General features: G+C 35.4%; 1 protein-coding gene and 2 pseudogenes across 2 annotated transcripts; all 3 read right to left on the minus strand.

The window, feature by feature from the left end:
• Positions 1–8,663: 8,663 nt before the first annotated feature.
• On the minus strand, positions 8,664–97,997 carry SI (sucrase-isomaltase). Of its 2 annotated transcripts, XM_054711085.1 has the most exons (48): positions 97,880–97,997; positions 97,099–97,101; positions 96,119–96,252; positions 91,555–91,672; positions 91,149–91,258; positions 90,074–90,225; positions 88,351–88,522; positions 86,627–86,726; positions 85,611–85,723; positions 81,732–81,857; positions 80,780–80,911; positions 80,068–80,187; positions 77,747–77,860; positions 73,881–73,965; positions 72,835–72,952; positions 70,122–70,293; positions 67,711–67,827; positions 64,919–65,073; positions 64,004–64,088; positions 63,382–63,438; positions 62,361–62,485; positions 60,684–60,772; positions 57,510–57,559; positions 56,613–56,783; positions 54,527–54,682; positions 52,004–52,204; positions 43,482–43,636; positions 41,227–41,395; positions 38,530–38,626; positions 38,318–38,430; positions 38,098–38,223; positions 36,422–36,550; positions 35,566–35,676; positions 33,791–33,853; positions 32,722–32,838; positions 31,056–31,140; positions 29,281–29,419; positions 26,096–26,229; positions 25,086–25,120; positions 24,882–24,998; positions 22,237–22,385; positions 19,713–19,797; positions 19,574–19,630; positions 17,886–18,010; positions 15,306–15,394; positions 12,387–12,436; positions 11,978–12,145; positions 8,664–8,732 (listed from the first exon to the last, which is right to left on the minus strand). In XM_054711085.1, the coding sequence occupies exons 1-48, from the start codon at positions 97,995–97,997 to the stop codon at positions 8,664–8,666; spliced, it is 5,475 nt and encodes a 1,824-aa protein (XP_054567060.1). The 2 variants fall into 2 exon arrangements, with proteins under 2 accessions (XP_054567060.1, XP_054567053.1); XM_054711078.1 differs by lacking the exon at positions 97,099–97,101.
• Positions 97,998–104,884: 6,887 nt separating this feature from the next.
• LOC129147764 (high mobility group protein B1-like) lies at positions 104,885–105,458 on the minus strand (annotated as a pseudogene).
• Positions 105,459–118,204: 12,746 nt separating this feature from the next.
• Positions 118,205–118,879, minus strand: LOC103286706 (dihydrofolate reductase-like; annotated as a pseudogene).
• Between the last annotated feature and the right edge of the window lie 25,300 nt (positions 118,880–144,179).

The raw sequence follows: 144,179 nt of genomic DNA on the forward strand, positions 1-144,179 counted from the left end.
ATGGTCTTCTACTAACACTAAATATTAAATATTCCATCAAAAACAGTTTTGCCAACTTTGTGTATACATAAATTTTGAGAACTTTTGAATGATGCTTATCAAATATAAAATAAGTCATTTCTGAGTGGTATGATTTAGGAAGATCTTAATTTTTTCTCTGTGTAATTTTCTGCATTATTTAATTGAAAAGTGACAGTTAACAAAATTTACTTATATAATAAAAATTTAATTTAAAATAACAAAAACATTTCTAATATATTAAAATATATAGGCATTTTAAAGATCAATTGTTTTGTGGGTTTTTTAAAAAAATATATTTTATTGATTTTTTACAGAGAAGAAGGAAGAGGGTTAGAGGGTTAGAAGCATCGATGAGAAAGAAACATCAATCAGCTGCCTCCTACACACCCCTACTGGGGATGTGCCCACAACCAAGGTACAAGCCCTTGACTGGAATCAAACCTGGGACCCTTCAGTCTGTAGGCCAACAATCTTTCCACTGAGCTGAACATATTAGGGCTATTTTGTGTTTTTATCATGTTCTAAATATAGTAGAACTAGAGGCCTGGAGCATGAAAATGCATGTACTGGAGGGGGTTCCCTCAACCCTATCCCTAACCCTAACCCTAACCCTCTCACAGTCCGGGAGCCCTCAGGGGTGGCAGGCGACCTGGTGATCAGGGGAAGGCGATGCCTCATCACACCTCTGCTGCTGCCACTGCCGGCAGTGCAAGCCTCAGCTGGCCCTGGTTACCTAAGTCTCGATGGGCAGCTGGGCAGCTGCCATCTGAGGCTTGCCTGTGCCTCAGGCCGGCCCTTGGTGGCTGGAAGGCTGAGAGGATTGGGGGAATCAGGGGGCAGGCACAAGGGGCAGCCAGATCTGCCTGGGGGGAGGCTCGGCCGTGCTGCACTCCTGCTGCCCTGGCTAGGCTGGGGGGACTGGGCGCCACCATCATGTGGCTTTGGGCGCCTCCATCTTTGAGGGTGTGACAGTCAATTAGCATATTCCCTCTTCATTGGCTGTGGGCGCCACCATCTTGTGAGGGAGTGATGGTCAATTAACACATTCCCTCTTTATGAGATAAGATGCTTAAGTTTCAAATCAATTGAATTTTTCTTTTACAATGTTTTTTGACTGTCATGGATGTAGGATGAAAATGTTATCCATAAATTGTTTAATTTAACATCCCTGTTCAAGATAAAGTTGGACTTAGAATGCAATCACATTTCATATATTTTATATCCAGCTCTCATTTGCTAATAGACAAAGCAATGTATCTAACAAGAACTATTTATTCCATTTAAATTTATTATTTGTGATGATAATAATGATCACTAATAATTTATTGATCACTTATTGTGTCAGTCATGTGTTATCTCCTAGGTTAATATGTCTCTAGTTTTAATTGAAGTAAGAGATAAAAGGTTAAATAATTTAGTAAATGTGTACAACAAACGAGTGATGCAATAGTATTTAAATCCATGCCCACATGACTCTTGTTTGTATTACTTTACTGGTAATAGTTTCTTCTGAAATTCTGACAAGACCATTCATAAGCTATATTGAACTCTTTTTGTGTATCAGAATTTCTTTAATTTTTTTCCAAGGGTCATTTCCTGTAATCCATACAAAATACCACATAGATAGTATTATTATCTATTTTTATAGATGAAAATAACTACATAACTTGCCCAAATTCATAAAGCTAATATTTCCAATAATCCTTGTTGATATTTAATACCACACCTGTCTTTCTAAATCCTCACAGTAGGGGTGTTAGGCATGTAAACTTTATCAACTTTCTTGCCAAAGAGCTGTAGCTTCTCAGGGGAGCTTGTGTTGATACAGAGTCCAGAAGAAAAGTCATTATTGCACGGTGACAGCAATGGGCTGGAGTATGGACATCTTCAGGAAGTAGGTGAGAGGTCCTGCATGTGGCGATTAGGAATCTTCCTGAGACAGTTACAGGCTTAATTTATAACTTATGGAACCAAAAGTTCTGTATATTAAAACAGCAGTTCAGAATGTCACTTGAGGTTATATGTTAAATGTCAGTGTATTAGTTTTTTATTGTTGCTGTAACAAGATATCACAAACTTAGTGGCTTAAAATTACACAGATTTATTATTTTCCAGTTCTGGAGGTTGGGAGTATGCAATGAGCATCACCAGCTGAAATCCAGGTGTCATCAGAGGTGCATTCTTTATGTAGGCTTCATGTGAGAATTGCAATTTCTTGCTTTTTTTCAGCTTCTGTATGTTGCATGTATTTCTTGTTTTTGGCTTCTATCTTCAAAACCTTCAATGACCAATCATTATTTAACATTGACTCTCTAGTTCCTCCCTCTTCCATTCATAAGGATCCTTGTGGTTACTTTGGGGCTATCAGATAATCTAGGATTATCTTTCCACTTCAGGGTCAGTTGATTAGAAACCTTTATTTTTCTACAACTTTAATTTTCCTTTGTCCTGGTGCCTTGATATCCCCTCTGATTGCTCACTATTCCCTAAGCTGACATATTCATAGGTTCCAGGTGTTAAGATATGTGCATCTTAGGGGATGGTGATTATTTTGCCTATCATAATGGCATATTACTATAAAACAAAGGTTGATATTGAAGGATTAACCTAAGGACAATAGCCTGAAAGACATCGGTGTCCGGAGGGAACCGATACCCGGAACTCATTCAGAGCTAATGTTTAACAGCAGGCGTAACTGCCTCCCGGGTTCTAGGAAATGAGGGCTTAACGGTGTCCTGAAAAATCACAATGGATAATCCCCCAGGCTGTGTAATGGAAAAACCCCTCACCCACTAGAAAAGTATTTAACTTGTGCTCAAACCAACCCTGCTTCGGGACCCACAACCACTGCTCTGTGCCCAGAGTAAGTTGCGGGTCCTGGCATGCTGGTGTCAATAAACCCTTTGCTTTTTGCATGAGAGGCGTCTCTTGGTGCTTTGTGATTGTGGCCGGCGTCCGGGGCGTAACAATATCTGAGAACAACAAAATTTAAATGGATGGTTTTCTGATCATTTTGGTCTTGTGTTTGAGCAAATGTACCAAATTTCTTTAGAAAAATAATATATTTGCTATGGTAGTTTTTAGGAAGGTGGTTGTGGCAGAGTTTGGGTATTTTCAGGGATTTCACTATTATAAAAATAGAACGTGGCAGGTAGTTTCCAAAGTTTTCATTTTACAGCATTGCTCCTAGCAACAGAAATTTTCTTCCTTTTAAGGAAAAGTATATTTGAAAAGTTAACAATTTCTGAAGAGATGAAATACATTTCTGAATCCCATGTTAAACCTATTTATATCTGTTAGGATGTGTTAAAATGAAAAGGGAAACATCCATATCTTCAATATGTCTATAATGCAAATGTTTCCTGTATTTTGATGCTTTAGGGGCGAGAATGCTCTTGGGTCACCTAGATTTTACCACATACATGCCTAATTAAATGCAGACATCCATGAGTGCCACAGTAAATAATACTGATTACGGTTTCCCTGTGAGCGACATCATGTAAAATAGATAGAAACGGGGAAATGGAGTTCCCCAGGAACGCTCATGTAACACAATAACCATTCTATGAGAGGAAACACTTTCTTTTCTGCCACTCCAGATGCATGCAAGTGCATGTGAGGACATCAAACCGGAGCACTTTGCAGCCAAACAGCTGAGATTCTAATCCTTGCTCTGCCACTTTCTTGCTTCCTGACCTTAGCAGTCAATTGTCTCATTGTAAAAATATGAACTTCAAGTGCTGTCAGGAGAGTTAACTAAGATCAATTAATCCTCCAAAAATATTAATGAGTGTCTATTCACTGACAGGCACCCTTCTAGGAATTAGGGACAAATAAGACAAAGCCCTGTTCTCAAAGAGCTCACATTCTGGGGATAGGGAGACAGGTCATACAGCCATATGTAATTAACATTTGTAGGTGCTGTATGGCAATGAGTGCTAAAGAAAAACCATGGAAGGGGGATAGGGAGTGCAGGGTTGTGGTCAGAGACAATGATACCGAATCTTTGGACTGGAACCTGGATTCTTTGTCTGCCAGAATCGAAGAATGAATCCACGGACAGAAAGTGGCATAGCAAAGGTGGAGATTTATTGAAGAACAAGTACAGACTCCCATGTAGGGAGGGGGAAGAGTCCCACTGAGTTCCCTTTCCCTATGGCTTATATAGGCTGCAGATCCTGGTGCCTTGATATCCCCTCTGATTGCTCACTATTCCCTTAGACTGGTTACTATAGTAACTCCTGGGCTCAAAGGTTGAACCTCACCTGGGACATGTGAGGTTCTTCCCCCTCCTTCCCTATTGTCTTTCTATTCCTCTGGGCTTTCTTATTTTCCATCTGAATGAAGGGCTTCCTTCTCTTTATTTTGTAAATATAAACCTTTCTTGGCCACTTCCAGTTCCCTTGTCTTATGGAGATGTAACTGCACCTGGCTTCCTTGTGTTATGGAAAGGTAACTTCTCCCAGTCTGCTGCCCTGTGTTTTTTCCATGGGCCCAATTCTAAAAAAATCCCTAAGGCTGCCTATATCCCCCTAAAATTCCTGCTTCAACAACATCACCAAGAAGGTGACGACTGGCAAAGACCTAAAGGAAGTGAGGAGTCTACACCTGGAGAACAAGAAGTGTCCAAAAGGAATATTATGTCCAAACGTCTCAAGTGGAAGGAAGGATGGCATTTCTTGGAACACAAAGAGGGTGAGTGTAATTGAAGCAGGGAGAGTGAAGGACAGTGTGACACAAGGTAAGTGTAGAGAACTAGATCTACCCTGGATCAAGAAACCCTTGGGCACATGTTAAGGTCTTATTTCCACCCTAAGAGTAGAAGGAAGGCATTGATGGGTAAACATGATGCTAATAAAAATGTATTTGGGTTTTTATTTTTTAAGTATATTTTTATTGATTTCAGAGAGAAAGGGGGAGAAAGAGAAATAGAAACAACAATGATGAGAGAGAATCATTGATCTGCTGCCTCCTGCACACACCCTACTGGGGATCCAACCCGCAACCCGGCCATGTGTCCTTGACAGGAAACAAACCCGGGACCCTTCAGTCTTCAGGCCAACACTCATACCAGCTAGGTCTAGGTTTTTATTAAAAAAACACAAAACAAAAAACCCCACAAAAACCCACTGACTTCTTAAAAGAGAATAGAGGAATTGAGAATTGAGGAAATTGAGGGAGATTGAGTAAGTAATGGGTTATGGTGGTGCTTCTTATGACCCACAACAATGGCTTGTACTCTGATGGTAGCAGGAGGGATAAAAAGCAGAAAAAAAGACTTAAGACCTAGAACTGACACATTAGATCTTAGGTATAAAGGAGAAACCACTGTGAACGATGAGACCCAAAAATTAGGTATGAAGCATTGGATGACAAGTGGGGTCATATTCTGAAATATGAAGGACTGGATGAAGAGCTAGTTTGGCAATTACTAGTAGAGTAGCCTTGGGGAGGTGGAGCTCAGCAGCCTCAGGAGCTCAGTTTTGAAAAGTCCTGTTGGATGTGCTTGTGAGATGTCCGAGGAACTTCTGAAAAGGATAGAGTAGAATAAAGAGCTGGTCTGGAGCTTAAAGTTGTTGAAGTTTGAAATAATAAACAGCCAGAGAAATGGTGGCATCAGGCATCAGCCAGGCATCAGCCAGGCTTCAACTGAGGACAATAAAACGTTTTGCTTGGGGCATTTGTAGAAGTTGAAGATCTTGGCATTTGCTGACTGTGAAGCTAAAATGTGTTAAGGCTCAAAGAAGCGTCAAGAGGTTGAGAAATAAAGGTCTGTGACAGTATGTTAATTTTAGAGACAACCTTACTTCCAAATTCTCAGGATTTGCCTTATTATAATCTCTATATATTGATAGTGTTTTACATTTTACTTAAATACATCAAATGAAATTTAAGGGTAAACATATGATAAATGCTAATCTTATTTTTCCAAGTAATTATTGTAATCCTTATAATCTTTTCCAAATAATTATTGTATACTGTGATTGAGATTATTTTTTTTTGCATAATAGATTATATTCACATATTTCAAGTATAAATTTCACCAGAGTTATAATTTTTTCAAACTTTTTATTAAGAAATGAGATACTTGTTAATAAGCACAAAGTATAGGACTATGTGTTTTCACTTCCAGTTGCAGTCTCATGTTTAAAGTAAAATGATGTTTGTGGTCTCCACATATGTTAAAATTAATATAAAAAGTAAACCAATATTCATATCCATAGTAAACAGAAAGTTATGTCAAAGAGGCTTTAAATATTTACTCAGGTGATATTAAAGAACATATAAATGACATGTCATAGGAGAAAAGGTTCAACAAATTTGCAAAATTGAAGTGTGTTCTTTTATAAAATTTGTATTCTGCTTCTTGTTCATATAACATGTATATTCTTAGGTCTTTCAGAAATTCTGAAAATTGTCTGGACAGCTGGATATAAGTTTGTTCCATTTTAAACTTGACATTATGTATGACTTGAAATTATAAGCCTTTCAATCAAATAGTTAATCCTTTGGACTTGGAATTGAAAGTCCAACAACTAAAAAGAAAATGTAAGGATAAAAATATTTAAAGTTTGAGAAAGACAAAAGATATTTTGTAAGATATGAAAATCAGGAAAACCAGATAAATGAGTAACTACAAACTATTGTCCTCTGTCACTATAAAATAATCCACATGCTCTCAAGAGAGACTGTGAGAGGATTTGTTTATTGATTAGTCAACTTCAACCTCTGGAATTGAAGAGTTATATCTTGAAAAATAAAACATTATGGGCTAATCATATAACATCTTGTTTTCTCTAATGTTATGCACCCTTATCAATTTTGACACATGCATCCATAACAATTGTAATGACAAAAGGTAAAAGCTCCTCTATCTCCTCTGCAATCTTTTAACTGCTCAAAAGACACATCTCTCATTTCCTAGCTGACCCAAAATTTCTCCAGCAAGGTTCCTCTGTGTGCAGCTGTTCTCACAACTTCGATGTAATTAAACAATAACTTCAGATAGACTAGATTAAACATATGTTGTTTCCTGCAGAGACCCTGATACCAATGAGTTTACACCTCCCTTATTCTTGAATTTTTTCTCACCTAGCATGGCTTTCTCAAGATTAAGAAAAAAAATTCTTTTTCTACCTATTAAAAATCCTATTTTTCTAAGATATGGAGCAACCAACCACTAATTATACTTATGTCAAAAAATTGCCATTTTTGAATAACCTAATAATCAGAGGAAAATCATTGGCTATGGCTCCATTTCATATTTTATATGAAGGGCAAATTTATAGGAAAACAGAAATGTACAAATAATATTTATATAGCTCAGATTTAACTTGCACAGAATTATCTTTGTGCTTTTATATTTTTGTGTTGGTCTAAACTTTTTAGCCTCAAATTATTCAGTAGGATGATTGATATTAAGTACAAGTTAATTTGCTAATAATGGAATCATATATATATGTGTGTGTGTGTGTGTGTGTGTGTGTGTATAAACAATTTCTTTACATGTAAATCCCAGTCATATTAATACTTGAAAAGCAATGAAGATTTTTCAGTACCAACAATGAGGCAAAAGGAAGAAAAAGAAAGCTGGAGAAAAAGAATATAAAACTCAAAGATCTAATAGCTTGTCTGCAAAGATGTTGACATCAATTTGCCATACCTCCATGGAGAACATCTATTTTTTTTCACCTCCTTGAACCTGGCTTGGTCAGTGACTGTTTTTACAAATTTTATAAATTCCTGTCTTTTGGAGCTCTGAGCTTTCATATAATAAGTCCAAGAAAATCAACTGTCAAGGGAGGCTTAGAGGATGGCTGGTGATACACCAAGTATAAGTGAAGATGTCATCTTAAATTTCTAGCCAATCAAATATTCAAATACATCCAGTCCCAACCTACATCTGACTCACCACATGACACAACAAAGGCTCATACAACCATAAAATATAATAAAATTGTTGTTTTAGATTTTAAAAATTAGGGGTGATTTTTTTTCCATAGTAACAGATGAACAAAACAATAGGTAACATACTTTTTTTTTTTTTTTTTGATTTGAAAACAAGAAATCTAAAAAGAGGTGGAACATAGAAACCATGAGTGCACAGAGGCAAAAGTTGGAGAAGAAAAGCTATTGGTAGTTTCTGTATAAAGATAGTCATTAAAAAAAAAAAAAGGATTAAGAGTGTGATAGACTATTCAAGGTGATAATTCTCTATTGATTCTGCCTGTTCTCCCTTTTTTTCCCCTTATGCTCTGACTTACCTGTGTATCTTATCCCTTTTTACATACAATAAAGCCTAATGGCTGAGACAGTCTCTTGAAATCTGAAAGAATCTCACAACCTAATATTATTTGGTGGAAATGGGGGGTTTGAACTGATACTTAGCAAAGGTAAAGGAACTATTTAAATCCTACTAAACAGGTTTAATAATTGATTCAGGCCACATTAATATAACAAAATTATTATTTATTTGTTTGTCACAATTTTCAGTATTCAATTTGTATAATAACTTTAGATTGATCTTATGAAAATTGTATTTTAACAATGTAAGAAACAAATGAAAAGGAAAGCTTATAAGTATGGTAAAATGTGAATCCAGATGTTAATGTCCCTTTGGCAACTGGAATTGATGATGATCTTCATGACCAGTTGATTTCTAGTGGTTCATTGAGAATAACATTATGTGCTGCCAGATTTATATTTAATATCTAAAAAAAGAAATATGGAAATTAATTGTTTAATAAGAATCATTACTTTAACTTATTTTTCATTTTGATGAATCTTTTATTCCAGAGATTTCACAATCATTTCAGAAATAATTTCACCCAACTCACCCATTATTCAGATGATGAAAATAAATCCCAGAGTGGTGGAATGGTTCTCAAAAGAAGGTGAACAACTAAGACTATTAACCAATTATATTGATTCTATTACTTTACTTTTTCCCCATGAGTCTTACATATACAGTTTTATTCATACTTGCACTACATAAATCTCTATGCTTCCTGCCCTCAAATATTATCTAGCCATCTACACACAACATTTAGATTAGAAATGTTTCTTTGACATTAAACTCAAAAGGCTTTAGAATGCTGAATTTATTACCAATTATTTCAGTTTTGTGTGTGTTACTCTTTTTCGTGGGAGAGAATCTCAAATAGACCACTTAGGGACTAATTTTGGAGGTGACCAATTAAGCAGCTGAGCACAAATAATCATCTGCTACAGTTTTGCATGATGATGTCAGTAGGCATTGCTGCTTTGTTTTTACTACTCTCTGTGCCTTAGCTCAGAAAATTTGGATTCAATCATCACTTTTGCAAGAGAAGATGAAGAGAATCACCTTTTCTTTAGTACTTACTGAATACCAGGCACTCTCCTAGAGGCTTTATAAAATTTATTCTTCACCAAAGCCCAGCATCTTAGGATTCATATCCCATATTTTAGGGTAGAAGAGTTTAGAAAGGTAATAGTTGAATAACTGTCTTAATATGCACTACTTATGTTTGAAACTGACCCATCTTACATCAAAACCTAACCTAGTACTTTTTTGTGTTGTTGTTTTTGTTAATCCTCATCTGAGGATATTTTTCCATTGATTTTTTTAGGGAGCGTGGAAGAGAGAGATAAAGACAGAGAGAAACATCCATGTGAGAGAAAGGCAGCGACTGGTTGCCTCCTGCACAAGCCCTGACCAAGCCTGGGGCAGGGAGGAGCCTGTAACCAAGTTACTTGCCCTTGACCTGAATCAAACCCTGGACCCCTTGGTCCCCAGGCCGATGCTCTATCCATTGAGCCAAACCAACTAGGGCTAACCTAGTTCTTTGAATATCAAAGTTAAAAGCAATAAGTACATCACATAGCTTTTAATACTTGTACAAAAGGCAACTAGGCACAACTATTGCTAGGAAAGTGTTGTAAGAAATGTATTCATATGGCAATTAACCCTTTGCACTCACTTGCTTTTTTCTCGATTCCTTTATTCTACTTGGGATTTAATTTTTTAAATACCCCAGATTTTACAAAGTGAGGCAGTAGAATAAAAAACTGGAGTTTCTTTTCATACACACTTATTTATTTGGATTTTTTTATATTTCAAATTATTGATACATTCAAAGAGTAATTTTAATCTCGACATCCGAGTGCAAAAGGTTAAACCATCCTTTGCATGTAATTCCCACAACCATGGAGAAGAAAAATCAGGCAGAGAGAGAAACTGACCACTCTCTTATATTCCCATATATTTATAAAGGTTTGGAAAATAGTAGGTGCTCATAAATATTTGTTTTGTTTAAATGTTCTTAAAGGAAATGCTCCAATGTTAGTAAAAATAATATCTTCTTTTGCAATCCTGAGGTAATAAAACATTGTAAAATTTTATTCCTAGTACTTAAAATTTTGTGTGAATATCCTTGAAAACAGTGGAAGAAACTTTTCATTATAAATAATATGTTTTATGCCAAGAATTTGGTCAAAATAAACTTGAAATAATACTTGGCATGTTAAAATATTTAACATTGTTCAGCTGACTGTGCTTAATTTATTTTTATAGTAAAAATCATGAGCTTTATTTTTCACCATTTTAGTAGTATATAAAGAGCAAGAAAACATATAAGGCAAACCATGCTTTTTTTTTCTTTTTTTTATCTGTTGAACATTAGGCAGTTCAACAAAACCGATTTCAAATTGTTACTGATAAGTATTGAATATTTACTCCTGGAGAATTAATTTTTCTTTTCAGGACTGTTTCTTGGTCTGCCATGTAAGACAAAATCAGTGATTCCCTTCCACTGGAATATTAAAATCCAGTAAAATTTTAAAAAGAAGAAAAAGTATAGTGAGGCTCTTGGATATCAACTTTTATTTTACCAAGTTAGGGTGTTAAGTATACACAATTCCAATTTTCTAAACTTTATAGAATATGAAGAAATAAAATTATTTAAATTAAGTATTTTAATTAAGACAGTTTCATGTTAAAGGGGAAATCCCACTTGACTACAAAACAACAGTAACAATAGGACAGTTTCATTTGGATTAAATGGCCCCTCAGGTGAAGTTTAATTCTCACACCCTATAAAATCTATCAGGACCTAACACCGCGTCCAAGACACAAATTATTAGTTTTAAAGTTGAAGTCAGTCAAACAACTGGTTATTGTATAAGTTAAATTCACATGAGAGACTGGTTGATTAGAAGGTAGTTATTTCCATTCAACTCTAAACACAAGCAGATAATGTGCACACATACACAGTTTTACTGGTGCAGATGTAGCCTTAAACTTAGATCAAACAATCACAATAGTTAGTTGGTTTCTAGAATATATGTTATTTAAAATCAACCTTTATAGGACATAGATCCACAGAATTTAAGATTGGAAGGAGCTTAAGAGATTGTTTCCTTGCATGTTCCTATTTTATTGCAAAGAAAACAAAGCCTGAAATTATTTGTTCAAAATAAAAGGCTAATTACTGTCAGTAATGGAATTTTAACATAAGTATGTTGACTTCTTGTTCAATCTATGAATTAAAGCTTCATACACATGTATGTCAAATTATTCATTAGTGCTGATAGACAATTTTATTAATTTTGCAAGAATTTTCAAATATATCTTATCTATTATATATTAAAAGTTGAAATGCAAATATTTTACTTTTGGGGAAAAATAATTGAGGCATTTACCATCCATGGAGGACAATGATTTAGAGGTTTAAGGTAAAATATAATTTTGGTTTAATATGTTAAGCCAATTTTAAAATAAATACCATTAAATTGACTTGTCTGACAGCTTTTCAAGGATGATAATATGAAAATAGATATGGAAGTTCAATGAGAATAAATAAATAAGAAAGGTTATAGTCACATAATTATGTTTCTTTAGGCTGAGAAATAAAAAACATCTATGTAGATATTTAAAATTTCTCTATTTAAAAAACTATGTTCTTATATCACTTACCTGTTTATCTGCTTCTTGAATAAAATTAACTGTCTCATTATTTCCATTATATATGAGATTAACCTGATTAACAAGAGTTGCTCCTATCCCCCATATATTGATGAATCCAAGCCTCATTTCATTTGCGTTTATGTAATCACTTCTCAATATAGTGCTTGTCAAGGTGGTCTACAAAGACAAAGAAATAATTTAACTTCTTCATTTGAAAAAAAAATTTAAACTAAAAATATATATCTGTTAACCAAAATATATTCCAGAGTACAGCAAATTGTTTATTCATATGTTTGAAATAAGGTGTGTTAAATACCAAATATAAATATTTAAATACAAAATAATTATAAAGTGTGATATAAAACTTCAAATATTATTTAACAAAATTGCACATAAATGATCTGAAATGAATACATACCTTGTTCAAATCAAATTGTGCCAAGAAATATCGGTTATTTTCATAGGTGTCTATAAAGAAAATTAAAAGTGGTATATTTATATTTCCAAAGAAGAAGAATAGCAAATGCAAATATATTTTTCTTGACATTCCCAGTATAAAGGGCACTCAAATCATCATTGCATTATATTTAACTTGTTCAAACACAGTCCCAGCAACACTAAAATATGAAGGATGAGTCACCTGAAATGGTTCTAACACATAAGGTTTATATTCATGTTTGTATATGAATTAGAATTCTGCCATATTTAAAACTAATTTGAAAATTGCTCTTTGCTATAATGTATGAAGTGCTTATTACTTGTCAACTTCTAAGTACTTTATCACACTATTCTGAAATATGTGTTATCATCATTCCCACTACATTGAAGATGAAAGCAAGTTCCAGAGAAGTTAAATAAATGGCCCAAAGTGAAACAATTAATTACAGATGCCCCTTTATTTACAATGTGGTTATATCCCAATAAATCCATTAGAAATTGAAAATATAGTAAGCCGAAATGCATTTAATATACCTAACCTACGAACATCTTCACTTAGCCTAGCTTACCTTAAACATAGTCAGAACACTAACATTAGCCTACTATTGGGCAAAATCATCTAACAGAGAATCCAGTTTATAATAAATTGTTGAATTCTGAAATGTATTGAATACAGAAAACACAAAACACAATATCCAAAAAAGCTGGCAAGAGTATACTGCAGAGTAGGGGTTGATAACCTCATGATCCTGGGAGCTATGGCTCTCTGCTGCTGCCCAGCATCATGAGAGAGTATCATACAGTCTATCACTAGCCCAGGAATGGATCAAAATTCAAAGTGTGGTTTCTACTGAATGTGCATTCCTTTGACACCATTATAAAGTTGAAAAAATCCTAAATTGACCCATCATTAAGTTGACGGCCATCCTCATTATCAAGGTCTGGAATCAAGTCCAGTTTCCCTGACTGATAAGACTGTGTTTCTATGTAAAACCCAACAAGCATAAGACAGGAAGTCAAACTAGAGTCAAATGCATGACTGAAACAAGTAAGTGTTAGGATAACATTGAAAAGGCAATACATTTTAATTCCCTTTTCCACTTATAGATGCCAGCATTGTATTCTTTAATCCTCTGAAAATTGCTTAATGTACACAAGTGTCAGAATAAGTTTGTTTTGATTTATTTTTTTATTTTCTTTGAAAGAAAGAATATGACAGCAAATAATAACATTCCATGATATCTGAATGTACTTAATTATTTAGATGGAGGTCTATTAACTAGATTGCAAGCTTACTAAGAGAGAAAACTTATTTGAAGATTCTGATCTAATAAATCCAAAGACTCTAAGTATTCATTGTGTATTATTGCTATTTACTCAAGAAATTACAGAGGACTTTTAAAATCTTTATATTCAATTATAACAAATATAGTGATATTACACAATATAACCAAAAAAGTGGATTTAATTGGCCAGAACTATTTGGCTTGTCTGAATATCTAAATTATGTGCAGTTACTTTCCAGTGTTTAAAAAACAAAGACTGCAACAAAACTTCAATAGGATAAAGGTTAGTAGAACTTCATTTAATGTGTTCATGAAGGTCAGGGCTTTTACCACATAGGATTCTCACTATTCTTCAACCTCTAAATCATAAAATACTAAGAATTTTTTTATTTTATTGTAAGAATCTTGCTAACCACCATATGATTCTTTAAAAATATTTTCACATGATTCATATATCAAGTTTCTAATATATTTTATTTGCTAATAGATTACTATGTCTTATGGTTACAGAATATTAACTATGGTTTACTTAAAATGATGCAAGATACATGTCTTTACTATTAATGAAAAATCTCTCATCTATGCATAATTCATTTAAATTACAGTGAGCAGCCCATGAGAACTTCAGCTCTACACAGATATTAGTTTTATGAGTAAGGTTTTTATTAAGAGAACATTCAAAATGCCTATCTAGTAGAGCTACTATTGTAAATCTAATCCTCTACCAGTATGATAACCACCTGGGGACATTTTACTGGAAGACAGATTCTTGGACCTCTTCCCAAATTAATGAAATTTGAATGGACCCCATAATCTGCATTCCTTTTTTAACTGAATTTTTGGGATGACCTTGGTTAATAAAATTATACAGGTTTCAGGTATACGGCTCTGCAATACATCATCTGTATATGGTATTTCTGTTTGCCACCCCAAGTCTCCTTCCATCACTATTTATCCCCCTTTACCTTCTTCAGAATCATCATTCTTTACAAACCACCCAGGTGATTCTGATAACAATGGTCAGCAGAGCCCACACTGCTAAAGTTTAGCAGTTCAGTTTGGTCTTGAGGAACAGTCATAGAGTAAATATAGATTTAAGTTTAAATCCTTAAATCTTTCATATCAAAATGCTGAATATTAAAACCCCCCAAAAAACACAAAATAGCTATAAAGTCTAGAGACCAAACCTGCATTTTGTTTCTGGAATATCTCATGTCTTAGAGGCACCCTTATGCATCAATAGGACATACACATGGAACACAGCTTTTCAGCCCAGTTGACCTCATACAAAGTGAATGTCTATTATGTGAGCATCACTGGAATAGCTTCTAGAAGAACAAAAATGATCGCTACACAATCCCTGCCTAATCAAATTTTCTAGTTATCCAGACATTTGCCATAGAGATGAACTATATTTACGATAAGAACAAATTCTTTAAATAGTTATAACACTTTTTTAAAAAATTGATTCAACTCTTTATTACACTATTTTAACTTTGAATAATATTATTATATTTTTATTAAGCTTCCAAATTACAATAATAGGCAACATATAAGTAATATGATAATATGTATGTCAACAACTACATTTATCTATTAAATAGACCACTCACGTATAGTCTCTCCATCATCCCAAAACAGAGATCCTTGTGCCATATGATTGTCATCTGCAGCAACAATGAGCCTCATGTAATTCTGTCGACTACAAGGAAGAAATATCATTTTATCAATATTTATAGAGTAGCATATATGTTGTTATGATATGACATCCATATAAATATCCAAGAGAACACAACTAAGACTATTAAGGGGGAATGCAACTGTTTTAGACAAAGGAAGTAAAGCACTTTACTTTTTCTTGTGAGTTTATGGGAATGACATAGCCCATAACATTTTTGATATTTAATAAAAATACCAGCCATGCATTTTGGTCTCAAGGGTCCACCTACTGTAATAAATCAGGAAAGGCCTCATATATAAGAATTAAAACCATGTTAAGTTTATTGACATATTTTATTCTTCTTACTGGTAATCTTGTCATTGATCATTAAACAGGAAGTAATTTTGTAGCGTTTTGTATCTCTTATGTCTTATATCTTCCTCACATTTCCATATGTAAATTACTGAGTTATCATTGGAAGTTGTTAATAAGAATGTGGAGGGTAGCCAGCCAGTTGTAAGTCCTATCACTGGAGTGGACAATATCTCTCAAGCTTGTTGGCTTCATAGGCCAGTCTGGAAACTAAATATCTGCCTCCATGCTCACTGTACAAGAGAGCTGGCTTAACAACCTCATACTAGTAAGGAAAGATTTCTCAGAAAAATTATGCTTAGCTATCTACTCCTCCTATCACCAATGTTAAAGGCTATACTGCCATGGAAGTCTCCTACATAGCACTTTGATATTTTCCATGTACAAATGTTAGCATGTCTTAGCATGAATATATGTATGTATTTTAATTCAGTTTACTGGTGTAGAAGATACGTATATCTTATCAACATTAAAACTCTGGTTTAATTTAACAATTTTCCAACATATTTAAAAACAGATTCAAAGGATTTCACAACTTGCATTCTACTCCATATACAGGGTGGGACAATAGTGGTTTTACAATTGTTCATATGGAAAATAATACAATAATAAATAAATAACAATACAACAATGAATTCTGTGCTTTGTGTATTCGTAACTGTAAACTTTCTTTTACCTAACTCTGTATATACCTAAACCAATATCCTATTTACTTTACACACACAGTAGCTTATCTTCTCTCTCATAACAAAAGGATTCTTCAAGGAACACCTTGGGTCCCCTCCATGCAACCCTTATTTTTCTAATAAGATCATTTTCTTATCTTTAATTGATACCAAGGTAGAATATTGATACAAATTGATCTAAATGGTTCCAGAAAATAAAGACTGTTCATGCCAACTGGGGCTGTGAGCATGTAGATGACCAAGAGAGTGGGTGCAGTATGGAAAGACAAGAGCTAGAGGGACTAAGTCCTCTAGAACCTGAATGTCTAAGTCTGAATTCAGGCAGTGGAAACGAAGACTCTGTGGCAGTCACTGAAGACACCGTCTGGACATATTGCTGAATGAGAGGAAGAAAATACCACAATCAACTGTGGCAGAATAACTGAATTCTCTTTCACTGTGTGTTCATTTGATTCAGATCTGATTGGGGTTTCTGGGGCAAAGAAGAGAGGAGAGTATTAGCCAGATAATCTGCTATGAATGACAATGGACAGAAAAATCTGAATCATCTTTTAACTTTAAATGGGACAAGGCTACTAAGAGATGCATCTGGTTCTTCTCTGGGCAGTGGTAGACTTAGTATTTGAAGGAGTAGTGAAATCATCAATGGATATCCACATTTTCATTGACTAAATTGAGTCAAAGAGTATTTGACTGAAAGGGAGGCAGAGAAAGGGGAACAGAAAAGCCTGAAGTTCAGAGAAACCTTCTGAGCAATATTTGCTTAAAGTTTAAAAAGGGTCACTTAAAAATCATGTTCATAGTATTTCTTTTCACATGTCAGAAGCAGGAAAAAAAAAAGGAGAACTTAGACATTTGTTGTCAAAACCTTTGCATATTTATGCATTAGATAGTAAGTTTTAGTTGGTATATTAGTTTGGTAAATGTTCTTATTACAAGAGGGAAGGTCATGTTTTCAGACAGTTTTCCATGAGTCTCTCTAGTTTTTGCATATCTTGCATTACAGAGGCACTGACAGTTTTTCTTTCAACTATCCTTTAAAGGATGCTTTTAAAGCAAACGGTATTGGTACACAGGGCCATGTTTAATAAAATTTTAAATCACTGTCCAGTATAATAATTCAAAGCAAAATATATACAGGTTTGTTTACAGTCAATAACAAAATAAATTGAGTTTCCTTGATCTTGGAGTTCCTTAGCTGTGTCTCAAACCTCCTGCATATGCACTATCTTTAGGCCACTTCATGTCACCCCCATGGGATTTGGGGACAGGAACAACTGAAGCAAACATGAAGGTCACATTTCTTGGTATGCCATGAGTAAAAAGGCTCTTTGCTTCTGACTCAGCTCCATGAAACTAGCAGGCTAATATGTAAGCTTGGAACTAGGGTAGAATTGCAGACCCTTCCAAATCCTTGGCAATTCTAGCTGATATATCTTAAAATTTAATCTGAGTTCTGTAACCTCTTCGTTTACCTGTGAAATGTGTTTTGGTCAGGCTCTTGACATGGTAGGATGTAACCACCACGAACATGAAGGTTTATTTTATCAAAGGGAGCATCAAAATCCTTAAACGTTCCTCTGACACCAACATCTTGGCCCTTGAAATGACAGGGTTGGAAGGAAGAACAAAAGCAGCAAGAAGTGGAATTATTAGTGATATTGCAACTTGAGGGGGCACATTTATAAAATCAAATGACACACTTTCCAAATTCTATTGAATACAAGAGTAATATGCAAATTGACTGTCATTCCAACACACAAAATGGCCGCCCCCATGTGGTCAAAGATGGCTGCCCCCATGTGGACACAAGATGGCCACCACAAAATGGCCTGCAGGGGAGGGCTGTTGTGAGTGATCAGACCAGCAGAGGGGGGCAGTTAGGGGTGACCGGGCCAGCAGAGGAGGACAGTTGGGGGGGACTAGGCCTGCAGGGGAGGGAAGTTGTGGGTGATCAGACCAGCGGGGGGGAGGGAGGGCAGTTAGGGGTGACCAGGCCAGCAGAGGAGGGTAGTTGGGGGGGACCAGGCCTGCAGGGGAGGGCAGTTGTGGGTGATCAGGCCAGCAGAGGAGGGCATTAGGGGTGACCGGGCTGGCAGAGGAGGGCAGTTAGGGGGGACCAAGCCTGCAGGGGAGAGCAGTTAGGGGCAACTGGGCCTGTAGGGCAGGGCAGCGGGGGGGAGGGGGGGCAGTAGGGGGAAACCAGGCCTGCAGGGGAGTGCAGTTGGGGGCAACCAGGCCTGCCAGGGAGGGCAGTTAGGGGCAATCGGGCCAGTAGGAGAGCAATTAGGAGTCAATCAGGCTGGCAGGGGAGTGATTAGGGGGTGATCAGGCTGGCAGGCAGAAGCAGTTAGTGGCAATCAAGCAGGCAGGTAAGCAGTTGGGAACCAGCAGTCCTGGATTGTGTGAGGGATCCCAGGTTGGAGAGGATGCAGGCTGGGCTGAGGGACACCACCCCCATGCATGAATTTCGTGCAGTGGGCCTCTAGTTTAAAATAAAGACAGACATTTACTAAGAAGATCATGGTAGCTTTGAAAATAATTTACAACTACTTATTCTTGTCATGCTCACATGCAAAAATGTATGGATTTTTAAAAATATATATTTATATTGATTTCAGAGAGAAAGGGAGATGGAAAAAGAGATAGAAACATCAATTATGAGAGAGAATCATTGATTGGCTGCTTCCTGCATGGGGAGGAGCCTGCAACCCAGGTATGTGCCCTTGACCCGAATGGAGCCCAGGACCCTTCAGTCCCCAGGGGGATGCTCTATCCATTGAGCAAAACTGGCTAGGGCAATGTACAGATTTTTGAAAGGTCACAAAAACTATTCCTGCCTGCCACATACATTATTCCTGGGAGGCCTGCATTACCTGTAATCATCATTTTGCACAGCCAATAAAGGGCAATGACCTTTGATGTACAATATGTACTTCCCATGTTTATTTGGTAAAATAAATCAATGACTACATGATCAACTGTGGCAGAATAAATTAATTCTCTTTCACTATGTGTTCATTTGATTCAGATCTAATTAGCAAAAAGTAGCTTACTCATTTCAAGTGGAAAGTAAATCAAATACATCATTAATGAAAAGGTTAGGATCAAACTTAAACCCATTTCTGTTTAGTAAATTCCCCAGAATTCTTTAATTACTTACCGTATGGTAATCAAACCACCGAGCATTAGGGACATAGCCTCTTACAACAGTCTGATACTGGAATTTAAAAATACAGTTATTTAAAAATATATCGATTAGGAAAAATATTTTATGAACAAAAATATGTGGTAGGACTTACAGGTTCCAATACAGGGGTAACCATAAATGCTGGGCCCCACAGGAACTGCTTGAATATGTCCCAGGTAGGCTTCTCCTTATGGAACCTTGACAAAATATTTATAGATAGTTTAATCAAAGAACTTTATCTCTTCTGGATACCATTAAATAAGTATTCAAATCACATTTTGCAGTGTGGGCTTGTGTGGATTGGAAAGAAAACCAAATAATGAAAAAAAAAAAAATAACCTTATGACTTGGAATTCACTGTGCAATACTACAATACTTGACAAGTAAATCTAGACCATGACTAAACCTCCTGACAAGACGGAGAGAATTGTGATTGAATTTGTAAGACCACTGCATGAGAAATTTAATTTGAAAATATTAACTAGAAATGGGATATTAACAAACTAGAAAACAAAAATTATAAATATCCTGTGAAAAAGGTGTGAGACAAGAATGTTGATTTGGTAATTTTAAAGAGTTTGTTTATCTTATTTCTATTAGAACTCGATGAAGAGTGGGTTTATATGTTCTTAAAGGTTCCTTTATATGTTACTAGAGGTCTGAATTTGAGATATAAATTACTGGAAAGAATAAAATCTTGAGAATAGACACTATTAAATAGTCACAATTTTTCTCTAATTAAAATGGAAGTATAATTTTGTTTGTATGTTTGTTCTTTTTTGTCGTTGTTGTTATATTTTGTTTTATTACAAACAGATTAATGCCAAGACAGACTTCTGGGTTTACTTTTCCATGAATTTCCAATGGAAGCAAAGGCCCAGGTGTTTTCAACAGGACAAGATTTGCATAGTTAGTAATAATGTTTCTAACTGGGACTCAGTCCAGAGCTGATACTTGATTCTGGGAAGTTACTAGAGAGATGACAAAGGGAGTGAGGAGTGAGAAAATGAAAGAGGCAAGAGATTAATAAATTGTTACCAGGAATAAAGAAAGGATTATGGTTTAATAAAGCAACTAGAGATGATAATTTGAATCTAGGAAGAAAAACTTTTTTTAGAAAGCTGGGTCTTTCATCTTATTATTAGAATTTAAGGTATAATGATCATGCTATTATTTTGGGAATTTTACCTTGGTTACTACTGTTCAATCTGAGTAAATGTTTATGCTGTGTAATTTTCATTGGTTTACCAATAGTGCAATATTACAAATTGCCTTTTTCAATTACTCTGGTAATATAGGGTATACAGGTAGCTTAGTATACTATGATTATTTTAAGGTTTTCTTTGTATTTTTGTTGAATGTGTATTTTGGTTTTTGTAACATCTACAATAAGAATCAGCTTGTATTTGTCTTAAAAATAGAATAAGCTAAAATGTTAGAATAAAATTTCAATATTTAGCCATATATCAGTTTGAGCTTTAAAAGTGAATCCAAATAAATTTACTAAGGAGAATGTTAAAACTGTCCTAAGGTACCCCATTAGCACACCTACAAAAAGGGGTGTAATTCTTTTTCAATTATGAATTAACTAGAGGCCTGGTGCACAGATTCATGCACAGGTGGGGTCCCTCAGCCTGGCCTGTGCCCTCTTGCAATCTGGGGCCCCTCAGGGGATGTCTGAGAGCCAGTTTCAACCCAATCCCTGCAGGCCTGGCTGAGGGACCTCACTGGTGCATAAATCCATGCACCAGGACTCTGGTATGCATATAAGATCTTTGGTTAATCTCGTCCCACCTTCCTCCCTCCCCAGTTCATCAGTCTGTTCCATGTTTCCTTGCCTGTGGTTTCTGCTCTTGCATTGAGAGTCTTCCCCCTGGTGGTCAGTATGTGTCATAGCTACCAGACTGTTGGCCAGTAGGCCCGTTTCTTAGGCTTTTATATATATAGATATGTGTAAGATTTGCTTAACTGCTATAAATTGCAATTAATTTAATCACAATGCAGAAACAATATTACTTAATATAGAAAACTTTTTTAAAATACTCAATGTAATAAGGTATATAAGTCATCTAGAATAACATCTGGAATACAATAGTTATTCATAGGAAGAATAATTACTTTTTAATAACTACTTTGCTTCATTTTTAATGGCATATATAAATCTACCAATCAGAAGATTTATGAAAATGTTTGTTTATCCAAAATATACACTAAAATAATAATGAAAAAGTTTAAATTCAAAATATTATATATCGGCCCTAACCAGTAAGGCTCAGTTGGTTGAGCATTGTCCCATGCACCAAGACATCACCTGGTTTAATTTCAGGTCAGGGCACATGCCTGAGTTGGTGGCTTGATTCCCAGTAGGGGACATGCTGGAGGCAGCCAGTTGATCCTTTTCTGTCATCAATGTTTCTCTATCATCCTCTTTCTTTCTCTCTCTCTCTCTTTCTAAAAACAATGCAAACATATTTTTAAATGGGTATTCTTTTTAAAAAATTAAAGTGTTCTGGTAGTAGGGGAAATGTAAAATGCTTCATAATCTTTAAAAATATATTGTATGTTGTACTAAAAGATATTATTGAGTAAATTAATTGGACACTATCTGTCTATGTTAGAAAAGTATTTGCACTTACTCATGCAACAGAGGTCGGATAACAGTGCCACCATAAGCATGAATTTCATGCATCTGTGTATAGAAGTATGGCAACAAAGTGTATCTTATATTTAGAACATTCCTTGACATTTCTGAAAAAGTTTGATTCCAGGAAACAGGATCTTGTCTCTGAAATAAACCCAATTTAAATAGTTATAAACTTTTATTTTTATTTAAAACATAATTTTGAAATACATATTTGGAGAATAAAAAGCAATAATATTAATTCACTGTCATGTACAATATACTACATCACAAAAAATCTTTTACAATAATGTTTCTATCTCATACAGAGAGCACAATATTAATATTTAAACATGAAAAATGAACATTAAGTCCCTGGCTTGATTTAATTTAAGTTATCATATGGAAAGAGCAGTTCACATTTGAATATCTGACAAATACATTGTCAACTATGATGACAAACAGTGTAGGGTCAAAAGTCTAGGAGATAAATGAAATGCCATAAAAAATAGATTAAAATAAATAGATGCATGCTGAACCTATCATGTTAACCCTGCACATTGCATGTTCTCATCAGAAATAAATAAATTATGGTACTAAAGAACTAATTATATATGAGGAAGTGAAGACCTAATTAATGTTGGACAAGAAAAAAGAACATGCCCAAGTCTATTCTAGAATACACACTGCAGGTAAAAAGACCGTCACCTCCTCTCCAGCCTGGCCCTGATCAGCCTGGCCCTGATCGGTCCTGATCACTGGCCAGGCCTAGGAACTCCACCTGTGCACAAATTTTGTGCACTGGGCCTCTAGCATATTTATATTGGTTTCTGTCCCTCCACCCAATTCTCTGCTCGAATGCTAATGTGACTTCATCCAAGAGGACTTCCCTGATACACTCTTCTAAAACAGAAGCCCCATAAATCTCTATCACTTTAACTTACTCCATTTTTCCTTCATATGCATTTATTTGTATGTGACATTTTATATAAATGTATAAATATCCTACCTAATAATAGACAAATATGCAAATTGACCACACCTTCGCTACACTCAAGCCACGCCCACCAGCCAAGTCATGCCCACCAACCAATCAGGACGAGTATGCAAATTACCACAACCAAGATGGCGGCTAATTTGCATATCAAGACAGCTTAGAAAGAAGCCAAGGGCTGCCGAAGGGAGCAAAGCTTCGGAGAAGCAAGCAAGCCGGGGGGAGGAGAAGGGAGGAGCGGAGGCGGGGCCGGGGGAGAAGGAAGGAGAGCAGGTGGCTGGCTGAGAAGGCGGGGTGGGGGAGAAGGGAGGAGTGCAGGCGGGGCCGGGGGAGAAGGGCGGAGCGGATGCAGGGCCCAGGGAGAAGAAAGGAGAGCAGGCAGGCTGGCAGAGAAGGCGGGGTGGGGGAGAAGGGAGGAGCGCAGGCAGGGCCAGGGGAGAAGGGAAAAGCAGGCTGGCTGGAGGAGAAGGCGGGGCGCGGGGGAGAAGGGAGAAGAGTAGGCAGGGCGGGGTAGAGTGCAGCAGGAAACCCTATTGCAGGATTTTTCCTGCAACAGGAACGCTAGTATGTATATAATAAAGAAAAATAAGTATAAATATACACATAATTATCTATTATCACTATCCTTCCTACATTATATGAATTGGTAGGGCAGAATTTTGTATTAACTAGTAAACTCTTAATGAATACTTGTTAGATGAATCCATGGTCAGGTTTCTATTAATTCATACCCTACTTTTTTAATAGTACAGCTTTCTAAATTGTGTTATTGTTAAATTTTCCTATTAAATATTTCTATCCCAACAAGCTATGCCTCTATTGTCCAACTTTCAAATTCTTCCAAAGTATGTTCACATACTTTCTGCCTCATTATAGGTTTTCATTTTCATTTTCTAAAATAAACCTCCTCCTCTGTTCTGCCTAAAAGTTTCTGAGTAAGACATTTCAAGCACATGGTGAGCTCTGCCATTCAGTTACTATGGCTAGAACTCATCCTTTAAAGAATAGCTTTGTCCAGAACCTTCTGTTAGGTGCTTTTGAAAATGTACCTTTCCTCTGTACTTATTCACAAAGTCAATCTCATAAAATGTATTGCTTAGTTAAACATTGCCTCTAATTGTTCATATTTTTCCATCTTTAGTACCGCCTCCCTTCTCATTCAAAAGTTTCTTCTGACAACTTAGTGAAGAGTGTTGTCATCACACAGAAAATAATTCTCATGATTCCCCTCTCCTTTTTTCCCCTTAATTCTTCAACTCATTCATTTTAACATATGCCTTTTACACCTTCCAATTTCATGCATTGATACTAGTGTTTCAAATGGCTTTTACGACTAATTATTTAGTTTGAAGCTCATTTTTTTTATTGTTCCATTCTGGTTTGTAAGAAGTTCCAGAGGCTTCTTTTTTTTGTCCTAGCTACTCCAAAATTATGTAGAACAGCAGTAAGTATGCCAGCTAACCAAGTCTTGAACCCAAAAGTATACAGTAACTCAAGGCAGAAAATTTTCAAAATTATGTGCTTAGAGGTCCTCAGTAAATGTATGGAGGTTTAAGCATTCGCCTGGAAATCAGTGAGGTGGAGTGAATTCTATTAAAAAACACATATGTTTAGTGGGGCGGGGAGGGGAGGGTTGATAAAGAAGAGTAAATGCAATGATTACATACCCTAGTGTTTTCAACGTTGTGATTTCTTGAGTATGGATAAAATGCTCCAAGTTGCATCCAGCGGGCGCAGAGGTGATATTCCGAGTTATTGAAGAAACCACAGATATCTGCTCCAGTCTAAAATGCATTGTTGTATTTAATTAGTTTTCAGTTAGTTTCTTAATATTTATAAGTGATAAAGATAAAAGGAATAGAATTACTTACATATGAAATTCCAAAGAGACTAAATTCCATCATACCTTAAAAAATTAGAAAAAAATATCTTAGAAAGCTACAGTTTCATATATATTTTGATGCTTTTTAGGTATAAAGATGTTCCATTTCTAATATCAAACTTTAATTCAAATATTTTTTCAATTATCAACATACTTTTCTATCATTTATTTTTATAATTTTCATACTTTTAAGTTTATAGTGTTAATGACATTTATAAAAATAAAACAGGATATGCATCCTTGACATTTTAAGATAACATAAAGTACAAAGTTGTTATGAACACATTATCATATGAGAAGAAAGTGATAGTGATTTCCTTGTTTTCATGTTTTATAATAAAAGGCTATCTTTGTAATTATTTAATTATAGGTCTCATCATTTGAAATAAATTGAATTATTGTTGTTAAATAGAATCTTCTGAGGAATGATCACTTTGATAAAATGTGATTTCCCAACTCTTCTTTTAAAGGAATACTTCTAAGCATTATGTGTTTTCCTTGAAACCTAAATGAATAGTAAAGCATTTTTAAGACCATATCTCAAACAGAAAAATATCCCTTTGCTCTTTAAAATGATAATGTCTTATTTACTATTTATCCAATCATTGCCAGAAATCTCTTTCTAAATGTGGTTTAAAATATTTAATTCTTTACCACCTATGAGTGATTCTTATTCCCTAGAATCTAGAATTTCTACTCATTTCTATTCTTAGTTTATTATTTTTTCCATCTCCTGTCCTTTCAAACCAAGAAATTGAAACAGAAAGTGATGAAATTATTTTCTCAAAACAAACTAGTTGGAAATCATTTGTTTCTATACAGAATCCCAGATCCTGATTTCTGAACCACTACTTTATCATGGGGCTATTTGTCATAAGATATAATGCCAAAGCATTTTTCTGAGACACACTTATAAGGTATATGAACAAATGCCAGAAAAAGTGAATACTTAACAGAAAACTCAAAAGAATAATGATAAAGATGGTGACTCTCACATACCAATGATCGATTTGTCCAAATTGTCCCATTGTGCATAGTTATCTCCAAGCCAGTGTCCCCCCCATCGTCCAGCAGTAGGATATGTGGAACGAGATATAACAATTCCTCTCTTGCCAGTTGCCCTCAGCAATGCACTAATCAAAGTGAAGAAGGATTTACATTAGGTATTTTCTTCAAATATTTCTACTTTTGACCACTCCACTCAAAAAAAGGATTTGATTTATGGTAGGTATGTTGGCTTTTATTACAACTAGCTCTTTATATGTGAGTCTTCTCTCACTATACTAGAAAATTCTCAGGAGTATGAAGGATATCTTTTTTTCTTCCAACGTTTACTAGATTGACATACCTGAGTGGCCTGCCTGCATTTATTTATTCAATGGACACAAGTTAAATCAACTATTTGTATTATCAAATCAATCAAACATTTAAAACATTTTTTTAAAATATATTTTATTGATTTTTTACAGAGAGGAAGAGAGAGGGATAGAGAGTTAGAAACATCGATGAGAGAGAAACATCGATCAGCTGCCTCTTGCACACCCCCTACTGGGGATGTGCCCGCAACCAAGGTACATGCCCTTGACCGGAATCGAACCCGGGACCTTTGAGTCCGCAGGCCGACGCTCTATCCACTGAGCCAAACCGGTTTCGGCATAACATTTAAAACATTTTAATGAACTTATTTTATTCTACTTAAATGTATTCTCTTGAATAAAGTTCTAGGTTCTAACTATTGATGGTCCAAACCCTTCTAATTTTTGGCTTAATACTTATTCTTTGTATTACTCTGCAGAGAATACTTGCTATAATATCTCTTGTTTTAGAGGCTAGTTTAAAGAGTACAAGTCTTGGTTCTTAAAAATAAAAGTAATTTTTTTATTTTAATAATGGAATCTATTGAAAGCCAGGTCAAGAGAATGGAATTTACAAATAAGGTCATTTTTGTCCTCCCCTCCTCACTCTTTGGAGAATGATTTTAATGATTTATTGTGTATTCTAGTGTGAATAATAATGCATTACTTTTTATTACATACATCTCTCTTTCTCTCTCTGATACTGCATTATAAGAATATGTAAAATAGAAAAATATATGAAAATTATAGTAATTGGAAAGAAAATGTTTTTTTTTTATATTACTCAAAATAAATTGTATATGCATAAGGACTAGAGATCTACCTCAGAGAAAATACTTCAAATACCAAATTAGGCAGGCTTTACGACTCACTAACATGTGATCAACAACATCTAATCATTAATTTGCTATAGCATGGACCACAGTGTTTGTACTGATTTGTTTATATATAGAGCTTCTTCCTTGCGTCCTTGAGATTCCTGAGGTTAAGGACTTTGTGCTAATCTTTATTGTACCCCTTAAATCTAATATAGTACTTGTCTTAGAATAATAACTCAAGAAAAAATTTAACTCAACATTTAAAACTTCAATCAGTTTAATTTAAATAACAAACATGGTTGAAATCTTTTCTGAAAAATGTATGTACTAGAGCAAAATTAAAACTATTAAATACATGTTTTATGACTTTATATTAAAGGTTGTTCTTCAGAAGATAGTACTGATATCTTCCCCATAATGTTTTTTAATAGTTAAAATGAACCTTAAACATCCTCAAGTACCTTTAAATGTCAACTATTTAAAATTTTACCTACGGTTGCCTTGAATTTATTCATACAACTTTGATAGTTGTAGTGGGATAATAATTGACTCATTTAAATTTAATAAGCTTTTCCATAATGTGTCAGGAACCATCGTAGATTCTCCAGAAGTTCAATTACCTGCCCTCTGAAGAAAAATATTTTCATTCAATTTCCCTTAAATTACATATTTTCATCTTAAAATGCATAAGTTTTGCCAGCAAGATGAGTCAATTCTCAATATTTTTGTTCTTTTTAATATGTATATTTTTGTGGTAAAGTGAGGTTAGCTGAGGATAATTGTGTTCCATTATTATATTCCAGCAGGGTTAATTAAAAAAAAATGCTTTTCTCAATAAAAGGCATTGTTAAAGACCAGTTTGTTTACTCTTAAGAATGTCATATCCTAGTCTTTGTATATGATCTTAGTGACTCTACATTTGGATTTGGTTAACAAATCTGTAGACATTCATTCGTGTAATAATATCTCAAATAATTCACATATTCTGTGTTGAAAAATAGTTTCATGCTGGAAATAGTATAAGCATGTTTCACTAAGTGAAGAAATATTATCTATCTTTTTTAATCCAAAATTATTCTCATTCTTTTACCTACTTCAGTCATATACTAGAGCAGTGATTTTCAATCCTGGATTAAAATTACAATCATCTGATAATATTTTAGAAATTAAGACTTTTAGGCTATACTATAGACCAATTAAATCAGAATTTACTACAAATCTCCAGGCAATTACAATGTGTAATCAAAATGTAATGTTCTAGGGCTGCATTGTCTCATATGGTAGCCACTAGCGACATGGGCTATTTAATAAATCTAGATTTATTAAAATGAAGTAAAATTTAAAATTCCATTCCTGAGTCATACTAAGCACAGTGTTCAACAGCAATATATAGTTAGTAGCTGCATATTAGACAATCCAGAATTATTGAACATTTCTATCATTGTAGGAAGTTTATTGGACAATGCCAATAAAGACTTGATACTCAAAGGATGACTTGTGTTCCATTATCTTTGGCCTCACATAAGAGTTTTATTTTCATATGGACATTAAAGTTTGAGAAGCTCAAGGTCATTCACACATACTCTAATTTGCTAGTAATGAATTTAAATAACATATTTATCCAAGAATTAATGTCTTAATTAATGATATCAGATTATATATTATTTATTCATTCATTCAAAACTATTTGTTGAGCAACTACTATGCTTTAGGTGTTGTGCTCCTATAAGCTGAGTACATTGTGGGGAACAAAGTAAAATACTCTAATATTCTTTTGAAAATGGGGTAAAATTTAAAACAATGTTGTAGATGAGAGAGAGAGAAAAGAAGAAAGAGAGAGAGAGGAAAAACAATTATTCTAAGTGTTATGAAGGACCAAGTAAGTTACAGAGAACATTGGAAAGAAAAGTGCCACAAAATAAGGACAGCAAAGGACTCTCAGAATAGGTAACATTAAATCTAATATCCCAATGATGTCAAGTCAGAAAGGATAATTATGAATACTGCTTACTCATAAGTAGGTTTCATTTCTGACCAGCCATATAGATTGTGAACATTGTAATGCAAAACTGATGATCCATCATTAAGGATCTGCTCGGTTTCCATACACATGGTTCTGGAATGTAATCCCTCATGTCTTTTTGTGAGTGCTAGAGAAGAAGAAAAAGAAAAAAATAAAAAAAAAGTGAAAAAAATACTAATATATTATCAAGTGCCCTATATTAAAATTGTGTAAAAGGCAACTACTAGTATATATTATTTTGGCAAAAACATTACAATTTGCTTTAAATATTATTGATTTTAACCATTTGTACACATTGCCAATGTTATAAAAAATGTAAAAAACAGTCTATAATTATAATTGACTAGAGGCCTGGTGCACAAAATTCGTGCACAAGGGGCGGGTATCCTCTCAGGCCAGCCTGAACCCTCTCCAATCCGGGACCCCTTGGGGGATGTCCAACTGCTGGTTTAGGCCCGATTCCAGGGATCGGGCCTATACCAGCAGTCGGACATCCCTCTCACAATCTGGGAGAGCTGGCCCCTAATTGCTCACCTGCCTGCCTGCCTGATCGTGCCCCTAACTGCCCCCTCTGATCACCCCTAACTGTCCCTTCTGATCGCCCCTAACTGCCCTCTCTGCCAGCCTGATCACCCCTAACCGCCTCTGCCTGACAGCTTGATTGCCCCTAAATACCCCCTCCTTCCAGCCTGGTTGCACCCAACTGCCCCCCTGTGCTGACCTGGTTGCCCCCAACTGCCCCTCCACTGGCCTGGTCACCCCCACTGCCCAGCCTGTTGGCCTGGTCACCTGTCACTGCTCCCCTCTGTCGACCTGGTCGCCCCTCAATGCCCCCCCTGCTGGCCTGGTTGCTACCAACTGCCCCCCCTGCTGGCCTGGTCATCCCTCACTGCCCCTTCTGTTGGCCTGATCACCCCATACAGCCTGCTGTTTGGTCATTTGGTTGCCCCTCACTACCTCTCTTGCTGGCCTGGTCGCCCCACATAGCCTCCTGTTTGGTCATTACTGTGACCAATTTGCATATTACCCTTCTATTAGTATAGATTGTAGTTATCATTGTGACTGAAAAATATGTGAAAATTTTTACTACAGTCAGTAACAAAAGAAAAACAAGAAACATTAATGTACTACTAAATGTGTTTTATATTTTACTCATTTACATGAGAAATACTGATTAAATAGACTTTAAAAAATCAAACTGTAACATAAGGTCCTGGGGTTAAGAACCAACACTAGCTTTTGACCCACTTTTTCTCAGTTTAAGTTACTTTTTTTTTTTTTCAGAGATTTGCCATCACTTTATGTTAACAGTTTATGAAGTTTACTGCCCATATAAAAATATGAGGATGGACACCAAAGGGCAGGACCTTTCCCTCCCACGTTGGGGGCAACCAAAAAAGTGTTTCTATTTTATCATTTCCCCCATCAGTAAAGAAACATTTTTTTTTTAAATCTCTATAAAGACTTTCTATTTTTTATTAGAAAGAATATTGAGAATTTCTAAATCTGGGAAAAGTCTTATGAAAATTAAAGTAATGAATTCAAACACTTTAGACATGTGTTCTTATAGTAGAATATTTTTCTTGATTTTTCTTCCCAAAATAGTGTTAAATAATATTGGCAATAGATTGAAGTGTGGTACAGTGTGAAGATGGGTAGTGAGAATTGGGAATGTGAATCCTGTTCTCTAATCATAAAGTACATAAACCTAATAAGTAAATTAATAATAATATTACATTAAAGTAAAAGCAACAATATTGTACCTGGCATATAAGGTGGATAATTTAGCTCTTTATTTCTGCATGGAGTAGTTGCCCCATTTATAAAACTTGATGGTTCATTCATATCCTTTAAAAAAATGGAAGAAAAGTAAACAGAAAACAAATTTAGAAATTGCATTCTCAAAAGAACTAATTTAGAGGGCCAGTAAGTTCAAGCAGCATATTTGAGTAATGACATTTAATCACTTCTAAAAAGCAAAAAATAAGAAATTTTAATGATACTAAAGACTTTAGTTTAGCTCAGTGTTTCTTTTTTTTTATAATTCATTGCTTAGTTTTTGACAAACTTAAAATGTCTATTTTTTTCTGTAGATATGTACATAAAAGTGATTTTTTTCTGTTTTCTAGACATAAAGTTATATTATAATAGTGTATATTCTCCTATGCACTCTCTTGAATACTCATGCCTTGGATCAATTCCTTAAAAAAAAAAACAACACAAAGGTTTGTGGATTTTCAAATCATAAGATGTAGCTTACAATTACTAAAAACTTCAGAGAGTATCAGAGAACATATTTCAGGATCCTAGTACCCACGTATAAAGGAACCATCATCTACATAAATATATATATTAGCTACCATTTAAAGGTTATTATTCCATCTGGAGAAAAATTTGTATTTTCTGGGTCAAGATATCTTTCTTGGAGATATTTTAAATGGAATCCCTTATAGTGCATAACTTTATACGTGAAATAAATCTGCATTTACCATTAATTTAAAAAAGGGATTCTTTATACAATTTTATATTCTCAAGATGGGCATATAACAGCACCTTTTTAAAGGTTTCTTCAAACAAGTAAATTAATGCATACCTGTTACAAAGTCAACAAAGAAACATCACCTCCAAAAATCTAGAGAAGTATTATGTAAAATCTCTTTAATAAATATTTTGTGTAAACTTTTATGCTATATTAAAATTATATTATTATAAATATTATTAACAATATTTTAAAGTAACACCTAAAAGTATAGTAAGAGATTGCTTGAGAAATAATATTGTCTAACATGTAAGAGGTTATGATTTCTTACACCATAGAGAGTTGAGTGTGAGGTTTATACCTACACTGAATGAAAATAAAATACATATTTTTTATAAGCACTTATGAATAGTTAGAAAATTAGGCTATTTTTGTTCCTTGGTCAAATTGAAAATATTAAACTTGAATATTCAGAAAATAGCATTCATGTACATAAATTTAATTGATAAAACTATATCTTAGCAATCTCTTGAATAAGAAAGCTTTATGGAAAAGTGAATGAGCTAATTTTCACAAATATTTTGTTGACATTATTAGAATCTAGTAAGAATTTTGTATAATCAATAAACAATAAATAACTTAGAACAGTGATTTTCAACCTTTTTCATCTCATGGCACACATAAACTAATTACTAAAATTCTGTGGCAAGCCAAAAAATACATTTTTTGCCAGTATGACAAAAAATAGGTATAATTTTGATTCATTCATACCAGACGGCTATTGTTGTGTTGGCTATTGTCATTTTTTTATTTGACAGAAGTCAGTGCCTCTGACAAAATAGTTAGGTATCACATATTCTAAAATTTCTTATGGCACATCATTGTGCCTGCCGTGGCATACCTGTTGAAAGTCTCTGACATAGAATATAAATTACTCAACATTTACTTACAATCCACAACCCATCAAACTTCATCTGGTCATTGTAGAAATCTATAATTTCCCTTTCCCACCAATCTGCTGTGGAATATCTGAAGAAATCTGGAAAAGCGACATGAGCTCTGGAAGCCTGTAAAGATAAAATTTACACCAAGAATTATAAAATCAAAAGAGAGACCATGTGCATCTAAGTCAGACATTTATCTGTCAGATCCACAAGATGTGGACAAGTGATAAGAAAGACAACCTGATATCACCTTTAATTCCATAAATGTACATGATTTCCCTCCAAGCTCCCAGCAGCGATGGAGAAAAAAGAGAGAGAGAGAACAGTCTGGGGCTCTCTTGTGGATTGTAAATAAACAGTTCAAAACATACAGAAACGTATTTCAGTGCTTCTCAGAGTGATAGGAAAGTTTTTATACCTTATCCTTAGAGCCCTATACAGTAGCTTTGCCATTGCTGTGCATGGTGAGGGGAATCCTATATAATAAAAGCCTAATATGCTAAGTGTCTGGTTGACCAGTCAACTGTTCAACCAATCAAAGCATAATATGCTAATGATATGCTAAGACTGCTCAACTGCTCACTATGACATGCACTGACCACCAGGGGCAGGCAGTCGATCCATCAACCAGTTGCTATGATGTGCACTGACCACCAGGGGGCAGATGCTCTGACCATTAGGTTAGCTTGCTGCTGGGATCCAGCAGATTGGAACTGAGCGAGAGGGGCCGGACACGCCCTGTAGCCCTCCTGCAACCCCTCTCCAGCTGGGCAACCTCTCGAGTCCCTTCCCAGCCCTTATCGTGCACTGGTGGGGTCCCTCGGCCTGGCCTGCACCCTCTCACAATCCAGGACCCCTTGGGGGATGTTGGAGAGCCAGTTTCAGCCCAATCCCACAGGACAGGCCAAGCCAAGGGACCCCACTGGTGCATGAATTCATGCACCAGGCCTCTAGTTAGAAAATAAGCCATCTACTTTTTCAGGAAAGCATTCAAAATGAATGATTGGTCAAAGTGATCATTAAATCCATGTACTGAATTTCTTTTAGTTATATAATTAATGAATGCAAAACTTACATTAACAGCTTCATCTTCAGTCAGACTTCCATTTATCGTTATATTAGGCAAATCTGGCCAAACCTACAAAAAAAAAAAAGAAGAAATTGGAAAACAGTTTAAAATAACTTCAGTATGATATGACTGTGTTGTAAATAAATTATAATAGAGTTTTAGAGGCATAATATAGACTCAAGATTCCAGATCAGTAATTTTTTCATTTAGCTTTTTCAGTTTTGTTTTACAATATATGCTATTTTCAAACTATTCCCATTTCCCATATTAATCTCTAATTTAATAAGGTAAATAAAAAGCCAACTGGAGCAGTAGGTAGTGATTTTGAAACAATTCATAAAATCAAAGGTCTGGTGAAGCAATAATATGAAAACCATATACTAAATTTAATTTAATGTAGTATATTAAAACTGTTTCTATAATTATTCCAGGATTAAAATATAAAAATAGTAAATATATTTTTATGTAAAAGGTAATGGAGATCTGAGTTGGATGATGTCATGCTGAGGAAAATATCTTTTTGGTTTCACAGTTTGTACTAAATCCTATTCTCCCTTCCTTCTACCTCCACGACCATCCCTGCCACGGTCTCCTTCCTAACAATGTTTTCCTCCACCTCAACCACAAACACGCAAAATGGAGACCCAATCCAATCACGCTGAATATCTGGGAATTTGATTCTATGTTGCAGAAATTAGAAAGTCCCATATAAAAATGTAAATTATCCTCAAAAGACTAATTACCTACAAAGGACTTGTTCCTAAAAGTGGAAAAATAGATTAGAGATTAGAAGCATACAGAAAAAGTACAGAAATATAGAGTGACAAGAAAGCAGGTAGAACAAAATCCCTTTTTATGTCCAATAGGTCATACTCTATACTTGCATGTTTCTTGAAATATGATTTTTCACTAAGTTTATCATAGGGTTTTTTTTCCCCCATTTTATTTTAACCTTTAATTTTGAAATTATTTTCAAATTTACATAAAAGCTGCAAAAATTATACCTAGAGATTTTCTATAACCTTCACCCTGCTTCCCCTAATGTTCACATATGTATAACTACCATGCAATGATCAAAACAAAGAGGTTAATATTAATATAATACTATTAACTAATCTACAGGCAATTTTGAACTTCACCACTTTTATCACTGATGACCTATATGTGGTCCAAAATCCAAAAAGGATCCCACAGGCATTTAATTATTTCTCCCACCATGGAATTTTGTATATTTTTTTCATTCTAGTAATGACTAGTGAATATTATTTCTTCTCTCTTTTATATGTAAGCCAAATCAGGGTATTTTCTAAATTATATACATACCCAGGTCTGAATATTATTGTTTAAATGCAATATAGTGAATTATATTTCTTGTTCAAATTAGAAATATGAGAATAGCTCTTAAAAAACATTGCTTATTTTGTTAATGAAATGTTTTTAAGAGATGTGTATACATTTAAATGACTCTTGTAGTATAGGATAATAAATTGTCATGTTATTAATGGTAGTTTTGTTTTTAAAAAATAAAGTACCAAGAAAGACAATTTAAAGATGAAACAAATATTATTTGGACATACAACTTGTATGACTTCTTTCTTTGTTTCTAATAATTTGGATTAAACTCAATAGTATATATTCTTTTCTTTATTAGCTATTAAGCCATTACATTCCACACAATACATATATTTCTCTGAACATGTTTTTAACAGTGTTTTAATTCAGTAGTAACTTTCAATGAAATAGCATGTTTTACATATTTTATTTCAAGGTCAATTCTGTACCTTTGCCCAACAGATATCACTGGTATTAGGCCATTTGATAAAGACATCTTTTTCCTGTCCTCTTTCAAATGCAGGGTAAGGCTTCGTTTCATTTCCTGAAATTGCTGGATCCTAAATTGAAATGAAATACAAACCCCATTACTATCGGATAAAACCAAAGCCTCTTGGGTAGTTGTTATGAAACATTGGAATTTTCCATTACTACATTATCGTTATATTGTGCTCTCAGAGACATGGACTAAGAAATGGACTGATGATATAAATGTTACTGTTCTAGCTATGTTCTCTTCTAAATTCCTTAGAAAAAAATGTAAGAACTTTGAAAATATATTTGCTACGATTTCAAGCAAGATTACTAGAGTTTTTCTTTTGTCTTTATTTTCCCAGTGGGATTTCTGGCCGCTTAGCATACTTCTTGTGAGATATGTATAAAATATGCTCCCCACTGAATCACTAAGTTGAAGGCAAACTTTCAAACATGAGAAATGTAAGACGCAGTTCTAGAGAATGATTTGGGAGTTGTATAGGAAGAGAAAATCCATCATCACTTTGTGATAGCTTCTAATATACATTGAGGCCAGTTTACAGCATGGGTGATTACTAAAAACCAGCTAGCTTTTGACTCCCAGCTTTAGTCTTAGGTCTCTAAAGATATACCAAGTATAAAGGTATTCTGGTAGCAGCCCATGTACATAAAATGAAGTGTTAAAGGAAGAAAGTTGTTGATTTGGAAGTAGAATCCAAACTTATATAATTCCTATTTTGAAACACCTCCCGTATCCCTAAATCTAGGAGAAAAATCTTAATAAAAGAAAGGTAATAAGACTCTGATGAAATATAAATTATAAATACAGACCAGGATAATAATGTATCTCATTCCTTCACTTCTTATTCTGTCAACAAACTGAGGCAGGTCACGGAAGTCTTCACCAATTGTGAAATCTAGTTGCCTTTCCATGTAATCAATGTCTGTGTATTGTACATCCTGAAAAATATGAGAATTGCGGTAGTGGGGCAAGAATCACAAGCATGAGTGTATCGCATTTTATCATACTTATGAAAACACTAGCAATGTAAAAGTTTCAGTGCCTCTTCACTTGATCAGAAAGAGAATTAATCAGGTAATGCAATACTCAGGAATAAAAGTAGCATGTAAGGATGCCAAATATTCTAAGAACAAGTTCACATAAATATTTCGTTAACAGTCTATTTCATAATTTTGATTTAGAAGTCAAAATTCTTTCAAGTCAGTATCTTTTATCATGTAATTCCCAGAGGAAACGGGAAGGCATAGAAATAAAGGATTTATGACATTATAAAAGTATGTTAAATGGCAATTTGGAATTTTGTACAGTGTATACAGAAATAGGCATTGCACTATTTCTGGAAAAATAAAGCAAATATAGGGTAATTTCAAATAATTCTAATATTGCCAAAGAGGAAGAAAGGATTACTAGTAAATCCATTAAATAGTGTAAGATTTCTTCTTCTTTTTTTAATCAACAATGTCAATTTTGAAATAATAGCCCAAGCTAATATAAGCAAAACAATGCCTTGAAATAGGTATTTGCAGTTATCTTTAAACTAATAAATGTTTGAATGTTATCATGAAATTTTTAATTAAGCCTAAATAACAAATTTGTTAATTATTTTCTGTTAATAGATGTTAGCTTAATTTCCTTCTAGTTGTTATAAAATATATGACAAATATAGTGGATGGCCCTTTTTATTAAAAAAAATTGGGAAAAAATCTCCTTTTCTTTAAAAAAATCCCACTTGCATATTTCTATCTCATCCACTATATAGCTAAATCCTCATAATAATATGTTCAGGAACCAGATATTGAATTGTACTATATGTACTCAGTCTTATAATGAGGTCCTTCTCATTCTTCTTAGAATGAGTCCTTATACACATCTACCACTCTAGATTCCCATGCTTAAGTGTTACCAGGCAGATCTCCAGGATTCCTTACTACTAAAATATAAAATTACAGGGAATGATTATTTCTGGATACTTAGGAATATTTATTTTCCCAAACATGGAGGGATAAGGATATTCTGCCAGCCCTCTAATGTTGTAGTCTAACATTAAAAGTATCATCTATTCCAGGGCAAAAAGCACAGTTTTATCTCCAATTTCTTCCCTGTAATTTGTTACATTAGTTAATGGAATAGTTCTGTGGACCCTCCCTCTCATCTATCGAGAATATGGGGAATGTGTTGGACTATCTAATCGACCCAATGTTGATGAGAGAAATACAAATGCACAGTGACTTGTTTAATACAACTCTGGGGCATGGAATAGGAGAAAAACAGAAAAAGAAATTGTATTATTACTTTTCCTTTATCAATCTAATAAAGATTTTACATTTTATAAAAATTTTATTTCCAATTTATTAGGTGCTCCTGAAAACTAAGCCTTGATTATTGCCAAATGCTTAAAATAATCTTAAAGCACATGTGTTTAATTATTTCATTCTGATTTTCTACAAGACATATTTAAAACAGTTTTAAAAGTCTATGTACATACATAGGGGATCTGAGCAGCTGTCATACTTTCATATAATTGCTGAACCTCTGATGTATTTTTGTAGCCATAACGACATAATTGGAATCCCAAAGCCCAATAAGGTGGCATGACTGGTCGGCCAATTACCTTTAAAAACAAAAATAATTTGTGAACTAAGAGAATTACTTATGGAGAGAAATTTATGTGTGTGTTTTTTTTCTAAAAACAAACTCAATCATACTTCATGGTATTGCTTTGTTGCAACTTCTGGAGTTGGGCCCAAAAACATATAAAAGTCCAAGATTCCTCCAATTGTGCGGTAAGTTAGAGCAGGAGTTGGCTGAAATGTCACATCTAGAAATTCAAAACATGATTACATTGTTATCTATGTACAAAATATTATTTATTAAAAGTCACATAAAACATGAGAAATTTTAAAAATGATGGTTTTACCCATTGCATTGCTGTTAAGTAAGAGAACTCCATGAGCATTTTCCTCATCTTCCAGAGCCATGTGATAGGGATGAAATCCATAGGAATTTAGTTTATACTAAAAAAATAAACATACCATATATTCAGATGATAAGACCATGTGAAGTTTGTCGATGTAATATTTAAATTCATTATAAGAGTGAGCCTAGAAAGTTAAATGCTATTCCTTTGCAAAAACAAACTGAATTAACCACATTTCCCTTAGAAATTGATTTTTTCATTATTAGAACTATGATTGCTTCAGATCATGCAAATAAATATACAGATATGTAATACCCACAAAACTGTCTCATATTGATGTAAAAACCCATTGGTTTTAGAGTAATTGGGTTTCTTTCTACAGATTGTATATGTTAATTTATTTTATTAAGTTGTAGTTCTTTTTCCATAATTTAATTCCATAAAAATGATTAAACTATTCAACCTCTTAGGTAATTGACATGATCATTATCTAAGTTTATATACTTTATATTTAAAATTATAACATATAAACATTTAATTATATTTTAACTAGATATTTATATTTTAGAATAAAAGAACTATACTTAGGGTCATTAAATGACTTGCCAAGGGTCACAACACTTATAAGATGATAATCCCCCCAAAAAATTAATATCTCTGACCCATAAGAAATCCAAGTAATTGAATAGCATGTGAAAGAAAATTTGCATATTAAGAATAAAGGGTATATTAACCTAATAGTGCCAATGCTAATGTTGAAGGATTTTAAAGAAGTAAACTTTGGTAAAATATATTTTTTTCAATTAGGTATAAATGAAAAACCTCCTTCATAAGCTGAGTTTGAAATATTGTGCTACAAAAAGAGTTGTTTAGGCATCTAACAATAAAAACTCTAGCTAAAAGTTGTAATCAGCATATCATTTAAGTGAACATCACCTGTGGCACATGGAAATAAGCTAGTATTTATAAAATAAATTTTTTTTCATGATATGTCTAGAATAATTGAGGAGATAGAAGGGCTAGGCAGTCAGAGATGGGACCTTGGCAAAGAGAGAAGAGTGGGGAAGTCCTAGAATAACAGGACCTTGAAGACATGAACAGGATATACAGCTTGTTGACTGCATCACAGAGAAACAAAAGGACCTAGAACTGAACCCAGCTAAGGCAACCCAGCTGGGTGGGGAAAGAAGGGCGCCAGTGAGAGATGTGAACTTTAAAATGTAAGGATGTTGCTAAGACAGACAGCTTGCAGATAACTAATCACAAGGCAGTGAGGCCTATAACCAATCCTAACTATGTTAGTAAGGCACCTTTCCCAGGCGTGGCTTGGGGGACATGGGACTTTGGAACCTGAGACAATTCTTTGAAAGGACCAATCAGGAGCTAACAAGGCATCTCTCTCTCTCTCTCTCTCTCTCTCTCTCTCTCTCTCTCTCTCTCTCTCTCTCTCGTCCCTGCCTCTCCTGTGGCAGTGGATGTGCTCCCCTGTGCCCACCCGGCTTATGGCCATGTGGGACTCCACACATGGACTAATGGACTTGAATTAGCTTGGATGCTGAACGACACATGGCTGCAACATGGAACGGAAGCTCTGTACACTGGCCTGCTTCCACATGGAACGGAAGCTCTGTACACTGGCCTGCTGCAACATGGAACGGAAGCTCTGTACACTGGCCTGCTTCCACATGGAACGGAAGCTCTGTACACTGGCCTGCTGCAAACATGGAACGGAAGCTCTGTACACTGGCCTGCTGCAAACATGGAACGGAAGCTCTGTACACTGGCCTGCTGCAACATGGAACGGAAGCTCTGTACACTGGCCTGCTGCAAACATGGAACGGAAGCTCTGTACACTGGCCTGCTTCCACATGGAACGGAAGCTCTGTACACTGGCCTGCTTTTGGAACCCCAGCAGCACCATTCCCAGGCGTGGCTTGGGGGACATGGGACTTTGGAACCTGAGACAAAGAAGCTTCCTTGGTAACCTGCTTTGGGCCCTCTTCCTGCTGTGCCCTGCTTCAGGGAGTCTGTCTTTGTCTCAATGAACTTTGCTTCCGCCTACTGTTCTTGTCCGCAAAATCATTTTATAATTTTGTGGAGACAACGAACTCGGACCCGAACACCACATTTTGGTTTCATAATCATAGCTGATATTAGTTCTGCAGTGCATTAAATATTCATGATGTGTATTTAATTAATAAGTTGAAACTTTGGGAAAAGTGACATGAGCTTATAAAAACATTTTTTAAAGATGGAACTAGCAGTACAGACTCATAAAAATGCACAACTGCAGCTGTGTGTCATAAAGGAAAAACTTGGCATCAAATCATTAAGAAGTAAAAGAAAAAAAGTTAAAGAGAACTCTATTCAGCTACTTTCTAAAAGCTGGGAGTAAACATGGCTTTGGCAGGGAATACTGAATCTCAATGCTCTTTCTCTGCAGTTGAGATAAGGAATTGGGTCACTACCTCACCTCTCACTGTACTCAATGTTATTCATCTAATCCTCTACTTTTGCCAGTAATTGATGGTGACGTTTTTGTTTGTTTTTCAAAAAATCATTTTAGCAACTAGGCGATCTCCAGCGTCTCTGTCATTAATTCAATACCAAAGTACTAGTACAGGCCTACATAGAAGTGCCTGGGATCCTAATCATGGTCTTAGTTGCCTCATGAGATAGCTGAAAATAGATACTTACACCAGGGGGTTGGTCTCTTGTGAACATTCCCCAAGTGTTCCAGTTTAGATCTCGCTTAAATGCTGTGTGTTCCGCTTCCCCAAAACCATATATATATTCTGATGGCAGGCGAGTAGATATTTGAATGAACTGGTCATTAAAAGTAAATCCAGGTAGGTGAGAATCCCAGCTGACAACAAAAGAAAACAATTACATTTCTGTAAACATTTACAAAATAGTATCACAAATAACAATGGCGATTCTTCCTTGTGTGAGCTCAAAGTCAATAATATTTTCTCTATATACTTTATTGTAAGCAGATACCACATGGTAATAGATAATTATTCCAAAATATATTTTTTTGGCTAAGTTAAGTAATACCTCAAATATATTTCACATATTCACCATTATCAATACAGGGAGCATAATATGATTAACATGATTATTTATGGTTATCGTTAGACATATATTGCTTTTAAAAATAAAATTAATATGAAGTTATAAAGAATATATTACATGGAAGTAACATAGGTCCTAGAAACCTGTTACCTTGAGATATCCCAGTAATGTTTTTTCTACATGTAGAATAAAAACATATCAATATTAAAAAAAAAAACAACTATAAGGCATAATTGATATTTTAATTTAAAATTCTCCCTATGTAATGACTAGAACATAAGAGAGGAGGAAAATAATTAGGATTGGCAGTGTAAGAAAATATAAGTATTACAAAGAATTGGGACATTTTTCATTTTTATAGTAATTATGAAAAAGTCTTTACTAAATAATAATGATTCTCAAATAATGATAAGTATACCTTTGCACCAGGACTTTTTTACAAAATGGCTGAGTTTGTTAACCTTTAGAACAAAATTATTCTCATAATAAAATTTTTTTATAATACAGACATGCTTTTCTTTATTATTTGTATCCATTCTGACAATATGTTGTGAAAACATCTGGTCAACATCTTCTCAAAGATAGCATGGCAAGTTTAAATTACATTAAAATATATTTTAGTATACTATGATTATCTATAAATAGAGAATTTCACACAAAAAACAAAACTTTTTTCTTAAATTTATTCATTATGACATAAAAATATCTAGATGTATGTACATTAATTTCCTTTCATTAGTGCCTAGCAGAAATAGTATTAATCAAATTCTAGGACCATTAAACTTTGATTATAAAAGTTCTAATAAAATATTTACATAACACATTTCCAATTTTGCTAAAACTCATCATGATTTTTAAGAGGAGTCTTGGTTTGGTTATCAACTTGCTTTGAAAAAAAAGTCTGAATATCCTATATAATAAAGAGGTAATATGCAAATTGACCATCACTCCAACACACAAGTTGGCTGCCCCCATGTGGACACAAGCTGCCCGCCACAAGATGGCCAGCAGGGGAGGAATTTGAGAGGGACCAGGCCTGCAGGGGAGGGCAGTTAGGGGTGACTGGGCCAGCAGAGTAGGACAATTGGGGGCAACAAGGACTGCAGGGGAGGACAGTTGCGGGGACCCAGGCCTGCAGGGGAGGGAAGTTGGGAGGGACCAGGCCTGAAAGGGAGGGCAGTTGGGGGGGGACCAGGCCTTAAGGGGAGGGCAGTTGGGGGGAACCAAATCTGCAGGGGAGGGCAGTTGCGGGTGACCAGGCCAGCAGGGGAAATCAGTTAGGGGCAACCAGGCCTGCAGGGGAGGGCAATTAGGGGCAATTGGGCTGGCAGAGGAGCAGTTAGGCATTGATCAGGCTGGCAGGGGAGTTGTTAGGGGGTCATCAGGCTGGCAGGCAGAAGCGGCTAGGGGCAATCAGGCAGGCAGGCAGGCAGGTGAGCAGTTGGGAGCCAGCAGTCCTGGATTGTGAGAGGGATGTCCAACTGCCCATTTAGGCCCGATCCCACTGTATCGGGCCTAAATAGGCAGTCACACATCCCTTGAGGGGTCCCAGATTGGAGAGGGTGCAGTTTGGGCTGAGGGACACCCCCCCTCCCCTCCGTGCATGAATTTCGTGCACTGGGCCTCTAGTGTAATAATAAAATCAATCACATCCAAAGTGTAAATGACATTTTAGGCAATCCTTAATGATAGTCCTATTACGTTCTAATTGTTTAAGTTAAAAATGTTAAAGTAGGTTAACTTATTTAATACAACTAAAACCATTTTTAGTATGATGATACTCTAGCACGGTGAAGGCTGTGGAAATAATCATCTTTCTTTTTCCCTCCTAGGATAAAATCAAGGTATTGTTCATTTCAAATAATTCAATCACTTACATAACTCTTCCTGTGCTTCTTCGTCGAATCTGGATGCCAAAAGGATTTTCCTTGATTTCAACATCATAAAGTCTATTTTCATAAGTACTTGTTGGCGTGGTTGGAATGTATAAAGGTACTGGAACTTCATATCTCTTATTTTTCGGGTCATAAATCTATTGCAGATAATAATAAAAATAGAAATGTTTTGCTCTAGTTTGGTGAGATGTTATGTAAATATTTAAAAAATTAAATGATGTTTCCAACAAGAATATATATAATGCTTGTTTATATCATTCTTAATTCTGTATCTATGGCATATATATACATACATATACCTTATTTTCCAGCATATAAGATGACTTTTTAACCCAGGAAAATCTTCTATACGCCCAGTCGTCTTATACACCGGAAAATACGGTATATATATTTATTATCCAAAAATGTATAATGTATACACACTCTAAAGGCAATGTTTATTAAAATACATTTCATTTTCAAAATATAATAGAATCTGAAGCTATCAGCTATTACAGTCTGTATACTTTTTTGGGGGACACCATATATATATATATATATATATATATATATATATATATATATATACATATCCAATCCCATATACATACATGAACAGATAATGAGATCAAATGACCTACTGTGTTTTATGCTTTTTTTTATATTTTGTAATTATTTTTTCTACAAAATGATAAATCATCAAAATCAGCTTTTAGAGATAAATAGTCTCATATATGGAGATACAAAATTATTTATCACTTCTGTTTAGACACAGTAGTTGTTTCAAAATTTTTGTTATATGTATGATCCTACATATTAATGTAAATATACATTTATTTATGCCTTCATTTCCTTAGCACATTTCTTAAAAGTAAAGGATTAGGTAGGAGGAGAAACCAAGATGGCGGCATAGGTGAAACACCTAACCTGCAGCCGGGCACAACAATTTCAAAGGCACAACTAGAGGTCAGAACGGACATCGTCCAGAACCACAGGAGAGCTGGCGGACTGAAATGCCCACAGCTGGGGGGAAGGAGAAGGCCACGGGGACAATCGGGGGAGCCGTAAAAGCCTGAGGTATGGAGAAACTGGCGGAGACACGAGCACGCGCGCCTGTGGGGAGGATGGAGCCAGAGAGGAAGGGGCGGCTGACGGCCTGGCCGGCTTTCACTGGCAGGAAGGAGATAAAGGCTCCGGAGTGTGCTAAGCGCCGGCTCCGACTGCACTGAGCGCCAGTTCCGGGCGAAACCCTGGGAAGCCAGGCGCAGGCTGGGGGAATGAATCTGGGCTGTGGGGCGCAGGCACAGAGGAGCGGGGGAAGGCAGAGCTCCAGAGGCGCGCACGGGAAGGGGCGCAAAGGACGGACTGTTGCCTGCGCCACTGAACTGCCCTAGCGGGAAGGAGACATAAGCTCAGGACCGTGCTGAACCCCAGTTCCGACTGCACTGAACCCCAGTTCCGGGCGAAACCCTGGGAAGCCAGGCGCACGCTGGGGGAATGAATTTGGGCTGTGGTGGCGGAGGCACAGAGAAGCGGCGGCTCCAGACGCGCGCACTGGAAGGTGCGCAGAGGACGGACTTTTGCCTGCGCCACTGGGTGGCCCTGCTGGGAAGGAGACAGGGACGCCAGACTGCGCTGAGACCCAGTTCCAACTACACTGAAACCCAGTTCCAGGCGAGAATCTGGGAGTCCAGATTCATTAGGGGAGGGACTGGACTGTTTGGCAGTGGGCGAAACTCCAGGGCGCGTTTCTCTCAGAGGTGTTTGCAAGGAATACAGAGGGACACAGACACAGGAGCCTCATAGGGCGGGGCTGACAGGAAGCCAAGGTTGTAGGCTCCACCCTGTAGCTCCGCCCCAGCCAAGCTGAGCCGAAGCTTTTTCCTGCTGAGTGCCTCAGGTAGTGGCTGACCCACACTACATTGGAGACCCAGAAACGAGGGCATCTAGTGGTTGGTGGGAGATGACACCAGATTTCAATCACTTGCTTAAGGGAGGTATTCTAGAGGCAGACTCAGTGAGCGCCAAGGCATTGCTGCATCAAGACCCGGCCCACAAACATGTCTCCTGCACAGCAACTCTTCCTATATAGACAAAGAGGGTCCTCACGGCCAATTGGCCTGGAGGACAATTCCTCCCAGTGACACCAACAACAATCAAGACTTAACTTTACAAAGGAGGACCAAGATGGAGACATAGGGCGGCAGCCTGATCGTTGCCTACCACAACAATATTGAGACTACGACGGGAGAGCAGAGCAGACACCAGCCAGAAAGACCAGGGGGCTGGCTGAGCAGATGCTCTACAACTAGAATAAAAGAGAGGGGTACGCAGGATGATGCTGATGCCGGTGACCCAAAGTCCACACTTTAAGAACTATGGCTCAGGCGACACAATGGTGGCCTGGAACGTGCTCGGCGCAGTTCCCCCGGCGGTCTCCGGCTGAGGGGACGGCTCCACTCGCTGCCGAGCACGGACAGACGAGCCCCTGGGAGACATGGGGAGGGAGACTCCGTGCTTGCTGACCTCCGAGTCCTTCAAGAATCTCAATGCCCCGAAGTGGCCAGGTGCGCACGCTCAGCGACTGGCCACCGTTGCAGACCCAAGGGCCGACGCAGCGACACCGGACCAGCCCACCGCCGGGCACCGGGCACACCAGAGCCTTGCCGAGCCAGCCGCCCAACGAGTTCTGCGGCAGCCGCCCTGGAGCTCTGAGAAAATGACCGAAGGAATTGCTGAGAGAGAATTGACCAACAGGAATTGGGATCAAGAAGACGAAACCCCGCTGAGACCCGAGTCCAGGCGAGCCTGCGAGCCTCTGGGCTCAGATGTGGTCACACGCCTCTGGGTCTAGGTGAGGCCTCACGCCCCTGGGTTTGGGTGAGGCCACGCGCCCCTGGGTCCAGGTGAAGCTGGATTCCGGGTTCGGGTGAGGCCATGTGCCCCTGGGTCCGGGCGAATCTGAACCCTGGGTCCGGGTGAGGCCGTGGGCCCCTGGATCCGGGTAAGGCTGGGTCCCGAGTATGGGTGAGGCCGTGAGCCCCTGGATCCGGGTGAGAACACGCGACCAGGGGTCTGAGAGAGGTAACGCGCCTCTGGGTCCGGGTGGCTTCGTGCACCTAGGTCCAGGTGAGGCCACGTGCCCCTGGGTCTGAGAGAGGCCACGCACCCCTAGGTCCGGGCGAGACCATGTGTCCCTGGATCCGGGTGGGGCCTCGTGCACCTAGGCCCGGGTGGGGCCGCGAGCCCCTGGGTCTGGGGGAGGCCAGGCGTCCCTGGGTCCGGGTGAGACCGTGTGTCCCTGGATCCGGGTGAGGCCTCGTGCGCCTAGGTCCGGGTGAGGCCACGTGCCCCTGGGTCTGGGGGAGGCCAGGCGTCCCTGGGTCCGGGTGAGACCGTGTGTCCCTGGATCCGGGTGAGACCTCGTGCACCTAGGCATGGGTGAGGTCACGTGCCCCGGGGTCTGAGAGGCCAAGCGTCCCTGGGTCCGGGTGAGACCATGTGTCCCTGGATCCGGGTGAGGCCTCGTGCACCTAGGCCCGGGTGAGCCCAAGTGGCCCTGGGTCTGGGAGAGGCCAAGCGTCCCTGGATCCGGGTGAGACCATGTGTCCCTGGATCCGTGTGAGGCCTCGTGCACCTAGGCCCGGGTGAGCCCAAGTGGCCCTGGGTCTGGGAGAGGCCAAGCGTCCCTGGGTCCGGGTGAGACCATGTGTCCCAGGATCCGGGTGAGGCCTCGTGCACCTAGGCCCGGGTGAGCCCAAGTGGCCCTGGGTCTGGGAGAGGCCAAGCGTCCCTGGGTCCGGGTGAGACCATGTGTCCCTGGATCCAGGTGAGGCCTCGTGCACCTAGGCCCGGGTGAGCCCAAGTGGCCCTGGGTCTGGGAGAGGCCAAGCGTCCCTGGGTCCGGGTGAGACCATGTGTCCCAGGATCCGGGTGAGGCCTCGTGCACCTAGGCCCGGGTGAGCCCAAATGGCCCTGGGTCTGGGAGAGGCCAAGCGTCCCTGGGTCCGGGTGAGACCATGTGTCCCTGGATCCGGGTGAGGCCTCGTGCACCTAGGCCCGGGTGAGCCCAAGTGGCCCTGGGTCTGGGAGAGGCCAAGCGTCCCTGGGTCCGGGTGAGACCATGTGTCCCTGGATCCGGGTGAGGCCTCGTACACCTAGGCCCGGGTGAGCCCAAGTGGCCCTGGGTCTGGGAGAGGCCAAGCGTCCCTGGGTCCGGGTGAGACCATGCGTCCCTGGATCCGGGTGAGGCCTCGTGCACCTAGGCCCGGGTGAGCCCAAGTGGCCCTGGGTCTGGGAGAGGCCAAGCATCCCTGGGTCCGGGTGAGACCATGTGTCCCTGGATCCGGGTGAGGCCTCGTACACCTAGGCCCGGGTGAGCCCAAGTGGCCCTGGGTCTGGGAGAGACCAAGCGTCCCTGGGTCCGGGTGAGACCATGTGTCCCAGGGTCCGGGTGAGGCCTCGTGCACCTAGGCCCGGGTGAGCCCAAGTGGCCCTGGGTCTGGGAGAGGCCAAGCGTCCCTGGGTCCGGGTGAGACCATGTGTCCCTGGATCCGGGTGAGGCCTCGTGCACCTAGGCCCGGGTGAGCCCAAGTGGCCCTGGGTCTGGGAGAGGCCAAGCGTCCCTGGGTCCGGGTGAGACCATGTGTCCCTGGATCCGGGTGAGGCCTCGTACACCTAGGCCCGGGTGAGCCCAAGTGGCCCTGGGTCTGGGAGAGGCCAAGCGTCCCTGGGTCCGGGTGAGACCATGCGTCCCTGGATCCGGGTGAGGCCTCGTGCACCTAGGCCCGGGTGAGCCCAAGTGGCCCTGGGTCTGGGAGAGGCCAAGCATCCCTGGGTCCGGGTGAGACCATGTGTCCCTGGATCCGGGTGAGGCCTCGTACACCTAGGCCCGGGTGAGCCCAAGTGGCCCTGGGTCTGGGAGAGGCCAAGCGTCCCTGGGTCCGGGTGCGACCATGTGTCCCTGGATCCGGATGAGGCCTCGTGCACCTAGGCCCGGGTGAGGCCACGTGCCCCTGGGTCTGGGAGAGGCTAAGCGTCCCTGGGTCCGGGTGAGACCATGCGTCCCTGGATCCGGATGAGGCCTCGTGCACCTAGGCCCGGGTGAGCCCAAGTGGCCCTGGGTCTGGGAGAGGCCAAGCGTCCCTGGGTCCGGGAGAGACCATGTGTCCCTGGAACCAGGTGAGGCCTTGTGCAACTAAGCCCGGGTGAGGCCACGTGCCCCTGGGTCTGGGAGAGGCCAAGCGTCCCTGGGTACGGGTGAAGCCAGATCCTGGGTCCGGGTGAGGCCGTGCGCCCCTGGATCCATCCGGGTGAGGCTGGGTCCCAGGCCCGGGTGAGACCACGCGCCCCTTGGGTATGGGTGAGGCCACGTGCCCCTTAGTCCGGGTGACGCCGTGCCCCTGGGTTCGGCCGAGACCAAACCAGAGGGAGTCGGACCTCCATTACCACCATTTGTCCACCATCCAGAGCTGAGGGGTCAGTGTTGACATGTACACATAAGGAACTACTGGACATTGAAATTGGGTCTCAAAAGAACTGTTGGTCCAGGGGGAAGCTCGCTACAGATTGATTCATTTGCCTGTCAGCATAACTATTATTGCTCGTCTCACATTCAGTTCTTATTAGTATATATCTAGTGACATATGATCTCGCTCATCTAGGGGAAATGATGAACAACATAGACTGAGGAACAAGAACAGAACCAGAAGCAAGGAGGCATCGATCGGACTATCGGGCCTCAGAGGGAGGATAGGGGAGGGTAGGGGGAGGGGGGGGGGAGGGGGAGAGTTCAACCAAAGGACCTGTATGCATGCATATAAGCCTATCCAACGGTTAAGTTCAACAGGGGATTGGGGCATGCGTGGGGAGAGGGGTGGGATGGGAATGGGGGGATGAGGACAAATATGTGACACCTTAATCAATAAAGAAATTAAAAAAAAAAATAAAATAAAATAAAATAAAATATTCAGAGCTTTCTAACCCAAAAACTATAAAAAAAAAAAAAAAAAAAAAAGGATTAGGTAAGAGTATACTAATATTTGTACGGTCCTTGATACCTATTTGTAAACTGTTTGTCAGAATTAGTGTACTAATTAATATTCTCACCAAAATGTGTGCTCTACTACTGTTTTATGGTACATTAAAAGTGTTTCTTTTTTAAATTGTCCTTTATTTCCTTGACAATGTTGACCAACGTTTTTCTACATGATTATTCAACATTGAGGTTTCCCATTCTTTGAATTTGTCTTTTATTCTTCTAATTGTTAATGAGTGTATTATAGTATTTTTATTTCCAATTATTATTTCTTCTTCTATTATGTGCATGTTTTTAGATCTTAATATTTTTCTTGTTTACATAAGTTGAAATTACTTGCTTTTTATGACCAAGGTGTCATATATTTAGCCATTTTTTGTCTTCTCATTTTTATAGTGTTTATTTGTTGAAATGTAGTTGTTTACATAGGAAACACATAGATTTTTATCTCTGAGTTTTATGTCTTTATTATATCTATGGTTTGAAAGACATTTACTAGCCAGATACAAGATAAATATGCAGCTAATTGTTTTCTGGGCTTATGTTTGAATTACTTAATTTATATGTATATATATATATATATATATATATATATATATATATATATATATACATACATATACATATGTGTGTGTGTGTACATCTATATATACACATACACATACATATACATATATGTGTGTGTGTGTGTACATCTATATATATATAAAAGGCTAATATGCAAAGTGTCCCCTTAGGAGTTTGATCGCTCACTATGACATGCCCTGACCACCAGAGGGCGGCATGGAACAAAGGAAGGCCCCAGTAGGCAGCTGAAAGGCCCCTATCAGCCCTGATCTCCAGCCAGGCCTAGGGACCCTTCCCATGTGTGAATTTTGTGCACTGGGCCTCTAGTACATATATATAAAACTACATATATACATGTTATTATTATATGTTATATATACATATGTATTTTATGTCATCACTTTGTGATAAACTGTGAGATTATTCTAATGGCAATTATGCTGTTTTAATTTTGTAAATGTTATCTATTTTGTAGATAATTTTTAAATATTGTCATTATCATATGTTTACTTTTCCAGGTAAATATAAAGGTTTTGTTATTAAGTCTCCAATAATATTCCATTGAGATTTATATGAAAACTATTTTAAAGCATCAATTGATAAAAAATGAGTTAACTTTTTAAAAATTTAGTGTCAGTTAGGATTTCTCAGTACTTATTTAATATCTATCAACACTTTTTAATACTTATTTTTTCTTATAGTCAGTCAACTCACTTCTATGCCTTTAAATATTTTTAGTATTTATATAATTGTTCTTCTCATTCGATTTTGCTAATTGGATTTGCCACCATTTCAAGTTCTATATGGTGAATGATAGTGAACAATAAAACATTTTTTGGAAACACATTTTATATACAGTCATTTTGCTGATATTATCATTTGTAATAGTGTTGTTGTTTTTATTGGATTCTTTTGGAAGTCTTAAGTAAAAAATAGATACATATAAGTGTAACTTTTGAAAGAAATAGGTATGTTTTTTGTATGTCTTAAGGCATTAAACAGAAAATTTAGATAACTGTGTAAATATAATGGAAATAGTAAGCATCCTGTTTTGCTTTTTTAAAATTTTATTTTAATGATATTAGCAGCATAGTGCATTCTAATTGATTTATCTATTTAGCAATAATTTATATATATAAAAGGCTAAGCGATTGTATGACAGTCTGACTGACGGGAGGTATGACATGCACTGACCACCAGGCTCAAACAACGCAGGAGCTGGGAGCTTCAGTGACTTGGCAGCAGCAGTTCTTTGCTGACACACCCCGGCATCAGAGGGAGGGAGCCTGATTCCTCGCAGGGCCATGCGATTCCACCTTCGGCCATGGGTTATGTTGTTGCTGGGGCACTGTTGGCCCCGCATCTGGTTTACTGCACACTTGCATTTGTGTCCCACACTCTGTACAACAGCAACTTTGCAGAGTGCCCACTTACACTCTGGGATCCCTTGAGGGATGTTAGAGAGCCGGTTTTGGCCCAATTGTCACAGGCCAGGCTGAGGGACCCCACTCATTCCACAGATGCCCTTCGAGCCCTGGCACTGCCCAAAGTGTGGCCGGCTGGGGAGGGACCATGGGAGGTTGGCTCCAGGGCGTGCCTGGCCCATCTTGCCCAGCTCTGCCCTGCCAGCAACCTTCTAATTAATTTCCTCTTAATATGCATGAATTTGTGTGCCCAGGCCACTAGTTTAAAAATATTTTTTAAATTTATCTTTAGTGTTGAAAGTATTATAGGTATTCCCCTTTCTCACAATTGACCCCTTTTAGCCCACCCCAATCACCCCCAAAATTACTATTATATGCTTATTCACAAAGTTAACATAAATGAGAAGCTTTATTTAATGTGCACCTAGCTATAAGCTTTATAGAAAAATAAGTCATCAATCCAATTAATAATACTTAATTATTTACACTACACATACCTTGAATTGCAGCATGTCATTTTTGTGATATTTCACCTCCACACGAAGAGTTGAGATGGGTTCTGATGGTTGCTTTATTCGAGCATTTGCAGTATTCAGCTGGAGGTCAGCAGTTATACCCATTGATGAATACTCAGTTGAAGTGACTAAATAAGAGTTGTCATTTCTAGGAAAGTAACAATCAGGTGCTCTGGACATAGTCTGAAAACACAATATATGTTTATTGACAAACACTGTAAGCAATGTAATATTTGGCTCTTAAAAATGTAAGGTAAACATGCTTAATCACATGATGTTTGCTTTACAGATTTTATTGTTTAATATAAAGTGAAATTGCAGTCACAACATAAAATATCTATTACGTAACTCAAGATATCATGTACTAAAATACTATAGACAATATTTGTATTTTAACTCTAAAAGTAGACCAGTAGAGCAGAAAGATCAAATTTCTATTTTCAACTCAGAAAATAGAATGATTGTGTAGTCTTTGCAAAAATTAAGTATATTACTCATAAATTTTGATCCATGCAAATTTTGATCTTTATACTGACTATTGCCCTTTGTGTGTTAAACAACCCTCAAAAGGGCAAGTACTTAAAATTATTTTCTCCTACTTATGCAAAACTATAATATTCCTCATTTCATGACTGGTCCTTATATTGGTCAATTACAACTTGACCGGTACTTGAAATAAAAATACTGACCAAAGATCAGAGCTAATTGGTTTACATAAGGGTGGAACATAGGATCTAAGAAAAACAATAATAATTGTGGCACTAACTACTAGTTGATTACCACAATCCATTATTCAATCTTTCTTATTTATTAAATTACTAGAGGCCCAGTGCATGAAAATTCATGCACTGGAAGGTGGAGGGTGGGGGTCCCTCAGCCCAGCCTGCCCCCTCTCACAGTCTGGGAGCCCTTAGGGGCAGGAGGCGACCTGGTGATCAGAGGAAGGAGATGCCCCCATCACACCTCTGCTGCTGCCACTGCCGGCAGTGCAAGCTTCGGCCGGCCCTGGTTACCTGAGCCTCAGGCGGCCCTGAGCAGCCACCATTGGAGGCTTACCTGCGCCTCAGGCGGCCCTGGGTGGCTGGGCAGCTGCCATCCGAGGCTTGCCTATGCCTCAGGCCAGCCCTGGGTGGCTAGGGGACAGAGGGCCCTGGGGACTCCAGAGGCAGGCTTGTGGAACGGGGGCTGAGGGGACTGGGCACCATCATCTTGTGGCTGTGAGTGCCGCCATCTTTGAGGGCATGGCAGCAATTAGCATATTCCCTCCTTATTGGCTGTGGGCACTGCCATCTTTGTGAGGGTGTGATGGTCAATTAGCATATTCCCTCTTTATTAGATAGGATTATACTTTTGGGAGAAGAAATGTACCCATCTACATTTTCAATTCTCTTTTGAGCAAGATGTATATGACCTTCCAAACCTCCTTAAAAGAAAATGGTATAAGGTGATTAATTAGGATGCCCTTTGCACTTATACTTTCTGGACTTGGAATGCATATATAATGGTGGAAGCTATAACATAAGATTGATGATGAAAAACAAATGAGAAATATAGGACACTGATGACATTGAGAGTTCAACATATTAGGCTTTGGATTCTTATTTATAAAAAAAATCCTATTTTGTTTAACAAAATCAGATTTAGCTCTCTAATACTCTCAGCTTCAAGCAATCCTTAACTGATAGGAATACTACAATACTTATTTCAACTCCATTAAACTGAATGTCAATAGAATCAGAACTATGATTGACTTCAGAAAATTGCAGAATCTATATATGTCTCTTTCATAGATAGCTTTATTTATTCCTAATACAAATTCCTCTTTATCATTGTATAAGTGTTCTTATTTATCTTTCTTACTGTTAGTTGATAAGCATTGCTAAGTTTTTAGTCATGATGAAAACAATCTTGCTGCATAATTTACGGAAATAGTATAAAAACCTATAGAGTTAGTATTCAACAAATCATTTTTTAAAACTTGGTTTATCCACGTAATATCTAATTAATTAAAATTAATTAATTAAATATGTCTTGACTAGGTTTTATTTTATTTTTAAAACTCAGCCCTGTCCCTCTTCACACATGAACATCATTTCTAAGATTTTTAAATCTAAGGTTTCAGTGATATCAGAGCAATAGGACCCTTGAGAGTTTGTGTGATCTGATGCCAGCATTAAGTACAAATGTGAAATTGGGTGAAGACAAGGATAATTTTGAGATACAGCCAGCAGATACACCACAATTTTATTAAATGTAGTTATGTTATCCAAAGTGCCTGAAAAATAACTTACACTTTCATTCAGTCTGGCATTTACTAAGTGAGGTCTGGAAAATTAATTAAGATAAAGAAAAATTTTCTATCAGAATTCCTAATTTTAAATCCCAAATGCTTATCCAGATGAATTTAGTCTCTATGCTGCAGAATTAAAATTATAATATGTAAAGATTACAGTGAAATGCTTATGTGAAAACCATACCATGGATCAAAATTAAAATTCTTATTACCGGTTGCCATAAACAGCCACGCTCTTCGCAGCTTTCCTTGGTTGCAGGTTCTGCATCTGGATAACAATTAAACCTTTCATTTTCTGAGAAATTTTGATTCCACTGAACGGTAAAGTTTTTTCCAAGGTTAAACTTGAGATTGTAAATTAGGAGAATCTTTGGAGACAAAGAAAACATTAAAGATTATTTCTGACCATTGGACAATTTAAATGTATTTAGCATTTATAAAATGCAGCAACCACAGCAATTCTTCAAATCAAGTCATAAGTGTTTTAATATAATACTTAAAGAATGGAATAGAATGACACTAAAATGGCTGATGCCTCAAAACAGGAAAACTATGAGAATTATAGATATGCAGGTAAAGTATTATCTTTAAATCAGACATAAGTTCAATTCTCAGTTCTTTCATTTAGTGCTCATGAGTCTTGGGAAAAATTGTCTACCATCAACTTTTTCACATTTTTAAATGTCAATAATGACCCCTACTAAAAGAGGGTGCTATATAGAATGAATATGTAAACTTTAAAGCACCTAGAATAATGCCTGGGACATACGAGGTATGAAATACATGTTAGGTCCCTCAAGGAAGAAAAAGGTAAGAACAAATTGAGCACTTTGGTTGATACAGAGGCTCCTAGAGTCAGAGGAGGAAAATAATTATTCATACTTATTTCTTTAATTTTGTCCTTAATTTTATTCATTGTTGAAATATTTGAGGAACAAGTTAGAGGAGTGTTAATATGGCATTATGCATAAAAACAAAAATATATTAGAGAAAGAGAGAGGGAAGGAGGGAGGGAGAGAGAGAGAGTACATATGTATATTCTATCCACAATTATATATATTATTGGGAAATTGCAAAGTTACATTTGGTTATTGTTTATATAAGTTGGGAATAACATGGAAATAATTTGTCCCAGAGTTTCATCTACATAGCTTAGTTTTTTATGCCAGTGTATTTTCATAAATCTACATTCAGGAATATTTTTTTATGACAATCAGAATTAGGAAGCTATGTCTACTAGTATCTGTTCAAATCATTACATAAACATAAAAATAGACATATGTAAGTTGAAATTGCAAAAAACAAATAAAATATTTTTGTATTATGTGTTCTTTATCATCTTTGTTAGAGTCATAAAGTTCTCAAATAAACTTGTACTATTTAATTTCTATTGATTTATTCCTGTTGTCTTAGGAATATATAAATTATGCTATATTTACTAAATAAAAATAATTAGCCAATACATATTTTTATAGAAGTACCTAAGTGAAAAACTCTGGGCCAGGAGACTTAAAAGTTAGACAAAAATACTCTGAAAATATTGTGTATATAAAATAATTTATAATTTATTTAGGTGGATATTACTAATAATTCAGTATTATACTGTATAAGTGGTAGAAAAGTAAATACCACTAAAAATCACTTCTGTGTTTTAAATTATTATTTTTAATATTTAACTACATAAATTTATTACCCAAAGCAACATTATGATTTAAATATCTCATGTTATAAATGAGGAGGCTGAGATAATTAAAGATTAATTTGATATGTTTAAATGCACATATATTCCTTTTTAGTACACCTGTTCAAAAAAGCAAAAAGTACAATATGGATCTTGTACTAGAAGGGCTGTAAACAAAAAATGTGAAGAAACATATACAACGTATATTGAGGACAATGAAAGTTCATGAAAGAAGAAGCTGAGAGAATAATTAAAGATGTGGCTTAAATCACACCTGAGAGTCTTAAAGGAGAAGCTAAAATATTTACACTATTTTATGCAATAGAAGTACCTTAGAGTTCAGAGTAGGAAGATGGTATAAAAAAATACTAGGGAGGTACAGATAAGTACTATTAAAGACAAAATGAAACAGGGAGAAGTAGCAAGGAGGTGCCTTAATATTGATATCTAAATATAAACTGGAATGACCTAAAATGGAATATTGTCAGCACAAGGAGAAGAAAATAAAAGAAAAGAAAGATATGTCATGAAGAAAAATAAACACAAAAGCCTGAGTGGTTATGCAATGTTAAATATGAATACATGACAAGGAAAACATTTTAAAAGATGATATTTACCTTGTTGGAAGCATCGTAAGTGTAATTGTAGTGAGGCTGCATTGGTTCATTGTTTTCTTTCACTGTAACTTCTGTAACATCGTCTGTGAGCCCCAAGATTTTAATAGTCTCAAATGCTAAAGCAGTTCCTTCTTGGTATGATGAGTGTGTGCAGTTGATATCTAACTTGTTCTGCAAAAAATATATAATATTCTATACTAAACAGAAGGTCTTTGGATACATAATGAAATAACAATGCAATTGTGAAATAGGAAGCAAACCAATCATCTATCCTTCCATTTCCACCAGCTCTCCAGGTCCAAGTAGCATATACCATATAAATACAGTATACCCATTAGTAACTCTTCAATTTTTTGTAAACATGCCATAACATTTATAATCAAAGATTAAAACTAATATATATCCTTTCTACTCCAGCCCTAATGTTGAAGAATAACTTAGTTTGGGGTAAAAAAAAATAATATATAAAGAAACCCAATACCTACAAGAAACATTGTTATTAATTATCAAAATGTAACCTTTTCCATACAGTTTTTTTTTTCATCCTCACCTTAAATCCATGACAACTATTGCTATGACTGATATATCAAAACATACTGAGGTAAGTTGAGATAATTTTTCTATAGCATGTTTCTTAAATCAGACATAATAGTTTAAAAAGTCTTAAAATGTCTGTGCATCAATTCATCATCATTAAGTTACCTATTACATTTAAATATTTTAAAATATAAGCTAACAGTTTATTTATAATTTAACAATTTAATTTCATAATTTATTTCATTTCTTTCTATTGCAATCAGGATGTAAATGTAAACATATTTCAAAAAATCCATAATAAAGGCATAACCCAGACTTTAACGAGGTATATATTTAACTGTGTCCAAGGAGAATGCTTACATTGGAAACAGAAAATATGTACAAAATGTAGGTGCCATTTTCTATGGTATCTGAAATAGAAAAAAAAATAAGTTATTAGATCACATTGTAAGGTTAAAATTTCTGCTCTATTTTTACACTTATACTACATGAATTTTGACCCTGGATGGTGTGTTCAGTGGTTAGAGCATCAGCTTATGACTCAAAAGGTCACAGGTTTGATTCCCAGACAAGGTCATGTACCTGGGTTGCAGGTTCAATCCCAATCAGGCTCTGAGCAGGAGGCAACCAATCGATGTCTCTCTCTCTCACCCTCCCTCTGTCCTACTCTCTAAAAATCAGTGAGTGAGGACTAAAAAAACAAAAAAAAAAGAACTTTGAAAAAAATACTATTTAGTAATAAAGCAAATTAAACAAATTTTCCATTTAAATTAAGGTTTTTATTTACCTCTAAATGAAGTAATCTCGGTAGAAAGTTTCCAGTAAATAAAAATAATGAATGCATATTTGTTTAGTTCAGTTTTTTAAAGACTGCTAAAATGTTTATGGAAATTCAGAGAAAACAAAACTTATAATAAAAAATAAATTTTTATCAACATTTTTCTTTAACAGAGAAACTTAAAATTATAACCAACATTTTTTCAAAGAAACAGAGTGAAAATATAAAAGGGATCCTAGGATTTATGCAATTCTCTCAATAACATTAATTTACTTATAATTTTAATCCTAGGAAATAAAATTAGAATCAGAACCTGAATTTAAGGTCATTTTGTTGTTTGTATGTTTACTTACAAATTAATTTTTCATGAAACTGTGATTTTATCTTTTGAAAGCTCATGATTATATAGATATCATCTTTAGTTGACTGATTCAGTCATACCTTCATATTTTTATTCATCTTCTTATGTAAAGATAGATTACCAATATCAAGTTTTACAAGTAGAAAAAAGAAATATATTTAGGATATTTATATCATTAAAGAAACAAAAATAATCTTAAAGTCAAGTTCCACATGCTAACAGCAGAGGTATTATCTCAACAACATTTTTTATTGATGTTTACAAATAATTTAGTTTGCTGGAGTCCACTTTTATGCCATTTTTATGTAGTCAATGCTTGGCACCTATTCTCATGGGCCAGCTCACTCTAGTGTTCTTAGGCTCTAAGGTATTTGAGAAAAATTAAGAAGGCTAGTGTGCTGGAGTAGAATGATACATGCAGGGCCGCAGGGGATATCGAGAGAGAGAGAGAGAGAGAGAGAGAGAGAGAGAGAGAGAGAGAGAGAGAGAGAGAGAATGTGTGCACACAACAGTACAGGTAATAGCGAGTGCTTTAAGTCTTGGTAAATACTGTAGTGCCTAACTGAGTGAAACAGAAAAGTATATATATGGTCTTGAGCAGAGATGGGATGATTTGAATCATCTTCTGAAAGAATGCCTCTACCTGCTGGATTGTAAATAGAATGTAAAAGGGTTTATTTAACAAAATCTATCTATAAATACAAAAGCCTAAGTGACAATTATGACCAAATAACTCAATGACCAGTCGATCAGTCGCTATTATGTGCACTGACCATCAGGGGGCAGACGCTCAATGCAGGAGCTACCCTCTGGTGGTCAGTGCACTCCCACAGCCAACTTCCCACAGCGGACCAACCTACCATAGTCTACCCCCCCACCGGCCAGCCGGCCAACCTCCTGCAGTCTCTTCCCCCAGCCAGCCGGCCCCAATTGACCCCTCCCTCCTTGGCCAGGCCCCATTGGCCCAATCTGGGCTGGCCGGTCAACCTCCCGTGATCCCTCCCCCCCCTCCAAGACTGGACAAGATGGCCTTGATTGCCGGCCAGGACGAGAGCCCCCACCCATGCACAAATTCATGCACTGGGCCTCCAGTAGACCTATAAAACACTTAAGTAGCTAATGTAATAATAAAGTAAATGGTAGTGACGACAGACATGGCCTGATGAGGGCACCCAGGTAAGGTAGAACCAAGAAAAATTCCCAGGTTGAAGAGAGGAATCAATTCTAGGGTTTTCAGCATTTTGTAGAGATGAAATTATCAACTGACAAGGGGAACACTGTATGTAGAGCAGATATATTGTGGTATTAGTTATTGTGGTAATCTATGTTTCCACAGATAAAACTTAATAAAATAGGATTTTTCATAGATTTCATATTTTCAAATTATAAGAGAGCACACCAATAAGACTACTTCTTGGAGTTAATTTAGAAATATTTGTATGTTTAAAGGCACAGGATAGTCTTTAATACACAGAGAAGTAGTGCCCTATAAAATAGGAACTAAACTATTTTGTATACACATATATTAAAAACATACCTCAGAGCCCTCTACTAAGAGAAATGGGATACAAATACTTCACAAAATTATGAAGGTAACTGTAATAGATAAATTATAGCCAAACAAATATATTTACTATTGGCATAATTAGATATTTTAAAGAATTGGTTCTTTATTCTCATGGTTTATTGAATTCCCAAGTTTGGGCTCAAGAAATAAAATTAAAGACACAATTGAAATAAATTTTGAGCCATTTATATAGTAACATTCTTATAAAATAATTTGACACATTTAAATATATTTCTCTTTGTTTTTACAGTAATTAAATTTTATTTTTAATCACTAGAATCATGTAACACAGTTGAAAATTTGATGTGATTTGTACATGTGGATTTAACTAGTTTAATTAAGAAGGATAATCTAATAAACTCTCTACACTTGTCAAAGACATTTATAATGATCCAATAGACAAAACTAAATATTGCAATTAAAATATAATTTAAATAACAATGTTAAATTTCATTAAGTAACATAGACCCTAAAAGATATTAAAAACAGGAATTAAAAATTAAAACAAGTGACAGTTTTGAAGTGAATGCAACTTTATATTAATAAAGTCAAATATTTTCATCATCAGAATGAACATTTAAAAGCATATCTCCTTGCCTGGCTGGCATGGTTCAGTGATTGAGCATTGACCTATGAACTAAGAGGTCATGGTTCAATTCCTGGTCAGGACACATGCCCAAGTTGTGGGCTGGATCCCCGGTGGGGAGCATGCAGGTGGCAGCCTATCAAGGATTCTCTCTCATCATTGATGTTTCTATTTCTCTTTCTCACTCCCTTCCTCTCTGAAATCAGTAATAAAAAAAGAAGCGTATCCCCTTTGAGACTTACCTTTAGTTTCTCCATCATCCCAGAAAAAGTCTCCTTTTGCTCTGTTATCTTCATCTAATGCAACTATAAGTCCTAGAGGGTTCTTTCGGCTGTTAAGTAAGTTTGTAAGCATATATGATTAAAAATAAATATATAATATTAAAAGTTCTAAATAAGTCCATTTCAAACTAAAGGATGTTTTATGAATTCCACATCCATATGAGAAGATATTAATACAATTCATGTCTATGTTCATTAATAATTTTTAATGATGAAATAATTTGTGAGATTATAAAATAAATTAAAGGAATGAATATAATAAATACAGAATTTCTTGGAAGCTAAGACACCAGCAATTCAGAAATAGTATATTTCAATTAAAATGAGAAATAATTAAATATATCTTATGAATGCTCAATACATCATATATTTGTCACATTTCAATTAACCCCAAATTGCAATGTATCAAGGCTACATCTTATATACAAAGTAATGAAAAGCCAAACATTTGTAAGCACTTAATGAGATCTCTAATAATCTTAGAAAGGAAGCTAATTCTAGTATAAGAAATGGGGCATGGGATCACTAAAATTTTTCTGTTGTATATCATTTTAGGTTTTTAACCTAAAATAATACCCCTGAAGCTATATGGTATAGGCAACTGCCCTATACAGACTATATTCCTTCCAGCAGGCACTCACCAAAGTGTATGTTTCTCTTGTTTTAATACAGCTTTAAAGTATAAGCTATTGTTTTGAGAACAGGCACGAAACAGTTACCGTATTAAAGTAAACAATTCTAGAATGCCAATATAATGAAATTACTAGCACATTCCTTCACTCATTAGTTTGTTCCTTTAACAAATGTTTAGAGAAAATTAGAGGCCAGAGACTATTATTTGTCTGGGTACTAATGTAGTCAAAAGTCAAGTCCTTGCCTTCATGGAATTGTAGTCTAGAAGAGTAAACACACTACATACACCAAGGCATAAGTAATATAATTCCAGATATTCTTAATGTTATGAAAAGAAACCTCAGGGTAAGGAATAGTGAGTGACTATGTGTTGGGGGTTGCAGAATATGAGGAAAGATGTGAATTCAATATGACGCCTTCTATGCCCTCATACCCAGAATGAATGCTGCAAGATGAAGCACCTGAATTTTCAAGTTTCTTCTTTTTTTTTTTCTAAATATTTCTGGGTTTGATTATTACTGAACAATTTAGTTTCTATCTTGTCCTTTATCTAAACTTAACTATCCACCTCATTTATCAAGTTAAAAGTAAAACACTATAGCAGAATAAAATGTATTGTGACATTTAGGTATTGAAAATCCAAATATTTAAAAAAATGATACTTTTGTCAAGTATAGAATTTACTTTAATATTTCTTATTTTATATGAATCAGTAATTAACTTTCTTTATAGGATTAATTATACATATTCTATAAAGAATGTCCATACATTTTTGCACAGAAAATAAATTTCCAATATATTTAGGTCTATTTTTTAAATTAATAAATTTGTATTAATATACATAATTTAATTCTTCTTTTTATAACCATGATGGTTAGTAAGAATTTCCTCCATATGTCAAACTTTTTCTGGTGGATAACTAAACATTAATCTTAGATTCTTAAAATTTATGAAATATTGAAAGAAATGATATTTTAGATTTTAGGTTATAATTCTCCATGTTACCTTGCCGCTGTAGTCACAGCAGGTTGCTGAATGGGGATAATATAACCTCCTCTAAGATGTAATCCTATTTTGTCTCTTGGGAGATACATATTAATACGCTGTTTCCTCCATGGTCTTTTTGCACCCTAATATTTGGAAGTTAAGAAGGTTTTTTGTTAGTAGTGTAACTTCACACCCCATTTTACAAGCATCAAAATTTATATGTAGAGATAATTTTTAGTATGATGATTAATGTCATCCAAGTAAATATTGTTTTCTAACTTTTAAAGAAAACATTTTTTTTCAGTTTACTAAGCAAAGTAGGGGTAAAATTAGTTCATTTTTCTCAAAAAAAAAAAAACAACCAAAAAATATAGAAAAATCTATTTCTCTGCTACAATAATTAACAATAATCTTAACCAGCCCTATTTTATTGTTTTATAGTTAACTATGTTTCTAAAAATGGTTTTTTAAAATCAGTGTTTCTATAAAAATAAAAGATCTATTTAACAAATATAAATGATATGCAAAATAATGCCTTTAAAAAAAAACACTTTTCAAAATGTCTTGTTTAATTAAATAAATAGAATGTGTGTATGAATGCTGCTGTTACCTTTTTGGGGTTGAAATAAAAATCTTTCCCAAATATTTAAGTGTAGTATATAAAAACAAATGTTTAAATTAGGTCAATACTCATTCTTCTGGCAATGAGATAAATATACAAAATAGAAACAGTATTAAAATGTCACCACTCCTTTCTAAAATTACTCCAGACCTTTTATTTTCACAATTTGAAAATAATATAAATCTTTATATAAAAAATATAACTTTATATTAACCATGTGCAACAAAACATATACTTGTTCACTTACAATGAAATGTACAAATCTTACACATTATTTAAATTTGAAACTATTCATTTCCTATAATAATAACAGAAATACTGCAAATAGATATGGTACATGTTTGGACTTAAGTTTCCATGTAAAGATGTTTCACAATATAATACTTGTGAGTCTATTATGATATTAAGTTTACTTACAGTTTCATAATCATACCAAGTAGCATCAGGGATGTATGCACTCACTGTCTCTGCTCCCTATAATAAAGCAAGATAATTTTTATATATGTGTGTATCGTATTTGATATGTATGTAGTTTGCAAGTTTATTTACAACTTAGTAAAATTTAAATATCTATGTCTACTTAAATGAGAGTTCATTATTATTAGTACTAGAAGCCTGATGCACGAAATTCGTGCAAGGAGCAAAGCCCTTGCAGCCATGTCTGCTGCCTCGGCCCTTGCAGCCCAGGCTTCATCCAGAAGGATATCTGGAAGGTCGTTGGGCTGTCTGGTCTAATTAGCATATTAAACTTTTATTATTATAGATAAGATCTGATTTTGAGTCTAAGTAAAGCTTTCTTTTTCAAAAGTATGCAATTTTCTTCTTCCCAGTTACACATTATGTATTTTAAAGGCATAAATCTAGTTAATATTTTATAATTTTTTCAAAATGTCTTCCACATTTTAGAATTTAATTTGACATTTATTAGGTTGAAACACTCTTTTGAGGATTGTTTATTATGAAGGTGTTTTGTAATTTAGTGTAGATTTGGTTATAGAACATCCCTTTAAGCAATAAATTTATAAATTTCAAAACCTACCTGCTTCAAGACTGGGGTAATAAGTAATGAGGGGCCCCATAGGAACTGAGTGTCCTCAATCCAGCTATTTGTATCCTGATAAAACCTAAGAACAATGACAATGTTTATAATATAATGATAAAACATAAGTTTATCCAAATTCCTTATTTGGTTAACCTTTACAGTTTTTCCATGGGAATGATTATTAGCTTAATTTTATTTGCTTCATATGTCATTTTGAATCTATATTTCTTACATGTTTATGGTTCAACTGATGCTCGAGAGATAAGAAAGGAAGGAAGAGAGGAAAGAAAGGTGGTGGAAGAAAATAGCGTATCTGGAATTCAAAAAAGTCTATCATATATTCTAAGATTTTTTATCTGTAATAACTATTGTGTTTAATTAATTTTATCCTATAAGATGGGTTCATAAAGTACCAGAAATCTTTTCTATTCTACATTTTGCCCTTTAATTTTTTTTCATTATTAACTTCCATTTTGACTTGGATTTGAAAGGATCTTTAGTCATTTCTTGAGGAAAGGTCTTGCCTTCGTGAAGATATACAAAGATAAGTACGATTCATTGTTGTTGCTGCCCCCCGCCCCATATTACATTTGTTCTATATTTAGGAGATTTTCACAATATATAAATGATATGTTTTCATTAATCCTATATTTAATCTTGCTTATTGAAATAATTTCTCTAATTCATTCTCTATACTTACTCTACATTTTCTAAATTATATTCAAGATTCAGATTTCTCCATTAATCTTGTCCAAAACACCATTCTATCATTCTACAGTTCATCAAATCATTTATATGAATGTAAAAATAAGGAGTAGAAATCTATTTGACATCCCGATCTATCTCCATCAATTTCTTAATATATGTGCAAGTATAATGTGAAAGATAAAAGTTCTTGAACATTGTACTCACTCATGAAGAAATGGCCTCGCTACTGTTTCTCCAAACGTGTGGGCTTTATAAAAAAGAGTGTAGAGGAAAGGTAATAAAGTGTAACGAATATTCAAATAGTGCCTTGATGAATTAACCAAAAGAGAATTTTGTCCAAAAAATGCTGGATCTTGATGCTATGGGATAAAAAGAGAAACTGAAATAAGAAAGCTAAAATATGAATAAAAATTAATTTAGAAGTATTCAATCTATTCTAGAAAAGAAAATTGTATACATTTCAGCTTGTTCATAAAAAGATAAAATTACTCTTATTTCATCATCAAAGTATGTGAACATTTCTAGCTTTTATTTGGATAATTTTTAATTCAACTTAATTTTAAAGTAGATTTTTTCATTTAAATACACAGAAAAAAGACAAAAATACATTTTAAGAAGGAATTTTTTCCACTGACATTATTTGTGGTAGATTGATTTATTGGATCACCTTTTCATGCTTTGTTGTATCCACACGTTTGCTATGTACCATTGTAGACCATCCCATTAAAGGTGGAGTACACCCTTCCCCACTGCTTGGCTTCATTCTCAGCTATGTGACATACTCTGGCCCATGTGACACATTCAAGTGAGGGTTTAAAATGTACTTCCCTGAGGACTTGCTGCCTTGAGCTTGACCATCACCTTCGAATACTAAGTCTAGGTAGTCTGATGTCCCAGGGATTCAAGAAACTGAGCTACCTGGCAATTTGCAAATTTGCAACTTGGAGGGGAGCCTCTCCGCAGAGCGTAAGCTAGGTCAGCTGATGCTCAGCCAAGGTACAATGATGTGATCAAACCTGCTTATATCTCCTGCTTTATGGGTAACAGAGTTAACTAAGGTTACCAGCTATTGCCTCCCTGGATTTGGCATCATGTTTCTTACCCTGAAACCATATTTTCCTTTGGCTGCTCCCAGCTAATCAATTAGAATGATGAGAATACTATCCAGGCCCATTTTTGGGAGATACATGATTCTTCTAATGCTCAACTCTCCCTTGAGGATGTGACATGGGACTGACTGAAACACTTTTAAATTAGGAACCCTACAACCCAACATGATTCTCCCTATCAAACCCCCTATTTTGGCTTCATCTCACCAGGTTCAGATCTAATTGTGATATGAAGGCTCTCTCCACTTTCCCCTGCTCCCTTCCTTTTATCCTACACTAATATTTCACCAATAAATCTCTATGGTGTCTAATTCTGCTGTGGCATCTGCTTTGTGGAGGGCCTAGAAAAACACAGTGTGTAATGTAATTCATATCAGGATCTCCCGTGAACACACATTTCTTAAAAGCACAATTTTGATAGGCTAGAAAGCTACTTCTCTCCAATGTGTACCTTTTACTTCTGTTCTATTATGCCTCCTTCCAGGTTAAATTCTGAATTGTTGTACACCTTCTCAAGCAGAATTAAGGCCCTATATGTAATCAGTGTGTGAACTGTAAATACGTTTTTAACCACTACACACTTAACTAACTCAGTGATTTACCCTAATTACCCGATTCCCTCTGAAAAATATGTCCATGGGAGCCCACAGCATGAAATCTCAGAATTGGTAGAATAGCTCAGTATGTCCTGTACTTATGCTCCCACCAGCTCAAGTACATGATTTTAAAAGCATTAATTTTATTTATCCCAATATGTCATTCCAGTTTTGTTTATTATAGAAAGACTCTGGACTCAAACTGCTTTGTAAGTGGCTTTAGTTTTTTGTGTGTTTCTTAAGTGAAACAAAAACAGGAAATCCTTAATAGTATACTAGAGGCCCGATGCAAGAAATTTATGCAAGAGTAGGCCTTCCTACCCCCAGCTGCCGGCACCGACTTCCCTTTGGCATCCGGGACCCAGGCTTCCCTTACCATCCTGGCTTCGTCCAGAAGGATGTCTGGTCTAATTAGCATATTATGCATTTATTACTATAGACTAGAGGCCCGGTGCATGAAAATTCATGCACTGGAGGGGGGGTCCCTCAGCCCAGTCCTCCCCCTCTCACAGTCTGGGAGCCCTCAGAGGCAGGAGGTGACCCAGATACCAGGGGAAGGTGACACCCCATCACACCTCTGCTGCTGCCACTGTTGGCAGCGCAAGCCTCGGGTGGCCCTGGACGGCTGGGCAGCTGCCATCCAAGACTTGCCTGTACCTCAAGCTGGCCCTGGACAGCTGGGGGGCTGAGGGGTCTGGGGGACTCTGGAAGCAGGCGCCCCAGCGGAGCTGAGGGGACTGGGTGCCACCATCTTGTGGCTGTGGGTGCTGCCATCTTTGAGGGTGGGGCAGTCAATTAGCATATTCCCTCTTTATTGGCTGTGGGTGCCACCATCTTTGAGGGTGGGACAGTCAATTAGCATATTCCCTCTTTATTGGCTGTGGGTGCTGCCATCTTTGTGATGGCACGAGGGTCAATTAGCATATTACATCTTTATTAGATGGGATTATACCTTTTATGAAAGAAAAATTACATGGAACTTGTTAGAATCCAAGAACCCAGACTGAAAAATCTTTGGCTTTAATTTAAACATTTGTGATTTAACACACTTATATATGCTTTAGGTTTAAATAGAATATTTATGTAGTGACTACATTATGTTTCATAATTTCCTTATTTGACCACTTTTATATAAAAATATTTATAGGCCTTGAGAAGAGCACTTCTAACTCTTGGTGATGAATTATGTTACAAGCTTTTCAACCATATTTCGTATAACTATAAATTTAAATACTTTGCTAACAATAGGATTATGTTTTATTTCAAAACAAGGAAAGCAAGAGGAATTTACCACATATCCATCAGCATTATGGTTTCTGGAAAATGGATAGAAGGCCCCAAGTTGCATCCATCTTCTACAGAGCTCTTCTGTGGTATCCACCACAAATCCACAGATATCTGCTCCAACCTAGACAACATATATATATATATTATTTGTCATGTAAAAATTCTCAAATATGCTCAGAATAACACACGTTTTACCTCAATGGATTAATTTGCATGACTTATAATCATGTTGTCCTACTGTCTTCATATATTCTCCTTTAACCAAGCGTCTGTATCTTGCATTTTTGCTATACACTTGCCTCTAATCATGTTATTCTTTTCCTTCATTGCATCTTATTACTTCTATTTTTAATTTAAATTTTATTTACTTCATTGTCTCTTTTTACATTCACTTTTAACATTTACTCCTGGTTAATATTTATTAATTAGTCACTAAAATAAATAACTAATCTCAAAATACATTCTACCATTTGTTATGTTTTCTTTTGAGCAAAACTTGCCATAGATGGGTCTTTTTTATTAAAATGTTCAGTTATCTTTGTATTTGGCTTGTTATTCTTTTTTTTTTTTTCCTCTAGAGACTTTGCTTTTATGACACTAACAATTTTTCTTACTTTTATTACCTATATCTTTCTTTAGGCTTATTCTGTTTTTATTCTTTCATTTTCTTAATTTATGCACTTCAGTCAATATTCAGCCTTTTCCAAAAATTTATCTTTATTGTTGAAAGTATTACAGATGCCCCCTTTTTTTTCCCATTGACCCCCTTCACCCCACACTCCCCCTCCCAGGCCTTCACCACACTATTGTCTGTGTCCATGGGCTATGCATATATGCATACAAGTTCCCTGGTTAATCTCTCCCCTACCACCTCTCATCCCAGCCTTCCCTCTACAATTCATCAGTCTGTTCCATGCTTCTATGTCTCTGGATCTATTTTGTTCATCAGTTTATTTCGTTCATTAGATTCCACATAAGAGTGAGATCATGTGATATTTATCTAATTGGCTTAGTTCGCTTAGCATAATACTCTCCAGGTCCTATCTCAAAGAGTAAGAGATTTTTCCTTTTTATAGTTGCATAGTATTTCATGGTGTAAATGTACCAAAGCTTTTTTATCCACTCATCTACTGATGGGCACTTGGGCTATATCCAGATCTTAGCTATTGTGAATTGTGCTGTTATGAACATAGGGGTGAGTATATTCTTTCTGATTGGTGTTTTTTATTTCTTAGGATATATTCCTAGAATTGGGATCACTGGGTAAAATGATAGTTCCATTTTTAGTTTTTTGAGGAAACTCCATAGTGTTTCCAAAGTGGATGCACCAGTCTGTGTCCCACCAGCAGTGTATTAGGGTTCGCTTTTCTCCATATCTTCACCAGCACTTGTCATTTGTTGATGTGTTTTTGATAGCCACTCTGACAGGTGTGAGATGATACCTCTTTGTTGTTTTGATTTGCATCTCTCAGATGATTAGTGACTTTGAGCATATTTTCATGTTTCTTGGACTTCTCTATGTCCACTTTGGAGAAGTATCTATTATTCAGCTTTTTTTGTTTGTTTGTTTTGAGTCTAAGCATTTAATACTGTATGTTTTTACTTTAAATGTCAACTTAGCTAACTTTCACTATTATGATATAACTACAATTATTAGCATTCACTTTTTGTGTTTCTCTCCATTTTTCTTCATTTTATTTTTGATTCATAAATAATTTGATGATGTGTTGTTTTAATTTCCAAAATCAAGATTCTGTGTGTGTTTGTGTTATTTTTTTAATTACTTGATAGGTTCTTTGTTTTTATTTTGTTCAGTGCATATAAAAGAAAAAGTAAATGAATCCTATAGTACCCTAATGTATTTTTGAATTTATTTTGTTGTGTAGTGGACCTCTTTAGTGTTTAAATGAACATTATATACTTTTTTGTTTAATATAAAGAGACTTAAAAAATGTCTTATGTTTAGAATTTCTTAGTATAAATTTTCTCTGCTTTAATTTTTTTTAAAAAAATCTGTCTTTATATTTTTTAAATAGAGAGAAAAGCTTTACTTTTTAACCTGAACTAACAATCAAGTATTTTAATATATTTAGCCTTCTGACACTTACTTTTATTTGGCTTTTTCTGTACTATCTTATCTGATGCTTTACACTTATTATATAAACTTTGATATGCTTTGTATTGATATTTGTTTCATGAATTTATGTTGATTTGATTTAATTTTGTTTATTCCATGTTCCTGAATGTTATAGACATTACCTATATCCCTATTTTTTTTATAAATTCCCTAAGACTAAAGGTTTAATTTTCTGTAACATACTTTTAGGCATTGTAGTGAAAATCATCAAGATAATAATATCACAAAATTAAGTGTAATTCACAGCTTTGATGAATAGCATTGAATGAAATGCTCACCAGCGGCATTCCAAACATTCCAAACTCCAGCATGCCGGCGATGGACCATTCCATTTGTTCCCACGAAGCGGTGTTGTCTCCTAACCAATGTGCAGCGTGGACTCCAGTTCCAGCAAAAGTTGACCGGGTCAGAATAAAGCTTCTCTTATTAGGAAAAACTTTTTGTACCGCTCTAAAAACAAAATCCAATTATTAAATAAGATTTTGCCCCAGCTGGTTCGGCTCAGTGGATAGAGAGTCGGCCTGAGGATTGGAGGGTCCCAGGTTCTGTTTCTGTCAGAGGCACATGCCCTGGGTTGCGGGCTCGATCCCCAGTAGGCCGTGTGGAGGAGGCAGCCAATCAATGGTTCTCTCTCACTATGACCGTTTCTATCTCTCTCCCTTCCTCTCTGAAATCGATAAAAATGTATTTTAAATACCTAAATAAATAAGATTTTAAATAGTAATACTGATATTTGAAATTCTGAAGTCCCAATTTCAAATGTATGTATTACATACAGTTCCTAGAGCTGCACCATAATATTTGCAACTATTTTATCAATGTTTATTCCAATTTTATATTTAGTTATCAATACTATTTAAATACACACTGATCAAATACAGACAAAAATATTCTAGAAATGATTCAGATTTTAATGACTTCCTTTACCAAATTAATTAAACATGTGCTTTTTTATCCATTCAACATTTGTTTTTGAAATATATGGTTTAAAATCATTGAAAATTTTTAATATAAAATGTATAAACCTGAACTTTAACTCAATACATATTTTTGTGTTACAATGATTTTAATTATATATTAATGTTTGCATTTTCAAATAACAGCAAACAATGTTGGGATAAAATGTACATATTTGAGAAGTATTTTATTTTGTTTGTTTCTAGAAGTTCACCATTCACAACTACTAGCATTATTCATCTTGCCCTAACTGGTTTGGCTCAGTGGATAGAGCGTTGGCCTGCAGACTGAAAGGTCCCAGGTTGATTCCGGTCAAGGCATGTACCTTGGTTGCAGGCACATCCCCAGTAGGAGGTATGAAAGAGGCAGCTGATCAATGTTTCTCTCTCATCAATGTTTCTAACTCTCTATCCCTCTCCCTTCCGCTCTGTGAAAAAATCAATAAAATATATTTTTAAAAAAAGAATTATTCATCTCATCTCTTTTGGTACCTGAGTATTAATGGCGACTTTTTATTTCCATAAATGGGAAATAATCAGGAAAAAATACAAAAGTTTAATTCAGTATATGAAATTATCCAAACTATCTTAGTAAAATTATACTAGAATTCTCAGGTGCTTTTTCTATATTATTACCTTTAAAATACTGAACTATAATGTTTTCTCTTTCTACAATTTACTCATTTATATAATGTAATATGTAATGTTTTACTGGGTTTAAAAAGTGAAGAAAAAAACACTGAGAAGACACCGTATAAAATTTTTCATGTCATGGTATGATTCAGGACCAAATAAACATGGGTCTGAATTAAAACTGAATTGTAGTGCCCTAACTGGTTTGGCTCAGTGGATAGAGCATCGGCCTGCGGACTCAAGGGTCCCAGGTTTGATTCCGGTCAAGGGCATGCACCTTGGTTGCGGGCACATCCCCAGTAGGGAATGTGCAGGAGGCAGCTGATCGATGTTTCTCTCTCATCGATATTTCTAACTCTCTATCCCTCTCCCTTCCTCTCTGTAAAAAAATCAATACAATATATTTAAAAAAAATAAAACTGAATTGTAGTTATTTAATTACATAAAAATTAAAAATTGCCCTGGCCTGTGTTTTCAGTGCTTAGAGTGTTGGCCCAGAGACCAAAGAGTAGTGGGTTTGACTCCTGGTCAAGGGCACATACCTACCTGGGCCGCAGGCTTGATACTCAGCCTCAGTCAGGGTGCCTGTGGGAGGCAACCAATTGATATTTCTCTTTCACATATGTGTTTTGGTATATGTGATTTGAGAGAGAGAGGAAGGGAGACGGATAGGGAGACAGAAACATCCATGAGAGAGAAATATCTATCAGCTGCCTCCTAGTCCACCCCTACTGGGAATTGAACCCACAACAAGGGCATGTGACCTGGCTGGGAATCGAAACAGTGACCTCTTGGTTCATACGTCAATGCTCAATGGAAAAAATATCCTCAGGTGAGGATTAAAAAAATTAAAACTTTGTTGAAACTAGGATCTAGTTTTTATAGGTCTTTATACAATTCTTGAAAAATAGTAGGCAATAAAGAGAAGATGCCCCTTTCTTTTGTTTTATATCATGTTATTTTTTATACAAAAATAACACACTATATTAGAAAATTGCTTTTTAGGAGATACTACATAGAAAATTACATTTTAATTGAAAACCCTGGTTTTGAAAAATAGTTAAGACTTATTCTAGAAGAGCCATCCTTCCAGGCCAATTGTGAAGTTTATGCTTAGAACACAATTATATTCATAGAAGCAAACTCAATCAAAATTTTGAAGGGTACTTTAAATCTATAATAAAAGAGAATCATAGTTAAATACATACACATTATTCTTGATAACTAAGTTCCAAATTCATGAATAATACTAAAAGAACTAAAGCTCTTAATATATTAATTTCTCTATCATGAAAATATTATTTTTCTTACATTTGTGCTATTTTCAAATTCCATTAGTAAATTATCAAATATATTCTAGACAATAAATAGGAAAGAAATTTCTGAATGAAACTGCACTCACCTCTCTGTAGCTATAGCCATGCTGTATCCATAGAGGCTGTGAACATCATACTGTTTTCCCCAGGTCTGCACAGCATCCATGCAAATTGTTTTGGAATACATGAGTTTGTCAAGAATATCTAAGAGAAAATATATAAGGAACATATCCTATAAATTCTTTGCTATTTTAAATTCTATAATAAGATATTTTTGCTATTTTAATCTTTATAATTCTTAAATGGTATGTAATGCCATATTCATTTAAAAAACAATAAAAATGAGAATTTAATTTCCAAATAGGTCTCCACATTCCACTCTTGTTGATAAAACATTAAATTTGCACTTTCACTAACATTCCTAACTACAATAGTAAATGAATTCAAGGGGAAAATAACCTTTAACATACATGTATAAAAATGTATACATTTAAATTGTATATCAAATATCTATAGATCCATTTGAAAGCTTTATAGTATAATCATTAACTTAAATATGATCTAATTCTATACATGTAGACTTGTCACACAATTACAAACCATTCAAATCTTTGTTGTTGTTTTTTTCATTGTACTTTCATTTGCTGGCATATATGATGTTGCAATAATTACTGTCATCTTTCTTCAGATGTGCTTGTAGCTATTTATTCCACTAAGAGCACATTTTTTTTTTCCTTTGGTTATTTATTTTACCCACATTAAATGAATAAAAAATATTTTTAGAATATGTGAGATGTAACTATTCTGATCAGGCACATTCTGATAACTGCACAGACTTATAGTAATGTGCTCATGAAAAAAAATCAGTCATTTCAATTATGATTTCAAACAAATTTTGTTTCTTTTCATTAATTACTTAATCACCAGCAAATAAAAATAAATCAACATGCTATATCAAATTTTTAAATCATTCTCCTTTGCTTAGGCATACATATTGTGGCCAAAAGTAAAACAAACAAAAATATTGATTTTGGGGTCTCAAAATTTTACCAAACTTTGCGATTTAGGAATATATATGCTAGAATTTACCAGTCGGCAGTTAATGCTGAGTAGATAACCAAATGAAATTTACCAGGAGTAAAAGGTGGATAATTCCATTTGTTGTCATTGCATCCTTTTGTTGAACCTTGAACAAAGCTGGAAACTTCATTCATGTCCTAAATGGATATAAATTGAAGAACAAAAGACTTGAAGTAATAATAAATCATATAAACCTAAGTTATTTGCATTTTTTTTATCTAAGGTACACATATTATTTTGCTTCCAAGCTAAAGACAAATTTGCTTATCTATAGTCACTACTTGATTCTTCCTTGGGTCTGAACAAGTCATTATACTGAGAAAAATAATATTATTTGTTTTTATGTGAATGTAGATAACAAATAGAAGAGATACCTTTGATTGAGGAATTGGATATGAGCAAAATGTAGTTCATTTATCTAGTGTTAATTTTACAGATAAAATATGAATTACAAGTATTAAGCAACTGCCTTTTCTAAATCATTGTATCACTCTTTTCACTGTGAGTCTATCATTGTACACATTTTTTAGCACATTTATTTATTCAACATAGCTTGTTCATTTCAGCTGGCATTTATCTAGTTTCTAGGATGTGCATTGCTAGCAACCAGGCAGGGCATGCTTTGTCTGGTCACAACTTCTATTCTCCCATGAGAGAATAAAAGTGAACAATGGCGAATAGCATTTTAGTATCCTAATAATCCCTGGAAGAGTGTCTGGGAACCCTGGGGCTAGGAGACCACATTATGAGAACAAGTAGCCTAAACATATCTTGGAGACAGAGTTGTGATGTATTGTGTTTACTGATTCTCTTGTCATGAAAACCTAGGCCCTAAACTTATCTTGCTACTTACTAGCGCTTTTGTTTTGTTTTGTTTTTTTTGTTTGTTTGTTTTTAACATAACCAGTTAAGTCTTTGGACTAAAAAAAATGAGAGAGCCCAGCCAGTTTGCGTAGTGGTTAGAGGGTTGGCCTGTGGATTGAAGGTCCCTGGTTGGATTCTAGGCTCAGTCCCCAGCCCTGGTCAGGCCACATATGGGAGGCAACCAATTGATGTGTCTCTCTCACATTGGTATCTCTGTCTCTGTCTCTCCCTCTCTCTTCCACTCCCTAAAAATCAATGAAACAATATTCTGGCGTGTGGATTAACAAAACAAACAAAAAAGATAAGAGATTTTAATCATACACCACACTACACATGCTCAAGAAATACAAGCCAGTCAGAGAGAGATAAATATCACATGATCTCACTCATTTGTGGAATATAATGAACAACATAAACTGACAAGTAAAAACAGATGCAGAGACAGAGAAGCATTGATCAGACCTTCAAATCTCAGGGAAGGTAGAGGAGGGTGTGGGTAAGGGGAAGAGATCAACCAAATGACTTCTATGCATGCATATAAGCATAACCAATGGACACAGACACCAAGGGGGTGAGGGCATGAGTGTGTGTGGGGAAATGGGGGGGTAAGGACACATATGTAATACCTTAATCAATAATAAATAAATAAATAATAATAAATAAATAAATAATAGAAATACATATTTCTTTTTCCTTCTTTGTTAATTGCATTGAAGTACTTCTATACAGGGTAAAGCAAAAGTAATCTTATAGTTGTGAGTATGCAAAACACAGAGTGTTTTCACATACTAGTATTCATTAGTTATTGCATTATTTTCCATATGAACAACTATAAATCTGTTTTTGCCCCACCTTGTACATATTTGAGCCTTATTCCCCATATCTCTTGTCTCTGCTCTTAAAAAGTCATCATGCTTAATCAAGTGTCTAATTAATTTTGTTTTCCTCAGATGTATGTTTGCTTTGTTACTCTTCCCTTCTTCCATCAGTATCATACCCACATGTAGTTAATGTGAAAAATTAAGAGTATTCAAAAGAATACATTTATGTGAATCAGATTTTAAAAAGTAAATGTTTCCTTTTTCCCCAAATAAGTTCTTAATCACAAAGAAGGAAACTTATGTAGTTATTCTAAAATACATATTGGAGTTATTTTATTAAATTACTTGAACTGTTATGTTAATTTTTTTCCATGACAATTTAGCTCACATAATTTTTCAAAGTGATTTCAATATTTAAACCTATAGTTTAAAAAATTAGCATGGTATCTAAATTATATATCTAGCAAATTAAAAAACTATTTTAAAATTTGACTTAAATTCAGTTAAATGACATTTATTTTTACTGTATAATTCATCCTATCAGGAAAATATAATGTGAAGAAAATTAAGAAATTAAAAACAACAACAACTTAATAGTAGTATTTGGCAATCATTCCAGTAAGAACTTCCCACTCTTTATACATAGTATAATTAACTCAGTGATATTAATGAGGTTTGGAATCATTCTCATTATTATGTTATGTTGTTATATTTTAAGCATTAGTCAAAATGCTTCTATGTTAGCATCAGAATGACTCTGCCTTTCTCAGATGCTCTTCCTCCTCCCATTCCCTGCCTCTTTGGAGTTGAATCAGGCATTTCAGCCTTGAATGGTTGCAGGAAATGGAGTATTCTCTCTTTCCACAGTGCAACCATCTTCTCTCTCCCTATTCTTAAAATGCCATTTATACTTCTAACTCCATTCTAATAAACTCAGATTGTTTCCTAAACAAGCGAGAAAAGGGAATGAAAAAACTTGCAATTTAAATTAAATAATACAATTGAAATTAGCGCTATAATTGAAAACAAAACTCAAGAGCAGAATGCATTTTTTTTTGTTATTTCTACCAGCAACTAGATATTATCATCATGATCTCACAGATTTTTTTGTCTAATAACTAAAACTTCTCCATCTCATCCTATTATTATCATTGAAATCCTGATGATTATGCTTAACCTATTACTCAATTTCATGTTGTCAGCGAAAAACATAATTTTCCTTTCTTTATATGACCCATAAAATACCTGATATATTGTTGGTGCAAGATAAAGACTTATTATCTAACAAATTATTTGAATTAATAAATAAATTATTAACTAAAATAATGACTGAATGAGTATTAAAGACTTCAAGGAAATAGGAATATTATGAACCTAAACAGCCAAAGAAAAGACAACTATCCCCAGAAATCTCATTATCTCTATTTCCAAAATTCTGGACTATTGCAATATCTCTAAACAAAATCCTTGATGTTTTTTCTGTGTTCAGATTTATTATACTTTTTTTCCTGAAATATAGATTTTTAGGCTCACCAAATAGTTTCACTCCCAAATGCAGCTATAATTTCCATAACCAAAAATACTAAATCATCTATTATCATACAGTATTATTCTATACAAAAAAACTAGCAGCATGCTATCAAAATTTACAGATAGAAAATATCATCCAAGGAAACTTTTAAAGATTAGTGTTTTAATGTAATAAATATATCAGTTATCTAGGATTTTGTTTGCTGTTGTTGTTTATGTTGAGGTAAAACACTTAACCTATAGCCAATTTTGACTTGTCTATTCTATAACTTAATGAAAAATGTTTTTAAAGGGTAAGGGCTTATTTAGGTTCACATTATTGCAATTGCTTGACTACTGTAGATTTAATACATTTTTTTGGAGTTGTACTAATATTGGATTATTCTCAAATCGTGTTAACTCTTTTTTCAAACAATAAGTTATTAGTCATAAAGATACAACACCTCAGTAATAGAAATGCAATGTATTCTATAAAGTGTATTACTAAAGATTAACAAAATCTCTACTTTCAGCTTTTAGTTTTTATTCTTGTCTAACTCATGAGCATAACAAGTACAATATTTATACATTCTAAAAAATATTATAAGACCTTTTAATTTTAAGTTCATACAATATAAAATATGTCTTATCAACTTAATAATTATATAATAGAAGAATAATTATATTTTTTGTCCAAAATCACTGGCTTAAAATAGCTACTTACAATCCAAAGTCCATCATATTTCACTTCTTGATGGAAAATGCTACATTCATTTGCCCACCACTCTATGCACCTTGGATTAGTGAAATCAGGGTATACTGATAATCCGGGCCACACCTAGAAGAATAGACCATTTACATATATACATACATTTTTAATATAAATAAATGAGAATTCAAACTAACAGGGTACAAGAATTATTAGTCATAATGTTGTAACCCTTGCCCAATATATATTTACAATAATCTCAGACCTACTCTAAAATGCATTTAACAGAAAGTAAATTAAAAAAAAAAAGAAAGAGTAAGGACATGAAGCATTTATGAAAGGAAAAATAGAAGAAAATGGGATGGATGAGGTTGTTATTTTGACCGCAGCTTAATTTAATTCTTAGCATCTTCATAGGTTATGTTAAAAAATAAAAATCATATAATATACTCAATGACTGATAAAAGGAAGTATATTATTAAGTCCAAAAGCAACTGCCTCCAAAAAAATTCAAGGGAAAAACTCCTTGTATATATATATTTTTTCAATTTAACAAATGCATGTATGACACTTATGTGCTGGGCAATGGTTTAAGCATTTTTGTTATATTAACTCATTTATTCTTCACTAGAACTTTAGGGGACAGGTACTATTTTTATCATCATTTTATAGTTGAAGTGGGTACTATAATTAAACCCATTTTATAGACAAGAGAAGTGATGAGCAGATGAGTTAAATAAGTTGTTCATGGTCATACCACTAATAAGTGACAGAGAACTTTAAACCCAGGCATTCTCATGTCAAAGTCCATGGTATTAAACTCTACACCTACTATATTGCTTTTTTTTTTTGAAGAGTCACTACTTAATAGCCTTTATTTAATTTATTTTTTATTGTTTAAAGTATTACAAATAGTAGTACATATGTCTCCTTTTTTTTCCAATTGACCTTCCAGAACAGAGAACCCAGAAATCGACTCAAGCCATTATGCTCAATTAATATTTGACAAAGGAGGCAAGACCATACAATGGAGTCAAGACTATATTGCTTTTTATGATTGATGTTTCTTTGAATTATTTCACTTATTACCTAAAATAATGAAGTTGGGCTAGATGAATTCAATTTCAAGTAAATTGGGATAGATAATATTGTTTTATATGTAAATTGTGCATATGGGTTATGTGATCCCTGCATATCCAACAGAGCAGGTCTTAACAAAATGTATTATGTGACTTATTAATAGGCTTCATAAGTAGGAAATTCACCTCACTCAAATTCATTTTTTCACCTATAAATTAAGAAGTTTAATCATGTCTACCTCATTATATTATTGTGAAGATTAAATGTAAACCATAAAACTTAGTACACAACATATAAGTACTCAACTTATATATGCATTCTTCTATAGGGAGAAAATTCAGTTTTGTTTTCTGGTGAGGTGCATAATTAATTAAAGAAGACTTGGAACAGAAATTTTAACTTTGATAAGTGAGATAAAAAGTGATGGTTAAGATATTCTTCAGTATTTTAAATAATGCATTAATAAACATTTTTAATATAATTTCACAATTTATCCTGTTTTATTCTTTTGGCTAAATTACGGAAGTGGAATTACCAAGTCAATATACCTAGATATTATGGCTTTTTATATGTCTTATGAAGTTGTCTCCAAAAGAATATTTATCCTTGTTAAAATTTTGCACTTTGGAGCTAGGCAGTATCCTGACTCTGCTCTTATTTGCTCTGTGATATTAGAAAAGTTACTTCACTTCTCTCAAATTCTCGCTTTCACCTATAAATTAAGAATTCTTATCATAACCATCTCATTTAATTATGAGGGTTAAATATAAACTATAAAACTTAATACACAGCCTGTAAGTACTTAATTTATATATGTATTTTACATAAAGTTATCAGAATTTTGTAATATAAATTATTTGTCATATTTTTATCTTTAGTTTTAATTGTGTATAAGCACTAAAAATTATCTGTCTTATAGTCATCTCATTAGTTTTAGAGATGATTGGAATATTTACTCTGTTTAAAATATCTCTACACAATTAAAATATCAACCAAAGGACTTGTATGCATGCATATGAACCTAACCAATGGACACAGACAACAGGGGAGTGAGGGCATGAGTGGGGGGGGTTGGGAGGCAATGGGGAGATTAGGACACATATGTAATATCTTAATCAATAAAAAATAAATTAATTAAAAATATATCAAATTTAGACTTGAAAGTGAATACACACATATGTGTACACACATAAAACCTTTGTCACTGCACAAGAGAAAATCTGACCAACACAACTTTAATGATTATTATAATTTACCTCTCCGATAATAGTTGTAGTCCCATCTGAGTCATTTACCCAAACTTTTTGTTCATTTCCCCTGTCATAGGTTTCATAGTTTGCTCCATTGGCACGCTTACTTATGGCGATTCCAGGGTCCTAATAATAGAAGAATTAGCAAAGATCACCAAGGGCAAAATATGTCTTTGGACACTAAGGCTAAAATCATCTAATTTTCCTAATTACTATGCACAGTGAAAAAGAAGAATAGGAAAAGAAGAATTCATTTGAAACATGGCATTGGGAGAGAGCTCTATGGATAGTTTGGATCACCAGAAATACAAACTAATGGGCCCTGGAGCAAATTAAGCCTGAAATGTCACTGATGGCAAACATGACAAAACTGAAGCTGTCCACCCGCCAGGACATCATGAGAAGGCAGGGTTCTTCTGGAAAGACAGTAATGCTGGGGAAAATAGGAGGCTGCAAGAAAAGAGGAAGAGCAATTACGCTATAGATTGACTCCATAAAAGAAGCCGGGGGCTTGCACTAGGCTTGCGCTACAGGAGCTGAAAAGGGCTGTTGAGGAAAGGACTGTGTGGACATCACTCATTCCTAAGGTTGTCAGAAGTCAGAGCTGATTCAGTGGCACATAACAGACACAATAATAGAAAAAAAGAAATGATAGAAAATCTATTAACTGATGAAAGTGTAAATAGTAAAATTGTGTTAATAAATACTCAGTCATTACCAAGATGATGACATATTTCTGTCCATGATCATGCAAATCTTGAACAAATTCAGGGAGCCCATTGTAGGCAACTTTATCATAAGTAAAGTCTTTCTTGTCTTCCATATAGTCAATATCAGTGACCTGTGTATCCTAAAGATGAGCAGAGTGTGAGTCAATAAATAATCCTGAAATAACTGTACAATACTTCAACTTCTAAGTCCAAAAAACTTGTATTATAAATATAAAATTTTTAAAAAGTAAATGAACTTAGATCCCTTTTATTTCACTAAAGAGGTAATGATATTTATTTATAAGTATTTCTTTTTTTAAAAAATATATTTTATTGATTTTTTACAGAGAAGAAGAGAGAGGGATAGAGAGTTAGAAACATCGATGAGAGAGAAACATCGATCAGCTGCCTCCTGCACACCCCCTACCAGGGATGTGCCTGCAACCAAGGTACATGCCCTTGACTGGAATCGAACCTGGGACCCTTGAGTCTGCAGGCCGACACTCTATCCACTGAGCCAAACCAGTTTCGGCTATTTATAAGTATTTCTAATCCTAGGCTATGAAAGCATTATTATTCACATTTGTTTCAGTGATAACTAAATATGCATTATTATATAATATGATTATATAATATGATTAATTGTATAAAATCCCTACATATTACATAAACTATTATATGAAAAACTATATAAGCTTTAAGAAATAAAGTCTACTAAAAATTAAGTATGATTTTGTCCACAGTAAAACATGTATTTTGTTATAGTATTATTTATTACCACATCCCAAAATTTCACATAGGTCTGGGCATTATGTATGGTAATAAAATGTACTTTATCATTAAAAGGCAATTTAATAATCCATATGCATCTATATAATTATCCTGACAATTTTCTACATTTATGATGATGTGACAATATTCAATGTGGTATACATTCCCCAAACACTTTATGCCACTTACAAATGGTATGCCAGCTTCCCGATTTCTTTTTACCACTTCTTTCACTACATCAAGTGATTTATAATTCCATTTACTCAGCTGGAATCCAAGGCTCCAATACGCTGGCATTGCCGGTCGTCCAATGAGCTTAAAGTAAAAAGACATTTAGTTAGTTCCAATAAAGAGTATTAGAAACTAATATTAATATGCTTCTTATTCTATTATATCTCTAGCATTCATTTAAATTTAATTACATATTTCAAAAAATATTTAGATTTTCAAATGTGTGTTAGATATTCTATTACAATTCTATTCAAGTCTATAAACACTTAAAAACAACTTTGCAACTTTTTTGTTTATTTTGTGTTGGAAGATTAGAAAGTTAGTACTTAAAATAGCATTTGCAAAGGTATATTTTGCACAGCATGTAAAATAAAAGAGGAGAATACATTAATAGCATCAAAGAGATATGAGCAAAAATAAACTGTCCAACCACACTCTCACTTCCTTTAGCAACAAAATGACTGAATGATTGAATAAATGAAGTCATCATGGTAGAAAAAAAGATGATTAAAAGTACATAATTTCTATTTCCTTACATTTTGGCACTTATGTCTCTCCTAGTTTTCAAATATATTAATAAAATATATGTTCTACAAGGCTCCACTCAGTTATCTTTTAAGGTGTTTATCTCATTCACATGTAGGCCTTGGCTTCTCTTCCCAAGAGGCCAAATGGAGACCCTTCTTCCACTGCCTCGGTGGCCCAAGCAGGTTCATTGCATGCCCACAACACACTATCAGTGTCTTAATCACAATAACAGAGAACATGATTTTGCATGTGAGAATATGGGTGTAACTCATATTATTTCTTTTTCACTAAAACTATTAGGTTATATTAAGACAAATAATCTTATTTGAAATGATGAATATTCTTTGGTTTTAGTGTGTGTGTGTGTATATACATATATACATATATACATATATACATATATACATATATACATATATACATATATACATATATACATACACATATATTCCATGATTTAACCTTCATACATGTCTAAATACTACTATGTAAAATTTTTAAATACTAAAATTGGGATATTGAATTCAATCAAGAATTACATTTATTATTATAATAATCTATAATAATAAAATAATAATATGCTAAAAGACCAGATAGCCGAACAACCTTCTGGACATCCTTCCAGATGAAGCTGCGGTGGCAGGGGCCGAGGCAGAGGCAGTTAGGGGCAATCAGGCAGGCAGGCTAGCAGTTAGGGGTGATCAGGCAGTCAGGTGTGTGGTTAGAGGCAATGAAGCAGGCAGGCAGATGAGCAGTTAGGGGCAATCAGGTAGGCAGGTGAGCAGTTAGGAGCCATCGGTCCCGGATTGTGAGAGGATGCAAGCTGGGCTGAGGGACCGCCCCCTCACCCCCCGCATGCAGGAATTTTGTGCACCAGGCCTCTAATCTGTATATGTATAAAAGCCTAAGCGACTGAACGACCAGTTGCTATGACACACCCTGACCACCATGGGGCAGTCACTCAATGCAGGAGCTTTCCCCGGTGATCAGTGTGCTCCCATAGTGGGAGCGCCGCTCAGCTGACCAAGGGGTGCCAGACACCGGGCTTCATGGCCGTCATGCGCAGCTGTGGTGGCATGAGCCTTTCCTTCCTCTGCAGCAGCACTACTGAGCCACGGCAGTGGCAGGTGCTGCGGGGCTGGGATGAGTGGGAGCAGTGTGGGACCCGGCCTGGGCTCAACTCCTCCCTGGCCTCCTGTTGCTTCGCATACTACTACATCCCTCGGGGGATGTCGGACTGCCAGTTTCACACTGATCCCTGCAGGCCAGCCGACATCCCCTGAGGGGTCCCCGATTGTGGGAGGGTGCAGGCCAGACTGAGGGACCCCGAATCCATGCACTGGGCCTGTAGTTAATCAAATAAAACTCAGAAACTCAGTATTTTAAACTGAGTTGTATAACCTATATACACGAATCCATGCACTGGGCCTGTAGTTAATCAAATAAAACTCAGAAACTCAGTATTTTAAACTGAGTTGTATAACCTATATACTCATTGCCTATTCATCTTAATGTTCCACAAAATTTCTTTAAATATTTGGACATGTGATTGAAAAGTCTTTGTGTGTGTATGTGTGGGTTACAAATATGGCATAATTTATATTTAATAAAAGTATATAAAGTATTTATTATATATTACATTAGTTAGATATTATTCATTTCATATGTACACATTTTCTTTAAAACATAAAACTGTCTGGATAGTCAAGTAAATTATGTTTTAAATTTTAACACATTGAGACAACTAATTGGTCAGCTTGTACAAAGAGAACAGTTAGTTTTCCTTCAAACAAGAAACAAAATTTATTTTGTCTACTCTGCACATAATTTGAGCCTCATTTAAAGCAGCTGTGATTCGTAGTGCTGTATTTTATACCAGTATTTTATGGTAGTGCTTACATTCAAGCCTTTGCAACTCGACCCATAAAAATGATGTAAGCAAGTGCACTGTTATATGTACACTGCATTCACATGTCAAGCATGACTCAGTCTCAACTACTGCTTTACTCAACACGTAACAACTATCCCAATCAATATTTCAAAAGCAAAATGTCAAATTCCTTTAACAAATGTGCTGTCCCTTGTTTTGATGGTGTGCTAAAGTCTGTACACAGGCCAGCCTAGCACTGTAATTATGATTTCATATAATAGAGACTGTAACTTTGTGTTCTTTTCTGAAATTCACTCTTATAAACAGCTATTTGGGAATTGTTGGACATTTTAATTACTCAATTATGTATAATACTAGCTACTCTCATTTTAAGGCTTTGGATACTAATTAAAGACAGGTGTTTTTTTTTATAGCAATAATTTATTCTTTGAGATTATCTTAGGAAAGGAGAATTGTATGTCAAAATATAATTAATAAGTCAAGATTTTATTTTATTTTATTGATTGATTTTAGATAGAGATTGGATGGGAGGAAAGGGGAAAGAGAGAGAGAGAGAGAGAGAGAGAGAGAGAGAGAGAGAGAGAGAGAGAGAGATTTGTTGTTTTATTAGTTGATACATTCATTGGTTGATTCTTGTATGTGCCTGACCAGAAATCAAACTCACAATCTTGGTGTATCAGGACAACATTCTAACCAACTGATCTACTTGGCCAGGGCTCAATATAACAAGACTTTAAAAATAAGCATGTTCCATACATCTGATACCAATAAAAATGATTTATTTTTCTGTGATAACACCAGAAAGTATATATGCCACAGGAGAACAATTATAAGGAAGAAACTCAAAATCAGGCTCAAGTAATGCCCTGATTTCTCACCTCCCCAAGGCCCATTTTGGACTCAGTTACAACAGGATATTATTTAATAGGTAAGTGAGAGTTGCTTAGGCGGTAACCTTAAAACATAAGACTTCAGAGTGTGTTTCAAAATCTGCCCTTTTAAATAAACCTGAGTGTCATAGTCAATTTTCCGAGAGTTTACCTACTAGCCTTCCTCATAATTCAGTTGCCTCTAGAATTTTTATCATAGAGTTGTATAACCTATATATTCATTGCCTATTGTGAGGCTTGAAGATACTTCCTCATAACGAAATTCAATTCCTGAACTCAAATGCCTATAAGTAATACACAGTTATATATCAGATAGATAGACATTTAAATATACACGGGTTTCACAGTACAGAAAACAAAACCAGAAATAAAAACCACCTACTCATAACTGAGAAATGGTAAGATTTAAACATATAGTTAGCTATCAGTCTCCAGATATCTTAAATAAAGTCATTTAAATATCTAAGCAAGTTAGATGAAAATATATATATATTTAAAAATATTTTACAATATAAATATGAAACATACCTCTTGATACTGTTGAACTACTTGTTCTGGTGTATCACCTAGAAAGATGTAAAAGTCCAGAATGCCACCAATAATTCTGTAAGTTATGATAGGAGTAGGCTGGATGAAAATCTCTACAACATAAAATTTGAGAAAGCATATGTAAATAATAAAAAGGTTACAGTGATAAAATAATTATAGTATCTACTTAAAGTGTTTTCTATTAACCACATAATTTAAGCTGTTTTTAAGTAATTAGGAGGAAATAAGATATTGAAGATAGGAAAAATACATAGAAAAAGTAACATGCTGCCATGTATGAGGTTTATGTTAGGATATCCCAGATGTTTCCTTGTAAAGATACTGGCAAAAGCTCGCATAGAAATTTCATAGCAAGGAATAGAAAACCAGTCCTTTTACAAAAAAAAAAGATTTCTTTCTTAAATTGCATTTCAAATAGTTATTTCTAAGAAAAACATGAAAATTTGATGGTTCTATATGTAAAAACAATAATTGCCTGGATAATCATCTACTATTACTGTCTTGCTGAATTATTAGTTTTGTGGCTTTTTTATTATCATCAGTTTACTTGTTAAATATAGGTATTGCACTCATAACATTAAATAACAAAAGATTTTACATTACTTGAATTATGATAAAATAATAAAATACTAGTTCTTCTTTCTCTGCCCATATCGACCTTTCTCTTTTTTATTTGTATTAGTATGCTAACTTATCTGAACAAATGAGGCTATGGAAATGGGAACATTCATTTCAATGGGTGTGTTTCAATGTTATTCTGAAGGGAAAGAAAAAATCCTGAATATCACAATGTAACATATTTGTTTCCAAATAGAGTACTGGCATGCAAAAATTCAATGTCTCATTAACTGCAAAACCTACTTATAATTTTACATACGACATCACCAACAATAGCGTTTACTCTTATATAATATCTATTACTGGAATAAGGAGAGTAGTTAAAATATTTCAAGTTAAATCTCATTTAAATATATCATCATATAAATTACTCTTACCCATTGCATTGCTGTTCATTAAGAAAACACCAAATGACTTTCCAGAAGTATCTTCAATGCACATGAAGAATGTTTGATGGCCATATAAATTATTATTATTCTATAAGACAAAATGTTGAAAATTAAATTTTAAGTCCATTTAACACAAAAAGTTTATTTTGTTTCTGTTATTTATCCCTCTTAGCTCTATGCTAATTTTTCCTACTACACTGTATGTGCCATGTGAAACTCTGCAGCACAAAAACATCAAAATGATTTTAATTATTAACCTATTAAGATAAAATATATAATATAATATATACATTGTACTAGTAAGAAATTATTTAACTTTCCTTTATGTTTTATTATGATTAAATGTGTTTTAATAAGCTACTCATGATAGGGTATTGACATGTCTAACCATTATGTTCATGTATAAACCCAAGGCAATGCAGAGAATTGCCAAATTATGTCCACGCTCATGGAACATTGGCAGTACATTTATTGAGAGCTGATGAGTAGATGAAATGGAGGAAGCAAATCAGAAATACACTTATGAGGTGAAAGAAATAAGAGTTCTTGACTGATTGGATATGGAGGTTCAAAGAAAAGAATGCATTTAAAATAGCTATGAGGTTGTCACTCTGGTGTTTATTACAGATATGATACTGTAAACAAGGATTGGTAGAATTTGTTAGTCATCCTGTCCCCAGTGAGGTATTTTTTAAAACAAATTTACTTATTCATTTTTTAGGAATAAAATAGTTAACATTGGCATTTAAAAAGCTGCTAAAATTTGCCTGGCCAGTGTGGCCAAGGGTTTGAGCATAGATCTATGAACCAGGAGGTCACAGTTCGATTTCTGGCTGAAGCACATCTTTAGGTTGTGGGCTCGATCCCCTGTGGGGGGCGTGCAGGAGACAGTCAATCAATAATTTTTCTCTCATTATTGAATTGATGTTACTATCTCCCCCTCCCCCTTCTTCTCTCTTTAAAAAATGAATAAAAACATTTTTTAACGTTGCTATAATTTGACTCAAAACAATCATGAATTAGTAAAAAAAAAAATTAAATGATGTGGTTTTTGTTCTGAAGAATCTCATAGTCTGCAAGTATAGACACATACTAGTATTTGCATAAATAATACACTGTGATGATTGGTATACTAAAATATGAATAAAGTGTTAGAAAGTAAATATTAATTCTGCATAAAAGAGTTTGGGAGAAATTGCTATGAGGTGAAACTTTAAATGAGCCCTCAATGACATTGAATACATGATAAAGAACTTCAGGTTTCAGTATTTACAGAGAGAACCAACTCCTTGTGCAAATATGTGAACTTATAGGAGGTTATAATATGTTATGGAAGAGAAAGAAGTAGGCATTATGCCCAATATGACCTCTAATAGATAGGCAGACATTATATCACACAAAACCATGTATAACATGCTAAGAGTTTAGAATTATTTTAATACAATGATAGGTTTAAGTACAAGAGTGACCGAAAAGGAAATGATAAAATATGAAAATGAAAAGAAAACATTCATAAACCAGAAATTCCTATTTAAACATACATAAAATATGTTAGTCACTTATTGATATAATTTAGGACTTAGTTACCAGTTCTTGCCCTTACAATAAATAAACTTCTGGATTATGTAACACTGGAGTTTTTCAAAGAGGCGTCAAGTACTATCTGCTTCAATATAGTGATTTTATTTGTAATAAGAAAGATAGTTCCTTACATCACCAGGAAGTTGATCCCGGGTAAAAATTGGCCATGTTTTCCAATTCAAATCATGACGAAATCTCTTATGAATATGTTCCCCAAAACCATAAAAATATTCACTGGGAAGCCTGGTTGAGATCTGTAGATACTGGTCAGAATATACCAAGGGACCAATGCTGGTGTCAAACCTGTACCATGAAAGAAGGAAATAAATGATCTAGAAATATAAAAAAATACTCTACTAGATACAGGTCTATGTTATTTTCCAGAACGTTTCATTTTAAATATGTCACTTGTTAACCTTGGTCACTTCTTAAGAACACATGAGTTCTACCATAAGCAGAACTTGTGAATTCCATCAACACAATTTGATTGATTATCACCAATATATTCCTTCACATGCATTCTCTCCTTTAATCACAATCCTAAATCACAAGTACCTTTCTCAATCCCATTTCACAAATGACAGAATTAGGAAAATGAATTCATGTTTTCTAAGGTGACAACCTCGTAGGCAGCAGAGCCAGATTTCAAATCCAGATCTGCCTGGTTCCAGAGGCAGGCTTCCCTCCTCTAACATATACGCTAAAATTGAGTTCAAAATCATTTTTTGAAAAAGAAAATGTTATATATTTTATGCATATCAAATATATACTGTGAGATGTAAAATAACATTTAACATTTTTGTGATTTAACATAAAGGTAATTGCAAATTATAAAAATAATAGAGGCCTGGTGCATGAATTTTCCCTCAGCCTGGCCTGCCCCCTCTCACAGTCTGGGAGCCCTCAGGGGCGGGAGGTTGACCCAGCGATCAGGGGAAGGCAATGCCCCCATCACACCTCTGCTGCTGCCACTGTCAGCAGCACAAGCCTCAGCTGGCCCTGATTACCTGAGCCTTGGGCAGCCCTGGGCTGCTGGGCAGCTGCGATCCAAGGCTTGCCTGTGCCTTGGGCAGGCCCTGGGTGGCCGGGGGGCTAAGGGGACTGGGGGACTCCGGAGATAGGCATCCTGATGGGGCTGAGGGGACTGGGCGCCGCCATCTTGTGGCAGTGGGCAATGCCATCTTTGAGGGCGTGACAGTCAATTAGCATATTCCCTCCTTATTGGCTGTGGGTGCTGCCATCATTGTGAGGGCATGATGGTCAATTAACATATCCCCTCTTTATTAGACAGGATATTTAAGAGAGGCAATTGTGGAGACTTGATCCTGACTGCTTAACTAACATTTCTTGGAGATGCAAAAGAATTTATCTGAAAAATTACTAAATTCTTTCTCAAATGTTCCTCACACTACATTCATAATGAAGGCATTCAATGCTATATTAAATTTAATATCGATACATAAGAAAAGACCTTTAATATTACTATAAAAATTAGCCTCTCTCTGAATAGTAGCTAGTTGATCCTATAAATTGACAACAGACTTAAGATAAATGATAGGGAAAGGACACGATAGGGGTTCTACGTATGTGAAAATATAGGCAAGGCTAACACGTATCATTGATGCTGTCCACCTTCAACTTTGGTTGGCCTGTCCTTGTAATTTTCATCAGCAGAAAATAAAATCTCTGTATAAATATGTCTTTACAAAGATGTACACCACCCTCTTTTGGAAGGAAAGTTATTCTTTCTGAAAATGATTTAAAATTAAGATTTTCCTATTTCTAAAATAGGATAAAATTAAGTAGTTATGTAACCATGTATAAAAGTAAAATAAGATAATTCCAATTACTTACAAAATTTTATTGTTGCTTTTCCTAATAACTTTGATGCTGAATGGATTTTCTGTAACTCTCACATCATACAATGGATCAGAAGCTGCAGTTCCAGTAAATTCTTTTACAAACTGATGAGGAACTTCGTATCTTCTATTATTTGGATCAGTGATCTACAAAGATTTAAACAAGTTAGCATTATTTTATTCAAAACTGTTATTTAATTTTCCAGTTCTGAATTAAATATTAAATTCAAATTCCAAATAGAAATTAATACATTTAATAATTTTAAAAATGAGTTATTAATCTAGCCATAAAATTAATTTTAACATTGTTGAATAGCTGTGCACAAAATAAATTGCATAAGTTGTTAAGAAATAAACAGAATTAGTTGGTTATAAAAGTACTGTGTATAAAATAAAGATTTTTATTGACTGATATAAAAATTAATAATAGTATTACAAAATATTGATTTTTGAATACTAGGTTTTGTGAATTTAATTTTCCTTATTTCTTTTCATTATTTACTCCTTAGAAATCCCATAATGATTTTAAATTTTGTTTAAAAAATGCCTTAATTCCTGTGAAAATTTTGCTAAACAGGTAATATACACAGGATATGATATTTTCACTTTCAAATACAAAAGACCATACTAGTAAACTACTGCCAAAAAATACACACAAAAGCTAGTTTATTTAAAATCACAAATATAAGTGATACCAATAAAAAGAACTAGGGAGTGTAAGTCACATTTATATAGCACAATTAACCCCTTTCTCAAATGAAAATTTAAACTAATTCTTAGTAACAGTCTGTAGTTGTAATAAAAAAATACTACAGTTTATTGAGTTTTCTTCTTAAGATACTGTATTTTATAATGACTACATTATTAAAGTCTCCAAAAATGCTGCCTGAGGAACTATTTATGTTACATTTGAGTACACCAGCTCAAGGAAGTCTAGTAACTAGTCCAATTAGTCCTTTGCTATGGAGTAAATATTCCTTGAGAGAGCAAATGTCTTGGTAGAATGAATGGTATGCTCATAACACGCTTTTTATTATTAACTTTTTTAAAAGAAATCTCAAAAACCAAACCTTGAACCGGAAACGATTGGGTGTCTGATTTTGAGTTGTGAGGACAAGAGGGTTAATGTCATTTCCAAATACTGTGGGTGAAGAAATCCTGTTTAATTGTGCTTCAAGACCTTAAAGAAAAAAATAGTGATATGAGTCATGCCTTTATTTACAAAGATTAATAATTATTAAATGTTTTTCTTATATTTGCAATGTTATTGATTTTATCACAAATATTGATCTCTTTTTCAATATAGAAGATACTATTATAAAAAATAAATTCTTAATATTATCATTTTGAACATTCTTGAATACATACTTTCCATTTGATTCTATTTAATATATTTTTCAAAGAAAAACTTAAAACATATATTTTATTCCACTTCAAATATATGATATTGGATCACCGTGATAGAACAATCCTCACCAGCATTTGTGGTTTTAATTTCCACAGCAGTATAGCCATGGTTATTTACAAAGAAACACCAAGGTATAACAGAATTATTCCATGGTCTCCAGCAGCAACCTCGCAATTCACAAGTAGCCTGATAAAATATTTATAAAAAGAATCATATGGTTAGTACTGTTATCACTTGTGTCAATCTCTATTTTCTTAAACATTCATTCACTCAAAAAAAAATGTTTAAATGAATGTTTTTTTAAAAGCTTGTTTATTTACGTATGTTAACATACCGCTTATTCTTTTCTTTCTCACATTTGAAAGAAATATAAATATTTTACCAATTTAATTGATTGCATCATATCAGAGATTGATGCCCTGAGTTGTGTTTAATTTCCATAACCATGCACATAATTGTAAGTTCTAAGGTTTCTGCCCTCTGGGTCCATGGTCAGCAAACTGCAGCTCACGAGCCACATGTGGCTCTTTGGCCCCTTGAGTGTGGCTCTTCAACAAAATACCATGGCCTAGGCGAGTCTATTTTGAAGAAGTGGCGTTAGAAGAAGTTTAAGTTTAAAAAATTTGGCTCTCAAAAGAAATTTCAATCGTTGTACTGTTGATATTTGGCTCTGTTGACTAATGAGTTTGGCGACCACTGCTCTGGGTCATTACAATCTATTCTGTTGTCTCACAGTCAATGCAGAAGAACTAAAATTTTTATTGATACTAATGTATCAACGGGCAAGTGATTCCACAAAGATGAAGATATGGCCCTGAATTCATGTCTACATAATATACGTAATGTACTTATTTCCAGCTAATTGTTAGTTGAAAGTTTACTTCAACTATTTAAACTAGCGTATGTGCCTGGTGTTGCAACTAGTTGCGGCCATTATAGTCAATGTATAAAGCAAAATACTGTATTTTCAGTAATTTTATTGTCTATATGGAAAAATTGTGTGGAGTAGGAGAAAAATTATATATGGTTTTATAAAAAGTTGGGCCACAAAGTGATGTTATGTATAAACACTGGTATAATTAAAATATATTTAATATTTAAATTTTATAGTGTGATACACTCATAACTTGAACACCTACGATTTTTATTTTCTTGGCTATCTATCTAGAAATAAAGTTAAAAAACACACTTTTAGTAACTATATGATGTATGCATGTAATCTTCTATCCTATTTCTTTTACCATCAAATTAAAGTGGCATCATATAAACATATGTGTGCACACACCCACAAATATGCACACACATATACATGTACATTATGTACTCTCAAGTGTGTGTGGCTTTTGACCAGGCAATTTTTAAAATATATTTTTATTTCAGAGAAGAAGGGAGAGGGAGAGAGAGAGAGAGAAATATCAATGATGAGCAAGAATCATGTATTGGCTGCCTCCTGCACGCCCCACACTGGGGATTGAGCCCACAACCCAGGCATATGCCCTGACTGGGAATTGAACCATGACCTCCTGGTTCATAGGTCTATGCTCAACTACTGAGCCAAACTGGCTGGGCTGATCAGGCAATTTTATCTCTAGTTATATAACTTATAGAAATACTTCCAGCAATACAAAGAAATGATTGCATAAAAATTGTCATTTGCAATAGTCTTTATTTAGAAAATATTTTTAAAATGTGTAAAATTAGACATACACATACTTATTTAGAAAGGTGTAAAGTTTTAAAAACAAGAGACGATAAATAAGCAAATTATAATCCTATCTTGCTAAAATAAAAAAAAATATTTAGTAAAATGGGGTTACATGAAGTTCCTCAAAACATACTGTATGAGTTTTCAACAGCAGTGTGACACCCATGAAAAGGGTAGTTTGAGTCAACAGAAGTTTATTCTCTCACAGTTTTGGAGTCTAGAAGTCCTAATGCAAGGTGTTAGCAGAACCAGGCTCCCTCTGAGGCCATAGGGAATAGTTCTTCCATGTCTGTTCCTAGCCTCTTGTGGCTCTTGGCAACCCTCGAATTCCTTGGTTTGAAGATAGATTATTGCAATCTCTACTTCCATCTTCACATAGCCTTCTTCCCTGTGGTCCTCTGTGTGTCAGCCCTCCTCTTATAACCAAAGCAGTCATTGGATTTAGGGCCCACCCTCATGCAGTATGACCTCATTTAACTAAGTACAATATGCAAAGACCTATTTCTAAGGAGATCACATGTGAGGCTCCACTTAAACATAAATCTGTGTACAACATCATTCAACACAGTACATATATATACAACAAAATATTAAATTGAAAGTGTATATCACCTCATGCTCTTAATATATTAATAATTTGAGGTATTTCATAGATTTTGATACTTGTTATTTTTGTGTATCATTTGCCTATATAACCACATTTATAAGGTTACTCAAGAATCTTCTAAAAACCTCTGATCTTAATGAGAATGCCAAAGAAAATGGAAAAGGACCAGTCAGAAATTAAGCATACACTGTCTGAAATAAAGAATATACAGAAATTCAACCATAGACCAAAGGACCCCAAGAATCAAACCAAAGATTTGAAATATGAGGAAACAAAAAACACCCAACCAGAAAAATAAAAAGAAAAAAGAATCCAAAAATATGAAGATAGTGTAAGGAGCCTCTGGGACAACTTTAAGCATACCAACATCCAAATTATTGGGGTGCCAGAAGAAGAGAGAGAGCAAAATATTGAAAACCTATTAGAAGAAATAATGACAGAAAACTTCCCCCACCTGGTGAAAGAAATAGACTTAGAAGTCCAGGAAGCACAGAGAACCCCAAACAAGAGGAATCCAAAGAGGACCACACCAAGACACATCATAATTAAAATGCCAAGGGCAAAAGACAAAGAGAGAATCTTGAAATCAGCAAGAGAAAAACAGTTAGTTAGCTACAAGGGAGTACCCATATGACCGTCAGCTGATTTCTCAACAGAAACCATGCAGGCCAGAAGGGAGTGGCAAGCAATATTCAAATTGATGAACAGCAAGGACCTACAACCAAGATTACTCTACCCAGCAAAGCTATCATTTAGAATTGAAGGTCAGATAAAGAGCTTCACAGACAAGAAAAAGCTAAAGGAGTTCATCACCACCAAACCAGGAATATATGAAATGCTGAAGGATATTCTTTAAGAAGAGGAAGAAGAAGAAAAAGGTAGAGATAAAAATTATGAACAACAAAATGACAACAAATACATGCCTATCAACAAGTGAATCTAAAAATCAAGTGAATAAAAAATCTGATGAACAGAATAAACTGATGAGTATAATAGAATCAGGGTCATAGAAAGGGAGTGGACTAACAATTCTCAGGGGGAAGGGGATGTGAGGGGTACAGGAAGAGACTGGACAAAAATCTTATACCTATGGATGAAGACAGTGGTGGGGGGTAAGGGCATGGGGTGGGGTGGGAAATCAGGTGGAGGGGAGCTATTGGGGGGAAAAAAAGGAACATCTGTAATAATCTGAACAATAAGGATTTATTAAAAAAATAAAAAATAAAGTTCTCATGGCAAATTAATTAGAAAATTATGTGAGATTCAGATATACATATTACAGACATATGTTGTGGTTATAACAGATTATATATATATATGCATACAATCTGCATATTATAGAGATATGTAATATATTTGCATATTATATAATAGGCATATAATAGGAAAATATCTCTCTATATAAAAGCCTAATATGCAAATTGTCCCTATGGGAGTTTGACTGGGAGACTGATCACTCACTATAATGTGTGCTGACCACCAGGGGGCAGCGCAGAACAAAGGAAGGTGGTGGCTGGCAGCCAGGGAAAGGAGGCCCCGGTCAGCAGCTGGAAGGCCCTGATCAGTCCTGATCACTGGCCAGGCCCAGGAACTCTATCTGTGCATGAATTTCGTGCACCAGGCCTCTAGTATATTATATTTTAAATATATTTTATAATGGTATATAATATTATGATGATTAATATATAATATTTATATTACATATATAATACATTATAACATATAGATATTGAAAAAGGTGAATACACAAAGACACACACACACACTCATTGACCTTTATTCCCATGCATGTTATGAAGACCAAGGAGGAATCAACTTAAGGTTATATGAATACATTCAGTTACCCTTAATTATCTCTATTTCAGCTTCTCCCAAATTACCAAGTAATAAAAAATTAACATTATTCAAACAATCAGTGTTACTTTATTTTCCACTGATACTTCTTAATGCCATTACAAATAGTCTATTTGAGAATAGATATTCTCTCCTTCTTATATACTGTCAAAGGTTTTTTTTTTTTTTTTAATAAGTTGATTTGAGAGGATAGAATTTTAGGAAAGTTTATAAAATTGAAAATACCTTGTTAAGTATAAAAATGTTTTAACTTTTAAATTTGAATTGAATAGAGATACAGAAAAACAAACTCAATTATTTTTATTATCTCTCATCTGTTTATACAGAACTATATTAAAAAGATGAATGCAGCCTTATTAATGGCTACATCTTCAAAAATATGGGAATTGATCCAATATTGAGTAATATCTTAATATCATTTATGAATATATCTGTTCATAAAAATATTAAAAACTTATTTATAGACCTTTGTTGGTAATTGATCTGGAATGCAGTTTATTCTCTCATTGATAGGATCATATTGCTCACTTGGACATTTTCCTGACCCCGGATGCACAGTGGTTGAATGAGTAGTTGTTGGAGTTGCAGTAGAACCAGTGCCTGTTGGGGGAAAAGGTCAATAAAATGAAATGTGATATTATATTATTTTTTCATATTTTAAAGTAGTGAATGATTTACATTGAAAGAATACATGGATATTTTATATAATAAAATAAAATAAACTTGGCATTAAATTAGAACCCACAAATTCAGATCTTAGTCTTCAAAAGGAAAAGATCCAGATGATATTTAAAAATAGATTTGTTGAGCCCTGTTGACTGTTTCTTCAGAAAAACAAAATATATTCACAGAAGGTCTTGAAGTAGATTTAAAAGGAAACAAAAAGTACATTCCCACCATGTTTACAATTTGTTTTGTATAGATGAAGAAAGAAGATGAAGAACCATGGATGGGAAAGTAATATAGAGAAGGAGACAGAAATTAAAGAAATAAAAAGAAAAGTAGGAGAAAGAAGATACTCAGAGGTAATTAAAAGAGAAACCGGGGAATACCAATGAAAAATAAATCCCAAATCCTATATAATAAAAAGCTAATATGCAAATTATCCCTACGGGCGGGAATTGGACCGACTGGGAATTAGATTTGTGCTGACCACCAGGGGTTGGCACGGAACATGGCGGGCATCAGTGATGCAGTGCTGGCAGTGGGTGGCAGTAGAGGTGCTGCTGTCCCCGATGGACCCCTACGAGAGCGGGACCTCGGTAGGATGGTGGATCAGGTGGGCAGGTGGCGTCAGGCCAACGCAGGTGCAAAGGGAGGCCCTGGCCAGCGGTGGCAGCAGGCAGCTGGGAGAACGGAGACCCCAGCCAGAGGCCAGCAGCCGCTAGGCACCCTACCCATGCACAAATTCCGTGAACTGGGCCTCTAGTCTATATAATACAGAACTTTCTAGCCATCAAGTATGGTTAAGCTTAATTTGATTGCTTCACAATGTAGTGAGCTTTTGGTTTACTGGAAAAAGATAAAACAAAAGACTAAGAGCAGTAGAAAGTGCTAACTACAGTTACTTTGAAGATAACTTAACATCCATTCCAGTTTTTATTTGGTCAAGATAGAATGATGAAAAGAGAAAGCAGATTAGGTTGACCAGAGTAGTATTCATCCACTCTAAATTAGAATAGAATAATTCATAAAGAAGGTAAACATTTCAAGCCTTGTTTCCCTTGCCTCTTTCTTTTTTTCTCATACAACCTCTCTCTCTCTCTCTCTCTCTCTCTCTCTCTCTCTCTCTCTCTCTCTCTCTCTCTCTCTTTTAAAGAGTCTAAAACAAACAGGGTGCTCCCCCAAATTTCCCACCCCCCTTTGCAAGTGCCTGAAAGCCAGAGTATAAACCCAGGTCTCCCCACTAATTGGAAGAGTCTCCTGGTAGACAATTATTCCACCTTCATTAACACCTTGATCCCTTTGCCTCTTTGCTGTTTCCCAAGCAGCCCACTGTGGGGAAGAGGATTAATGTCAAAGCACACAGATTCCTTAATTACAATGTCTCGTCATTGAAATAACTAGGATATAATGGATAGAATAAGTTGGAGTAATTACATAACTTAGCCAAATCTGTTTTTTATCATTTCCATCTCATAAACTACTTTCCCAAAAGCCTAACTATTGTGGAGTAAACATCCCTGTAACTTCATTATATTGTGCAATTATTTTTAACACTACTTACCTTCAACAGCAGGTGTCTTGGTTGCTAAAACAGCAACTAGGGCAATAGCTATTATGGTAACTATAATAAAGAGGACAATCAGAGTGATTTCTAAACCACTAAACTTTTTCCTTGCCATCTAAAAAGAAAAGAAAAGAAATATTTGTTTAAAATATAAAATACATAGCTACAAAAAGCCATCATCATTATCATAAAATTATATACATTTTTGAGTTAAGTACAACTCCAGTTAAGCTGGAAACAGTTCCATAAATTTACAATCTTAAATAATATACATCGGAAAAATGTAAACAACACATTCAATTTTAAGTAAAAAGAGTGAATTCAGGATGTGCATTTAGTAGCACATTAAGATGAAATAATTTTTTAAAAAGGATCTCCAAGCACGTGTGCCTTACTCTCTCATTTTAGAACATTTTTCAAGTCTAAGAAACCTCACATTTGTACTATGTTCCTTAATTCTCACAAGGATACAGTGTATGAAAAAAAATGTTATGCACATTTTACTTAAGAATTTCAAAGTAAAAAAAATGTAGTTGTTCCTACTATAACTATTGTCTCTCAAATTCCAACAGTTTTCTTATAACCATATTGTGAAAGGATTATAAATGTGTGAGGAAATACAAATATAACATATCTAAAAAGTATAAATATAGCCGAAACCGGTTTGGCTCAGTGGATAGAGCATCGGTTTGCGGACTGAAAGGTCCCAGGTTCGATTCCGGTCAAGGGCATGTACATTGGTTGTGGGCACATCCCCGGTAGGGGGTGTGCAAGAGGCAGCTGGTCAATGTTTCTCTCTCATCAATGTTTCTAGCTCTCTGTTCCTCTCCTTTCCTCTCTGTGAAAAGTCAATAAAATATATTAAAAAAAAAGTATAAATATAAAAATGAAAAATAAAAATATATTATATATACATTGCGGTATATAATTGTGAGTTGTTGCTTTAAAAATGATTCAAACGATATAATCTTCAAGTTCCTTAAATAGCAAATAAAATATATATGTACTAAAACATATATATATATATATATATATATGTGTGTATATGTATATATATATATATACATATATATATATATATATATATTAATTTTAAGATAGCATTATGCATTTGAGTTAGCATCCAGAAGATATCTAAATATAAATTGGGAAGAACTCATTTTATTAATTATTTTAAAGCTTATTTGTTTAATTTTGTTTTGACTATACATCACACATCTTTTCTAACCTTCAGGTTTTTATGGCTTTTCTGTATTCTTTAATTTTTATATAAATCTTAACTCAATGGTTTTTAAATAAACTTTTTTGAGGCGGGGCCTCTCACACTAGTTCCTTCTCCTGCACCTATCTATGTCAGTTCATATACCAAGTTGTCTCAACCTAAAGCTTCTTTTCCCTCTCCCATATCTTTCTACCACTGACAATCATTCTACAAGTCCTGTTGATTCTACTTCCAAACTATTTTCAGAATGATGCCCATAACTACAACATCTTTTTTGGATAATATGTCTTAGTGCATGCTATTTTTAAAAATATATTTTATTGATTTTTTTACGAAGAGGAAGGGAGAGGTATACAGAGTTAGAAACATTGATGAGAGAGAAACATCAATCAGCTTCCTCTTTCACACCCCCTACTGGGGATATGCCTACAACCAAGGTACACGCCCTTGACTGGAATCGAACTCCGGGACCCTTCAGTCCTCAGGCTGACGCTCTATCCACTGAGCCAAACCGGTCAGGGCAGTGCACGCTATTTAATCTTTCTTCAATCCTTCCATATATGCTTTTCTAGGTTAGTTCCAGTTCAAATCCCATTTCCTCAGTGAGTCCATTCCTGCTTACAGAGGCAGAGTGAATGTGTACTTTTTCCATTTTACCATGGCAGATAGCAAATATATTGCAATTATTTATACATATGTTAATTTCCCTATTGGATTATTATATTTTTATAACAAGAATCATAAAAGTCGTTCTGAACCTGACATCGAGTAAGTACAACCTCAATTTTTATGATATAACTTATAGATATTTAAATGTTTTGTAATTCACAAATATATAAGCTGTTTATTACATTGGTAACATTCAGATAAACTAAATAGAAACTAAACCTTACAGGTGATATATAAACTGTTGAGAAAATGAAACTCAATTGCTCAGTGTTATATGAGAATGACACAGCTGCATTTAATGTTTAACTTTAAATATTTTAAGTCTCATTCAAAGTAATATCTTACTTTGTTATCAAGAAATAATGGGGAGATAAGGACACATATGTAATAACTTAAAAAAAAGAAGCCAAAAATAATTGTGCTTTTTTTTTTTATTAGGGAAAGTAAAAGAACTGCCTATTGTCATGAAACAAACCCTCTTGTATCTAGAAAATTAGAACAAAATTAATGTACTAAAATTAAATTCTTACGTGAATATTCATAAACAATCAGTATTAAAATTGTTCATATGTTCTAGATGGTAATAACAGTGATATTATTTTTAATCACTAACTTTAAGTAATATATTTTTTGAGGAAATTATATACTTTGGGGATATTATGTCCTTTCTCTGTATATTATTTTCAAAATGAGTAATATATTATTAGATGGTAATGTGGTAATTGATCTTTAAAAGATTTACTAAAATAGATCAAGTGTTTTATTAATGTACCATTCTACTCAGCCTGTGTATATATTTTTAAATAAAATATATTTAATCATACTTAGAGTATTTTCTATATTACAAAATATTTTGATCCTTATTTTCTTCTTTTTAAAACAATTAAACTACAGCTGCTATAAATTCACTTAAGTCTGACAAAAAATATAATGAAGAGCTGGGCAAAGAAAATATTCTTACATCTTATAAAAACTAGAAATCTCCTCTCTTATTTTAGTATAAGAGGCTATATATTTAATATGGCAAATGGAAATATTTATCTTTAATATTTTAAAAAAGTGCAGATAGACAGAAAGATTGTTAACATGAACTAAGAGAACACATAACTAATTGGAAACATGAAAAAAACAAAGAATTGTTACCTATAAACTTACCTTATTTCATAGCCTTTTCTGTTTGCTAATTTGTACCAGAGCTGGGTAATGCTGCCAAAGTAATGATCAGGGAAAACTGCTCAGGTATATATCAAGCTACTCATAAAGTTTTATTGCACCCTCAACCAGCCTATCATTACTTAATAAACATGCACAACAGGCAATTGTAAAAAGCCTTAACCCTCAAATAGTTTAGGACAATATTTCCTTCTGGGAATATGTTAATTAATAATTATGCTCTGAAATAGTCTTTGATTTCTATAAGCTATGAATTAGCTTAAAAACATAAAAGTATTTATTTATACTATTTTTTCTCTTTTCAAAGTTTTATTTTTTTTTATTTGGATGTTTCTTCATGACTGTTTTATCTCATTGTGTGAGATTTAAACTCTCACTGGAAAGTAACAACATATTTGTAAGCTGAGATTTAGAAAACATTTGTAGAAACTAACTATTAAAAGCTAATAAATCATAAAAAGCAATGATTAATAAAAGTTATCTCCTGTGTCTCATTGTTAATCTTCTTAAGATTGAAGAATTGACCAAATTCATAGAAATATAATGCAAAAGTAGAGATATGTAAGTAAGTAATCCAAAATTAAAATCAACATTTCAATTATCTGTTCTCATTAAAGCACTAATTTAATTATCAAAATTATCTTATAACTATTTACCATTTCATTCAGTAAAAATTACAGTTTCAATTACACTTCTGGTTTAAACTAGTATAGAATTTAAGAGCAAAGTATTCAATATGATAAACCTGGGAAAATTCCAGCTGTATTACATATACCTGAGAAACCATGGGAAAATTTGTTAATTTCTTTAAGCTTAAGTCTCTCTATCTATAAGGTGGAAAGAAAAATACCTATCCATGCCCTAACCGGTTTGGCTCAGTGGATAGAGCATTGGCCTGTGGACTCAAGGGCCAGGTTCAATTCCAGTCAAGGGCATGTACCTTGGTTGCGGACATATCTCCAGTGGGGGGTGTTCAGGAGGCAGCTGATCGATCTCTCTCATCAATGTTTCTAACTCTCTATCCCTCTCCCTTCCTCTCTGTAAAAAATCAATAAAATATATTTTTAAAAATACCTATCCAAGAGGTCATTGTGAGAGTTACATGAGATAAATTTGTCTATTATCATTATTGCAGCTCTACTGTCATGATGAGTACAATTTGACTCTAAAAAGGTTAGTATCTGAGTTCTGCACACAATCTCCCACTATCTTTTTAAAGGAATGTGTATATGTATTTAAAGGTGGTCACACAGAAGAGAGTAACTAGCTTTTTAAGTTTAAAGAGAAACAATATGAGAAGTGTATGCTTGGATTACTGTGAGACTCAGGGGAGATATAAAGGAGAACTTCCAGTATATAAAGAGCAGTGATATGGAAATATGATTAGACTCCTTCTAGAATGGTCTCAGTGGGCAGAACTAAGTTCCATGTAATAAAAATCATGAGTGATTTACTCTCTATTCACAGAGCACAAAATTATATATGTGGAAAATGTCATTAAATCCATCCAAATCTGATAGCACCAGGATGTGAATGTAGCAGTCACAGAATATAAGGTCATATACAAAGTCAATCATGTTCCTATATCACAATTGGAAACTAAAATGAAAAGATACATACATACCTATCCAGCACATATATATATCTATAGATATAAGTGGATAGATAATTTATGATAGCATTAAAATGAGTATTTGAGTATAAATCTAACAATATATATATAGAACCTCTATTCTGAAAACAATTAAATGTTGATAAAAGAAATCAAAGATCTAAATAAATGGATAGACTATATTCATTGGTTACACAAATTAATATTATACTGCTTTGGATGCCTTACAGTTAAACATATACAGTATATTCAATATAATCCCAATAAAAATCCCAGCAGGTAGCTATAGACAAGTTGATTATAAATTTTCTACATCTATGTTTATAGCAACTTTATTTATAATTTTCCCAAACTGGAAACAATGCAGGTGCCCGTCAACACCAGGCATCTGCATACAATGGCATATTATTCAGCAGTGAAAAGTTGTGAAGTCATGAATATTCATGACAACCTAGATCAATCTTAAAATTCAGGTTAGCTTTTATGTTATCCCTGCAATTTCATTTTTCTGGTTGGTTCAAAATAAGCAATTAATTAGCTGTTTACCCATTTTTTTCCCTTCTTTTAAAGATAAAGGCAAACTTTCTTTCCAGCCTCCCATATCACTGAAATGAAACTTAATCTCTGTCAAGTTTCAGTCATCTTTTAGATTTTCTTTTACGTGTATGTAGTTTATGTCTTCTCTATTTAAAAAGCTTTATGTAAATTGAAATTACATATATTCTCTTTCATATCCACATTTTCCTCTCTGGTTCTATGAACTGTTCTTTGGCTTCAGCAGTTTCTTTTGTTCCTTTATTCCATACTTCCTCCAACCTTAGTTCTGGTTCCATTCATTAACCTCAACCAATAGGAAGCAACAACATGGATGAACCTTGAGAATATCATGTTAAGACAATGTCAGACAAAAAAAGTTAAATACCATATGATTTCACTTATATTTTGGATATAAAACTGAAAGCAAGAAATGAATAACTAAGAAAAACAAACAAAAACTCATAGATACAGATAACAGTATAGCAGTTACCAGAGGGAAGGGGGGTGGAAGGATAGTAAAATGTAAAGAGCATCAAATATATGGTAACAGAAGAAGATTTGACTTTGGGTACTGGACACACAGTGCAATATACAGATGGTATATCATGAAATTATACACTTGAAACCTATATAATCTTATTAACCAGCATCATCCCAATAAATTTAATAAACAAAAGAAAAAAGATTACATCAGAATGTCCCAATATTTATTTTAGTACTAGAGGCCCGGTGCATGAAAATTTATGCACTGGACCCACCCCTCTCACAGTCTGGGAGCCCTCAGGAGCAGGAGGCGACCTGGCGATCAGGGGAAGGCAACGCCCCATCACACCTCTGCTGCTGCCACTGCCAGCAATGCAAGCCTCGGCCGGCCCTAGTTACCTGAGCCTCAGGTGGCCGTGGGTGGCTGGGCAGCCACCATCCGAGGCTTGCCTGCGCCTTGGGCCGACCCTGGGTGGCTGGGGAGTTGAGGGGGCATCCAGACACACCGTGCATTTGCCACCTCTGGAGGGGCTGAAAAGACTGGGGTACTCTGGCAGTGCTGAGGGTACTGGGCGCCAGCATCTTGTGGCTATGGGCACTGCCATATTTTTTGTGATGGTGTGACGGTCAATTTGCATATTCTGTCTTTATTAGGTAGGATTTACTCATATCAGATTCATTCCATGAAACATAAATTTTTAGGAGGAAAATATAGGCCACAAGCTCATTTAGCTCAAGTTTTCCAAGATGCAGGACCAGTGAACTAAGAAACTATCCCCACGTATCCTACTCACTATATTTTGAGTTTCTTTTTTCTAATAAAAATTGTTTTTACTTAGAACCATTCAGAATGTAAACAAAACAGCTGCAACTTTTTTTTTTTTTTTTGCAATTAGAGTGGTATTCAGTTAACAGAACAACAATTATTTCCTATAAGCTGCATCAGAGACAATTGAAAATGGAAAAAAAAAAACAAAAAACACAACAACATAAAACCTCCTTCCCATATATAACTATTGTTGTGCTGTGCATCAACAAGAAACTGATTTAAATTTTCATGCCAGTTAATAACCTCCATAATGTACCAAGCAAGGTTAGTGGCTATTGAAAATACCACCAGGACAGGGCTATCTAAAGACATATTCCATAGTATGTCATCTGTACAAAAAATAAGAACACTGTACAGTTTAAAAATAAAGGTTACACAGCCTTACATTTCAATATTTGTCTTTAAAAGGAATGAGTTGTGTCCAGGGGAGGGGAGTTAACACTTTATAGATTAAAAAAAAATTGCACAAGAACCAACTTATTCATCTTCTTTATCTTCCTCCTCCTCCTCATTCTCTTCATCTTCCTCATCTTCCTCCTCTTCCTTCTATTTCTTGCTTTTTTCAGCCCTGGCAACTCCCTTTTATGCCACATTAGGCTTTCCTTTAGCTTGGTATGCAGCAACATGCTTTCTGTTTTTCTCCTTCAGCTTAGCCTTCTTTTCATCAAGCTGCTTGTCTGTCACCTGCAGCAGTGTGACTCCACATCTGTCCCAGCTTCTTTGAAACATCACCAATGGATAGGCCGGATGCTCTCCTTTGATTTTTGGGTGGTCCTCAGAACAAAACCAGAAAAAGGCCAAATAAGGCCTCTTAGGTGCATTGGGATCCTTTAATTTCTTGTTAGTTTCTGTTTGAGCAGGGATACCTGTGTGCCTTTGCCCCGTCTTCAGACTTTCCTTTCCCTTTAGCAGACATGGTCTTCTGCCCCTCTGAGCACTTCTTAGAACACTCTGAAAAGTGGACTGAAGCAACTCGGTGCTTCTTCTTGTGCACAAATAAAACATATGATGACATTTTGCCTCTTGGCTTCTTAGGATCTGCTTCGCCCATGTTTAATTACTTCTCCTCAGCAAGTAGTCAGCCCGTGACTGTTCTGCTCACACCTGTCCCAGCGCTGTCTCTGTGGAGCTCAATGTACTGCAATGTATTTTGAGATTTTTATGGTCGCTCTAGCCTGTTAATATGTTATTAATGCCAACTTTGCACCAAAGAGGATAAAGAGATGAATGATACTCCCACTTCTACAATCGCTGACTCATAAAGTATAAGTGACCTTGCATTGGGTACAAAAGCCTTAAGTTATTAACCTTTTCATGACACAATAGAAAAAATTGTCCAAGAAAATGAGAACACAGGCTATAGTGACACAATTTTATGCTATTAGCAAACTTCCCTGTTTTTAGATTATACAAAAAAGTTTACAATGATACTATTGTAATTATTTCCCCAGGATGCTGGACATGCTATAGCTACAATATAAAGTCAGATTAGCCCAGCGGGTGTGACTCAGTGATTGAGTGTTGACCTATGAACCAAGAGGTCATCAGTTCCATTCTGGTCAGGGCACATGCCCAGGTTGTGGGCTAGATCCCCAGTGGGTGTGATATAGGAGGCATCTGAGCAATTATTCTCTCTCATCATTGATGTTTCTAGCTCTCTCCCTCTCTCTTCCTCTGTGAAATCAATAAAAATACATTTAAAAAATAAAATTAGACTATATCAGAACAGATAAATTGTATACATTTGCTAAAGTGCCATTGCCTCTCTAAATTGACCACTTGATAAGAATTAATTGTCAATGACTTTGGTTACACTCCTCTAGTGAAACCTTAAATGCCATTCCCTATTGCATGTCTCTAATGGTCAGCTGAACAGATGGTATATTGAACAACTTGATGAAAAAGTAAACAAGCCTCAAAAGAACATACCTGAATTTCACCCTCCTGTGCACTTGTTTTTCTCTGGTCTCAAAAGTGAAAAATAGATAAGGTTGAATGACAATAATTAAACCATATAACCCAAGAACTTTCATGTGTTTGTGTGTGTGTGTGTGTGTGTGTGTATGTATCTGCACATGTGTTCAGAAATGAATGCAAGTACTCTAAATATTATCCATTATCCTTTTCTTCTTATATAGAATTTTTCATCTTTTTAAAAACAGGCGTTTTGGGAAAATATGAGAAAAAGATGCTGGAAAACAAGTCATTAGCATGTATATATTCAGTTTATGAGATGAGAAAGACACCTGAGGGGTTACATTAAATCAATTATCATCAATTTGAGAAAAACTAATGTTGAGAATTTGGTGTAAATAGAAAATAATCAAAGATATTAGTGGCCAGGATAAAATTGGGGGGAAAAATAATTAGTGCCCATTTTTGAAATTATTTGTTCAACTTAAAACAATAATTAAACCATGAATGAAGCATTTGATTATATTGATGTTCATAATATGCACATCTCAAAGACACAACTTGTCCTAATGAGCAAGTACTGGATATAAATATGACTGTCCCTACTCATAATTGACTGCTAAATAAAAGTCTTTAAGAAGATGGAATCAGCCCAGCTGGCATGGGTCAGTGGTTGAGCATCCACCTATTAACCAGGGTTTGATTTCTGCTTAGGGAACACACGAGTTTGCAGACTCCATCCCCAGTGCTGGACATGCAGGAGGCAACTGATCAATGATTCTCCTCTCTCATAAATGATGTTCTATCTTTCTCTCCCTCTACCTTCCTTTCTGAAATCAATATATATATATATATATATATATATATATATATATATATATATAATTTTTTTAAAGAAGATGGAATCATCTGTGTTCAATATAACTTCTTTATTTTAAAACTTGGCAATATAAAATAATTTATTTGCAGGTATAATTTGGGGTCATAAAAAGCAATGCATTCTGTTTAGTTTAAAATTTAGTTTAAAGACTTTTTTTAGAAAGTGCACATTATTAAAACATAAGGATATTTTTCTGTTCCACAAAGCTTTCATATTCCAAAGGGATAGAGTATTTGGGTAAGGGGAGAAGATAGGGGAGTCAAAAAACTTTTTTTTAAACGTACCTAATCTATAAATGAAATATTTCTTTGTGCCAGAATATTATTTAAAATATAATTAGAATTGCACCTCTACTTTCCAGATAGGACTTAAACTAGAAAAACAAATTCAATAGTCTTTAGTATAGAGATGACAATTGAAGGATGAGTCTCTGAGGGTCAGGATGTTGAGAAAGAACAAGAGTCCAAAGTAATTTCAAAAGTCAATAAACACATTATTTTGCTGTTTTCTCTTTTAAGATTTAGCTCAATATTGCTTGACAATCATGAAAAATATGAAGAGCTCACTTTCTCCTAAAATGATTCAACATCTCTTAGTGACACCATTTCCATAGTTACCATCCTCAAAATCTACTCACTGTCCTTCATGTTGAGGATCTTTCATGGAGTGTTATGGTTATCTAAGCTCTTAAGAGTTTTTGTTGTATCAGTATTTCTACAACCATTTTAAATTCATTTAAAATTAGTTAAATTTTTTTCCCTAGTGGTTTCAGGTGTGTAGGACTTAGCCATGAATATTATGTGCTAAATAAGGTAATCTTTAATCTTCAATCTTTACCAAAATCTGGCAAGTAGAATTTTTAGTACCCATTTTACAGATGGTTGCATTGAGACTGAAAATAATGTCTACCCCTAAATCACCCAGGAAAATTTGGGTGCAATCCTATTCTGATATATAATTTGAAAAACTTTCTAAATCACATGTTTTCTCCCCATATAGCATGAAACATTTAGTTTTTTCTTTAAAGTGCACTCTGAAAACAGAGCAGACACTTAATAAAAAACTGTTGGTTGATGAGTAAGTTAATGAACATGAGTCTACCATAGCAAAAATGAAGCTATTCTATTTGACAAGTAAATGTCAGCTTGGTAGAATAATAAAATCATTGTGCATACATGAGTTTATTTTGAGATATTTAAAGTCACAATTAAAACCCACTAAATCAGAGTTTATGAGCACAGAGTAATAAACTCTGAAATCAAACGACAGGTTGCCAAATGTCAACATGTCAAAAGTATATAAAACCAAATATTGAAGAAAGTGTTCAAAAAAGAGACCATTGATTAATTTTAAATTGTGTATAATGCCTCCTGTATAATATTATTACTAAATGTTACCATTTTAGCAAAGCATCCATCTCAGAAAGCACTGAAGGTCATTCAATATCATCTCTTTTACCTTAAATAGGGGTCGGCTAAAATAAAATGATAGCAATAACATCTCAAAACCCTTCCCACTGAAGGGAAGACTCAAAGACATGGGAAATAAGGACCATCCCTCAGGGAAAAAGGGAGCAGATAGTCCCTTTCCTTGCTCTTAGCTGCTACGTGAACTACCAGAGGTGATTCACTAGGAAGCTTCAGAGTCATGGGTCTAACAATTATTTAAACACTAAAAAATATACAATATTATGTGAATCTATGTTGCTTTTTGTCATAAAAACTAGAGGCCCTGGTGCACAAAATCCATGCTCGGGTAAGGTCCCAAGGCCTGGTCAGTGATTAGGGCCTTCCTGCTGCCAGTAAGGGCTTTTCGGTGGTTAGCACACATCATAGAGTGATCAAACTCCCGTTCTTCCAGTCGAACTCCCAAGGGGACACTTTGCATATTAGCCTTTTATATATATATAAATTAACCCTTTGCACTCGCTTGCTTTTTTCTCGATTCCTTTATTCTACTCGGGATTTAATTTTTTAAATACCCCAGATTTTACAAAGCACTGCAGTAGAATAAAAAACTGGAGTTTCTTTTCATACAAACTTATTTATTTGGATATTTTTATATTTCAAATTATTGATACATTCAATACAATTCGACATACGAGCTGCTACCGATGCTAACCGTGTCGAGTCACACTCGACATCCGAGTGCAAAAGGTTAATATATTGATTAAAATAAATCAATTACATAAAATATTTGGCTATTTCAGGTCAATTATAAAGTTACCTTGCTCTTAAAGAAAAAGGAATCTGCTGAAACCGGTTTGGCTCAGTGGATAGAGCGTCGGTCTGTGGACTGAAAGGTCCCAGGTTCGATTCCGGTCAAGGGCATGTACATTGGTGCGGGCACATCCCCGGTAGGGGGTGTGCAGGAGGCAGCTGGTCAATGTTTCTCTCTCATCGATGTTTCTAGCTCTCTATCCCTCTCCCTTCCTCTCTGTAAAAAATCAATAAAATATGTTAAAAAAAAAAAAAAGAAAAAGGAATCTACATTTAAAAGCTAGTTTCCACAAGAAATGACTTTCAGAAATAAAAATACATCAGAATTATAATAATATCCTGGGAGAATTATTATAGCAAATTGTGAAAATAAGCTAAAACATTTAGTATTATGAGATGAAAACAGTTTCCAGTGGGGAGAAAAGGAAAAGAAGTTCACATTCACTAAACCTTTATATAAAGCAGTGTGCTATTTCTTTTCTCATTATTTTATTTTAGCTAATAAAATATAAACATGAAATGAACAGTTGTTCCAGAGTTCCAGGTGGAGAAAGCAAGGTTCAATATACCCAGGTACACAGTGAATGGAAAAGCCAGAGAAATCTATCTCTGAAGGGCATGTTCTGTGCCTTAAACCATGAATACCTTTGGAGTTTAGCTTATCACATAATTTGAGCAGTAAATAATCCAACCGTTTGTGAATAATTTATTTAGCACTATCTGAATTACCTGGGTGAAGGCCCAGAGTTCGCCAGGTCATTTTTATTTATAATATTAGCTCAATGCAAGCAGGAATCACATGTTATCATAGTGACTAGTTTCTGATGAGGCTCTTTGTCAGGGAAAGCATATTTTTTTTCACTTGCAACTACAGAGGATACAAATGTGAAAAGGGTGACCATTTTTTAAAAATTAAGTAGATAACTAAAAATGAGCGCAAAAGATAAATATTGTTGCATATCTAAATGCATTTTTACGGTTTATCTAAGACACCCCACCCACCTCCAAAAATTCTAAAATATTTAAATAAACCTGTGCATTTCCAAATGCCAACTGTCATGTTTAATGACTAACTCTTCCTAAGTGTGCCACTGTTATATCTTCCAAGACTTTTATGGACAGGCGTTCCCTTTTGCTGACTTGATTTTTTTACTCTATGTCTTTACCACTAATCATTAACTAAATCATACTAATGCAAATTGCATTAAAATAAACATTTCACTAAACAATTTCATATGGTCAAACTAGTGCTCACTGCTTTCATGGTAACTCAAAGGCTTAGGAAGTATTACAACATTCCCCTGATATAATAAACTTGGATAAGAAATGGTAGACAACTCTTAAATAAATTATAAAATACTGGGGGGGGGGGGGGGGGGAATCTGGACCACAAAGTTTGTCTTTCAAATCTGTGGGAAAATCAAAGATTGTTTATAAAGAGTGTTAAAAAAGAGGGTAATCCTCTGGAGAAAAAGATACTGGGGTTATGCTTAAACCCTTCTCCACAATAATTCCCAGATAAATTAAGAATTTTAACACCAAAAATAATAAAACCCATAAAAGTACTAAAAGGAAACAAGAAGTTCTCTTATTCATTCTCTTCTACTTTTAAAAGAATGAAAACTGAATAGGGAATGCATCTAAGTGTATTTCAAAAGTCAAAAGCTATTAAAAAAGATTGATAAATAAAATATATAAAAATATGAATAATCTTCTTTGCCCTAAACACTCTAAACAAAGAGAAGGTTAAAAGACAAATTGAGAAAATGTTGGTAATTCTTAACAAAGGTTACAGTTTCCTTTCTGGAATTAAGTAAAGTTTCTACAAGTCAATAAGAAATAAAATGATGGCTCAATCAAAAATGGCAAGAAATATGAACTAACATTATCCAAGGTAAAAAATGCCTCTTAGAAAATAAACATGCTCAAAATCACCCATGATAAGAGGTACAAAAATTAAAACTGCCAGATCAATGTTTCTCCCTTGAGCAATAAAATAATAGGATGACACTGTGAGAGAATGTATAGAACACAGTCTTTCTCTTATGGGCATCTGGGTAGAAAATTGGTACCATCTTGGTAAATGGCAATTTGGAAAATATATATTAAAGTTAAAAATGTATGTTTGTTGACACAGCAATTACAACCATATGTCTTTCTTTTATACAGGTACTAGAGGCCCGGTGCATGGGATTTGTGCACTGGTGGGGGCGTGGCCTATGGGGAGAGCCACTCATCCTGGTCAGCTGAGCAGCACTCCCACTGTGGGAGCACACTGACCACCAGGGGGCAGCTCCTGCATTGAGTGTCTGCCCCCTGGTGATCAATGTGCATCATAGCGACTGGTTGACCGGTCATTCTGGTTGTTATGCGGTTCAGTCACTGGGCTTTTATTATATAGGATAATTGCACACACTCAACTGATGTACATTCACTATAGTTTTGTTAATAATAGCGAAAATTGGAATTCACAAGTTTGTGATTTTATAACTATGGTGCACATATAAAACAGAATATTGCACAGCCATTAAAAATAAAACAGATATGAAGTGATTTAATTGGCAGTTCCTCCAAGGGGAAAACCAGGAGCAAAATAGTGTGAATAATATGGAGCATTTACATGTATTACCAAATTTGGGCGGGGGGGGGGACTAAATCTGCTGGAAACTATATATAAAATATATATAAATCACATATTTATTTATAATTTGTATAAAGTGTACATATATGCAACACACACACACACACACACACACACACACACATACGCGTGCGTGCGCACGCGCTCACCAGGCATTGTTTCTAGAGGTTTTTTGTTTTGTTTTTTTCCCTTAGTACTGCTAAACTTCATGAGGCATTTACTTCGGTAGACTACTTGGTACAGAAGAAAGAACTAGAATCAGAATTAGAAGCTCTCTATATAAGTCTCATACATTTGACATTTATAAACCCTGTAATCTTGGTTGAGTACCCTAACCTCTCTGTCTCAATCTATCTCAATTATAAAGCAAAGATAAAAATCTTATTTTTATGAAAGACACTGTGTTATAGTAAATCGGGTCGTGAGCCACAACCTCAGTCTAAGATTTTGTTGGTAGTTCTTGGCTTTTTGTCCTTGATAAGTGACTTAACACATCTGCACTTAATTTTCATAATTTAGAACACAATTTATAAAATAACAGTGTCTATCTCTTAGCAGTGCCAGTGAAGAGCCTGAGACTCAGGAAGGTTAAGTGATTTAGTCAGAGACATAAGGGTATTACAAATAGAAAAGACCAGATCTGTTGTCTGACTAATTTTAATAACTTATTCAGAACAACATAGAGTACATTCTCAAACAGAATTTCCTGTATGGAAATATGAAATGATAAATACATACTTAAGTGTTCTTAAATTGTTCTTGATTAACAGGAACTTTTAGTTATCATTATATAATGTGAAACAGCCTTAAATACTTTGGGGATTTACAGTTTATTAACTTTAGAGGGTTTTTTAAACCTTTCATTGACTTAAATCTGTGAAAGCTGAAACAACATGTCATTAATGTTTTATGATATATTTTTCAGCCTCTTTTTAAGAAATATTACTTACCAAAATAATTTTAAAAGTAAAAATAAGTAGGATTTAATTTTGTCATGGATTCTTGTGGGAGAGGGGATTTCGAAGTAAGTTTCAGGATACCTAACAATAAATGACACAACATGGACTGGAAATCAGTAAATTGAACAGCTATGTTATTTTTAGTGAAGAGGATATGTCCCTTTCTATTCATTCTTTAACTTTAAACTGTTTGGGGAATATTTGAAGAAACTTTATATTTATTTTCCTCAAACTAAAACAGTACAGTAGATGCTATATAATAAACATAAACTTTAGAAATGATTCTGGTTGGAGAACATTGGCAATTCACAGTCACTTTGACTAAGAAACTGTAGCCTAACTCATACAAATGGTTTTCTCAAAGAACTCATATTTAGGACATCAAATCCAATTCAAGCCAAATCCAATTCAAGGCTACTAACTTTTTTCCTTAAAGCTATCACACTCGATTAGTAAGTTTATTTTATCAGGATGACAAATGCCTCATTCTTACTATCCAAAACTTGCATTTTCATATTCATAAGCATTGGTCTGAAATCAAAATTAGGTGATGAAATGCCATCGGAACAAGGAAAAGAAATTAAAGGGAATAGATGGCAGTAACTTATGCTCATAATTACTAAACAAAGTATAAAAGCCTCAGTGATACATTTAAAGACAAAAAAATCAAGAGTATTATTAGATTTTAAAACTTATAAAAAGTACATTTGTAGTAAAATATAAAAGGAATTAATCCCACTTATGTAAAAGGTGATTTAAATAAAAAACTATGAAGTGAAGTAAACATCACTCCAGGACAGTCAATAGACATTTACTTAAGGACAAAGTAAATGATTCAAATACATATATTACCTACAAACCTTGCCTTAGAATTTAAAAACTTAAAAAATTTTTCAAAATCTACTGAGCATTCTTAATCACTGAGTTAAAAACTGTTCTTAACTACTGAACCTATGTAGTAATTAGTGATAAAACATAGATTAAGGCTGTCTATTTAAAGAATCAAAATGTTTTTGTTTGCTGTTATTTGTTAAGCAAATATAAATTAAATAAATCCATAAGTTGTTCATTAGTGTATTCTGGTTTTATATAGGCTTGCTGGGTAAAGATCTGAATTGGATGATGCTTGATAGCACTATCTACTCTCTACTACCAATTCAGTTCACAACACCTACTAGAATAAGCATGTCTTATTATCCTAAATGATTGTGACGTGCGGGAGTTACATAATTTTCAGAAATAACACGGTCTTGTACATAGCATTCTGTAGTGTTGGCAACAGTCTCATAAATTCCTGAAAAAGTAACAGAAGGCTATCTGATTGTGATTTTTAGAGATAATCTCTCTAGTATTCTTTGGTTCCTTTGTCAAAATTTTCAGGATTGTCATATATTTTTGAAAATTAGAATAAGCTCATTGCAATTATTGAATGCTATGCCTTTCAGTGTAATGTCTTCAGATGTGGAACTTCAACTCAACACTGAAAGAAGAACATGTAAGAGGCTCATGGAAAACAATTTGTTTTCACTATGACTAAGCAATCAGATTTGAAGGCATTCATACTGTCAAACTATTGGAAGTTACCAACAAATGTGACAAGGCATTTTCTGAGGCTTTCTGCTTTTAAGGGTTTCTAAAAAATAAAATGGAGAATTGTTTTAAATTTTTAAATGTGTAATAACTATGTCTTAAAACATTATTATGCACCAAGTATTTCCTCATCAGAACTGCATAGAGCCCTAGCAGGTTTGGCTCAGTGGATAGAGCATCAACCCTCAGACAGAAGGGTCCCCGGGTTTGATTCCAGCCAAGGGCACATACAGTGGTTGCAGGCTAGATCCAATCCCTGGCTTTGGTCCAGGTATGCAAGAGGCAACCGATAGATGTGTGTCACATCGATATTTCTCTCTCTGTCTGTCTCTCCCCTTCCCTTCCACTCTCTCTAAATGTCAATGGAAAAATATCCTTGGGTGAGGATTAACAACAACAAAAAAGAACTGTATAGAGACAAAATTCATTCAAAGGCACACTTAAAATGTGTATATTTTATTGTAGGGGAATTGTGCTATCGTACTGTAACTAAAGTTTATAGAGACTATAAAAGCGCTGTGACTATAAAACTAAGACTCACCCATATTTGGGGGCCAGGGTCATCAACTCCTCCCAGATTCAGCTGTGAAGACTTTTGCAAACATGCCCCCTCCAAGCTAATGCTTTTTCAGTGTCTTCAAGATGTGTATGGTCACAAAAAGGCCTGGGTAGTCATTAAACATATAGGTTCCAGGTCCCACCTATGACCTCTGAAACCCGTATTTTTAGCAAGTAAACTATGTGAGTCTGTGAATGGGCACATTTGAGAAACAGGACTTTTGTTTCCCAAGCCCTGCTTAGTAATCATTTTTCTACTCAGTTTTCTAAGTAAAATTCTTCCAGTTCAAATTTCTATTCTCTTTGAATTGTCTGATTTTTTTATAGGCCTCTGCTTTCTAGAATTCCAGATGTGGAAAATTGATGACATCTAAATCAATAATTCAAAAAAACAAAGAGAATAAATACAAGAAAAAAATTAAAGATGTCCTACTTTGGTTCATTTCACAACAGATAGTGGAGTGAAAGAAAAGAAAAATATAGTATTGACACTTCCAATGTCATCTTCCAAGGCATAACATAGCAACAATACTAGTATTCTTACCTCCCAACTTATGATGTACTTTGCTCAGAAACAAAGAAAAAGCTTCAAGCACTTTTATATTTATTTAATATCTGTGAATCAAAACAAAAAAAAAGTATCACCACCAACAAAAAAGCACTGAATAATTTCATTACTTACTTGGAAAAACATATTTACTAATTTAAAAAGGGAATTTTAAGCTGCCAAGTAGTTACTGATTTCTGAGTGCAAAGGAATTCATTTTAATACACACTTGTTTTGATTATTAACACTTACTGAGGTTAAATGTGCAGTGAATATAGTTCTCTTTGAATAATGTGGTCTCGGTGATTTTAACTAACTTTTATCTTCACAAATTCTAAATTATTGAATTATTTCAATAATGGTTACAGAAAGTTGTCCAAACTGTGTAATGCCTGAAATTTCTGATACCTAGAATAGGCATTACTACAAAAACAACCTCCTGGCTTGTTATTAGCAAGGGTTATTTATGTTTTACTAAAATGAAGGTCCTTAAAGAAGCTACAGAGAAAATGGTAAGAGTTCTTTCTTTTTTGCAGGTGCTTAGTATTTCATTGTGTAAATATACCACAGTTTTTTAATCCACTCATCTGCTGATGGGCACTTAGCATTTCTAAATCTTAGCTATTGTAAATTGTGCTACTATGAACATAGGGGTGCATATATCCTTTCTGATTAGTGTTTCTGATTTCTTAGGATATATTCCTAGAAGTGGGATCACTGGGTCAAATGGAAGTTCCATTTTTAATTTTTTGAGGAAACTCCATACCTGTTTTCCACAGAGGCTACACCAGTGTGTATTCCCACCTGCAAGATACTAGAGTTCCCTTTTCTCCACATCCTTGCCAACACTTGTCATTTGTTGATTTGTTGATGATAGCCATACTGATATGTGTGAGGTGGTACCTCATTGTCCTTTTGATTTGCATCTCTCAGATGATTAGTGACTTTGAGCATTTTTTCGTATGCCTCTTGGCCTTCTGTATGCCCACTTTGGAGAAGTGTCTTTAGGTCCTTTCCCCATTTTTTAATTGGGTTGTTTGTCTTCCTTTTGTTAGGTTTGTCTTACCATTTGCAACATCATGGATGGACCTGGACAGTATTATGCTGAGTGAAATAAGCCAATCAGGGAAAGATAAATATCACATAATCTCACTCTTATGTGAAATCAAATGAACAAAATAAACTGATGAAAAAAAATAGATCCAGACAGGTAGAACCAAGGAACAGACCATTGAACCTCAGAGGGAAGGCAGGGGAAAGTGGGTGGGTGGGAAGAGATCAACCAATGAACTTGTATGCATATATACATAACCCATGGACACAGACAATGGGGTGGTAAAGGCCTAGGGTGTGGGGCAGGGGTGGGATAGGAGAGGTCAATGGGGGCAAAAAGAGAACATATGTAATGTTTTCCACAATAAAGATTTAAAAAAAAAAAAAAGCTACATAGGAATCATTTGGAATATGCATCAAAAACAGATTCCTAGACCTAGCTCCAGAAATAATTGGTCTAAATCTTAAAGGCAGTGGGCCAAAAATCTGTATTTCAACTAGATTCTTGGGCAATTCATATGCTAAAACAATTTGAGGAATCTGTATTTTAAGAACTTTAAAGCTGATCAAGCTGATTCTTCTATTATCACTAAGGTCACAGTTTCTGTCATAGCCCAGAGGCACACATGTTGACAGTGTTATGTAGCTTGTTCAAAGGAACACTTTTCCCAAAGTAAACAAATAATGAGACAATCAATCGAAAACCTTCTTTAGAACCATCTGACATTGGTTTTAGCTACTCCTTTGGAGGGCTTACTAAAACCACAAACTGATAGGACCAATAATGTTTTCCTTGAAATGCCATAATTGCTAAAGTGCAGTCACTTAATTTAGTCAATTGCTAAAGCATATACTGTATATCCCCGCCTCCATTCATGGAAGCAATTTTTAAAAATATTTTCTGGCTGACAAAAATGAGTTGGTGCTAAGGAAAAGAGGATATTACATATGTAGGAACAGTGATTTAAAATTTTAAAATTCTAACATCACAAATATCAAGGAAACTGAGAGAAGAGATCAGATAACTGAGAATTAACAATAGATTGTTTTGTTGAAACATTTTTATTATTTTTTTTTAATATATTCTAATTGATTTCAGAGAGGAAGGGAGAAGGAGAGAGAAATAGAAACATCAATGATGAAAGAAGAATCATTGATCGGCTGCCTCCTGCACACCCCATACTGGGGATAGAGCGCATAACATGGACATGTGCCTTGACCTGGAATCTAACCTTGACCTCCTAGTTCATAGGTTGATGCTCAAGCACAGAGTCACACTGGCCAGGGTGAAACATTTTTATTCTTTATCTGTTTAAACATAATATTTTGTTTACTGATTACCATTCTTCTCTTTCTCCTTTCTTCCTGACTTCTGACTTTTCATCCTACCTTATCCACTTTCCTCATACTTTTTTTTTTTTTAATTAACAGAAATATCTTTCTCTAATGTTAAATATATAATTGTTTGAAGGGGATGGGGAACAACTTGAAATGAATCAGAAAACACCTTCACATTACTCATTTTTTTCATATACTTCAAATTTGTACTTAATGCCTTTTTCCTCCTGGACATCAGAAAGAACACCTGGGTACTCTGGGAGAAGTTTATATTTCTCCAAATCAATTTATGGAAAAAATGTATCCCTTTCAAATTCCTGCATGATCCTTGTCACAAAAAGTCATTGATGGCCGGGCTTGCTCATGGCTTCCTTATAAACGGAACTGCCTCCCACTATCCAAACCATGTCCACTTTATTTGTTAAATCTGGCTCCTCAATAAGTTTTAAGGCATCATCCAGACTTTTGGCGAGAAAATGAGCTCCTTTTGGAGGTTCCTTGAGTTCTCTACTGAGAACTAAATTAACCCTGTCCTTTAAAGGCCTACTCTTCACGGGAATGGAGAACCAGGTCTTCCTACCCATAATCACCAAATTCTGTTTACCTTCTGCTGAAGTCGTTGTGGTCATTCTTTGGAAATACTTGAATTCATTCCTGAGCGGAGGCCAAGGCAGGTCTCCGTTCTTGCCGATGCCCATGTTCTGGGACACAGCGGCGATGCAGTTTAGTGTACGAACCATGACGGAGGCACTAAAATCCTTGGAGCTTGCTAGCCACACAGCAACTGTCTCCTCATTCCTTGTATTTTCTAATTTGTATGTAACATGATCACTTTATGTTAGGTAAATAGTTTATCAAGTTTTTACAGTATGTACCTTAAATATTTGGAGGACAAAATTTGACATAAAACTGATTCCACTTGATAACAATCCACATTATAACAGCATTTCCCTGAGCTTGTTTTAATTTGATCTTTGTCCAGTACAAAAATCCTATAATAATCAGCTATAAAAATGATGAGATAACGCAGGTTATCATGAGTCACATTTTCCCTGTGTGGTGGAAAACATGCTTCCTCAAGGCATGCACATAAAAAAAAACAACACAAACTCAGAATACATTTGGTATATATGTACCAAGGGAAAGATGAAGACTTTTTTCTGATCTTTAAAAAAAACACCACTACTTTTAAGAATGGCTGAGGAAGAGGAGCAGTCAGCACCGGTTTGCATAGAAATCGATGCCCTATGAAGCCATTTACTAAAGAGCACCTTGACAACCTGAAAGAGTCAATGCATCTCATAAAGTGAGGTTTCCAGGAAGCACAGAAAGGGTCTAGCAGAATATTTGTGTGGTGCCATTTTAAAATAAGCTAAATAATTTATTGATGCAGCTCCTTTCCTTTCACAACGTTTTGAAAACAGAATGGTTTTAAAGTTGTATAATCATTTTAGCAAGGTGAATCCTTCGGCGATAACAGAAGAAACTTGAAGAGATGCAATTAAAATTACGGCAAAGCCCTAATTAAAAATTGAGCACATGTTCCAATATGAATGTTCCTTCATATAAAATTACAAAATATAAAATGACAAACTTGTAATAACACATATAGGAAGCCCTCTCACAAAAATAAAATAAAATAAAATAAACGTTTTGTCATGTTTACTTTATTTATTTTTAAATTTTGGATAAACATGCTTATTCATATATTATTAAAATGATAAAATTACTTTCCCATTCACAATGGCTTGATTCTCCAGTTTTAATTTCCATATTTAGAAGTTTCCCTTAAGTCTCAGGAAATATATACATATGACATTATGAGTAGTATTTATATGTGTAAATCTAATAGGTAAATAGCTATATGTTAATAGATATACTAATTATATAGATATGTGTATGTTTGTAGTAGGCATACAAGTATGTACATATGAATATGTAGGATGGGTAGAATATGTGTGTGTGTATTGACAGAGACTTTGTTTTGACTCAGTATCTTAGTATAATGTAGGTTATCAATAAACAGGTAATGAGTGAATTATGTTCCGAAATTTAGCATTAATCTTTAACTATAAAATCTTTATATATCATTGAAAATAAGCTATTTAACTTCAACAAAGTATTGATATTTCAGCTATAATCAAATATAAACTTTATTTGGGATAAATTTTATTTGTAAAACTCTACATAAAAAATTTACTAGTGTTTAAGAGTCCTAATGAATTTTACTCTCCAATAATTAAAAAGATACTTCCCCATTATATATCTTTTTATCAAATTTTTATTTGATATATTTCCCATTAGCTCCAGTTTAAAAATAAAGATTAGTGATGCTCTTCAAAGAAGCATCATATCCACTAAAATCCAGCTTCTGCACAACCTAAATGTATTTTTAATTCACTGTACAATATAAGGACTATTACCTATAATATAAAGTGGTGGTACATTTACACAATGGAATGCTATGCATCTATAAAATAGAAGGAACTCTTTCCCTTGAGACAGCATGGAGGGACCTGGAGAGCACTATGCTAAGCAAAATAAGCCAGTCAGAGAAAGACAAGTATCACATGATCTCACTCATATGTGGAATCTAATGAACAAAATAAACTGACAAACGCAATAGGGGCAGGGGCATGGAAGCCTGGCACAGACTGAGGGATCTCAGAAGGAAGGTGGGAGGAGGGGCCGAGAGAGATTCTCCAAAGAACTTATACACATACTAGAGGACCAATGCACGAAATGCATGCAAGGGGCTTGGCCCTCTCAGCCACGGAGGCTTGCCTCGGCCCTCGCAGCCCCAGCTTCATCTGGAAGGTCGTCTGGAAGGACATTCAGAAGGTTGTTTGGCTGTCCGGTCTAATTAGCATATTACACTTTTATTATTATAGATATGCATAGCCTATGGACACAGACAATATTGTGGTGAAAGCCTGGGGTGGAGCGGGAACCAGATGAAGGGGAAAATGAGGCATATCTATAATACCTCAAGAATGAAAATAAATAAATAAATAAATAATTTTACATTCATCACCAAAGGCCTTTCCTTTTCCTAACTTCAAGGCAATCTACCATGAACATCTATCCATCAAACTGTCCTTCATATGTTCTTCTTCACAGGATTTATAAATAGACCATAGGATTGCAAATTCTCACTCAGATAAAACATTTTAAAAAATTTTAGTGAGTATAATGGTAATATAATATTCAACACAAATTATATAAAACTAATAAATGTGATCCATTTATTATAAAAAAAAATAAAAAAGTATGCTCCCAGGCATAAAAAGTATGCTCTAGGAACTAGAAATAGCAAGACAGATAGGATCTGTGTTCTAGTAGAAATTAGTTTATTATAGTAATAAGAATATGACATTATTTATCTAACTATAGGCCCGGTGCATGGCATTCGTGCACTGGAAAGGGGGGTCCCTCAGCCCAGCCTGTGCCCTCTCGCAGTCCAGGAGCCTTGGGGGATGTCTGACTGATGGCTTAGCAGGGAGTGGGCCTAAGCTGGCAGTTGGACATACTTAGCGCTGCTGCGGAGGCGGGAGAGGCTCCCACCACTGCTGCTGTGCACGCCAGCCCTGAGCCCAGTTTCTAGCTGAGCTGTGCTTCCCCTGTGGGAGCACACTGACCACCAGGTGTCAGGTCCGGTGTTAAACATCTGCCCCCTTGTGGTCAGTGCATGTCATAGTGACTGGTTGTTCTGCTGTTTGGTCAATTTGCATATTAGACTTTTATTATATAGGATGGTACAACATTATTATTCACATTGCCTCTTGAGATAGAAGTGTTTAAAATTAGCAAAATAAATCACAGTCTACCTGGAATAAAACATCTGTAAAGATATTATAAAGTATATATTAAATATATACTAAGATAATACCAAGTGTCATACTAAGATATCATCTAGCTTTATCATTTTATGTGTCAATGATTTTACATGAGCTTAAATTCCTGTCCTCAGCACCTAGGCACCAGGCTATGTCACATCCTCCCTCCCCCCATCAATCAGAGGCTATTATCTTAGCTAAATACCAGGGAATGTTATAAATCTGAACAAATTCTTACATATTGCCCTGTTTCACTCCCCTACCATTCTAACTTTGTCTTCACAAAGTCCCCCATTCATGCTAATAAACTTCCAGGTTTCTCAATATTGTTAAACTACTAGAAAAACAGAAATCCTGGGAAAATCCCATTGTCTGCCTCTCTGTGTCTGAACCTGGAATTCTGAAGGCAGCTGGAGAAATTCACTTGTCCAGACCGGATGAGGGCTGACACATGCAGTTGTGCATGTTGTTCACAAATTCCAGAGATCCCCAAGTCACAGCCACTCCCCCTCTCCCCCAAACCACAACTCTAAACCCCAGAGCAATAGGAATAACTCTACAATCTCCAAGTTTAAATGTGTCCTTAAGGATACTCAACCATCCTTGAATTTCTCAAATGAACTTTTTCACCCACTACTGTGCAATCCTAAATTTAATTGGGAAACGTTTAACTGATTTCAGACAGGGAAGTAACATAATCAAGTTTCCATTTTAGAAAATTCTCTCTAAATGAATATAAGGGGATGCACTGAAGGCTACTGCAGTAATTCATGTTGCTTGAATCTAGACTGTGACAGCAAGAGCATACAAAAAGAGCCAGCTCAGAAGTTGGACAGAAATGCTGAAGCAGATATGGCTAGGGATTTTTTTTTTCCTTGCCCTTAAGATTACCTTCTACCAGAGTGTTTCAGAAAATTAAAAAAAAAAAAAAAGTAAACTAACAAAAAGTTAAAATATCTACCTCCAAAGTGAATAGTAGTGAGAACAAAGAAAAAGTAATCAAGGAAAAGGACATGGATGGCAAGCGTGGGGATAGGGGCTGCACAGTGAAATATCCCGTCAGATGTTGATTTCACCATGAAGGAGGCCAGGGAGGAGCCACAGGCATTTAGGCAGAGGGGACCTAAAGAGGCGCTTATCTGGCCCAGCAGAAACAACCCAGAGTGGGGGAGCTATGTGGAGTGACTGCATGGAGGGGCTGGGGGGCTCTGCTGTCAGAGCTTGCTCAGACTGCCCCTGACTGCCTCCCTCACCCTGGCACGTGCCCTCCACAAGCAAGCAAGTGGCACCCACCCACTCACCTTTGACCTCCATCCCACAAGGGCCTGAGCTGCTTCTGAGCCTCCAGGGGCTTCTATCCCTGCAGCCCCAGGGCAGGTGGTGAGGTGAGTCTGTCCCAGCAGGTGTGGAGGGAAGAGGCTGGCCAGGTTGGAGGTGGGCCTGGGGTCCAAGTGGGGTCCCTGTGATGAGAGTGGGAGGGGAGGCACAGGCTCTGGGCTCTTTAGGACCCCATGTGGCTTGAGGAGGAAGCAGGTGGGGCCTGAGCAGCCTGAGGAAACGGTGAGCAGGACAGGATTACATAATAGGTGGTGTTATCTGGTTATTTTCATTTTTCCATCCCATGTAAGGATTTATGATCATTTATGATTAATGGTGTGTTAGAATTGCTTTATATATATATATATATATATATATATATATATATATATATATGTATGTATCGTGGGAGTAACTTTATTGTTCCAGAAACCTTTGGTGGTGGAATGAGTGATGAGTGTCAGGGAAAAATAGAGAAAGCTTAGCAATTTGATTATTTAATTAAACTTTTTATTTTGAAATCAGTGTAGATTCACATGCAGTTTTAAGAAATAATTCAGATATATCTCATGCATCCTTTACCTACAATGGTAACATCTTGAAAAAAGCTATAGTATAATATTTCCACTAGGATACTGATATTAATGCAAATTGAGGCAATAAAGATGCAGAACATTTCCAGAGTCACAGGGATCCTTCATGTTGTCCTTTTGAAGCCACACCACACTTCATTCCCAATCCCCACCTTCTCTTAACTCCCAGCAACCACTTATTTAGTCATTTCAAGAATGTTATATAAATGGAATCCTACAATAAATTACCTTTTGTGATTGGTTTTAGTCATTCAGCAAAATTCTCTGGAGATTTACCCACATTGTATAAATCAGCAGTTTGTTCCTTTGTATCTTTGAGTGGTTTTCCATGGTATAGATCTACCACAGTTCATTTAACCCTTCATCAGTTGGACATCTAGGTTGCTTCCAGTCTTACACTATTATAAATTAAGTTGTTAGAAATACTCGTATACAGTGTTTTGAGTGAACATTAGTCTTTATTTCTCTGGAATACATGCCTGGGTGCAACTTCTGAGTAAAATGAGAACCCTACCCTTCATGTGTCAATGGAGACTACCTCCATGTGCAACTACCATTGGAATTGTTTTTCCCTTAGAAATACAGAATCTTTTTTTTTTTTCAGACTGCTTTCAAGATATTTTCTTTGTCTTCAGTTTTCATCTTAATTATGATATATCATCGTATGGATTTCCATGTCTTTCTTCTGAGTCCAACCTGTGTTGGACTCCAACAGGTTTCTGAGATTCTGTTTTGTTTTGGTGTTGTTTTTGTGTGTTTTTCCAGTCTATTTTCTCTCTGTTCATGTTTGGTAATTTTCATTGTTTTATCTTCTAGGTTTTTGATTCTTACTTTTGTATCTTGCATTCTGTACTGGAGTTTGATCACTGGTATTTAATTTTGTTACTGTGTTTTTTTGGTTTTAAAATTTCAATTTGGTGATTCTTTATATCTGATTTCTTTAGCAAAGGTTTCTATTTGTTGAGGCTTTCATTTTTTTTCATTTCACTCAAGAATTATTATGAATGCTTGTTGAAGTATTTTTATCATGGCCCCTTAAAAATCTTAGTCAGTTAATTCTAACATCTCTGCCATCCCAGTGTTGGTATCTATTTGTTATCTTTTTTTTCATTTAGTTGGAGATCTTTCTGATACTTGATTAATGAGTGGTTTGATGTTGAAACATGAATATTTTATATTATGAATTTTTATGTCTTACTTAAACCTTCTGGGTTAATTGGATTTTTTGGACACTGCTCATTCCATCAGGGGACAAGAAGGGTACTTTCTCATTACTTCCTGGTAGAGGTAGATGTTCAGGTTTCCCCACTTGGTCTCCATTGACACATGAAGGGGAGGGGGGTTCTTATTTTATTGGTAGGTGATAGGATTTCTGACTCCCCAAGTGGTCTCTACTGATGCTGCAGTGTGTGTGTGTGTGTGTGTGTGTGTGTGTGTGTGTGTGTGTGTGTGTGTGAGGGCAGGGGGGGGGGGGACGGGACGAGGAGGTGACCTCATTTCTGTCAGGTAATAATGAGCATTTTGACTTTATTAAGCCTCCTTTGACACCATGACAGAGGGGAAAGAGAGAAGGTTTGGGCATCTTATTACTACCCAGTGAGGGTTCAAGTCCAAGCTCCCCGTGTGGTCTCTATTGAGACCATTCCAATGGGATTGTAGAGGCCTCCATTACATGGTTGTGAGGGTAGAAGTCTGTGCTCCCCTGAGCCTGTGCTAATATGAGTGGGCTTGGGCCATGGTTTCTTTTTTTCAGCAGGCAGTAAGTTTATTGTATTAGAAAAAACATCAAAGAAAACCAGCAAACACCTCCTTACTAAACACAGTTATTAGTTTGACTTAGAGGGCAAAAAGAAATCTCAAAGGTACAAGCTTTATTTCTGGGAGGGGTTTCTTTTTTATTTTTCTGCAATACAGTGGTTATTTTCTAAAACTACTTTTTTGATCTTGTTAGGCTGCCCCTTTCTAGGGATGCTTTTCTGTAACCAAAAAGTTCATTGCTTACATTCATGAGATATGAAATGGGCTGAATATAAATATGTAAAGTTAATTAGTATATCATATTATAGTGAGAGGAGAGAAAATGTACACTAAAGTAAATTGTAGTGGAGATTGAGACTCAGAATCTCCATTAATTCACAGCTACTGTTACCAAATACTTAGATTCCTGGGATAGGAGGAACATGAAAGTGCCAAGAAAATTGAGAAACCTAAGACCCCACTCATGTGGCACAAGACACGTGGGACCAAACATTGAAACTTTTTCATCTCATTTTGTTCATCTAAAGCAGTGGTTCTCAACCTTTTTAACGCCACTGATATAGAGGGCCATGAGGTGTGTGCATGTTGGTTTAGTGGGCGCAGCCCTGAACTTCAGCCTGCAATCTGCTCACCATGCTGTGCGCCCCAGAGGAAGGGTGCCTTTTCCCAATGTGCATACTGTGGGCCGGTGCCACCTTGGGCTGAATGTATGTATATGAGTTTCAGCTCAGTATAAAAAGGCAATCTGCTAATTGATCCATTTTCTCTGCTGAACCTCCCTCCCCCCTTAGCCTCTGAGTTGTAGCTTTGCCTGCAGCCTGAGTGAGTCACCTCCAGCCACAGCTGCAGCCACAAAAGCAGTAACAAGGCTCTCCACGTGTTGACTAGTTTTGGCTATTATTCACCCAGAAGCAGAAAGACCACCTGTTCCTTCAGTGGTGTTTTTTGTTTTTGTTTTTTTAATATATTTTTATTGCTTTCAGAGAGGAAGGAAGAGGGAGGGAGAGATAGAAACATCAGTGATGAGAGAGAATGATTGATTGGCTGCCTTCTGCATGCCCCCATGCTCTACAGCAGCAGTTCTCAACCTGTGGGTCGCGACCCACAAGTTGAAACCGCTAGCAGGGTCGCCTAAGACCATCGGAAAACACAGATATTTACATTACGATTCATTAACAGTAGCAAAATTATAGTTATGAAGTAGCAACGAAAATAATTTTATGGTTGGGGGTCACCACAACATGAAGAACTGTATTAAAGGGTCGCGGCATTAAAAAGGTTGGGAACCACTGATCTAAAGGATGAAGGTGTAGGATTGATTAAGTCTCAATGATCTCTTCTAGCAATGTAGCTATTCACTTCTTGTATGTGATTCTATACACAAAAAGAAATTAGTAATACTTTCCCATTGAGCTTGGTGAAATTAAAAGAAACTAATATTTATCTGGGCAAAGAGTAATGTGATTCAGAAATTATTCAGTTCTAGGAAGTGATAAAATTTGAAGATACACTTCAATCAATATACGTTTTAAATAAAATGTAAATGTGCTATGTGCTAAAGGGTAATAAGTCTGTTAGAACCAATCAGAACTTCCTATTCTACATAACTTCATATTTTATCTAAAAAAGCATCTTTGTTATCAATTAGTAAATTTATTACCATGGGATAAAACATATTTCTGTGGAAAGTACATTTCTGTGGAAAGGACAAATTTCACAGATAATTTTCATGTTATAGAAAACACTCCTCAGTATCAGTAAGATAGAATCTACTTAAGTTACAGGTAGCCCAATACTATGCTGTTAATGTTGCCTTAGTTACGCATGAACAGTGTGACCTCAGACAACTCAACATTTCTCCACTTCCTCAATTGCACAATGACGACAGTTCTGCAAATCTATTTTAGATAATCCATTTCAGTTTTAAAGCTTTTATATTCAGATTAATTTATTAGTTATTTAGTAATTTGTGGTAAAATGCCAAGGGTCAAACTCCATAACTAAAAGAATGTGTTAATCTCCTTTATCACAGCCACACCCAGTTATATTTGACTTCTGCTTTATCTTCAAGCCCTTTCTGCACCTTCACTGTACAGTTCCTAAAGTCCTCTATACCACTCACATGCACAGTTGCCTCTTGGACCTGATTGCCACTTGAAACTGCTCTACTTCCGTATTAAACTTAGAATATTTCCAGGCTATTCTCATATTCCCATCATTTCTTCTCCCCCAATTCCACTGATTTCACATTTTTCTTCCTCATGTTAAGTCCCATGATTCTAAACACTACAGAAAAGTCACCTGTCAGTTGAATCCCCTAAAAAGCCAAGTAGACAATTTCAGAGAAGCCCTCAACTGTGCCCATCCATTATTTTATTTATCCATAGTCAAACTTCAATTCACTATTAGGTCTAAAAACATGGCCGCATTTTTAATAATTAATGAAAAAATCCTTCTGAGAGGGTTAACGTGACACACAGGCAGATAGGGCAGGGATTCAGTGGAAAACAGAGGCAGGTGGAATATAGGCAGGGGAGACATGCCAGTTTTAGCAAGCCTAGTCACAGGAACCAACCACGCAGAAGCAGTAAAATGTTTCTGGACTCAAAAGCGGGAGGCATGTGGAACTAGGGAGAGTCTGCAATGATAAGGTGAACTGACAAATAGAAACAGGGAAAATTCAAGTCCATTGCTGGGCAAGAACAATTGAGGGAATCAATCTGGTGAGACAGGGATAGACATAGATCAGACTTGTAGCAAATATATACCTCTAGACCACAAGGCTTCATAGGTAACTAATTATTGGGTTCCCCTCCTTGTGCAGGGAATCTGAATCTGCTTGTAATAAAATTTTCACCCTTTTGCTTAAATTTTCTGGTCTGAGGAGCTCATTCTTCGGCATTACAAGATACAACTCTGGGAAAAACCCTGAGTTCACCATTCAGGTTATCACTTCTTTCTATTGCGCTCCCATTTAAACTTTCATAACACCAAATATGTCCTCACTGGAGGACATATTGAACTTACTAGACTATCATCCATTGTTTCAGTTTCTTATACATTATATCCCTTTCCTGAAAGTGAAACCTCAAAGGTTAAACAAATGCCTTATAAATACCAAATAGAATGATGATTTCTCTGGCTTCATAAGACCTTCAGAGACTTTGCCATTGTCAACCACCAGGTGCTTCTCAGTTTCAGGATTTCTATTTTCTGCCAAGCCATTGAATTTTCATTCCCAGAATTCTATTACTTCCTTTTTTTCTTATTGCACTAAATATCCAGGGAAGTCATTTAAAAAAAAAATACTTGAATAACAACCTCTATGTTGATCACGGCCAAATTCTGAACTCAACCAGTTTTCTTAGAACTCCATGTTTCAACCACTTACTTGATCTTCCCACTCAGATGTTCTATAGGCTTCTCAAACACAATACACCCAAACTGAACTTCTTATCCCGAGTTAACTCCTTCACCTGTAATTCCTTTTTTTCTGTAACTTCCACCCACTTAGTTATTCTTTATTGTTCCTGTTCTTCACTGCAAAGTATTTCCCCAAAATATTACTTTGAGTATACCATCTTAATATTTCAAATCCTATTATTTGTCTATTGCCATTTCAAAAAAGTAAAAGAAGCAAACAAATAACAAAAAGAAAAGCAAACACAACACTAAGCAGAGGTGTCCTTAGATTTACAAAGACAGCCATGATTGAGGAGTGTTAGAGAAGCCAGGCAAGAAGAATGGGATTCAAGGAGGTAATAGTCCAGTGTTACTGAGTGGAAAATAAGTTAAAGATACTACATTCCTGCATTGTTTGTTTGTTTGTTTGTTTGTTTGTTTATCCTCGCTGGAGGACATACTTATTAATTTTAGAGAGAAGGGAAAGGAGAGAGGGAGACAGACTAACATCTATGTGAGAGTGACACATTGATCAGTTGCCTTCCCTATGCACCTGACTGGTGATTGAACCTGCAACCTAAGTATGTGCCCTGACCAGGAATCGAACCCACAACCTTTCGATTATGGGATGATGCTCCAACCAACTGAGCAACATCAGCTAGGGCCATTTTTCACTGGTTTTGAAAACTAGGTTATTTGTCACACTTAGAAATTAATGACAGATTAAGAATTCAAAGCACTGAGTATTGATTCTTCTATTTAAGGCATTTGGCTAATGATCACAGGGTTTAAGGAGGAGGACATGGAATTAAGAACATGCATGGTAGAATCAGTACCAAACAGTAGGATAAGTCACCTACTAAGATGGGAAAAAAGAAGGTATACATTTATATCAGTAATAGTTAATAAATGATAAATAATAGCTTCAATTTTTAGTGCTGGCTTCATACCAAACATGTGCAAGTTACTTTAGATACTCTGCTCTTTAATAATTTTTTAAAAATCTTACATGGTCGGTTCTAATATTTATTAGAGAGAAACTTGCCTTAAGTTTTCTAAGTGGTGAAATGGAAAATAAGACTAAGTTGTTTTCAGCTTATATTATAAGCAGATTCACATTAGAGGTAGTATACTTTATTCATAATAACATAAAAAATATTTTAAAATCCTGACTTCAAAAGAATGATACACACAGATGAACTTCAAATGGAAAATAATTATTAACAAAGAATCCTTTCTAAATTTGAAATTAGAGATTAGAGTTTAGGAACAGAATATCCTGAATGTGATAATACATCTCCCACAATATATATGTTTAGGGTGTTTCGGAAATTTAGCGTTAACACTATTTTGGGGCTAGGACAAATAAGGGATCCAATGCAAAATTTAAGGAAGCACCCACTCTCATGTTCCTGCAAGTGCAGGGTCAGCATTTGTAATGGAAAGTGAATGCCTCCTTAAATTTTGTGCCTAAGGCACTTTGCTTGCCTCACCCTAGTCCTGGTCCTACCATTTGTCAAATTTAATAACATGCTCTAAAAATCTTACAAAAAGTAATGAAGCATAGAAATTAGAAACTCCTGTTAAGGTATAATAATGTTATATGTTCATAGACTCTAAGATCATATTGCTTCATCACCAAATTTTATACCATATAAATTTAGTTTAGAATATTAAGTAGCCAAGGTGAGAATGGTTAGATAAATCAGGTTGTATATTGTACTACCATTAAAGGTATACTTAAGTGATTTTAGTGATATTGCAAAATTAGCATGTATAATATTAAGCAAAATAAGGAAGCTCTAAACAGAATTTATTATGTGATCCAAATAATATAATGTACATCTGTATATGAATATATAGCTACATGAGCATTTATTAAAAAACAGAAAATATATCAAAATATAAGTACTTAATTTTGGTTTATAATCTTACTGAATATTTAAATACTTCACTTTATAGTCTTCTATATATCCAGCATTCTTTAGTAATCCAAGATTAAGAAGAAAAAATAATTTTAAGTCACACACACACACACACACACACACACACACACTTAGGATGTAATATACAATACATGCCATAGTGCAAAAAACTCTCTATGTAATAGCAAAATAATATGTTCACTTAACAAAAAACAATCATGTATGAAAACCAAATGAGTTGTATGGAACTGCTAAACCCAAAGTATATTTGAGCTTTTTTTCTTCTAAGTTAATTTTCACTGGAAGCAGTATTGACTTCCAGAAAGTGATTAGTTGATTCTCTAAACAGCAAAGAATTATCAATGAAAAAGAAAAAATGAAAGGTTGAACATTTAGTTAATAATCATTGTAAAGTTATTTCTGCCCATTCAAAACATTTAATGTTTATTCTCTTTCATTTCCTTAAATGTTTTAAGAGAACTAATTGATAAATTTTGATGTCTTTTGCTGAGCATAAATTCATAGTTACATATGAACATTAAATCTTTTAAGCTTTTTATATTACATATTTTGTTAATAAACTTACGTATAACTGTATGTTCTCCACTAATGCAGGAAAAGAGCATGTTTTCAGTTACTATGCATTCCATTAATCTAATTATTTTACTATTGCTTTGATAGGATGATTAATTGGCTTTATTTGAGCTCAATAGTTACTGTTTTATAATTGACATACTATTTTGTATTTAAGTTTTTGTTAGTTGACAGCAAACCCTATTATTTACCTTGCTCGATATGCAGCTTCAAAAAATGGAAGGAAGGATTCTTTGCTCTGTCATTCTCAATCCCTTGTATATAGGACAAAGGATAGAGTGTACCTGAACAGTCATCTTGATGAAACTTCTGTTGGTTGGTAGAAAACAGAATTATTGGCTACACATGAACAGGAACAAAAATGTTCTGGTTGTCTTCTAAACTCTACAATTTCTTTATGCTAAATAGAAAGATGGGTGTCAAAGTGCTTCTTCAGTGAACTACTGCCACCTCCATAGTAGGGAAAAATGAACTACATTATACTTCTTTTGAAGATGGAATTGAATACAGTCATATACTTGTTATCCACAGAGCCCATATTTGTGAATCCACCTACTCACTAAAATGTATTTGTAACCCCATAGTTAATCCTTGAAGTATTTTCTGGATTAGTTATTGGACATATGCAGGTTAGTTAAAAATATACATATTTCCAACTGAGGTCAAACATGGCAACACTCTGCCTAGGTTCATTTCTAATGCAGAGATGATTAGACGATGGAGACATAGGAAATGCAATGCTGGAATCTCCAGCTCTGGAGTCAGTTAGATGGGATTTGGATCCTAACTCTGGCACCTATCAATAGGGCAGCCTCAAGCAAGTCATAACATTTCTGAGCCTTGTTTTCTCTTTTGTAAAATTAAAATATATCTATATATAGAAAGATATAGATATAGATGATATAGATATAGATAGAGATAGAGATTGATAGAGATAGAGATAGAGATAGAGATAGAGATAGAGATAGAGATAGAGATAGAGATAGAGATAGAGACAGAGATAGAGATAGAGATAGAGATAGAGATAGATTAGAATGAGTTGTTTTGAGGGTTTAAGATTATAATCTATACTAGAGGCCCGGTGCACGAAATTCGTGCACGGGGGTGGGGGGGAGTGTGTCCCTCAGTCCAGCTTGCACCCTCTCCAATCTGGGATCCCTCTCACAATCTCACAATCCAGGACTGCTGGCTCCCAACTACTCACCTGCCTGCTTTCCTGATTGCCCCTAACCGCTTCTACCTGCCAGCCTGATCACCCCCTAACCACTCCACTGTCAGCCTGATTGATGCCTAACTGCTCCCCTGCCAGCCTGTTTGCCCCTAACTGCCCTCCCCTGCAGGCCTGGTCCCTCCCAACTGCCCTCCCCTGCTGGCCATCTTGTGTCCACATGGGGCAGTCATCTTTGACCCCATGGGGGCAGCCATCTTGTGTGTTGGAGTAATGGTCAATTTGCATATTATTCTTTTATTAAATAGGATAGAGGCCTGGTGCATGGGTGGGGGCCAGCTGATTTGCACTGAAGGGTGTCCTGGATCAGGGTGGGGGTTCCTTTGGGGCATGGGGTGGCCTGGGTGAGGGGCCTGTGATAGTTTGCAGGCCAGCCACACCCCCCAGCAACCCAAGCGGAGGCCCTGGTATCTGGGATTTGTTTATTTTCTATAATTGAAATTTTGTAGCCTTAAGCGGAGGCCAAGGCAGGCCAGGGCAGGCAGAAAGCTTGGCTTTCTCCATTGCCAGGGAAACCCAAACCTCCTGCTCTCTCTGTGGCCACAGCCATCTTGGTTGGGTTAATTTGCATACTCGCTCCTGATTGGCTGGTGGGCATGGCTTGTGGTGTAGTGGAGGTATGGTCAATTTGCATATTGCACTTTTATTAGATAGAATGAGATATGTATGTGCCTAGGGTGCATACATATACATATACATATACATATACATATACATATACATATACATATACATGTATTTCCCTCAGGAACAACAGTTCAATGTTTACTAACTCATTGTTCCCCTTTCCTTTTAGAACATTACTACTTGGACTAACAAGAATATTTTTGGAGTGCTTTATATGCCAACACTAAGTACTGCTAGATACTAAGATGTGCACAGCCTCTGACCCCAAAGTGATTACAGTCAAGTGGGAAAAGCTATTTTAATAGAAGTTTTTTTTTTTGTTTTGTTTTGCTTTTTGTTTGTTTGTTTGTTTTTTATCTCAAGTCAAAGGAGAGAGAATCCATTCCTTATCTAGGACTTTTGAACCACAAAAGCTATTTTTTTTTCTGATTCTTCCTACTGCTTTTCTACTAGGAAGTAATATCTAGGGGTGAAGGAAACATACCAAGAATTCCAATTTTATGTTCATCCATTTTTTACAATTTTCAATCTAGTTACCAAAGCAAAGCCCCTACTCTCTGTTTTATGGCTTCCAAAATTAACCACAGCACACAGTTAGTGAGGGTGTGCCTTGTACTTTAACTGACCTAAGGGACTAATTAAAATTACTTATTTCCTTGTGGCTGGATGTCCCTGTTTTTTTATGTTAAGTGTATCTCCTTCTTACACTTGCAGTTCTGTTTTTAATACCAAATAACATTTATTATGGCATCAACATTGATTTTCCCATTATTTCTAATCTCAGTAGAAGCTACTAAAATCTCAGAGAGCCACTACTGTCTTATTAGTGAGCTTAAATGACTTTTAACTAGATATAGTGCTAATTTTTAAAAATTAATTGACACTTTATGACTACTCAACCCTAACAAATATGTTAATTTCTACTCCTTGAAACTGAAACAAGTGCATTAAGTTCAGATAACTTATTTTTTGAGCCAGGTATTTATTCTGTTGCTTTCCAACATAGATCTATGCTATACCCCAGGTTTATAGAATATTAATCTACCATGAATACAGATTTAAAAATTTAAAACTTGAAACAGATAGCATGATAAATGTCATTCTAATCATTCTCTTATTCACCCTAATCACTAATATTTAAGCATCAATTTATGGAAGTAATTTACTAAAAACAAACAAACAAAAAACCAGTTACACAATTGTAAAGTCCTGTCTCATCTCAGTTTGTCTCCTTTGAGACTATTAGTTATGTCATCTTATTCAGGCCAAATTTTATTTTTATTTATTTATTTTTAAAATATATTTTTATTGATTTCAGAGAGGAAGAGAGAGGGAGAGAGAGATAGAAAATCAATGATGAGAGAGAATCATTAATTGGCTGCCTCCTGCATGTCCCCTAGCAACCCAGGCATGTACCCTTGACCAGAATCGAACCTGGGACCCTTGGATCTACAGAACGAATCTCTATCAACTGAGCCAAACGAACTAGGGCCAGGCCAAATTTTAAACACCCTCCCATTTCTGATTTTCACTGTAGTCTAATAAGGCAAGTATAATCTCTGTTATACCTTCTGGGAACGTTCTCTCTGTTTCTAGTCTAACAGTGGTCGGCAAACTCATTAGTCAACAGAGCCAAATATCAACAGTACAATGATTGAAAATTTCTTTTGAGAGCCAAATTTTTTAAACTTAAACTATATAGGTAGGTACATTGTTATTAACTTAATTAGGGTACTCCTAAGCTGGCCTTTGCTAAAAACTCAAGGGGCCCAAGAGCCGCATGTGGCTCGAGAGCCGCAGTTTGCCGACCACTGGTCTAGAAAAGCTTATTATCCTACTCTAGCTCCTTCCAAACCTTAGTCCAGTCTATCCAAATCTGGGGAATCATAGCCAACTGAAACAAATCATGTCCGTGTCGCCAGTTAGTTTAGGAAAATTTGCTACTGTACATTTCCTTAGTCTTAGCTCCCCCTTCCTTGCTCAGCACCATTTCTTAAATTCTTTTCCAGTTACTCAGACTTTTCCCAGAAGTACTTACTTGGCAGGTGGATGGCTCATAAAATGAAAGACAGGCAGCTAATTTGTTCCAATATTACCATCAGCAGAAGCAATAGGTAAAGAACTTCAAGCTTCTATTGTTTTTTCATCAGAGGTCAGGAATGGCTTGAATAAAATGATGAAATTTATTAAAGACATTAAACTATCCCTGAGAGCATGACCGTCTCACAGGTATCTCTAGATACAATCATGAAAGCCCCTAACACTAGGTATTTGTATATGACCACAAGATTTGCATGTATATTCTTTTATAGCACTTTTAGTTAGGGCTCATTACAGCACAGGATTGTTTTCAAAACTTCTTTATAGCTTTTCTTAAGTCTACATCCTCAACATATACTTCCAATGAATGAGAATTTATGATAAAGTTCACACGTGCCCCACTCTTCATGTGATCTTGAAAAAAAAGCAAACTAATTTTACTATCATACACTTTCATAATCTTTGTGGTAAGAAACATAACATACATTTTACAGACAATGGAGATATATTATTGCACCAAAATGTAAATTTCAGAAATATTATTCTGGTCTGTAATCTTTTCATTATCCCTACCTATGCAAGTTCTGAAAGTTACAAGCATACATTATCAAACAATCAAGAAAGAGACAGAAAGACAGACACAGACAGATGGTTTTTTGTTTGGTTGTTTGGTTGTTTTTAGGAAAACCTTTGGTCTGTTAAGATTTACACATGCAATCTATGTAGCTGAATTTTTTAAAAAAATCTTTTCTCTTGAACTTGCTTATCATTCCTGAGGACCAGTTCAAGCAGAAATCATTAAGCCATTGTTTAATGTAATGATACGAAACATGCATATTCCAAGTATAAAAAATACTTGGCTTATAAGCAACAGGAATGTATTTCTCTCAGCTCTGGAATCTGGGAAGTTCAAGACCAAGGCACCAGGAGGTTTGATATCTGGTGAGATCCTGCTTCCTTATTCATAGGCTGAAGTCTTCTCACTGTGTCCTCACCTGGTGGAAGGTGCAAGGGTGCTCCCTGGGCTGGGGTCTTTGTTTGAGGCCACTAATCCTATTCACGAGGGATCTATATTTATGACCTAATCACCTCCCAAAGGCCCATCTCCTTACGCCATCACATTGAGCATTAGGACTTTGCATACGAGTTGAGGGACTGGGGCATGAACATTCAGTCGATAGTACACCCATAAAAAGAAGGCCAGCCTACCTAGTTGTTTTATTCTCAGGCTTAAAATAATGACTCCAACAATGTGAACCTACAAGACAAAGCCTTCCATAGGTTTGCTACCAATTTTCAGAGTACAAATCCAGAGTGAATCACTTTTATAAATTTTTGCACTCTTTAGTTATGCTAGATAGTAGTGATTCATATATTTTATTTAGTTTCTTGTTAGAAATAAACATGTGCTGATTTAAAATTTCTTTTTTATACCCAGACAATTCGTTGTCAGCAAATTTCCTGAATTAAATATTAGGCACTTGTGTTAAAATAGATGCTTTTCCTTTAAGTACATGAATAACACGCTAACAAAGTGACCTAGTATGAAAAGCAAATTGAATTGAAAATACTTTCCCATTAGCATTTCTCCCCCTCAGGAGAACTACCATAGAGTTGAGAGGAATATGATATTCATTACCTTATGCTTTAATAGTATATCTAAAATGTTACCTTATACAATTGTTTTGTGATCATCTCATATGTATTCCAGCATTAAAACAAGTAAGGCACATGTTTAAAAATTCATGATTTCATCTCACCCTTTCTAGCCCATAATATAATATTTCACAAATAGCTAGTTAGGATGATAAAACACATTGCTTTAAGAAGTCATAGGACTGAAGTTCTGTTCTACTAATACTGAATAATTAATGTGGGTTACTCCAAAAGCTTGATTTTGGAAAAAAAAACAAACATATTCTATTTTGAAAGTTTGGGACATTTCATATCATGTAAAAGATTAATTATGTAAATAGATTTTTTCATAACTACATTCTGTATTTTTCCTTCATTGATGAGCATATATCTTAAGGGGCAGATTTTGCTCTCCCATGAACCTCAGAAATCCCATTTTAAGTAATATGAACAGAATTCTGTAAAGCTGAATACTGAGTATGATCTTCTGAACAAGGAATTATATTTAACTTTTTTTTAGGAAGGCAAGATCATTACTTGTTGCTAATTCACTGAAATGGGAAAAGGGCCTCAATATGTTATGATCTTTGTTTTTACAGGTACATGCAGTATCTGTCTCTTCTCCACCACCTAATTTTGCCATAGATTTTTTTATGAAGAAAAAATTCACTGGTACTTAAGTTTAGTTTTGGATAAATGGAATTGCCTTCCATTATTCATATGAAATAAAAGTTTAAAGACAAACTACATTAAAAACAAAACTTTTTGAAGGCATCAATGCAACTTGGTATATCAAACTAATCAATTAAAATTTAAATTGTATTGATTCAGTATTGAAAAAAAATTTTGAATACAAATTTCTATTTCTTGGATGGTATGACCTCAGATGATAAATGATCTATAAATATAAAATTATTAAGCAAAATAAATACTTTTGATTAAAAGACATACTAATACAAACACTTAGAAAAATTTAGGGCATAGTATTTAGGTGGAATTTATGTTTTATAGTTTTAATTTGGTACCTGAACACCCATCAGTCAGAGTTCACTATTACCATTAACTATAGTTCAGAATTTAGAGATTACCTTATGGTTTTAATGAAACCAGAGACAGCCCTACATATAGTTGTGGTGACGATAGACTGTTCCAGGAATTTCCTTTCTCAAGGCCTCTATATATGGGTTCAGAAATTATGCTTTGATTTCATAATATCTTGATCAAAACACATTAATGCCTTTGAACATTTAGATATATTAATGTTGGTTTGGCATTTTGTAATCAGTAAATTTTCCTCTGGGTTTGATTAGTTTTGCTTAAATTGACATTCATCTAATCCTGTGAGTCTTGGATCTTAGTGCGATCCCTCTGGCCTGTATTTGCAGCAATTTTAGGAAGTGGGAAATTTTTATCAAACTTGCAAGGTTATGTAGTCAGCTGTGATTCCTTACAACATTTTTTATTTGGAATATTATTGCTTTATTTTTTTAAATATATTTTTTATTGATTTCAGAGAGGAAGGGAGAGGGATGTCCAACTACTGGGCTGAGGGACCCCCCCACCCACCCAAGTTCACAAATTTCATGCACCAGGCCTCCAGTCTTTCAAAAGAAGTGAGCATCATTCAGTTGTTATTGTATAATTATACACAATATTGAGTCCAAAACACTACTTACTTTTATTTGATGTGAGTGCTTGCAGCAAGGCTTCCCTGTGGAAATGATTTTTAAGCTCAGAGTTAAAGAATTAGTAGGATGAATCCAACATAGAGGTAGAGGAAGAGACTTTTAGGCAAGAAGGAGCAAGTTCTGCAGGTGGGAAATAACTTGAATATTTTAAACAATTGATAGAAAGCGTAGCAGCTGGAGCTTAGTGAATGAGGGGAAGAGTGATTACTGATGAGAGGGTAGAGATAAGGATTCGGGAGATAGAGACCATGCAGGACATTTCTGAATATATTGCAGATTTTGGGCTTTCTAAGAGAGGACTACAGGGAGTAGCTGAAGGGTTTTTAAGGAAGGGAGGAAATAATTAAAATTATATTTTTAAATTATCAGTTTTGCTACTGTTGAAAAAATGTTTATGTGGGTAGGGTCAAAAGGGAATATGGTTAGAATAATTAGCTATTGCTGTAGTTTAGGAATAAATTATGATGAATTGAAGAATGGTTTCTTAGAGATGGAGATAAATAATTCCAGAAATATTTGGGATAGAAAATCAATAGGCTATTTTTATCTTGTTCCTGTCATGGGTTCCTGAGACTACACCTAAATCATTCTGGCCAAATGTGATTATATAAGCAGCTCCTCCACAGAAATAACGGCATGGGTTATTGTGCAGATTATGAACTGATTGTATTATGCTTATTATTTTTACCTTAAAAAAACCTCTAACTTCTAAGAATCAGAATATTGCTGACTCCTATAGGTTTATTGCCAAGATCCATAATTATTTATTGAAAGTAGTAGAACATTACAGAGTAATGATAGCAGTGATAGCAATCTGGAAGATTCTAGAAAAACCTGATCTTCAACTGTACAGCCACTATATCTTCAGTCATTTTCTCATCTCAGTGTGAGTCATAAAAGGGAGGCCAAACTGGTGTGGCTCCGCTGTGGCTCCATGGTTGAGCGTCAACCTGAATCAGGAGGTCACGGTTTGAATCCTGGTCATGTGGGCTCAACCCCCAGTAGCGGGGCTACAGGAGACAGTGGATCAGTTATTCTCTTTCATTAATGTTTCTCTCCTTCTCCCTTCCTCTCTGAAATCAATAAAAAAAATATTTTAAAAAATGGATGCCTGGAGACAAGGATTATGAATCCAGAGATAATGATGGCAATACAACCAAATTCAAAGAGCTGGAGTTTATTTCCATAAAATATGCTTAAATGAATATTTTAAACCAGGATGATATGAGATTCTTTTTTCCTTGCAAAAGGAGTGCTTAATGATTTCAGACCCAGTTGTTTGAACAAGTCAGCATTTTTCCAAATCTAGAACGCTTTTCAAAACATTATAAAAGTTTGAATAATTATAACTGTGCCTTTACGTGATCTGCAGCTAAGGCTTTTTAAGTGTAGAATCATGATTATTTTCCTTCTAATAATGTACATACTTTGCTGTTCTACACTCTTCGTAGTTGGTTTGAGTTTGTTCACAGACTGAAAACAGAAAGAATCTGTGAACAGGGAGCTAAGGCTCCATTCTCTAGCATTTCAAAAGGTCCTTCTCAGGGCTGACCTGGGTGTTGAGGATATCAGAATATATACCACAGGACTTTCTGCCAAACAGAAATGAACTCTTTCTTAATTCTTATTATGCATTCTGTCTATACCCATAATTTTAATACATTAAAATAATATTGCATGTGTAAGTCACAAATTTCACCAAAACTAGTCTTTCATTTCCTTGAGATCATGTAGATTTCTATTCACAATGGCTTGCCTTGAAGCAGTAGGTCTTCAATAATTCTGTGCAAAATATGATACTATACATTCTTGTCACTACTTCAGCAACCTCTTAATAAGAAACTTTGCATTATTCCTACAATACACCTAAAAGTCACATTTTAAACATAATTTAGGAGGCATCAGATTATTTTATTTATAAAGTTGCTGCATCTTTGTTGCCTGTTTTATAGCAAATTTAAATTTTAAAGTGATAGAATTTAATTCTTCACTCACAATAAGAAAACATAAGTATAGGGGGGCCATTACTGGTGAAGAAACAGGACCACTGTAACTGAGAAAGATCATGCAGCAGTATCACAGACAGCAATGCGAAAGTCATTCAAAATTAAGGTTTTAAAAATTGAATCTGTTACTTTAAGGAAGAAGAAACCTATAGAACTTTTCCAGAGAACTTTTCAAAAATATTTGTAAATGGCACACATATTATTGTAAGCTCTTCTCCTATTTCTGTTCTAACAATGTCTAAATTATGAAAACAGTAGTTTCTCCACTCAGCACTGTTATGGCTGTGTCCACATAGGAGAAGCAAAGAAAATGGTTGAGACCAGTGTTTCAAATAACACCAGTAAGATTAAATTATCCCATGGTTTAAGAAGAAGTGTATATGTTTTTAAACATCACACTTTCAGCCTATATATGGAGTCAGTCTATATTGGCATTCTGTCTTTTGCCAGGGACTGCTATTCAAGGACAAAATCTGCAAATAGGATTCATAACCTGGATTCTACTATGGTAGCTCTGAATGAAAAAAAAATCATTTTCTTAACAACATTCCCTTGTTTGTAAATGCTGTAAGTCTTAATTATTCTTCTCTGCGGCTTAGCATGCACATGTGCTCAGAGAATAAATTATAAGCAGATCTAATAAATTAAACATATACTTAAGGCCCCATGGAAGAGAGCAAATATAAGATTGTAAACAGAAAAGTAAGTGAGGTCATCTTCAATACTTTTTGTACCATTCACCCTGAAAAATCTGAATCCCAGGACCTATGTAAACACAATTAAATAATTCTAGGCAATATGTATAATCCCCAGTAATGCAAGCACTGGCAAAATATGAATAGAATAGGAAAGATTATTCATAGCTATGAAGGAATCTTTGTTCCTTCATTTGATTTCCTTCTACCAACTTACATGCACCCACCTTCCACCTAATGAACGGTAGACTAACTCTTAATTTTTAATATTTTAGCATGTGTACAACTCATTTCCTATTTTTACATTCAGCAGCATATTGAAGCTGTCCTTTGGTTCCTCCTTCATGTTCAAGGTACATGTAGAATGAACCAAACACAAGATAGAATAAAAACTATATGGTTCTAGTCAGAATATCTTATCACTAGAGGCCCAGTGCACAAAAATTTGTGCACTTGCGGGGGGTCCCTCAGCCTGGCCTGTGCCCTTTCTCAGTCTGGGCCCCTCAGGGGATGTCCACCTGCTGGCTTAGGCCCGCTCCCAGCTTAGGCCCAAGCTGGCAGTCAGACATCCCTCTGACAACCCAGGAGCCCTTGGGGGATGTCCAACTGACGGCTTAGGCCCGTTCCCCAGGGGGAGTGGGCCTAAGCCCCAGTGGAACATCCTTAGCGCTCACCGTCAGCCCAGCTTGTGTCTGAGAGGAGCTTCCCCTGTGGGAGCGCACTAACCACCAGGGGGAAGCTCCTGCATTGAACGTCTACCCCCTGGTGGTCAGTGAATGTCATAGCACCTGGTTGTTCCCAGTAGTTCTGCTGTTAGGATCAATTTGCATATTACCCTTTTATTGTGTAGGATTAGCATAAAGGCTAGATACATGCTGACATTTGTAAAATCTGGGTCATTTGGCTATGTACGGCACAAAGAAAGTGTCCCATAGCATCATGAATAGATACTGCCCTTTCTTAAGCTGCAGATGCCTCACATTTTTGGCTCAGCCAGAATCAAGTTATATTATTTTGCCCTGAATAAAACTTATGGTAGGATTTAAATATTTTACCATCCTACATAGGAAATTAAGTGTAACTCCTTGTTGTCGGCACATTACTCTTCTCACTCTCCCTGACTTGAAGGGAATGGTTTAAGATGGATAGAAGTAACGTACATCATAATTGAATCTTTACAGCATCCCTGGGCCTTTTCCAGCATAGGAATCTATTAAATATTTATAGAAAGCAAAAAATGACTTCTTTTACTAAATTTGCCATTCTCATCTTCAAGATATTTATTCTTAATATTCTGAAGATCACTATGGTTAAGAATGGACTGAACATAGGAAATTGTATTGCTTATATGAGAACTTTTTAACATCAAAATTTTATTATTACATTGATGTAGTTTCCCCACTGATATTACAAAATTGTATAATCTGCCCTCTACTGGGTTGATTTTCAAACTCTTTAGTATGTATTTAAGCCCTTCTCACTATGGTCCTAATTTGCCTTACTAATCTCTTTATTCCTTCCAACTCATTAAACCTCTCCCATTTTTTAAACCTTTAGTGTCATTTATACCCTGTGCTTTTGTCAGAGTTGTGTAATATGTACCCTCTCAATTTGGCATCTTACAGTAGAGGGTCTCTATTTAGAAGTCAATTCAGGATAGAGAAGAATGGGAATGTTATATGCATACTTTACTGCTGCCCAAAATAAGTCCACTTTACTGCTGCCCAAAATAAGTCCTGGAATTCCTAGTTTATACTCCCATTGGATATGTCTCTGAAAAACTTCACAGAGAAAAAAGTGTAGAACCAGAAAGAATGCCTCTCTCATCGTTACCTTCATAGAAAGTCTCTTTGCAACCCGAAGCAATATTGAAATTATTTCCTGAAGATAATAATGTTGATGACAATGATGATGATGATAGACATTTCATAGTGACCATTATTTATTGAACACTTACTAAGTGGCAGCCATTGATTTAAATGTTTTACATACATTATTGCTAATATGTCTTAACAAGTCTAAAATGAAACTGATGATTTTCCTTCTAAATATGTTCTCCCATCCTAACCCTCCAGTCATGATGTGTTAATAAACACCATTCATTCAGTTCTTCAAGCCCAAACTGGAAATCATCCTTGATTCTTTCCTTTGCTTCACGACTCATTCATTTAGCAACATATCCCATTGTTCATAGTTTCAGCATATGTTTCACATCAACATCTTTCTATCTTCACAGCTACTAGCTAGTCCAAGCCACCAGTATCTCTAGGCTGGAATGTGGAGAAAATAATAGTGACACTGGTAAATGCAATGTGACATCCTGGTTGAACTTTGGAACAGAAAACGTACATTCATGCAAAAATTGCCTAAATGTAAATACAGTCTGTATTTTAGCTAATAATATTGCTCTATTGTTAATTTATTACTTTTGACAAATGCACCACCATTCTGTGAGATGTTAACATTAAGGGAGTCTGATTAAAGGATATACAGGAAATTTTCTTTACTATCTTCGCAACTTTTCTATACATCTAAAGTGATAGCAAATAATAAATTGTTTTTAAAACCTAACTCTTTTCTTAGCTGGCATTCTAGTCCCTTCAATCCATCCTTCACAACAGCTAGAATTGATCTTTTAATAATATAAACCTGACCATGTAACTTAACGTGTTTAAGAAGCTCAGAAATATTAAAACAACCTGTCCAAGATTATGTTGGTATTAGTGGCT

This window comes from Eptesicus fuscus, chromosome 3, assembly GCF_027574615.1.
Source record: "Eptesicus fuscus isolate TK198812 chromosome 3, DD_ASM_mEF_20220401, whole genome shotgun sequence".
NCBI lineage: Eukaryota > Metazoa > Chordata > Mammalia > Chiroptera > Vespertilionidae > Eptesicus > Eptesicus fuscus.

Excerpts from the sequence above, each read along its gene's own strand:
- SI (XM_054711085.1), bottom strand. The coding sequence starts at position 97,997 with ATGGCAAGGAAAAAGTTTAGTGGTTTAGAAATCACTCTGATTGTCCTC. Across the intron at positions 38,431-38,529 it reads ACTTAACAGCAATGCAATGG|ATGTGACATTTCAGCCAACT; the intron begins GTAAAACCATCA and ends TTGAATTTCTAG. Across the intron at positions 33,854-35,565 it reads GTGATATCTGTTGGGCAAAG|GTTTGGCCAGATTTGCCTAA; the intron begins GTACAGAATTGA and ends TTTTTTTTGTAG.